At 39.8% G+C, this 106616-nt stretch overlaps 10 protein-coding genes across 11 annotated transcripts; 3 read left to right on the top strand and 7 right to left on the bottom strand.

Moving 5' to 3' along the window:
• Positions 1-8027: 8027 nt before the first annotated feature.
• Positions 8028-19586, bottom strand: LOC139284617 (coiled-coil domain-containing protein 158-like). Its single transcript, XM_070904953.1, has 23 exons — positions 19460-19586; positions 19293-19350; positions 18515-18663; positions 18015-18202; positions 17819-17928; positions 17418-17739; positions 17251-17306; positions 16441-16551; positions 16242-16323; positions 15841-15960; positions 14404-14619; positions 14033-14269; positions 13687-13855; positions 12541-12693; positions 12048-12160; positions 11314-11472; positions 10635-10727; positions 10290-10400; positions 9729-9892; positions 9332-9394; positions 9073-9140; positions 8540-8702; positions 8028-8098 (listed from the first exon to the last, which is right to left on the bottom strand). The coding sequence occupies exons 1-22, from the start codon at positions 19584-19586 to the stop codon at positions 8581-8583; spliced, it is 2991 nt and encodes a 996-aa protein (XP_070761054.1). The 3' UTR covers positions 8028-8098; positions 8540-8580.
• Positions 19587-20723: 1137 nt separating this feature from the next.
• Positions 20724-24835, top strand: LOC139284113 (cyclin-G2-like). Its single transcript, XM_070904289.1, has 7 exons — positions 20724-20861; positions 20976-21113; positions 21278-21528; positions 21668-21746; positions 21841-21939; positions 22667-22869; positions 23928-24835. Exons 1-7 carry the CDS (start codon positions 20724-20726, stop codon positions 24037-24039), a joined length of 1020 nt encoding a protein of 339 aa, XP_070760390.1. The 3' UTR covers positions 24040-24835.
• Positions 24836-26630: 1795 nt separating this feature from the next.
• Positions 26631-30574, top strand: LOC139284496 (alpha-N-acetylneuraminate alpha-2,8-sialyltransferase ST8SIA3-like). Its single transcript, XM_070904788.1, has 4 exons — positions 26631-26788; positions 28013-28135; positions 28973-29530; positions 30292-30574. Exons 1-4 carry the CDS (start codon positions 26631-26633, stop codon positions 30572-30574), a joined length of 1122 nt encoding a protein of 373 aa, XP_070760889.1.
• Positions 30575-35165: 4591 nt separating this feature from the next.
• Positions 35166-38077, bottom strand: LOC139284510 (ras-related protein Rab-27B-like). Its single transcript, XM_070904807.1, has 5 exons — positions 37925-38077; positions 37697-37782; positions 36926-37029; positions 36598-36721; positions 35166-35355 (listed from the first exon to the last, which is right to left on the bottom strand). Exons 1-5 carry the CDS (start codon positions 38075-38077, stop codon positions 35166-35168), a joined length of 657 nt encoding a protein of 218 aa, XP_070760908.1.
• A 1415-nt stretch (positions 38078-39492) lies between these two features.
• On the bottom strand, positions 39493-45411 carry poli (polymerase (DNA directed) iota). The gene is made up of 9 exons (XM_070904564.1): positions 45360-45411; positions 45083-45247; positions 44379-44540; positions 43935-44156; positions 43625-43803; positions 42883-42974; positions 42658-42795; positions 42014-42227; positions 39493-41134 (listed from the first exon to the last, which is right to left on the bottom strand). The coding sequence occupies exons 1-9, from the start codon at positions 45394-45396 to the stop codon at positions 40355-40357; spliced, it is 1989 nt and encodes a 662-aa protein (XP_070760665.1). The 5' UTR covers positions 45397-45411; the 3' UTR covers positions 39493-40354.
• A 902-nt stretch (positions 45412-46313) lies between these two features.
• Positions 46314-54264, top strand: LOC139283757 (RNA exonuclease 1 homolog). Its single transcript, XM_070903787.1, has 17 exons — positions 46314-46356; positions 46925-47649; positions 48355-48534; positions 48622-48717; positions 49230-49488; positions 49866-49978; positions 50306-50446; positions 50528-50642; positions 50723-50794; positions 50878-51018; positions 51174-51287; positions 51378-51451; positions 51566-51670; positions 52005-52120; positions 52459-52597; positions 53509-53629; positions 53891-54264. Exons 1-17 carry the CDS (start codon positions 46314-46316, stop codon positions 53977-53979), a joined length of 2643 nt encoding a protein of 880 aa, XP_070759888.1. The 3' UTR covers positions 53980-54264.
• Positions 54265-54670: 406 nt separating this feature from the next.
• LOC139284106 (UDP-glucuronosyltransferase 2A2-like) lies at positions 54671-64368 on the bottom strand. 2 transcript variants are annotated; one of them, XM_070904272.1, is made up of 8 exons: positions 63652-64368; positions 61776-61785; positions 57058-57684; positions 56689-56837; positions 56404-56535; positions 55846-55933; positions 55317-55536; positions 54671-54956 (listed from the first exon to the last, which is right to left on the bottom strand). In XM_070904272.1, the coding sequence occupies exons 1-8, from the start codon at positions 64366-64368 to the stop codon at positions 54671-54673; spliced, it is 2229 nt and encodes a 742-aa protein (XP_070760373.1). The 2 variants fall into 2 exon arrangements, with proteins under 2 accessions (XP_070760373.1, XP_070760374.1); XM_070904273.1 differs by lacking the exons at positions 54671-54956; positions 55317-55536; positions 55846-55933; ... (2 more) ...; positions 57058-57684; positions 61776-61785 and adding exons at positions 59758-60043; positions 60404-60623; positions 61819-61906; positions 63040-63171; positions 63325-63473 and having other exon boundaries at positions 63645-64368.
• A 5050-nt stretch (positions 64369-69418) lies between these two features.
• Positions 69419-69757, bottom strand: tal2 (T-cell acute lymphocytic leukemia 2). The gene has a single exon (XM_070905096.1). The coding sequence runs from the start codon at positions 69755-69757 to the stop codon at positions 69419-69421; it is 339 nt and encodes a 112-aa protein (XP_070761197.1).
• A 5525-nt stretch (positions 69758-75282) lies between these two features.
• On the bottom strand, positions 75283-91165 carry LOC139283756 (protein shortage in chiasmata 1 ortholog). Its single transcript, XM_070903786.1, has 28 exons — positions 91152-91165; positions 87647-87722; positions 87413-87542; positions 87119-87209; positions 86755-86961; positions 86526-86690; positions 86297-86402; positions 86081-86222; positions 85900-86010; positions 85153-85270; positions 84797-84900; positions 83222-83470; positions 82325-82771; positions 81339-81566; positions 80995-81198; positions 80769-80861; positions 80286-80467; positions 80034-80106; positions 79741-79810; positions 79173-79348; positions 78991-79096; positions 78218-78329; positions 77919-78040; positions 77711-77798; positions 77023-77154; positions 76642-76791; positions 75499-76267; positions 75283-75368 (listed from the first exon to the last, which is right to left on the bottom strand). The coding sequence occupies exons 1-28, from the start codon at positions 91163-91165 to the stop codon at positions 75283-75285; spliced, it is 4551 nt and encodes a 1516-aa protein (XP_070759887.1).
• Positions 91166-92824: 1659 nt separating this feature from the next.
• krt1-c5 (keratin, type 1, gene c5) lies at positions 92825-100230 on the bottom strand. Its single transcript, XM_070904035.1, has 8 exons — positions 99844-100230; positions 99225-99307; positions 97819-97975; positions 96539-96703; positions 96307-96432; positions 94428-94645; positions 93699-93727; positions 92825-92940 (listed from the first exon to the last, which is right to left on the bottom strand). Exons 1-8 carry the CDS (start codon positions 100228-100230, stop codon positions 92825-92827), a joined length of 1281 nt encoding a protein of 426 aa, XP_070760136.1.
• Between the last annotated feature and the right edge of the window lie 6386 nt (positions 100231-106616).

The following is a 106616-nucleotide window of genomic DNA, read 5'->3' as shown; positions in this document are numbered from 1 at the left end:
ATATGAGGAATCCACATTGCGCGTAAGAAGAGAAGCTGAGGGATTGGATCCAATGTCCTATACCTTAACCATACTGTAATGGCGGAAAGCTATTAAATACATTTACTCAATTACTGCACTTGAGTATAATTTTGAGGTACTTGTACTTTACTTGAGTATTTCAATTTTACTTCTACTCCATCAATTTGAGAGAGAAACATTATATTTTCCACTTCATTTATCTGGCAGCTACAAGTTACTTCAGATCAAGATTTTACATTAAAGGATATCATAATCTTATAAAATACAATATATTGTTGAAGATTAAACTTGTCGTTTCCAACCTTTTTGGCTAGGGACTGTATCAGATGTTTATGTGCATTTCTATCCACCTGTTTTTATGATGTTCGTGAAGCATATGACTTAAATGTCCACTGAAAAGCTAAAAATTGCAGCAGACAAAAACATCAGTGTGGACCGATGAGGAGACTTTCCTCAACTAATTTATTCATGCAAAAAAACATAAATGCCATATTTCCATCATGTTTTCCACAGTTTTTGTTTGTTTGAGGTTTGATTGGTGCTCTTTTAAGTACATCACCATGTTGCACCCTCTTCTTCTGTAATGGTTTGATGGCACCTGACTGGAGAATTAGGGCCACCAACTGTTTATCTCAATGTGCCCAACTCCTATATTATTCACATAATGGTAGTGGATGGAATTATGAATTAATTCACATTTTCTTTTGCCGAATTTCTGGAAAGCTGAGCAACATTTGGACGGAAACTGGGCTCATAAGTTGTTAACAGTCCCACCAAAGAGTGAATCCCCCTCTAAACCTTTCAGATGGTGGTGACTGTTTGAGGCTCAGAGGTAAAATTATTCACAAAAAAAGCAACAATTGGAGAAAAGTCCAAAAATTGATACAAATCTTTGAGGCAGAACTTAGGTTTTTCTTCTTTTCCACCCCATTAATCATCTCAAGACACCATAGATTTATCTTTTGGCCCTTTTAAGGGGCCCAACCACTGGTTGGGAACCTCTAGTTAATTACTTACCTGTACATAAAGTATTAATTTTGGGAAATAATAATAATAATAATAATATATCAGTCATTTTGTCTGCAGAACCAGTACTTTTTAGTGATGGCTATTGATTAGAGGACTTGTATTTTACATTGAGGTATTGGTACTTTTACTTAAGTAAAGTACTTAAGCACTTAAGTACTTCTTCCACCACTGCTATATTGTAACTTAAACATAACACACTCTACACTGAAGAACAATCATGGTGTTTCTTTGTCATTGTATGTATTGTATATACTTTCTCATGGTATGACTTTCTACTTTATTTACTCAACAGCGGTTAAGTGATGACTAACCATAGAATGCCTTTGTCCAACTAGGTGTGGTTCATTTCCCACCATTCAACTAATGTGTTTTGTAACAGGAGATAGCGCTCATTGTTCCCACATGTAGCAACAAAGTGTTAATTTAAGAATTCAAGGAGGAGCCGCTGTCACCCACATGGGCAGTGTTCATCATGATTTTCATTTTTTGCAGTGACCCCGCTCAGCCCTGCTGTCCCGAGGCTTGAGAGGAGAGTTATGCAACAGTGTATGCATTGTGCATTAGGCATAGTCTGACAAAGCCACCCCACAATTTTGCTTCATTCATTTAAATGTGACGTGAAAAAGGAGGTCGCAAGACGTCCTCTGGCTTTGTGATGCTAGATCACAGTAAACAATAGATAATGTATAAAGTAATAAGTATGTATAAAAATACGAGGGATGGTAAGAATTTGATTGACAGAAAAATAAATGGCAACAGTTTTGATAATTGATTAAGTGGTCAAGTTATTTATCAAGCAAAAATTGGAGCCTTTCTCTGTTTTATATAATTGTAACTTAAATATCTTTGTTTTTTAGGCTGCTTTAAGATATTAAAAGATGTCATCTTGGGCTCTGGGAAATTGTGATGGACAGTTTTTAATGATGAATGAAACATTTTTCAAACCCAAAAATAATCCTCTTACTTTTTACTTTAAATTAAATTACTTATTTTACCTTAATTTTAATTGTCACATTTGGCACACAACCTTGTTGAAAATGAGGAGTGAGAGGTAGGAGTCACAAAAGCAAGGCCAAGAGGGGTCAAAATCCTGACTGTTCAAATTACATTTCTGTCAAAGGAAGTTTTGTCTGTTTTTTATTCAGTCTATCAAAATATGGGGCGTGTGGAGTTTGTTGTGACTCTAACTGTGAATAAAGGTGAATTTCACTTGACCAATAGTTGCCAGGATCTTGACCATAGGACACTGAAGAAAAGGGGAAACTTATGGTGCCACACCTGTATTGCATCCTGCACACAGTTAACGTGTTGGGTGTTGTGTTGCACATCCTCTCTGGTGTATTGTTTTCTCCAGTTCCTCAACAACCTAAAGGCTGTAAAAAACTGTTAAAAATGGCAATAAACTCCTGTTCACTGGAAAGCCAGCATGCTGCCAAACCGTCTGATTTTACCATAAACAAAAACATTTCCTCTGTATTACACCAGTTTCCCCCAATTGTATGTGTTCTGTCGATGAGAAGTAGAAAGTCTCTGGAGGAAAATTAATGTTGTCCTGTTGCTTTGTTTTTTAAAATTTTATTGTGCATGCACATCATCAAACAAATAATCAATGGTGGCTTCCGTTCACTGTTACCCATTCTGGATGAGATAAATGCAAATTATGTGCTGAAATGATTAATGTATCAATGCATCAATTCACTAGTTCTGCATTGATCACTCTAGGCACATCAACACAATGCAGTGAAGTTTGCATGTGTAAAATATACAGGAGATACGTTCTCCACATCCTAATATTTACTCTCAGATTTTTTTTTCCAAAGGGGCTGAGCTTTCCCGAGTCAGGCCATCTTCGTGCAACCATTTAGAGAGCTGTTTGTAGACAATGACCAATTACACAAGTGTCGTATTTCAATATTTATACATCAGGATGCATGAGAAGGAAATCCTCCCTAAGAAAAGAAAGGTACGGAATGTAAAACTTGGAGTACACAAAGTTTCAGGCGTTTCCTCACTGCAATCAAGAAGATAGATAAGAAAATAAGACCATGGCAAAAAATAAAACTGTGAGAATGCACTGCTGTCAGATAAAAGAAATTGCATCTTAAAATGTAAACTTTTCAGGAGCTAAAAGGCAGCCATGTTTATAGCTTCACCACCATGTGTTTAGGTTTATCCAGGCAGGAATAAATCCATTTTTATTGGCCCAAGGACGGCAGATTTTTAATAAATATATTAGAGTTATACGTTTTCCCATGACAAGTGTAGTAAGGGAATTTTGTTTGCTGCTCTTCTCCTTATAAAAAGCTTATTTTAACTACTTAAATTGCAACAGCAGAACCACGCTGGCTAGTTTCACAGTGAAGATACACACAAATTGAAAGGTTCAAATGTCAACAAACACAGTATATGTCAATATGGGTGCTAGTTCTGACGCATGCTGAAGTTTTAAAAACAGAAACAGAAAATTCAGGTCATCAGGAGACCAGGACGGAGACAGAAAAAACGCCTGACCTGACACTTGGCCTTTGCAGGTCGCTGTATGACTGACTTAGAAATGTGGGAAAAAGCTGTTAAAACACTTTGTTGGGAGCCGCGGAATCACATGAGGATACTTCCATCCTCAATCTAAAGCTGAAAGTTCCTCAGAGAAATGGTGCCATACTGACGTAACATGGTCATGACTAAATTATCCATTCATAGAGCTGTGTTGCTGCTGCTGCACCATGTCAGCGCCTCAGAGCAGTCCTGTGACAGCACGAGGAATCTATAGGCAAGAGGAAGAGGCTCAGGACGACTGGAGGGACAAAAGAAATCCATTCACAGTCTACACTAGCTCCAACAGATCTCACTGGAAGCTGTAGTTGCTGGCATTGAAATACCAGTTTAAAAAATATGCTGTATATTTATTGGACTTAAATGTTTGCTTTGTGACCAGCTACAAAAGACGAACAATGAAAGTCATACATACATACATACATACATATATATACACACACACACACACACACACACACACACATATATATATACACATATATATATAAATATCATAAAAACATAGCTCTTATTAGAAGTTATTAGGAGATGTACCTGCTTTCAACACTGTCTTTACTCAACAGGTGCTACTGCTTCAACTACTCCATCAACTGTCTGCAATGGTTTCAAATCACAAACATATATTCAAAAGTCACTGTTTTATGGCTACATTCAGGCTGGCTGTGTCGCTGGCAAGCAAACTGAAACAGTGCATTAAACAGTTCACTGACTGCATAGAAACTGTTTACTAAGTTAGTTTGTTGCTATAAATAGGGATCATCAGTGTTGAAAGAGGGGAAACAGTAGTCTCTCTGTCCCAGCAGTGTTTTCCCTAGTGTTTGAACAGCAGGAGAGTCCGGGGACCTGAACTCAGGCTAATTAGCTAATAAATCAGCCCTGAAGGGAATGACATGTGATTAAATCCAGTCAACAACAATCCCTTTCTATGCAAGAGAAGTTGTCATGATTTTCTGTACAATATAATTAGCTACACACAATGACAGCAAACTAATATGTGAGAAGTACGCATCAGCTCTGATAAACTAAGTACAGTAAGAAAAACAAATGCAAAAGCAGATAGTTTATAATTAATAATGCATTAAGCAGTGGTGGAATATAATTACATTTACTCCAGCACTGTACCTAATTACAAATTTGAGGCAATTTAATTTTATTGTACTTGATACTAGGCAAATATTGTACTTTTTATCCCAAAACGTTTTTTGACAGCTATTAAGATTTTACATAGTCATCTTATAAAATATCATTTTGAAAAAGATTAAAGTACACAAAAGTAAATAAAGCAGCTCAAGTGCTCCATTTCAACCAGCTACAACATTAAAATTCAGCTTTCACAGTAAGTAATGTGTATATAACAATATAACACGTGAGTACTTTTGGCTGATAATACTTAGCCTAAGAAAAATAGTGGGCTATATTTCTACTTTTACTCAAAGTAGTATATTCCAGCGATGAGGCTAAAGATTTGTATTAACAGTGCTTATGGTTGCACGGGCTCTGGTTCAGGATGGCATTAACTAAACTGCAACTTGGGGAGCCCCCTAGTGCTCAAATACTCACATAGGAGGGTCCACACAGGAATTCTGTCTCATTTTTATGGCTATTACCTTTTTTTAAATGTGCTCCTTTGTGCACTGCTTCTACAAACTTACTGTAAGATGAGAGAAACAGGTAGGCTTGCCTTAAACTACAACGCCTGTTACTATAACCTTACCTCTTCTGGGTGAGTTGTTTTGAACTGTCCCTCAAACAGCACAACAGCTGTAACCACATAGTTACACTCTATAAATGCACCTATGGGTAACCAAATATCACCACTCATACACTTTGTCCGCTGTGCAACTCGGCTATCTATAACATAGAAAGTCCACACATACCTAGCATAGCGGAAGAATAACATTGATTACAACTGAAACGTCTATTTTAGGTGAATGTATATTCCTGTAACAAGATGTGTTACTGCTTCGACAATGCAAGCCGACCGTAAAGATAGAGTTTAATGCTTTTAATTTAACGTAAAACGATTGTTTAACCTGCTCTCATTTCCCATAAAAGTCAACGGCCCCACAGGATCCTCCGCTGTTGCCATAGTTACCGAGTAACAAACTACTTGGGGCAGGTCACGAGCCAGATTTTGACGGCCAACCGTTGAAAAAGAGACGTTAAGAGGTTTGTTTTCTGAAGATTTGATCTAAAACTGATTAAATAACTAATACTAATAAAGAAGGATGGAGACTAAAAGCACGCGGCCCACTTTCGCTTGGTAAGTGACATTTAACGCCTTTTTTCTTTTGGGGCTTAATATAGTTTATTGTTAGGTGGCTGTCTGCTCACCTGAACTGAACCGGTCCACGGACAGATAAAAAGGGGGAAACGAGGGGAGGTGATAAATCTTAGAATTCAGAAGAGGAGAAAAAGGGAGAAGCAGGAATAGATAAGACAAACATGTACAGAGTGCTATTTAAAATGGCCACTGAGCCTCTTCACCCCCCACATTATTCCTGTGGTGCTCAGTAGCAACAATACAGTCACTTATTATTTCTACAGGATACATTGTTGATACTGCAGTTTACTTGTAAAGTATCCTTGTTTATCATTATCCTTGACTTGTATTGTATCCATATTGTGTCGCAAAAGGTTCATCTCGTACTGCAAATATCTGAAACTGCTTCGTAAGATTAGAAAAGTTCTTATTTTTTTGTTAATCCTCAGGTACAAAGAGAGGTTGCAGACCAAGTATCTTAAGGCCCCAACTAGCAAGATTTCCTCAGTTGGCAGTTGTGGACATTTTGTAAACATGAGCCTCAATGACTTCAGTGACTGCTCGTCAGTCTCATTCGGGGCCCAGAGAGGTGTCTCACCGGTTATTTTCCACGGCACTCCAAACCACAACTCCACTCAAAAGCCTAGAAAGTGCATATCTAAAGAGCACGCTTGCTTCTCAAAGCAGATGATCCAAAAGCAGATTCGCAGAGAATATGTGGCTGCTGTGGAGGAAAGACTCAAACAGCATCCTCTAGATATGTACCCGCACTATAAGGATCACATGACCCCAGAGGTAAGTGGAGGTGACAGCAGTCTGGACTACCAAGCTGTTATTTACCAGAACAAGAAGGCCAGTATTAATAGTTGAGATGAATGAATGAAGCCTGAATGAAGCAGGATACGTCCATCCTGTGTTCCAACATATTTACATGGTCTTCATTTCTCTACAGTTGTTTGACAAGGTGGTATCCGTTTTGGACCCTGACATGTGCGTAAACAGCGCCTCTGCACCCCCTACTCCTACAGGAAACCATGCGGAGGAGGTAGATGAGGAAAACTGTGCAGAGCCAAGTAAGGAAGAAGTGAGAAGAGCACAGAACATCTGCCAATAAAATGCAAGTACACTGGCAGTTTGATTGGTAGTATTAATATAATCCAAGTATCCAATTTGACTCTTGCAGGACGTAGACACCAATGTTACTGAATCTGCCATGATGGGCAGTTTTGACAGTGGTTTCCCCATTCAAGTGGAGAACGCCAACAGTTTCACAGGTCAAGAATGAAATCCTGTCACAGCCACAAACAGGCAGGGTAGTTTCAGTACGTCTCAAAGGCCTCTGAGCCAAATAAAGTACAAAAAGAGTAAAGTTCACAAAATCTAAAGCCCACAAATAGCAAAATATCAGTTTTGATGGCTGCTGGTAACCAAATCCCAAAACTTGGAAGAAAACTGGCACAGATGAACCACTGCAGGACCCAGGCAACATGCCCAAAGGATTTATATATCCAAAACAAGTGATATGATCAGGACTACCATCTGCCACCAAATCTCAAGACAATTCATGTCCCTTTCCCATCTATTAAACATATGAAACAGTTGGTTTGTTGACAGAATGAGGAGCTCAAACAGATGTATGTAACCTTAGCTGTCAGGAGTTGTGTAATCCACAATGGACTAAGACTGCCGAGGCTAAAAAGGCAAGGCTATACATTTAGAGCAAGGGTTTCAGAAGACCACTTCACTGCATTTGTATACAGGAAACGCATCACAAAACCACACTGTACAAAGAAGAGAAAAGGAGAAGTGTGTCTAAAAATATGTCACCTTTTACTCACTGCAGTTTCTGAATAATCTTGTGTCTGAAGAGGAATAAGAAACTCAGCAGAGTGGTCTGTTTCTGCATAAAAGGAAACATGGACAATTAAATGTGAAAGCAGAGGGGGGCAGCGGTTTTATATTTAATGGGTGCCTGAAATTAACTTGAACAGCCAATACAGATGCTGCATTATTGTTAACTATTCCTCCCTATGTGTATCATGCTTCTGTGTCATAAACAAATATATGATAAAAGTACACTATGCAAAATGAAATAATAACTCAAACACATTATTAAAAAAAAAAACTTTATTTAAACAATAAATTACATAAAATACTCCTGATTGGGGATTTTATAACACCATCCTTTGACTTCATCTGGGGAGCCTTTCAAAATAGAAAAGAAGCTTTCTGAAAGACAAAAAACGCAAAGTAAGCACATTATGATCAATCAATAACATTTACACAATTTTATGAAGACTGTGAACTCTGAGCTGCTGAAGTGTAAAAGGGAACTTCTATTGCTCAAATGGATTTCAGTTGCCTCATTACATCCTCAGACTTGTGTGCAATGACATCTCTTGCAGTGCTACAGCTGATGAAATAATCAATTTGAGAAAACATCAGTCTGTCTTATCACTTGTTATCGATCCACTGTAAGTGTTTGACTTTTGTGCGAGTCTTTCCCTCTCTGTTTATATACAGTGTGATATAGTAATATATATAGTAATATACAGCTGATGCATCTTGAACAAGTGGCTATCGTTAGCTCTCTGTACATGTGTGCTAAAACACAATCTATTATACTGTGTTGAGACTGTGTATATATGATGTACAATATTAACAACTTACTGACAAGAGGAGCCAGCCTCAGGTCTGTTGCGTCGTGTTGGTCAGAGTTGGCTGTTTGGGTCGGAGGTCAGGAGCGAGTGGACGGGTGACCTGCGGCCCAGTGAGAGCAGCTGTGGGGAGGAAGTGAACCTTGCTGCAGTCGCTGGAGTCGATATAACACATCCTAGAAGAGTTAATGTTTATGTTACAGAATAAAATATTGATATCTGCAAAAAAAATCACAATTTGTTGTATTTAGTTGCAACCAATGATTATTTTAATTATTAATTTATCTGCTGATAATTTTCTCGATTAATTGTTTGCTCTATAAAATGCCAGAAAATAGCAAAAACAAAGAGAATGACTTATTAGTTATTAAAATAGTTATATTTTTCTGTTCATAGACCAATTAATTAATCGTTTGAGCTCCAATCTTATGTTGTATGGCGGATGAACACTGCTTTTATGACAGGAGTAACAAGGAACTGAAATATATTTGGGAAAAAGGCAACTTTCTGTTGGATGAAAATGACAAAGTTGTTCTGAAAACTCACTCTCGCTGAAGGATTTGTTGTTGATAATTTTCCCATTCAGTTCAGCTGTCTTCAGGAAATGTGGCTCGCTGTACACAATGCATGCACAAACAGACACGCATTACACAGCCTGTAGCACTTTGCGGGGCCTTGCATGTTGCATGAGGGGTAAAAGGTCACGTGGGTAGATGCTGTGACTATCTTGTAGCTTCAAGACAAGTCATGCTCAAAGCTTTCAGAAAACAACACTGCATTGCTTAGGTTTGGGCGAGCTCCTTACCTGCCACAGGTTTTTCTTCTTAATCTGGAGTCAGCTTTTACTTCTTCTGCCCTGTCAGCGCTGCTGCAGGTGGCAGGGGAATATTAAAACACACAGTGAGACAGAGTGCGATTACACGAGAACATATCACATTCAATGAGTCAATAACAGATAATCCTAGACACTAAGGAGTCTTTAAACTATACATGGTCTGCAGCTTGTCCGTCCTTTTTACAGTATATTACAGTACAAGCTGTGAAACACAGTGTGGTAAATGAAACCACTCATGTATGGATCCCCCCCTTCCTCCACTGACTTCCTGCTCACTTAGTAGCATCACATGATTTTCAGATGTGACCTAAGCTAGCCTAAGAACGGAGCTAATCCTTGCAGTGTGTGGGAATGGAGCCAGACATACAATGTGGTTCTGTGCGCTCTCTCCGGTGCAGACCTCCTCCTGTGGAAGCTGCTGCCAGCGGCGTTGTTATCTGTGTGTGGTCTGTGGTTCTCCGAAATCACTCCTCGCAGCTCTTTGACGAGAGACCTGAACACCCGGGCGGGGCTCTCCTGCTGCCTCTTTGACTTCAGCAGTCAGAGGAGGTGAGAGGAGAGAAAGACAGTGTCAATGCACTGCTGTGGTGATGCCAGTAGTATAAAGAGCTGGTCTGATTAGCTTGCATTTGAACAGACAAACCAAGAAATACAGGGCAAAGAGCTTTTATCACATAAAACCGTAATAGCACTTTGACAGTATAAGACAAAACAAAACAAACAGTATTTCACTGCTGCATTGAAATGATTTACAGTCAGGTTTCTCCCTCTGCCACAGGAATGTAATACCGCGTATGTTTTTGATTTAAAGGCCCAGCAGATGTGCTGAGCTGGTGCCTGCGCAGCCAAATAAACAACGATTCACAGATGCACTTGATGGGCTGGAACCGTAGGAGATAGGCGAGATATAGGGAGTTCCTGACTGTACCATGATCTGGGTGTTGGAGGCGTGCTGGGAGTAGGGTGGAGCGGTGAGTGCAGGTGGGGACAGGGAGTCCAGGTCAGGTGGCGGTACACTCAGAGCTTGACCTTGGAGCTCCTCCAGAGAAGATACAATTGGTTACAACTCAAGATTTATTGAAGGGTGCTCAGTTCCCTTTAAAAATGAAGGTCACAGACTAAGTCTGATTAGGTTAAGACATTACAATCAAACATGCATGATGAAGACAGCACACATAATCTATTGCTGCATTAAAATGTTTTTTTGGGAGCATACTATGTATAGGGTGGATAAACCCTTTTCCCTCTTACAAAGAGATGTTATCAGCTCTACCTTCAAGTCCAGAGCATGTTGGAGTTTCAGACGGAAAAAGTCCTGCTCCTGCAGCTGGATGAAATCTTGGCAGTCTGCAAAGCTCTCTGACATCTTTGGGAGGACAGAGAATATGAAACAATAACACAGCGATGGACACAAACAGAGACATACCAGAACTGATAAGGTTTTTTTTTAACCAAATATATAAACTCTAATTTCTTTGTATTGTTCCAGACGGAGAGAATAACTGTTTTGGGGAAAAGTGACGGCACAACTTGTGAAATGAAATCATGGTAACTCTCAGGATGAAAGAAAAGTTATTCAGATATTGTTAATATTTCTATTTTAAGACGGTTGCTGATCATGAGCCCATTCTTAAGACATTTTCAAAAAAAAATTATAATCATGTTTTGGGCCTTTTATGTCTTTATTAGACAGCGTACAATATGAGACAGTAACATGACAGTAAATGAGGGCAATGGGGAGATGGGGAATGAAATGCAACACAAACCGGGGACGTTGCGGTTCATGTTCAGCACTTAAACCTCGACGCCACCAAGTCGCAATGACCATGTACTTATGAATATTTGAGAATATATTTGAGTACAGTGTTCACGATCTTATCCAGGCTTCTCTAAACAACAGTTATTATTTGGTGGTAATATCATGACTCGAATAAAATGTAAATGAGCACCACCTTGTGAAGGATTGCCTCCAGCTGGCTGATCCGGTCCCTTAACTGTTTATCTTTGGAGCGAAGGGCCTCCAGCTCGTCACCAAGTTGTCTCTTCTCCTCCTTGACGAAGGTGAGCTCCTGGAGCTGACGCTGGCGCTCCAGGCTCTGGTAGCGCTTCTCCTGGACAGGATGGGAAGAGTCAACAAAAAAATGGAACAAATGGCGTTGACATGTGAAAATACATTTGAGTCATTTTGTGGGACTGGGAAAAGTTGTCCCAGTAGACCAATTTGAAATGTCTAAGAAAAAAAACTATAACTCTTAAAACTCTTGATTTATATTTATAATGACAATGTTAATGTTGTACTGACTGTACTGAATTTATAATAGCTACTCTGCTTAAAAACACTTGAACCGACTCAAATGAAGTCACTGTTGAGTGATTTTTACCTGAGTCAGAACCAGGTGTGTATTTGGATTTGGATTTTCGAAAGTCATTAATAATAGTCTTGCAAAGAGACATTGGGGTTTCCATGAGGTGAATGGCTGATTTATCAACAGCTGAGATGCCAAGTCTGGTGTTCAGGCATTAAGAAAAACGTTCTGGTGTAGAAGATTACAAGAACTGAACAACTAGAAATACTTAAATTACTAGTTACTATAAAAATAATTTGAGCAACATTAAGTGTTTGTGTCAAAATATCTAAATTCAGCTTGATGGATCTCCATAAACACTGGCACATAAAGTTTTCCACCTGGTGCAGCTTCTCCATAGTCTCCTCTAAATGTTGGAGTTTGCCCTGCAGAGAGTCGACCTGCTCTCTCCTGGCAGTGATCTTCCTCTGCATGTCCATGGCTACTTGGAGGCCTTAGGTGGAGACAAACCCACAAGATAAAGCCACACAAAGAGACAGAAAGAGAGAAAGCGGGCAGGGAGGTGATCAAGCAAAAAGAACATCATGTACATAATATATCAAGAACTTAGATCACAGAGCTTTAATCTTGGACAGGCTTTGTACATATCAAGGACAGATGGTAACACAGATTATATCTCTCAGACTGGGGAGGACATAATATTTGCAGTTTCTTTCCAAGAGTTGTCGGCATTGCTAGATTTCATTACGATCCAAAGTAAATCACTGTTGTCTGTCCACTTGATCACAGATTAGATGTAAATCAGAGGAATTTTCTCAGATGTTTCTTTGTACATGAAATCTTTTAATTAAGTCTCAGTTTAAATTATCTAACCGTGTCCATCGGCTCCTTCCAGGGTCCTCAGGGCGCTCCTGACCTGGTCCAGCTCGTCATGTGCGTTCCTTAACTGGCTCTGAAGCTTCAGCACCACACCCTCGTGCTCCTCCTTCTTACAGCTGTGGAGCTGTTGCAGCTCCTTGTGCTCCTCTGAAATCGTCCAGGCACATACACATGCATTACATCCACACATGAGAAAACATACACACAACAATGGAAGGGTTTGGTTGACAGTGAAAACATACCAAACATGGTTCTCTGTTTCTTTAACACAGCAGGACAAGAAGATCATTTGATTTGGCGAAAAAAAAAATGCAACAGCTGAACTCTTTCTAGAAACAGCACTGTGTAATTCCTGGTGAATGAAAGCGCCTGTTTACACTAGTTTGCTTTTTGGAGGTAACACAAGTCCTACAGGACAAGGTGGATGCTTGACTTCATGCAATATGGTAAAAGTCCACATGGGATACTATTTTATGTGGTAATCAATTAACTCATGAGTATTTTATTATGCAGGACTCCCAAAGAATATTGTGATCTTAACGGGGTGGAAAACTAATTCATTTTATTCTCTACTGTCCTTTATATTATGGTTTAAAACAAGATTTAATTAAAATTGAGGAGCTTTAATTGAATACTTGTTGGACAATGTTTTGGGTTTTCTGAGTATATTTCCAAAGCATGGAATAGGAGGAAAAAAAACTTTGGATATATAAAAGCCTCATACTTTATGTGGATTACAGACTATGTATCATTTATCATTTATTCATGAACTGAATCAGACATGTTTTAATTGATACGAACTGTTGCATAAATGTAGATTTTGTTATGTTTGTTTATATTTGTGTCTGTTTTTATATAAATTCATGTGAGGCTGTGTGCAGATTTGTCATTGTTGGACATCTCCTGGGACACTATATGTAGGCTCATCATATTTGTACAAGGAATGTCTGGTTTGTTGATGATTACTGTGTTTGAATAATCCCATGAGGTCATGCAAACGACCAGACATGAAAATGAAACTACGTATTCAATCATTCATTATTATAGTGAGTTTGTTTTCATAACCATTTCATAGTTTTGTTCATATAATGGACATTGGCATCCTGTGTAGTGATACACATTCAGCAAAGCGCAACTCACTAGTGAGGGTGAGTAACTGTATGCGCTGGAGCTCCAGCAGGGTGGTGAGCTGCTGTTTCTCCAGAGTTTCCTCCTGGACACGCTGACTTTGTTCAGCCACAGAGGCCTGCAGCTGCCGCCTCTTGTGCTCTGCAGCAGCCAGGTCTGACTTGTGCTGGTGTAACTCAGCCTAATCAGCATAATGTTATGAGAAAAGACGAGAGACAAGAGTGGGAGGTTAGTGACCGATGATATAGGTTGGGGTATGAAAGTCGATCAAATTTAAGGCTTGGTAAGGAAAAGTTTGACCTCAGTGATCGATCTAATCATATTTTAATAGTTAAAAGTTTTCTGTCATACTCTTGACCTTGAGCTGCTGAATCTCCAGCTTGTGCTGGTTTAGCTGGTTGCTGAGGAGGCTGTTCTCCTGGTGAAGGCTGTCGATGGTGCGGCGGTGCTGCACTGTCATCTGGATGCTGCTCTCCATCTGTAACCTGAGGACATCTATCATCTTCTCTCCGTCATCCAGCTTCAGCCTCAGTGTCTCTCCTTCTGCATGCAAAGTCTGGCACCAGCACTGGGCCTCTTCCAACTTGGCAAGGTGCTGAAAAAATCAGTTTAGTTTAATTTCAACGCGCCATCAAAATGGTTACCGGATCATGGCTTATATTTAATCTACATGGTATGTTTCAAAAACCTATGGCTTGTAATGCATGATCTGTTTCTGTGCTGTATTACCTGCTGGGCTTCTTGCTGCCTGAGCTGGAGTTCCTTGTCTTTCTCCTCCAGGAGTTCCTGGGATTTTCTCCCCTCCTGGGCCCTCTGCTCCAGCAGGGCCTGTAGGCAGGTTTTCTCCTCTCCACCTCTGCACAGCTGCTCCTTGGCCACCTCCAGCCGTCCTCTCAGGGCCTTTACCTCCTCCTGGAGCTCACACTGCTGCTGCTTACCGCACTTCTAGAGGATAAAGCAGGAGGGATACAGTGGGCTGACTATTTAAAAAGGACAAAAAATAATAATCTTTTTAAAGGGCATATGATCTCAATGATGGGAGAGAAACTGGCTTGACATCTCATTTTGTTATTCTTGGATGGTTGACTGACCAAGCATGCTCTGAACCCTTCTGAAAAGTTACACCTGGTTCTCACATGGAGATGGAGACAGTGTAGTGAGTCAAATGGTAAAAATGCCACCAAAATGAAAAAGTGCCTTTGATTTTAGAACTGACTACTTAAAATGTACAAGGACTGAGAGATCAACAGGTAGCTAGAGCTACCTGCGAATCCCAATAGGTTTTTGTGTCTTTACTGGAATTGTGTAAATCCCCATTTTCCTACAGTGTCAACAAGGTACTATATTTTCAGCCTTTTGGTCATTATGAGAAGAGAAAGAAGTTTGTACACTGACCAACCATAATGTCATGGTGCACATCAGGGTTGGGGGATATAGACTGCCCACTGACGAACTTTTTTGGACCACTGGATCATTTGTGCACCAATTTGTGCAGCAGTAATTGCAATGGAACAGACAATATGGGGCTTCATTTATTGATTATTGCCTGTAACTGCACAAACCAACTCACTAGCTAACTAACCACTGTGGCTTTTTAAAAGTATTAAACTAAGTTCATTGGTGTTTACATGTTCATATGCCCTTAGAATGAACCAAACTTTAACACAGACACAGGACCTGCCTCTAAACCCTAGCCTTCTACTGTTGGCAGTAAAGAAAAGCCGAAGGATCAAATGGGCAAAATGTAATTTGTCAAGAGACAGAGGGTCTCTCATTTACTTTTCTTGCTAACATTTTCTCAGCCAAAATAAATCACAAAAATGTTGCCCCATGATACAGAAGCCCCTACTGAGAATAAGTGTATAGTGGACATTATTCGGATAGGCAGTCAGTCTCAGGAAGTAAAGCTTTGGCAATCCTCTTTGACTCCCACCAGTGTCTTAAGCTGTGTGTTTCACCAGCAGATTACACACCTCCAGCTCTTTCTGTTGCTCCATCATAATTACGGTACACAGAACTTAAGTATCATTCAAATTCAAATCATGTAAAGTCAATCTGACACTTCAGTTTCCACTTTAAAAATAGTATTCTTTAATGTAAACATGTATCTATATCATGACTTTGGTTATGATAACAGTAGAAAGAGTTCATAGTTTTCTGTAGCACCTTAAGTTGGCTGAGCTGGGACTGAAGCTCCTCTGCCTGTTGTAACGATCGCTCTTTCTCTCTTTGGGCGTCCAGCAGCTGTGACTGAGCCTGAATGAGCTGTTTGTCCAGACAACAGACCTACAATGTTACAAATCACGTTCACAAACCACATAAAAAAAATTTGTTTTCATTCTGGCATAGGAAGTGTCTACATTGTCTCGACAAGACAGGGGTTTTATCAGTGTTGTTGTTTCTCCTCATTCATTACATTCGTAATCATGGTTGGAATTTAAGATCAGCACAATCCGGCTGAGTTCACGTGGTGTCACCAATCTGTACATCTAGTGAAGTGGATAAATATTAACATTTAGCAGCCTCAGTGTCTCATTGCTTATATTATGTCTAACATTCCTCTTTACCTTATCTTTATGGCTGGAGAGGGTTGACTCAAGTTCAGTGACCTGACACTGGTGCAGGGATGTCTGTCTCTCTGCAAGTTTCCTGGGAATTTTTTTTGATTTTTAACAAACATACATTCAGAAATTCAACACTGACTGATCATTTAATTAAACACTCTCGGATAAGACAGGCATGAGATGATTTGGGAACAACACTTACTTTAGCAGCTCCAATTTGACACTTAAACTGACGCTGTTGTTTTTTGATGAGCTCAGTTTGTCAGTCAACAGCGCCATCTCCTGGCCAAGACTTGCAATCAGGTCTTCCATTCTAGGACAAAGCAATGTGAAGAGCTATGGTAAACATACTATACTTTTTTATACATTAGGCCTTTCTTCTGCTTTTCTGATATACAATGGAGCACGGCAGATAGCATACAATAGTTGGAAGTAATAAAGAAAAATAACATAATTTAACTATGTTGACTGACGAGTTTAATTTGGCTGCAGACATTTGCTGTTGGTCTGTTTCTACCTGCAACACTGAGATGACTTACTGGTGAGAAAACACTCCATGACTGATGGTTAACAGGTGAAACCCCATGACAGCCTATTTACAGCTTCACATCTTTGTTTAAGCAATGAACTTCACCAATAATTGATCCAGATTTGACATAATTTGTGCTAAAAAAAATCTTGCATAAAACGGTATTAAAGAATAGAAATAAAATATTAAAATGTTGATAGTAACATCTTTTATGGTTTTAAGATACAAACATATAGGGCTGTAATTAACTATTATTTTCATTATTGATTATCTGATGATTATTTTACTTGTTTTATCGAACCAACAGTCCAAAACCCAAAGACATTTGTACTGCTGTCATATATGACAAAGAAAAGCAGCAAATCCTCCCACTTAAGAAGCAGAAACCTGAAAAGAGACTGAAATAATTAATCTGTTATCAAAATAGTTAATGATTGACTAACCAATTAATTGACTAATCGTTGTAGCTCTACATTAAATTACCTTTCTTTCTGCTTATTTACTCCACTGCATTCTTCATTCCCCAGAAGTTTCATTGACTGCCATAAAATGGATGAAAAAAAAATCAGGCATAATACTGTAGGAGGAAAAGTGTAAGTTTAAGTCTAGAGTACACTGAACATGATCCGTAACTGACTTCTGGTTCTTACCAAAAACGGTCTCTCCTGTGGCTTCTCTGTCTCATCGTTAAAATCCTCGATTAACTTAGCAGCTGGGGATGGCTGTCTTGAAATAGGAGCGACATTTGGACTGGTGATGGCGTTGTGTCCACATTGTTTCTCGTGAGATAACAGCAAAGAGTACATCTCCTTTACATTGTGTTCCAAGGTCTCTACTTTCCTGTTAAGCGCCAACGTCTCATCCTCCGTCTCCTGCAGCTTCTGGTCCCCGGCCCTTTTGATGCTTTGGAGCTCCTCCAACATGCACAGCATCTTTTCCATCTGACCGACGTGTATCCTTGAATCCTTCAATCTACAAATAAAAAGATCTCTGGGTCAAAGTGATTTTAAACACTTTCTTTAAAGAAGTAAAATTGTATCAGTGTGTTCACCTGAGGTCAGACAGCACGCCCTTCTCCATCTGGACTTTATGCAGCTTAGTCTGTAGGTTCATGATGGCTTTGTCAACACTGAATGTCTCTTGTTCAGGTTGATTGTGTGACTGTGTTTGAGAGGGTAAAATAATATATTACATAGAGAAATCTTTATCAGACTCATAAGCTTCATGTTTGAAATAAAATTATGGACCTTGTTGAGCTGCAAGTCAGACAGCTGTTGAAGACAGTCATCGATAGCATTTTCCAACACCTCCTTTCCAGGAGAGCTGACATCCCCCTGGGCCATCCCTTGATCTAAACTATCCAGATCACAGACCAGGGGCTGAGTCACTGCCTGCTGGTGGGTTGAAAGAATGGTGGAATCTCCCAGTGAGTCATCTGCCAAAAGAGCAAAGCAAGTTCAAAATACACATTGTGTATGTTGTCAAAGTTAAGGGTTGGTGAAACATGTCTTCGTGCATTCAATTACATAGTTGTAGTCCAGTGATTTAAATTAAACTTTTCTAGAAATCTCATTGATAATTGAAATGAACCTTCAGCTTTAGCACTTGGGGTGGTTCTTAGTCATTGTATCATAACGTGGGTGTTGTGAAAAGTGACAGAAATAAGCCCTTACTTTACACATTATTTTTTCATTTGTCTGGCTACTGCTACATACACAAAATGTTGGGAGATGCTGCTTGTACTCACAGACATTAAACCTATGGTTGTGGCAGCTTCGTCCAGGTGAGCTGTGGATGCCATATGTGCAGCCGAATCTCTCCAAGGTAATTTTGGTTGCATGTTCCACCTCTTCCTGAAGCCTCTGCGTTTCCTTGGTGCGCCTGTCAAGCTCCTCGCTGTAAATTAGAAGGGATGAAGAGTATAATTCATAGTGATGCCACAGCACTCTGGAACAGCCTTTAAATATCAAGTAAACAAAAACAAGAGGGACTTTTAGAGGTCAGGTCACGGTTTATAGTATTAATGGAGGACGGTGACATGTTATTTATGAAATTTTACTGAGCAATCACTTTGTTTTTATGTCATTTACAGCAGGTGTTTTAATGTGGGCATTTTTTGGTTAGTTTGGATCGATGTATTTTGGTTTTATTTTTGATTCTATTGTTACATGTTTCGTGTCTTTTTTCTGTGTATATACATTACAGGTCTATAAGTAACTGTATATATTGTTTGATTTTATTTTATTCAAATTTAAATATTTGTATATATCTTCTATGTGTTGGACCATGTTGGAAATAAGAGGTCTCACTTTAACACTTTGTCTCCTTGATAGTTTATGTAGATCAAGATCGAGGTATATTTATTTGTCATTTTCCATTAATAAAATCAAAATAAATATTGAGCTAAAGCAGTGGCTGCTCATGAGTTGGGAGTTGAGCTGAAATAACAAATGACCAAATGAGCTGGTTGTTACAGAACTGGTGGCATTTTGGCATTGATGAGAAGAGTCTTGAGTTTTAGCTACCTCAATTCAACCAGTGTCAGGCTGTTAAATCTCAGCCGAGGAGAGGCGTCATTGGTCTCTGTAAAGAAAGTTAAACACATGACTTTAAGAACAGTAAGTTAACAACTCTACCCACTTAGCAAGTTAGCTAACAGAGATTTCCCCTACCTTTGCTAACTATAACTTACCAGTTGTTCCTGCAGCTGCTTGTGTTCTTGCATCGTTCGATGGAGATTCAAATTGTAAAACGTGAGCGCCATTATTGCTGGAAAGCTCAATACTCTGAAGATCAGAAGGCTGCAACCCCGATGACATCTCATCACATTTGTCGACAGAGCTGGTGGTTTAGCTAACTATCAAATAGCTAGGTTATACCTTCTCGAAGCTAACATCAGCAGCTTGCTAGTAAATTGTCGTTAAACGTAGTTTCATCACCATGGAAACAGCATCCGTGGCAAATTCGTTGCTAGAGTTATGTTATCAATAATTTGGTGTATCTTGGCGCTATTAGTTAACCTAGTTAACATTGATTGACTGGCTAGGTTAGTCGGACATTTGGTTAAGTAAACCGACAATGAAATTATGGCAAAAGTAGTTAATGTTAGCGCCGCCACTTTGAAACGACCCGTCAACATCCGGTATATTTTCCAGTCTGTAGAACGTAGATTGACGTAACGCTGAAGGCGTTTCCTGTGGTGCATGATGGTCATTGTCGTTTTCCAGCAGGTCAGCAGTTGTTTGTTTATTCAGGGCGGACTCCTTTTCAGCGGGGATCAAGGATCTCGTTTTTAACATTTGCCGTCCATCATCAACAATCAACATGGAAACATGAAGAATTGAGAAGTGTTATTAAGTGGCAGCGCTGTTTTTATCCTGCACGTCGGCGGCTTCTGGGCAAGGTAAGGCGACGGTTTGTTGATTTACGATAGCAAGATAGCTAAATTAGCTAACATTGACAATTTGTGTTTGTGACGCCTTCGGCTTTTTGGCATTTATAGATGTTGTTGTTTTACCTGAAATTCATATTTCAAGAGCCGAATAAAGTTAGCAGTCTAAATCTATTAATTCAACCGCTTCTGAAATGTATAACTGTCCGTGTTATGACTGATTATGTGACCTAGTTTCTGTTGTTCAGTAGACATTGACGTTTATCTAATGTCAACATTAACTTTAACTTTCTGTGTAATATATATATATATATATATATATATATATATATATATTTACACATTATTCCCATGAATCAGTTTATAATATTGTGCAACGATGTTATGATCGAAGAAGATCAGGAATGTGTAGGTTTGTGGGCGGTGGGGGGATCTTCCAGTGATACCTGACACCCAGTAGGTGTGGTCTAGGAGACAACATTTATATGCCTTGTTTCCCTACGTTATACAGTTGTTGATTTTGTGGATTGGATTTTCCTGGATTGCAGTGCAGCACCATTGAAATATGTTGTTTTCCAGGATGAGGAATCTTCACGCCATTGACAGCTTGCTCTTGAAAGAGTTGAAGTCATGTTGTGCAAAAGAGTACAACTTTCTTCCCAGGGAGACTGGCCTGAAGCTGATGGAGTCAGCTTCCACAGAGGTAACCCACTGACATATTTCTTTATTTTTAGCTGTCTGCGCAGGCACATGGGTTGGCTAAAAATGTATGCTATTTCCAGTGGCGTCTAGCTAATGTATAATGGTGCATTTTCAGAATCACAGTGGAGTGTCTGCGAAATGCAGAGACACCAGAGTGGAAGAACTGTGGGGCCTGACCAGTTTCTTTGGCTACAGCACCCAAACCTTTGTTCAAGCTGTCAATTTGCTTGACAGATTCCTCACCATTATGAAGGTAGGGATATAAGTTCCAACATGAATATTGTTTTGTTGTTTAACACACTGTTTAATGTCACGTTCCTACCACCAGTATGAAGAAAGCACGACCACAATGACCCTGTAAGGCCTTGAATCACGCGAAGTTGACTCACACTTATCACTGTTTTGTTACTGTGATAGGTGCAGCCCAAACACTTGCCCTGCATTGGAGTCTGCTGTCTTCACATTGCAGCCAAAATGGTAGAGGAAGAGAGCAATGTCTCACCCACCCATGAACTCATTCGCATCAGCCAAAGCAAATTCACTGTGTCAGACCTCTGTCGTATGGAGAAGATCATCTCAGAGAAGCTCAGTGTGGAGCCCGAAGCAGTGACCGCCTTAACCTTTCTACACCTCTACTACTCAGCCTTCACATCCCTGTCTGCTGGAAGGTAAACATTTCATTTTCTTTTGCTACTTGTGTTGTTCTTGTTGATGCATTGCTCCAGTTTGCATGGAGTTGGTCAAATAGATTCTGCTTTGTGAGGTTTGTACTGGCGGATCACATTAGGATTCCCTTTATATTTTAAGGGAGGAGATCCCATGCATTGTGAGACTGGAAGCCCAGCTAAAAGCCTGCTTATGCCGGCTTGTTTTCTCTAAAGCAAAAGTAAGGATTGTTCTCAGGCGACAATTTCACAGCATGCCAGCTTTCATTATTATTATTATTATTATTATTAATAATCTGTTTTTCCCCTTCACAGCCATCAGTGCTGGCACTGTCCCTCATTGCTCAGGAGTTTGAAGCCCTCCGGTCCATCACCTTGTTGAAGATTGTGCAGCAATTCCAAAGACATCTTAAGGTATAAAAAGAGTAGTGCTGCAACAACAGATTATTATGATTACTGATATAGATGATTACTCAATTCATCAATATTGTTTGCGTCATAAAATGTCTGCATATAGTGAAAGATGGCCATCACAAGTTATTAGAGACAATGGAAATGTCTTCAAATATCTTATTTTGTCCGACCAATAGTCCAAAACCGAAAGGTACGCAGTTTACTGTCATAGAAGACTAGAAAATTATTTTAAAAATGTGTCACTTTTGAAGCTTGAATTAGTATCTAAATTGTTGCCAATACATTTTCTGTCTATCGATTAATCGACAAGTCATTGCAGCTCTAATCTAATGCTTCTGTTAGGTTCTTCATTGTGTCTGATGTTGAATTTACATTTTCGATGAATAGAAATAGAAATTGTTTTTCTGTGTTTTTCTGCTGTTAGACAGAGGTTAGAAAGATTCCGTGTTTCACCTTTTGTGTCACTGTTTTCGCAGAAGCACACTAGGTTTTAAGACCAGAATGACATATTGGGCAGCATTGTGGCTAATATGCTTTTTTTTAAAGCTAAACATTTCTTTGCTGTGTATAAGAAATACTTGTGTTGAAATTGTACAATGTGTCACTGCCTGACCATGTGCACATGTATGTGGAGAAAAAAACAACACTTGACTTGTTGATGGTGCCATATTTGAAGACTATTTCTGCCTGCAGCCTCTCAGGTGTTTCCTGTTTGTCTTCTTCGCAGATCAGCGACAGCGAGCTGCTCCACTGGAACGAACTTGTGGCCAAGTGCATGACTGAATACCGCTCAAGCGAATGTAGCAAACCAGACAACAAAAAGCTTGTTTGGATCGTGTCCAGGAGAACAGCACAGAATCTTCAGGCCAATCACTTCAGTGTACCAGGCCTGCCAACTATTCCTGAGGGGACCTGGGACGAGAGCGAGAGGTTAATACTCCAGTTTTACTTTTCCTTCATGCTGCATTTTGTCTGACTGAATATATACTGTGCTGTGATAGTGAGATTTTGACAAAATGGTCATTCCCAAACAGAGTCCTCAAGAAGAAAACTGGAGAAGACAGTCTTACCAACCTGAGCCTTAATTTGCAACCATTTAGCTCATGGCTAGTCTTAATATATCACTCTGGCCTTTATTATTGCCTTGCTTGATATCACTCTGAGCTAGAACTGTGATTAACACTTACTTTCTTCATTGATTAATCTTTAAATTATTCTTTTGATCAATCTTTTAGTCTATAAAATGTCAGAAAATAGTCCAGTCTGTCCATCACAGTTTCCTCAAGCTTCTTGTTTTGACCGACCAACAGTACAAAAGGCAAGCAAGGTATTCGCTTTACGTTGAAACAAAACAGCGAAAAAGCAGCAATTCTCATGTCTGAGAAGCTGGAACCAGTGGATGTTTGATATTTTTGCTTGATATATGACTTGTACTGCACTAAAATTTGGGAACTCACAAGAGAGATTGTAGGAAATGGTCAAACTGAAGCTGTAGAGACTCAGATACCCTGACTCTTAGTTCCTGTTTTTACATTGTTGTTTTTAATTGTGATGACTCTTTTCTAGACAGATGATCTAGCTGATGACCTCACCTCAATTTAGTTGTTAATTTTCATATTATATCAACATTTTGATATGATTAACTTACGTTTTGAGTCTTCAAGGATACAATTCATTGAATGTATCCGGTATATTTAATTAACATTTCTTATATTATGCTGCTGTGAACATTAATTAGGATGCCTCTGTAGTGTCTCTTCCTTCTCAGCCAACAAAAGGTGATTAGACAGCTATGAGTTGTAGTTATTTTAGCCGTTAGTTACTTAAAAATGTTGAAAGGTAAACCTAATAAGATTAAATGAGGGATTTCACTCAGATTGATCCTACAGCAGTAGTAGAATAGTGAAATAATAGGGCAGTAGTTCATGATTATGTGAGGGTGGATTAAGCACAGCATTGAGTATTAATGGCCTCGTCTTCCCTCATAGTGAGGATTCCTGTGAGGACATGAGCTGCGGAGAAGACAGCCCATGGGGTTCGCCAGGGAGCGACGGCGAAGGAGCCTTCTTCCCCTCCGCCTTTCTCAATGGCAGAAAGTGACGAGTTCTCAGTGTGCAGCAGCGACAGATGTGTATTTGTCCCCTGGATTGTTACTGATTTAAGGTGGTCGCCATGTTTCAGAGCAAACCTGTGTGTTTCACTTGTCATACCGTGTGCAACGTAGGTGTGTCGAGTGGCAGGTTTTCGATCATTAAGTGCCTGTGTTGGTTCAGTTTACTGTCTGTTCCTTTAATGTTTAAAAAAAGCAAAACATATCGTAATAATGCAAAATGGAAAATTGCAATATCTTGGCAGCTTGATGGCAATACATCTGAATGTCTTTTTCCAAGATGTTCTCTTTGTGTTTGTTTGTGTCCGAACTCGGCACATTCCAGGAAAAATAGTGAAGCACAAATGAGAATTTATGGATGTTAGTCATGAGGTACACTCACTGTTGATTACCAGCTAACATACTAGCACATCCTCAATCTTTTTTTAAGTTTTTATACTCAGTACCACACCATATATATATATATATATATACAGTATTCTGCAAAGGTATGTTAAACACAACGTGACATATATGACATTGTAGTGTGAAGAAAAACAGGCTGTATATGCATGGATACATTGAAATATGTGATTATGAATGGATGCCGTTCATGTTTACCAAGATAAGCTTACTGTAAAAACAAAATGTTTAAAAAAATGTACATAACATGTAAAAAAAGAAGAAGAAAAAAGTTTAGGTTTTGTGAATGCTACATAATGTGTGTTGTAGTTGGATATAATGTGGAATATGTTGGAAGGGTCAGAAATAATCTTTCCAAATAAAAAAAGGTACTTTTTATTAATCTACCACTTGTTTTGTCTTTGTTTCAGTTGACTTGCTTGTATTTTGAATTGTCCACCAGTGAAGAACTGGGACATATATTTTATTTTAGAAACTTGTATTCACACTTGTATTTAAACTGAAGAGACCTGTTATTAACCCAGATCAAGAAGAATATTACGCATGTTTACCCGTTGACATGAAACACTGATTTATTACTGAAGAATTGTAACATCACCTGACTCTCCCACATATAAAAATGTATATGTGTCTTCAAGGCAAACCCAAACCAGCTGGTTGGGTGACAGCTGACAAAGAATGGTACCTCTTGGTATATTAATGTCAGGAATGTGATTGTGAATCGTCAACATTACTAGAGGCGGTTTCTATTGACCGCGGGATCATACAGCAACGTGTAGATGTTATGATGATAAAAACAGCTTCATATCTTCATGAGAACAGGAAGTGTTCTGCCTTCATCAAATGAGTCAGACACACCCTTTTCTATATACCATACATGAAGTAACTGAATTAACAATCATTAATTGATGATCTATTAACTCATCACGTCGACCGTTTCTTAATGGTGACCAACAGGAATTCCTGATATATCCTGCATTCAGTCATGAAATGATCACGAGTCATGCATTAGTTAATCATGTGTTTTGTATCCTAATAAGAATTACCATGACGCCACATGCAGTGGTGGAAGAAGTACTCTTACATGAGTAGAAGTAGCAATACCACAGTGTAAAGTAAAAGTCCTGCATTCAAAATGTTAAGTTAAAGTACATCAGTACATTATCTTCACAATATACTCAAAGTACCAAAAGTAAAAGTACTCACCATTTCGGAATAATATTTATGAGATTATTGGATTATAATTATTGATGCATTAATGTGTAAATCACTTTAATGTTGCAGCTGGTAAAAATAGAGCTGGTTCTCGCTGCTTTATTGTTCATTGTCTGTCTGTTAGACTGATTTGCAAATATTGCACACCAAATACATATCATATTTACAATATTCTTATTATATATTATATTATATTATAGTCTACAACACTCATGCTATAATTTATTATATTTATATTCTATGCTAGTTTCTATCTACTCTATATATTATTACTACATATCACCCTATATTATATTCAATAATTTCTGGGAGGGTTTTAATAACAAAATATAAGGTGTCCCATTTTGACAACAATGGTGTCCAACAAAAAGGGGTCTCACCTTTAATTTACTTTAGTAATGCTCAGATTGAAGATCAGAGGGCACGAGTCAGAGGATCTGACTGTCTATTGCCCTGATCTTTCCTCCCCCTCTCTGTTTCTATCCCATTCAATTTATCATAGGACAAGCTTTCCTTTATGCTGCCCTGGCTCAGTGTGTGTGTGTGTGTGTGTGTGTGTGTGTGTGTGTGTATGAGGGGGTGGAGGTGGTGGTGGTGGACGGGGCTTGTCTTTTAGCTGGCTGCATGTGTTGACACGCATTTCTGCTCCATCTCCTTGATTAAACCGGCAGCCTGGAGGGGAGTCGCAGCGGCAGCAGCAGCAGCAGCAGCAGCAGCAGCAGTCAGGGAGGCCGGGCAGGCAGGCAGGCAGGCGGGCGGGCAGAGAGAGGAATGAGACCGGACCGAGCCAGGACATCTTCACCATGCAGGCGACCACCACCAGCCGTCCATTTTATACATATATATGAGCCGATGAGAGCCAGTGTGTCTGTATCTTGCGGACAGGCAGTGTGCAGTCCCGGCGATGACAACATAGGCCAACGCCTCGCTGCAGCTACATACAGGGAATGAAAACGCTCCCAAGATGGTCCGCATCGCCAAGGCCCTGGGTTTGGTTATTCTGTGCGTCGCTGTGCTCATACTGTCGCTCATCAGCTATGTGTCCCTGAGAAAAGACAGCCTCTTCAGCTCCTCTAAATATTACATGGGAGGCCCGAGGATTATGTTTCATGCAGGATTTCGGTGAGTGATGATGGGGTTTTTTTTTCTCATTGCAGGTAGCGGATGTGATGCAGACCAGGGTTGTTGTAAATATAAACAGAGGAGTCGGGCCTAGTGGGCACGATTCAACCTGGATGTGATGCACAAGCTTAACACATCACTTTCCCTTCAATTTGGGCCAAATACTTCCTGTCAATCAAGCAGAGAGCTGCAACATGCTGATGTTGTTGCCCTGGGCGATGCATGATGTGTGATGATGTGAGAGTGCGGGAATAAATATTGAATGATTATTGTAATAGATTACTTTATATACATTATGTAGGTGGTTATGTACAGTATATACACGTCTATATACAGTATATGCAGCATGCTTAGATTTATATTTGATAATGATAACGATGATGACATACGTTAAAAAATTGTCTGTATACTATAAAACTACAAAATATATAATTCATATATATTATTTAATATAATATATAATTAGTAGCTACAATGGCTGATTTAACGTCACATCCGGTTTTGTGGCTCAAAAAACAAGCACATTTACTCAAGTATTGTACTTAAGTGCAATTTTGAGGTACTTTTTTTTTTTTTTTGCTGCTTTATACTTCTTTTCCACCACAATTCAAAGGTAAATATTGTTTGCTTTAGATACTTTGCTTAACATTAATAATAGAAAATATAATCAACAAGTAAATTATGATGTTTTATCATAGTTTTACTCTAGTATAGTATCATTTTATTACTTTTCTCATGAACAAACAAACAGGGAGCAAACATTGGACCCATCGTTCACAGACGTGTACATTAAAGTGATTTATTCTGAAATGGGCTGTTCTGCTTAATGAGTACTTTTATTTTTGTTACTTTAAGTACATTTTGATGCTAATACTTATGTACTTTATTTAAGTAATATTTTGAAAGCAGGACTTTTACTTTACACTGTGGTATTGATACTTTTACTGACGAGTACTTCAGGGTTTAGGGTTCAGGGATTAGGGTAGTGTTTTTTCACTAAACACTTTTCTGTGTTTCACAATTAAATGAATGTTGCATTTAAAATGTTAAAAAGCATTTAATTTAACCATTTTTCTAAACATGCAGAATTAGAATGAGAATCTGATGATTTCCAAAGAATATGTGACCAACATTAATGCTTGATCTGTGGATCTGTGGTGGACCTCTTGTTTAAATACCTCAGAAAACCATTTGAATACATGAGCACATGATTGTTGTTCGCAGGTCTCAGTTTGCCATGAATTTCCTGGACCCCTCCTTCATCCCCTTAACTAATGCCCTGAATGAGGAGCTCCAAGGAAAACCGTCCAAATGGAAGTTCAACAAGACTGCTTTTTATCAGCAGAGGTAAGAGATTTTAACTCTCAACTATTTTCTATTCTACTTCATGGAGGTTTTACTCTGGAGAATAGTATTTTTAAGACAGTTAAAAAACAGTTCCCTGTTGAATAATGTTACACGGTTACTGTGAGAAAGTTGAGTTTCTAGTATGTAAAAAGAGCCTCAGCATCAGCACATCAGTTAAACTACGAAGATGGGAGAGCCATTTGTTCAACATCTTTATTTTCTTTCTCAAGAATTTTCACTTTTTCACTGTTACAGATGAATATGAAGCTACAAGGCAAATGAAAACAACTGATATAGAAAGATAGGTTCTTTTCACACTGCATATTCTTATCCCTGTTAATCTATCAGTTATTTTATTTATTAATCCTAATTGATAAAATAATAAATCCTATCTATAAAACATCAGAAAATAGTAAAAAGTGCCCAACATAATTTCCAAGCTCCCAAGGTGACATCTTCAAACAGCTTGTTTTGTCTGACCAACAGTCCCAAACTGCAAAATATTCAATTTGAGTTTGATTATCCAAGATAACTTGTCTGTGAATTGACTAATCAAATAATCTTCCAATCTAACTCTGTCAATAACAAGTGCAGAGTATGCACTTATGCACCATGTCTTGTGGCTGCATCACATTTGTATTTATTGAGGCTGTGGTCAGTCGTGAAATTGGTGTCTTTGCCTTTCTGTTAATGTGTGATGATGGTTGGATGTTGTTACAAAGGTATGCTGGTATTAGATAGCTAGTTTAGATGGTCAGTTACCTACAGAAATGAGATAACACGCCACCAAACATATAAAAGTACATCTCCTATAGCTGCATGTTTTTATTTTTTCAGGAAAGATATCTTCAACTACATCGACATTCCCACCAACTTCTCCCTCACAAAGAACAGCGTGCGTGTCGGCCAGCTGATGCACTTTGACTACTCCAGCCACAAGTACGTCTTCTCCATCAGCAACAACTTCAAATCCCTTCTCCCAGACACCTCCCCTATCCGCAACAAGCATTACAGCATATGCTCTGTGGTCGGCAACAGCGGCATCCTGACAGGCAGCCACTGCGGCCCAGAAATCGACCAAGCCGACTTTGTCTTCCGCTGCAACTTCGCTCCCACAGAGGTTTACTCCAAGGACGTGGGCAGGAAGACCAACCTGACCACCTTTAACCCCAGCATCCTGGAGAGGTACTACAATAACCTGCTGACCATTCAAGACAGGAATAATTTCTTCCTCAACCTTAAGAAGCTGGAGGGAGCCATCCTGTGGATCCCGGCCTTCTTCCTTCATACCTCAGCGACAGTAACCAGGACCCTGGTGGACTTCTTTGTGGAGCACAAGGGCCAACTGAAGGTGGAACTGGCCTGGCCAGGAAACATTATGCACGATGTCAACAAGTAAGAAACATTTTACATACAACAACTAAAAACGTACTACTTACATTTGACTACTTTTAGTTTAATGTAAAGGCTGGGTATTGATATTGTTGCCTATATGATCACTTATTTTGGGGAATATTAACATGTTTGGGCCGTTTTTTTCATTTAACAAAACACAGTATATCAAACTGCTGAATGTTCTGAAACAGCATTTAGACCTTCATCTTGCAGTTAAATCTGCATTAACTGATCTCTTTGGCCACTCAGAGGGCAGTGGAAACAAGCCGTAAACACAACATTGACACATTATACCTTACACATCTAGCAGACACAGAGTAACATTAGCATTCACTTGGAGTCGTGTTTCTGTCCACCTGAGGAAGTCCAATATTCACTCTTCTTTTAGCTCTGTTTTCGCTCCTTTTTTGGTGGGAAATATCAGGTTCTTTAGCTGCTAAATGCTGCAGCTCTAGAAACAACCCAGACGAGAGCCAAACTAGCCGGAAAACTAGCTGAGACTAACTTGAGGTGAGAGGAACTGCAGAGTTGGGCGATAATATCTATGGATTCGTCACTACAAGTGACCCCTTTCACATACACACATGTTAACATAAAATATTGTAGAAGCTTTAACTGAATACATAAAAAAGGAAGAATCCAAATAACCAAGCTGGAGGCTGCTAGGGGGATGAAGGATTAATCTCCTGCTCTCAGAAAAATCAGAGGTGTTTGGATTTAACGTCTGATTTTGTTTGACTGACTTGTCTTTTCCCTCACAGATACTGGAAGACTAAAAACCTTTCCCCCAAACGTCTCAGCACTGGAATCCTCATGTATACGCTGGCCTCCGCCATGTGCGACGAGATCCATCTCTACGGCTTCTGGCCGTTCGGCTGGGACCCCAATACGGGCAAGGATCTGCCTTACCACTACTACGACAAGAAAGGGACCAAATTCACCACCAAGTGGCAGGAGACCCACCAGCTGCCCAGCGAGTTCAAGCTGCTCTACAAGCTGCACAGGGAAGGCGTGATTAAACTCAGCCTGACGCACTGCTCTTAGACGTACAATGAGCGTTGGATGGTTTAAGAGGTGACTCCAGAGACCGTGACCCACGTACATCAGCTCTGCTAAAACTTATGTTGTGACCCACACTGCATGATAAGTGTAATGGCAATTTATGACACCCTCATTCTACACACTCACATCACGCTGTAGTTTCACATTTTTGAAGATGTCAGGCTCACTCGGGATATAAATTCATCATTCGATATATTGTTGTCTTCAGTACTACAATTAGGACCTTTATGCTGCTCAGTTGCTTTCATTACTCTCCTTTGCATGGCTGCTGGCCGTGGCTGAACAGCTCGAACAGAACAAACGTCTACTTTAACTGGAGTCCGCAGGGGACTCAGCTGTGGAAACACAGACAGTTAAACCTTCCAGTTCTGTTTAACACAGTATCGATTGATTAATCGCCTTTTACAACAGTATACTGATTCTGTACACTGAAATCACTGCCTAATCTCAGGGAAGGAGTTAGATCAGTGTTTTTTTGTAATCAGATTCAATACCTCAAGAGAGGTGCAGTCCCTGTTTTCAGGCCTTTTTTCCCCCATGAGGTGTCAGACAATCTGCACTGCTCTGGAAGATGGTATTTGTTTACAAGACTGTACTCTATATACTTGTGTGTCTTTTACTCTCTGTAGACAGTGTGACTGTCCACTTCAAATTTTGTTGAGATTCTTCAAATTTTTGGAATAATAATCAACATTCCAACAATAAGCCATAAATTCATGGACAGACGATAGTGTGTTTTCACTACAATACAGAATTTTAGAAAGTGGTATCGGCCTACATTAGGTTCTGAGACTATAGGACATTTAAAATATCTTCCAACAAGACTACAAGTCTATAGGCACGCTAGCGGCTACATTTGAGTCACGGAGCTTCAATTAAAAAAAATAATTAATTCCCAGTGATCTTTGAAAAACCCAAAATGTAACACTTAACACTTAACACTGTTCTGAAGGTATTTTAGATATTTTATTTAATATGCTGCACGATAAAAGAAAACAATGTTTACTTCGTTTTCCTACTCAGGAAGCCGTAAATTACATATCTCCTTGCTTTTTTACAACACGAGAAATATTAACACATTATTTTGTTTGAAAATTTCAAATAATAGAGAGTAACTAGAAAATATACAAATATAAGTGATTCTGAGTCTTTAAGTTTGGCTCACATACAAATTGAGTTAGGACATTTCTTAAGAATCTTTGACGATTCTGGAAATACCTTCAAATAAATTTTGTTAAATAACCTCCTGGGTTTGTCAAAGATTGCATTTTTTTTTTTACATTTATTTTTCAGAAAATCAGATGCTTAGTTCTGTGGCTGAAATGTAAATGAGAGTCACAAACTGGGGCTAAGGTTGCACCAGCTATTCGTAAATTAATTACTAAGTTGTGCGTAAAGTCCTTCCTAAGTTTGAATAAACTACTAGCTAGTTCCAAGTGAGTTATAAAATCGGTTACAAAAACCACATGGATGACGACAAGACCTCAGGAAGTCACTGCTTCTGGTCAAGAAATAGTAACCCCCCCCCGTAAAACCACAAGTTGATGCTTTTACACACATTTTTCTTGTACAGATTTTAAACAAGGTATAAGATGTTAATCAGTGAGCTTTAGAGGTTCTGGTAGTTGGTTTTTGTTATCTTTGGACAGAGTCAGGCCAGCTGTTTCTTCAACTTCCAGTCTTTATGCTAAGCTAAGCTAACCGGCTGCTGGCTTCAGCTTCATATGCCATAAACGTACAGACATGAGCGTGGTATCAATCATCTTGCAAGAAGCGTATTTCCTTGTCACTGTTGAAGTATTCCTTTAAAACCCAATATCTTATCTAGTAAAGACTTTCTTAATGAAATGTATAACATAACTTCCAAAGGTTTTAGTGGGCAAACAACTGCCAAGTCTTTGTAAATGAAGGTATGACTATGACTTATTTGCATACATGTAGAAATGTTTCTGAGTCAAGCTAGTAGTATTCATGCAGTTTGATTGGCAAATATCCAATTAAGCTAACCGAAGTGATGTTATTCGGTCATTTCGTCTCACTTTACTGGCATATCACAATATGTATTGTATTATTTTTGTAAAGTGCAATTTCAAATCTCCTATAGTTTACATTATAACACTGTTAAGATGTGTCAACCCAATTCCACATAATCTCTTTTACTCTTAAATCTTAACACGTCATATGTTAGCAAGCTACTGTTAGCTTTAGTTGGTTCAGTTAGCTTACCCCTGACAGATAAATATTTAGTAACAACGACTATTTGTGTAAGAACTAGTTTGTGTGGTGAAACCAGTTTTAAGTTAGTGGTGCGTAAATCTCCACTTAGTAAACACAATTTTAGTTTGACCTTACGAACGGCGGCAATCGGCTCCAGAAAAAAAACTGACGGATCAATGATGGAGACAATTTTGCAATTCTGTAAACTTTGAGGATACCAGACTTGTGACCTAAATAACAGCGCTAGCGTGGCTAAAAACATCAGGAAATACAACATTTTGGACATAGTTTCTTCAGTAATTTAATATACTAACAACTGATTTTGAGGTTTACCACTATTTCAATTAAATACTAAAGAAGAGAATACACTGTTTATTATAGAGCTTTTGTTGACTGGGGGAAAGTTATTTATTCATCATGTAACCATATCAATTCCAATATTTGTGACATAAAACTGAGAAATGACTGAATGTTATAGGACTTACTGCATCTTGTATAAAGAGCATGATCCATTTAAATGGCATTGCATGTGAGGCACTAACAAATGTTTTAGGCTAGTTTTATACAACCTTTTTGAAGATTGTTTTGAGGGTAAAATTTAGTTCTTTGCTATTGTTTGTATTCCTGATGGTGTATTCCTTAGGAATACCACCAGTGTCTTTGTATGAGAGATGTTTGAAGGATTAAAAAAGAACCCTACCGCTATATTCCACATGGGACCAAACCTCTACAGATTAACTTAAAAATGAACAAGCTTTTTTTGTAACTGTAGATAATCTTGGGTTCTCAAAAACAGTCCACCCTATCATGCCAGACTGAAGCAGACTGGTGGACATGGGGTTCAGGACGACTGGGCCCAAACACTGAAAGCTGGCCACATGACCATCTCATGACTCTGCAACATGTGCTCCTTCTTGCAAATAGGCTGAGGCTTTAATACACAGAGCAATGCAGTAATTCACATTTACCAGAAGTAGTGCTCATTCAGACTTAGCGTGGTAGGCATTAGCTCGCCATCCTGTCCCACACAAAGCGTTTTTTTGTCTGTCTCCTTGGGCAAGATGAACATTTCAGATAGTTAACTTTCTCGTCTCGTCTCCACATCCCAGTGCAGTCACCACGACGACCATGAAAACACATATCTGATGAAAAAAAGTGTGAATAGCTGGATTTTAGGTCATTTAACTGATGTCATAGATTTGTGTAATTAAGATAATAATAATTTCTGTAGTCCCTTCATTAGGAATGTTTTGTAGCTACACCAAAGACTTTGTGTTCAAAGGAGAAATGTTACTTTAGCTTGATACATATTTATTTGGGATTTTGGAAGCTGTGTGACGACTAACAACGTGTTATTGTAGAAGAAGTGGAATATCCCTTTTTTGATGTTGAATTTGATGTTGAATATCACTTTTTGTGGCACAAAAATCATTTAAAACTTCAGCTTTTAAGTAATGTGATGGAATTTTATTTGTGACTCCATGAATGTCCTCCTATAGATCGATTTGTTTGAAAAATCCACTGCCGCTGATATGAATGCTGGACATTTTCCTTCTCCAAAACGTTTTGTCTTAATTTTCAAAAATCAATTTTTAGAATGTGTGTAAACAATAATGACGCTAACAAAGTCTGTGAGGATTGTAATTCCAGTCAGAATAACGGTATAGCTTTCTGTGCATTACATTTAAATGACAAGACCGTGAAATACATAACCTGAACATAAAATGTCTTTATTCCAAATGCAGCACTTATACAGGATTCGTTCCAACAACCCTTTAACATCCTCGTACTTGTGTTCGATCTGCATGGCAACTTTGTTCCATAATGCATAAAAAAGCTTGGCTGCTTATATACATGTCGTATAAAAGTCATAAATCATGTGAGGGACTTTGCTATCTTGGTTGTTCGGCCATCCATATAAGAAATGTAACCATGTCTTAAATGTTTTTTGATTATACTTCATGATAAATATACGTTATGTGCCTGCATATTCCTTCCATCAATGCCTAAATGTGTCAAATAAAAACAGTATTTTTCTCTGATATGACCCATTTTGAAGATGATAATTTACTTTTTTATTTGCTCAATCACAACCGCTTGGTGTCTTTAAAACACAATACCTATATTCAGTTATTATATACAATCTTTAAAGTCTTGTACTCCTCCTCTTTCTCACTTGACAATGCACAGGCTGTGAATAAATAACATTACAGAAAGCAAGAGGAATTCACACTGCAATAACAATATTCCTCCTCTGAAGTATGGATCATATTTTAGTTGATTTTACGATAGTCTGCCTCACCTAGCAGACACCCTGGTCAAGCAAATGTGAAAAGAGTGGCTGCTGGTGGCAACATCAGCAGGCACACCTCCTCCTCACAGGGGCCTCCTCCACTTCATGGCTGGCGACGGGGCTGCCGTTGGGTTCAGAGCTGCGGCCGCCGTAAGTGCTCTGCTCCATCCTCTTCATCACCAGGTCCAGCAGGGTGGTCACTGCCTGGTTCACGTCATCACCCGTCACTGCACTCGTCTCAAAGTAGGGGATGCTGATGAGAACGGAGAGAGGAGTTTTTCTATGAAACAGTTAGGTAAGCGGGGCATGGATAAAATCATATTGTGTGCGTGTGTTTGTTTGCTAAATCAGTGGTTCACAACCTTTTTGACTTCTTAAACAGAAGAATTTATGCGTGATCCTTGTCACAGTTTGCATATGGCTATTAGTCCTGAGTAGTTCAAACAAAATATGATTTCCTAAAATGTTTCATTTAAATTTAGAGGCCTGAAGAGGTACAACTATTCAGTATTTCACCGGGAAAAAAGAAAAAACATAGCAAAAAGTCCAAAAAGGTAAACTTTGTTTGACCCCCCAACATATTTCTCGCGACCCCTGACCCACAGGTTGGAAACCATGTTGCTGAATCAAATTATAAAGCCCCAGGAGGAAGACCAGTGGAGCAGGGTTGAAAACAGCTCACTAGCACCATCCAGTGGTGTACTGGTGAAAGAAGCAAAGTAGCATCTGAACAAACCTACTATATTTAGTGCTATGGTCATCTACAGTGGGCGGACAAAATATTGGAAACACTTGATTAAATCAGAGTATAACGCTCATGTAATATTACTTGAATTACAAACATACCTGAAAATGTCTAAGCTAAATTATTTAACATGTTTCAAAATCAACATAAAAAAGTAACTAACCAAACAGACCAAACCAAAAAGTTAAAGGCACAATATGTGATCCAAGTGTAAACAAAACAAGCCCCATCACCCAAATTCAAAGCACAAAACTGGAAAAATTGATGAAAATTCTGATTCAATGACAGGAACAATGACGTGTTTCATCCATAATTCAAACTTTCCAATAATGTGTGAATACCTTTGGCTGCCTTCTCTCTGGCTTACTGCTGGTATACTCATTGACAATGTTTTGGTCTGTTGGACGTACAATAATAAACATATGACCTGTTACATTGAATTAAAATGTATTATATATATTTTTTTGGTGTGGAGTTTTGTGAAGTTTTGTGAAGTTTTGTGTTGTGTATAAAGTGGCTCAACTGAGGGTAATCAATAAAATGTACCTCTGCTTTAAATTACATTTATGTTTTCCAATTTATAAAGTCAGATGAAACGTTTTCGCGAAAGCAAATGTACATAGAAGCGAATGAGTGAAAGAGCAGTGACATGTTATTCACCTGCACTTCACTTACACTTCACACAGTCTCACACACTGCCTTTAACATGCGCTATAACTAACAAACAATAGTACGAATGTAATGCTTCACCCGTATCTGTCTGCCAGATCTCTGGCCTGTCTGGCGTGAACATCCCTCACATCTCGGAGGTCTGCCTTGGTGCCCACCAACACGATGTCTGGACTATCGCAGTACGCGTTGGCCTGTAGCTGACCTGAACCAAAACAGAGGAAGTCATTTAAACCCATGTGATGCAAATAGACATGCATGAGCGAACTTGAAACACTGTGAAGAAATTCCCTTAGTAGAGGTGAAAAAAGGCAGCTGTGCATCTCACTCTTAGTGGCGACAGGAGAGAAAACATTGATCTAAAAGAGTATTGATCTGAGGCAGAGCAGGCTGCTGAGATGACACATACTCATCCAGTTCCTGACGTTGAGGAAACTTTGCTGATTGGTCAAGTCGAACATCAGCAGGAAGCCCATGGCGTCTCTGAAGAAAGCTGTAGTGAGGCTGCGGAACCTGAAAACAGACAGACAACTTTTGTTAGATTTTTAGCCGTGCTAGCAGTCGGTCGGTCGACCATTCGGTCCAGGCTGAAGTATCTCTGCAACTATTGGACGGATTGCCATGACATTTTGTACAGAGAGTCATGCTCCCCAGAGGATGAATCCCACTGACGGTGGTGATCCCCCGTTTTCTCTAGCGCTACCAGTAGATTGACACTTTAGCTTTTACTGAAATATCTCTACAACTGTTGTATAGATTGGCACAAAATATTGTACAGACTTTCATGCTCCCCAGAGAATTAATCCTACTGGTTTTGGAGAGCTCCTAACTTTTCCTCTAACGGCCCCATGGGGTCGAGATTTGTGGATTTGAGTGAAATGTCTCATCAGCTGTACGATGGATTGCCATGAAGTTTCGTTTATATTCTCCTCAGGATGGACTGTAAATACTTTGGCGATCCCTTAACTTTTCATCGAGCGCCATCATCAGGTCGAAGAAGCTGTAGTTTGTGTTTGGTGCTAATTAGCAAATGTCAGCATGCTAACACGCTAAGATGTGTTAGCATTTAGGTCAAAGTCCAGCCTCACAGAGCGTCTTGAATTTGTTTGTGTGTCATATAGGGGCTTTAAATGAACATGTCTAAATGTAAAATATATTTTGAACACGAGGTTAGATCTACCTCTCTTGTCCCGCTGTGTCCCAAAGCTGAAGGTGGATTTTGAAGTTCCTCTCTGTCGTCCCATCAGCGCCGGTCCCTGTGTACATCTGGACCAAACCACAAAGCGTGATAATCCACCCAACCTCTGAGCTGAGTTACACATATTATGAGTTAAGAATCACACAGTGAAGACAGCATTTGAGACCTTGTGTGTCCACCAAAACCTACTAGGTACTAAGCATCACTCACCACTCTCTTTTCCCTGAAGTCAATTCCCACTGTGGTTGTGAACTTGCGGTTGAACTTGTTGTCGGTGTACCTGTAGAGGAAGGTGGTCTTTCCCACCCCGGAGTCCCCAAGTGCCAGCAGCTTGATCAGATAGTCATAGTCCCCGTCAACCATTGTGCAGCTGAGCGCTCAACCTGCCACAGAGTTGAACTCACAGTACAATGCGATGCCGGTTTGATGGATCATGCACCAAACAATATGAGTTTGGAGAAATGTAGCTACGTAAACACTTTTAGGGTAAACTAGCAGAGAAAAGAGAACGAGTTCCACCTCAGCTGCAGTTTCCAGTCTGAGGGTGCAGGACCATCACATAGGCTTAGCAGGACGTCATAACTCACCACTCATTAGGCACTGATCAGAGAGAGACTAGCACATGACTGGAGCTGGCGTCCACATGAGCAGTCAAATGCCTCGCCAGAGTTTTCTCAAACTCTGCTGAGTGAAAAACACAGCCTGTTTGGCAGACAGAACTCCTTTTATTGACTATGAAGGGCTTTGGGCAGACAGCTCAACACTGCATGACGCCACTCGGGTCACTGCAATGCTTCGGTTACACCAGGCAGGCCAATAAAGGCAGCATGGAAAATCTGATTTGGCTATGCAAGAGATGGTTGAGAGCCCCCTTGGGCACAAACAATCCTGAAGAATACCATTTATTTTCTGTGTGTATTCTAAAAACTCCTTCTTGCTGGCCAGATTTTAGGGTGTGTGAGTGCATTCAGGGAATATATTCATGCAACTCAGACTCCAGCACCACAGCAGTGACAGGACATGGGATACTACAATGAAATCTGGAGTCATTTCCCATGCGCATGATTAATGGTATTGGGTTCTTTGCAATCAACAGAGTGAGGAGAGGCAGAGTAATCAACCCTCGAATCTACAGCAATCTTTCACTATCAACACAGTATTTTGATTTCTTAAAATACCCCCAGACTGAAATACCCACTGACAGTTTCACAGCTCCCTTAAAGTGATGGCAAAGTGTCTTACCAGTCTATCTGCAGGAAGTGCCAACGTCCATTCAAAGGTCGCTCGACTCGTCCTGATTAAACAAAATAATCACTATCATGACGCGATGGCTCATCCTGAACCTTTCCCCCCCGTCTTACATGTGATCCAGGGAGGAGTTTCATGCCAGCAAGAACCAAGCGGGGCTGTGCTTACAGACCTTGTGTTTTCTGGTATTTCTCATGAGGAAAAAAAAAAAAAAAGGCTCTTTGAAAACTGGATTGTGTTCCCTGTCGAGGAATAATGTGAGCCTCTGTGGATTTCAGTGGAAATCCTCCAACCAAGGACCGGGCCCCACTGCTAGAGGCTCAGCAAAGTAATCCCGCTTTCTAAACAATGTGAAAACAATATGAAAACAATGAACCTAAAGACTTAATTAAGGTCAATATCTTGGAATTTATTTGTTCCAATTTGCTTTGATCCATGTTGACAAAAAGGTAACATAATAAGGTCACTTCGGGTAAAAGGACATTTCACACAATGTTCAAAGCCCAACAAAATCAAGCAGTTTGTAGATGTTTTAAAATAAATATTTTGTTTTTATTTTTATTTATTTCCAAAAAGGCAACTAATCTGCATATTAACACTAACATACAGGGGTGGACAAAAAAACAAAGACACCTCTCAAAAAGCTTGAAATAAATATCAACTTGGTCAAGCTGAAACCTTTTATGTTCTGCTTTTGTTGGGATTGTCGGAATAGTGGAGCGTTAACATTAATTCTTGACTTTAGAGACAGTAGTTTAACAAAAAACATTCCCCCTTTTTTTCCAGTGTAATATTCTTTTTAGCATTCATTTTTGGCAGGATTATTATTATTATTATTATTATTATTATTTTAACCAATGTTACTGTATGTTATTTTGCTGTGTTTGTCAGACATGCATCATAAATCAGGCAGTGACTATCTGGCCAATAATGCTATGTTGCCTCTATTACATTTCTGTTAAAGCTGACACATGCTGTGAACTGGTATTCAACTTAATATTACTCATTTGTGTATGGACGACCACAGGTGTCATGAAAATGGTTAAGCAATATATCCATCAAATATCAATAAATTACTAGCAAATTACTTAGTAATTCAGTGAATGTATTTATGTATTAATTCATTAATTTGTAAATGTTTATATTATAATAAAGTTTTTATTGTTCAATTAGGCATCAATGACGTCTGTGGTCCTCCATATTTTGATTTACAGTAGTGTCACCAAAAACAAAAAAGCTTGTTACTTACAAAAGGGTTACTGTAGAGTACTGTCAGTGTTTCTTTTATTTTGTTCATGCCCTGTATATATTCCATGAGAACAACTCAACTATGAAGTAAAAGATTTTCTTTAAGAGAAATAACATAACAAAACAACTTGTCACCGTCTTTCTCTAACTGGGTTTGAAATACTTGAACAAACTGTTTGCCTGACTGCCTTTTCCTGCAGCCTTTCTATCCTTGGTCATCAAGCTTCTCCCTGGTTTCCTGGTTGAGGGGGTCTTCAGGATCAGCTTCTGTTGCTTCCATTCGGACATCAACTCCCTTTGAACATCCGGCGGAAGCTCAGAAAACACCTCAGGGTCCACATTTCCTGGGAACTCACAGTCAGAAGACCGGGGGAATGATAGTCTCCCTCCTTCCATGACATTTTTTCCTGGAAATTCACTTGTGCCCGCAGGACTCTGGTGATTCACGGAGGTCGGCCTGTCAGATGGATCCAATTTGTTTACAGCCTCTTTTATGTCTTTAATATTTTGAGAGTCTGTAAATGACTGCGGAGACTTGTTTTTTGTTATGTGGGGGACATCAACGACTGCAACCGAGCTCACTGAAGTGCCAGGGAGAGAGTTTGTGTAGGCCAGAGATAACAGTTCCTCCTGGATTTCCGCAGGGAGAAGCCTGAACACTTCAGGGTCAACATTCGGGGGCAATCGATGTGTCACCCTGTCATCAGGGTCTGACCCTGCTGTGCTGCAGGATACTTTCTGAAGTGGGGGGTCTTCTGCAGCAACAATGAGGCTCTGTTTTCTTTTAAACCCATGCAATGCTGCCTCAGAGCTGCGAGGGCTTTTTGTGGTTACTGTCTTTTGCGAGGTATGTCGAGTAATCACGTTATGTGCGTTGAACTGATGATCCATACAGTGACTATCCCCACTCTGAGAGGAATCATCCTATTGGAGAATAAAACAGGAGGAGCACAAATGATTTCAGGAAATTCAGAGTACTAACAAACTATTTCTATGAAGGGACAACTCTGTCTCAGGCATCACGTAACAGCACAGAAGGAAAGAGTAAAACCTCTTCAGTATAATGAAACAAGCAAGGTGTCTGCAGGGTTCACCAAGTTCAATTTAAGACTTCTTAATACTACATAAAATGTACTGTAATACCTGTGTCAATCATACTGTCAAAAGTTAAAAGTATGATATGGCCTAGAATTATTTTTTCAGTACTTCCCAGGACCTGGGCCTGGATAAGGTACAAAAAATGGATAGATGGATTAACCAATTAAAAATAATGAATTTGCCCATTAAGAGACAGAGGTGTACCACAGCCAGCAGTAGTGACAGTGCTGAACTGAAACACCACAGGCACAATCGAGTGTCGCAGCAGTCTAGAGCTGCGATTAATTGATTAGTTTGGACGGACAAAACCAGACATCTGAAGACGTCACCTTGAGCCCTGCAAAGTTGTGATTGGCATTTTTTCACAATTTTTTTTACTTTACCAAACAATTCCTTGAAATAATAATCTACAGATTCATCGATGATGAAAATAACTGTTAGTTGCAGCCCTACAACAGTCCCACTTTTAGTTTAGAGGTGTATAACGTCTCCCAACAGCCTGAAATTGAATACAAAAACCTTTTATAACAAACATTATGAAAGGACAAATTATTCAGGACTTTAATAGATTAAGGCCTTTTTTGAGGAAACTGAATTCAATGCTTCTTAAAACTTAGAGCTGTGGATACCCTGATGATAATTAAGATAACATCATCTGAACGGTAATAACAAGCCAGATTATACTGCATTCCCTCACTGTACTACCTGGCTTTGTGATGAGCACATTTGTGTTTTTCTGGGAGACGTGCTGTGCGTGAAGAAAGATGTTATGGAGCCCTTTCCGCTGACGGCAGCTCCCCTGGTCTGCAGGTTACTGAAGCAGACGTTAATGAGGGTGAGGTGGAAGGCGGCGCTGCTGTCCACCATCTTGTGGAAGAGCTTCATGGCCAACGGGACCAGCTGGACCACAGCATCATCACTGCTGCCTACAGAAACATTAGAGAGGCTTATCTAGATATGGTACATCTGGACTATCACATGACCTGGATGACTGAGAATCTTCACAGACATTACTGAGGCTTCTGTTTTTGTTTCTGAGCGAGTCAAAACAAGAAATCATGCTGAACTTACTGATTTTAATTCTGTTGTTGTATAAACCCAAATATTCAATATAGGGTTTTCCTCAGATTTGGGAGCTATATTTTAATTGAAAATCCATTCATTTTTAAACATGCTTGAGCAGTAGCATTCAAAAGAAGTCATGTTTTGGTGCAATACAATCATGGCCATCAGTGCTAAATGCTTCACTTTCTTTTTCACAAACAAATACACTTTCAAGTACTTTTACTGTGAGTGGAAACCCTGATAAAGTGTCTACATCCTGGGGGATTATTAAAGTGTCCATGAGCTTACCAGAGGTGATCTTCTGTCTTATGTGGTTGGGGATAGGACACTGCCGGCTCTCCCGACTGAACCACTTGTTGGTCGCTGAGTATCTACGGATGGTAAGCCGGAAGGTTTGAGGCTGCCTGCCATCTTTGTGCATCCTAGTTTTCAAACACGCAATGAAAAGGTTAGATTCAGTGGCTCGAGAGCACAACAACAGGTTTTAAATAGCTGGGAAAGTATCCCACCTCTCCACCAGATTGCTCAGGAGTTCCTGAATCTTTTCCAAAACATCTTTAGTTGATGACATTTTCTTGAAGGAGTCTTCATCACTGAGAGACTGAAACATGAAGAGGAAAAATAACATGGCAACATATAACATTTTTACATCACAAACTACGTTCTGTTCACCTCCATTTCAAATTGAATTAATCTAAATGACCAGCTTCGTACAATAAATATTATAAATACAATAAATATAAATATAATAAATAGTTATCTTTATATAATAAGGCCTACTATATGTTGCTTATTTTTTATTAACTGAATTGATTAGATAAGTTCCATGCCTGCAGTAATGCCACTACTGCAAATATCATTAATATTATTGCACTAGCAAAACTTGACACCCAGAACAGAAAAATTGTGATTGTGATTTTTCAAAAGGAAACAATATTTGGACTTTTAGTGAAAATAAAAATGTACCGACAGCTTTGATGGTGCTGGACTAACCCTGAGCAGCTTTGCTCACAATGATTTCACTGTATAATGTTGGAATATGTGTGCAACAGTTCACCTGTTTGCTGTGCAGAAAAGCATTTAGGTTAATATGGCTACTGTAAGATCACAATTGCGCACAGCCCCTCTCTCTCGAATTGGAGACACATGCATCCATCTGGCTGCTGTGTGATGTCGTAATTGTTGACATACAGTGGCAGATGGCAAAACACTCCTTCAGTTTAAGCAGATATTGGTAATCTTCTTGCCTACCTGAGGGGCCCCAGTAGGGGTGACAGGTGAGTCATCAACACCGAGGGCCAGATTCTTCAAGCGCTGAGCACTGGGACCTCCAAACTCTCTCACCAAGTCATTCAATGGGAAGAGCTGCAGGTCTTTCACGCTGACCAGCCCCAGGGCTTGAAGTCTCTTAGCAGTTTGGTGACCTACCCCTAAGAATACATGATGGGACCACAAATCTATCACCAGGAATACTTGATACAAAAAGCATGAGACAAGCAAGATCTTTCATGAAAAGATCTACTAATGAATACTTAATTTACACATGACCTAACATCTGTACCCGGTACTTTGCGGAGTCCGCTCAGGCAGCCCATGATGTCGCTGACGTTCTCCGGCAGCAGGGTGGTTTGCTGGTTGGGTTTGAAGGTGCCAGACACCAGTTTGGCCAGTAGCTTGTTTGAGGCGATGCCAGCACAGCCAGTCAGACCCAATTTCCTGTGGATGGCTTCTCTCAGCTCTGCTGCAATGTGTGAGCCTAAAGCCTGTCTTGGATGATCACTGGCTTCAACATCTGCACCTGAACAGGAAAAGAAATGCATGTTATCTGTGGGTGTGAAAACCTGACATTCTTCAAGAGAATCCAAAAGTAGACTTTTCATGTGGTGGGAAACCGAAAGTGCAATGCAAATATTTTACAAGTTTTAGCTTCTTGGCTTGTTTCACAACTCATTTCCTGGTTTCCATGAGCCAGATGTACATATATGTACAGCTACACACCAGAGACACAAATGTGACTTACTTAGGTGGTTGTAGACATGTCCTTTAAATGAAAAGTTGTTAGCCTCTGGTGTTTGTGCTAGCCTTCTTTCTACCATCTTTGTGACGTCCATGAAGTTTTCATCAAATCCAAGCCTCTCTACCAGCGGACAGTAGGACATTAGCAGCTCTGGGTGGAGGACAAGAAAAAGGTAAAGAAAGAAGAGCACAGAAATAGGAAATATACATGTAGTTAGCGTAAGCCCGTTGTTGGGTTATAATGTATGTGGAAATAAGGATCGCAAAGCCAATAGTAATAGTGATAGCATAGCAAGAGATGAAAATACACTCCTGCTCCTGACTCAAATGCAAAATGTCTTGTTTTTGCATTCAATTCTGGCTATTTGAGGTTACTGTAAGTGGACAAATGTTGAAACTGCTGAGTCTAGACAGAATCTCTGGCTCTTTATTTCAGAGAAGCTGACACCAAAACAGTACATTATGTTGTTTTGTGTTGATGTTTTTATGATAGCTCAATTATTCTCTACTACCACCTAACAGCAAATGGACCCACAGATGAAAGATGAGCTTGAGAGATCAGGTTTATTGTTTAATGAGTGTTTTGTGGTGGATTTGACCTTATATTAACTACCTTACTAGATACTCCATTTTGTATGTAGAATACAGCTTTATTTACGGATCACCCTGGTGTGATGTACTACTCCGGCCTACCTGTCACTTTATAGGACATCTCTCTGTAGTGTGTCAGGTCTTCTCCTTTAACCAGCACCAGCTGAGGACATTTCTCCTTAGCATCAGTCACAGACATCAGCTTGGTGACACCCTGCTCCCTTGCCACATAGTTACAGGTGACAATGATGTATTTCTGCTGAATACCTGATGATTTGAGAAACGTTACTGAAGCACAAAAAGATTCTGGGATTTAACAGAAACAAAATCTGAGAGTCAACTTTTATTCTTCCAGATGTTTTGTAGTAAATCAGTTTACCTAAAGGGACTTCTCTCAGTGCTGGGTTTCTGATCATTTCCACCTGAGCATAGAAGCAGTCCAGGTCAAAATGCAGAATGACTCTGTGTGCAGGTGTTGGTGCTGATGTCTTATTGAGGTTTGGACCTGAAACAGAGACTACACATAACACAGTTCCCATCTGACACGTACAGATAGCTGATAGACAGAGCCGTGTTCCTGTCTGTATGTCAAAAAGCCAAATGAAAGCCACAAGAAACGGTCTGGTTTCAGACAGTTTCACAGTCTGAATACTGTACCAGAAGCAGCAGCGGGGCTCAGTGGGACTGAATCCACGAAACTGTTCCTCCACTCGGTTTCATCCTCTTCCTCGCTATTATCCATTTCAAACAACGTCACTGTTTTGTGTTGTGTAGATTTTAATATGCCAGAAACTGCTGCTGCTGTTGTGGTTGCGGAGGGGAAAGTGTACCAAACACTGGAAATACTTTTTCGTTGTAGGTCCCAGTTCAGGTTTGTGCAGCAGCGCCATCTGCCGACTTGGAGGGATTACTGCGACAAAACGACCTGCAATCCGACTGACCAAAAATGTAGCAGTAAATCAACTGTCATGGCTAGAAATGTGTCATATTTATTCGGGAATTACATTCGTTTTATTTCCCGAGAAAAATAAATACTCAGAGACGAAAAACAAATAGTAACGAATTAGCTCCAACGTTTTTAAGGGCCGTCTCGCGACCTGAGCAAAGGCTATATAAGTGAGGCTGACGTCATCTGAAGTTCAGTTGGAGCCTCCACCTGTTGGCCAACAGTTCATTATTTAAACCAAACGGTTTTTGCGCATCGTGAAAAGTGGCGTTTTTGCTGATGTTTCCCTCGTCTCGTCTTTTTGCTGATATAAATTGTCCTTTCTCAAAACGTGGCCTTTGTGAGCGACCTCACTGCTTGTACAAACATGCCACAGAACTGCGGGATATGTTCGGTGCTTCGCATAAATCATCGATAGTTGACTTTGCAGGTCAGTGTTTTGAGGTATGCTAGCTACAATTTCAAGTGTGCGTCAACCTAACTTGTAGGCTTGTCTGTTAAAGGTTTTTAATTGTATATACTGTTTTAGTCTAGCTTTAGAGAACTTGAGTAATAGTTGGGTTAAATAATTTTAAATCTTGATCTAGCAGCTTACTTTTCAACCAATATTCTTGACTGCTTCGCATGTTTTTTGCATTCAAATAAGGGTTAAATATTTACCTCAAATCAAATGGTATTACTCATTAAGCCATCCTTTTGTCCTGATCCCCGTACTTAATAAATCATTTAATATTAAAATTAAGCACATTTGTGTCAAGGCATGTAAAGAGAATCAATGGTTTTAAACATGAAAGCACACAAACATTCATTTAGATACTTAAAAACAATCTAAAAACACAAATGATGAAAGTGTAAAGATGTTTTGTTCTGCAAGCAGCCGCTGGTCACCACACCAGCACACCTCAAAGCCTATTTATTTTTAACCCAATCTCACCCTGTATTATTTTCCACCTCATCATCAATGCTAATAAGTCCTATTTCATATTCCTTTTGAACAGGAGTCCACAATGGCTGTCCGCATGCTGTCTGTGGAGCACCAGTGAATGATGAGACCAATGATGACTGCCTCCAGGAGCTGGAGCGGATCAACAAGGAGATTGAAACTGTAAGGCATGAAGTGGAGCAGGAGCAAAGGCGACTGTCACGCTACCAGACCGTACAGGCAGACAGCAGAAACTCTGTGCCTAATTCCTCTGTTTCCAAGTCTGAGACTGCAGGTAAAAATATAGACAGAGGATCTTATGGACTGTCTTCATGCACAAACTTTACAAAAACGTACTCCCGAGCCAGGAAGTACGTGGTTGACAACTCAAAACCAAGGACTGATTTGGAGTATGACCCTCTGTCCAACTTTTCTGCTGGCTTGCGGTCTTCCAGCTCATCAGGTAAGGAGCAAAAAGTGAAAAAAGGACATGGTTTGAAAAGAGCAAGAAACACTGTACCTTGTGACCAAAAGAAGTCAGTCACATATCAGGCTCAGCTTTCCCAATCGCCAATTCCAGAACCACTTGATGACTCTAATGAAGATGGGGTCCTGATCATTGATATTCCTCCCTCACCTGACAAAAAGAGAGTGCGATTTCAGAAACCTGCTGATTCTGTTGCTGGCAAATCCCTCCAGGATAAAGTAGAGGAATTGAAGGAGGTCAAAACAGGGCCTATCTTACTTGATTCTCCACTGCTGCACCCTGTAAACGCTGAGACATCTCCACCTGTATCAACGGTAGAAGAAAATGGAGTTTATAGTAATTGCATTGTTGAAAACGATCAAGGTCCATCTGATCTTTATGAGAACAAAGAATGGGAAAATATACCTGATGATGGGAGTGTAGTTGACTTAACTGGATGTTTAGAAGATCTGGCAAGTGAAAGTAAGAAAATTACTCCCTTTCAGACTGCTGAAACCGTAAGGGAGAAAAGTCCTGAACCTGCAAGTCCTCCTGCCATAACAGACCAGCAAGATCAAAACTGGAACGATCAGGTGGTAGAAAAGGAAGAAAACGTGTTTCAGGTTGAATTGCATCAGTGTGAGCTGCCCCAGAGTGTTGAGAAAATGAATCCACTGCAGCCACATCATTTTCCACCAAAGAATTCACTTTTTTATAAAGCTCCAGCTGCCAACTCAGACTCACCATGCAGGCAACACGCCAAGCAAGCCCAGACAACAGAGCAGCCAGCTCAGAACAGGGTTAGTAATTGGTGGTCTTCCACAAAATGTTTGCCATCAGTGCTGCCACACAGCCAGAAAACGTCAAGCAAAATGCCAGGACAGATGCAGGGTAAAGCTGCTGTTAACCATGCTCCACCTGAAAGCTACCTGGAGCCAGCACAACCAGCTTCAGGCTGCAGCTCAGGCCAGGCTCAGCACAATTTGTCAGAATCAAGTTTGACAAACACAGCTGAATCGTCATTCGCATCAACTGAGCAGCTTTTGGTGAAAGCGGATACTGAGGAGGTTATACTCATTGTTTCCAGCTCTGATGATGAAGATGAGCTCAACTATTCAGAAATGGAGCTGTCTGACAGTGACCCAATGGAGGAATGCTATAGGATCTTCATGGAGGCAAATGGCGAAGATAAGGGAAATGAGGAGCAGCCTGATTTGTCTGTAAGTATGCTGTAGACACTCCAGATCCAAGACTAAGACATTTCGTCAACAGTGTAATAATCATCGCCCTCACTTTGTCACTTTTAGGTTGCAGCTATGGATGTGGAGAAGCCGGAGTTGAACGTCAAACCCCAGGCATTGTCAGGAAAGAAGAGGGTGGCTCATGAAGCCAAACATTCAGAGGTACATGCTACATACACATGACATGGCTGATCTTAAGTCTTCATATACATCATTTAGGTAGAAAAAGAAAACAAAAGTTGACATTATGGATTAAAACTAATAATATAATATATAAGAGTTCTGAATTCTAACAATATTGCTTTAAAAATACAAACTTTGTACACTGCAGTGCTTTTCAGTGCAGGCTTTGTTCGAGGGGTTTATTTTTACATATTAAATTAAAAGGTAAATATAGTTTATAAAAACTTTGATGTCAATGACCTAATATTGTTAACATGTAAAGGTAAGAAAATGGATTGTAAATTGATAAGAAATCAGTTTTATACACATATGTAGTAAAACTAAATGCATTTGATAATATGGTACAATATATTTAACCATAGATAAATACGTAGATATAAATATAAGAATAATATTTCAGAATGGCCATTTTCCTCTTTAGTTTACAAATAAGAATTTCAAGCCTAAATTATAATTTTAATCACATTTTTTGATTTACTTGTTCCGTTCAGCAGTCAGTGGCTAAGAGCAGACCTCAGCCTCAGGTGCTGGTTCCCCTACGTGGGCCTGCGGTGTCAGGATTTGCCTCCCAGCCCTCCATCACCTCTAAGATTCAGCAGGTACAGCAGAGAGCCTCCATGCTGACTGCTTCAGTTAAAGGTGGTCAGGCTTTTGTTTCCTCCTCCTTTCAGAGGAAGCCAGAGACCCAGAGTGGGCCTTCTCCTTTTACTCAAACCCCTGAAAACCTGCAGCCTGCTCCTGTGCAAAGTGGTAAGCATCTCTTGGCTGTAGTGGATGAGATTTATTAGGTGTTTTTTTTGTTTGTTTTTGTTTTTTTTAAGAAAGACATCAAATAGTGCCCAAATATAAAAGTAAAATAAAATGTGGAAAAAAATACAATATACAACATATAAAAGTTGAAGCTTTTATTAAATGTAAATGTTACTACTTTTGTGCCATCCTTTCTCCTGTTGACATTTTACCAGTCAGACATTGAGACTTGCCCTATCTTCATGTAGACCAAGCAGCATTTCTTTGCTGTTCTTCAATGCCAAACCTAAAGAAGAATTTCTTCCTGTGGTGTATTTCAGTAGCTTTTCCTGAATGCATATCATATCTGAATGTGTGTTTTTTGTCTTATTCCGCAGCTTACATTAACTACATACCAGTGGGGCCTGCTGTGATTGAAGTGGGCAACAACTTGCACTTGATCCTCCCAGAGGGCACCTTCCCTCTGCCTGTAACTTCCAGTTCCAGCCAAGTTACTTCAGTGCTAACCCCAATCAGTCAAGTGCATATGAGCACTGTTGCTGTGAAACAAACATACCATCCACCTGCAGTTACTCATGTGCAAAGATACCGCACAACAGCACCTGTGCTCATTCCTGCTCCTGCACGTAAACCTTCACTGACCTCACATTCAAGTCTAGTCGTTTCCACTGCTCCTCAAGCTGCTGTTCATGCTACTGTTAAGGTGAGAAGTGAAAAGCAGCCTTTGTTGGGGCCATTTTCAGAGACTTGAGCTAAACTTGTGTTTGGTGTGACATGTTTCATCTGTTAAATATTAATAGTTAATTTATTCTTTTAGCCAGTACCTACTAAACGTAAATTGAAGCAGCAGTGTGAGGCCGCCAAAGACAAAGTTCCCCATGACATCCGACAGCGTTATATCAACATGTTTACAGAGGAGTTCCTCAAAACCGCCAATGTTAATGATGCCTTTGAAAAGGTGAGCTTGTGCCCCTTAATGTCATCCTCACTGACGATCTACCGTCTAGATATTAATTTCTGTCCCTGTTGTTGTTGATAGGCTCTTGCTGAAGAGAGGGCTGTGTATAATCGCAGTGTGAACAAACTCAAATATCTGAGTATTGCAGTGAATGCACTGAAGAGGCTGAAGAACCAAAGTGCTGTTGCTGCTAAAGGTTATAATCTCTGGAAAACCATATGCTGTTAAAAGACAATATTTAGTTGCATTTAATTCATTTATATTTTTCAATTGCAGATGAAAATGACGTCAACAGCCAAAGATTCAAAGGAAACATTCCTCTTAACCTGAAGAAGTTTAAAGGAAACGGTGAGAATTGGTTTCCTTTTGAATGCATTGGCCATTTAATTCAAATATTTGACAGCTTCTCAGTGAATTAATTTTTCCGGCAGATGATTTGGCATTATATGAGAGTTTGAAGGACTTCATTTTGACTGAAGAAAAGCTGATTGAGAGCAACTTTCCTGTCCAGCACCCAGAGAAACCTAGTTGTGCTGTTCTTTTTGCTGACATTAAGAAAGGCAACACAGACCGTAAGTACATCATACTCCAACTATACTTCTGATGCCATTCTCATATTATATCACTAGAGGGCACTCTTAATCTGTCCTTTACTTGTAATAATGGTTTCTTTTTTCAGCACATTTCACTCTGGTGATGTGGTTTTTCTGTTTTTTTTTGTTTAAAGCCCTCAAGAGGATCTGCTGTCGATGTGGGGCTACGTACTCTGTGAGCCAAACGGGCAAACACATCCGTAAGGAGGAGTGTAATTACCACTATGGGAAAGGAGTTAAGAATAAAGGTGAGTATATACCATTGTTTTTATGCTTTGAAACATCACGAATGTTTCATAGTGTTTACTATACAGCTTTTATACTTAAACTGTTAACAGTGCCAGGTGGCGTGGAGACCCGCTACAGTTGCTGTGAGGGAGTTATGGGAGCAACTGGATGTCAGTTGTTTAAGGTAGGAAAAGGCTTATAAGATTATTGCATAACTTGATTCTCTCATAATTTCATTCTCACATTTGCCAGCAGGTAAATGTCTGATTTTATATTTCTTTTGTCTTTTCTTCACCAGTTGCATGTCCATGATTCCCTCAGCCTGGATGGGTTTGTTTCCACCGTCCCCAGACATCCCTCAGATACGAGCTGTCCTGGGGTCTACTCCTTGGATTGTGAAATGGTGATCAGCTTTTTTTGAGGGGTTTTTATTCTTTATTTTTATTCTTATTCTCTGTTATTCCCAACTAAACCCCAAAGTTTCATTAGAAACCACGATTAAAACTGGTGATATATGACCTAACACAAAAATAAAACTGACATGGTTTTTAAACAAGACAATAAAACTTTGTTTGACAGAATGAAAAAATCTTCACACCATATCCTCTTGCGTTATTTGTTCCAAAAGGATTACTGTATAGCTTGCATACAACAAACAAATTCAAATGTTTGATATTTAACTGGCCTTGAATACACAGTGAAAACAACATATATTGTGTTATTTTTTGTCTTCATAGTGTTATACCATTCATGGTCTGGAGCTGTCCAGAGTGACTGTGGTCAACTCTAGTCTGCAAGTCGTCTACGACACCTTCGTCAAACCTGAGAATGAGGTCATTGACTATAACACCAGGTAATGTAATTAGATACCTAGCTGTTTTTTTTTTTTTTTTTTTTAAAGACCCAAACATGCTCTGTAAACGTAAAAACCCCAAATATGATATGAAAACTGGTAAGATTCTAAAAATGTAAATTTAAAGAACTTTTACTGAGTCTTAAATGAGAATACACAGTTCAAGCAAATGGGCTTGCCACTAGCTGAAAGGCACTGGAGTTTTTCATTATAATATAACAGATATGTCGGATGAAAATCACTAATGCAGGGAAATGATACAACTACTATATTTATCAATGTATTTTCAATCAGCCAACTGCTCTATCAATAGCCCGTGTGACACTTTGCTTGTCAAGGTTTTCAGGCATCAGTGAGGAAGATGTAAAAGGTAACCGCACCTCCCTCAGAGAGGTGCAGGAGACCTTATTGAGCTTCATCAGTGCTGACACCATTCTGATTGGACACGGCCTGGAAACAGATCTGTGTGCCTTGAAGGTGACTACTACAAGCTTTTTCCAACATTATTCTTTCACAACATATATCAGTTGCAATCCTGGCTAACCTGTGGTTATGAACCAGCACAGGATTTTCAAAACCAAGCTGTGAGTGACCTTTTTTTTCTGTGCATAGTTCATGTTTTAACTTATTCATTTGGATGTGTTGTTTTCTATTTGTATGTTGTTTTTTTACATTTGTTAATCCATGGGATCATCAGCAATAGTACCGTTTTCTAGATGGCTGATTTTAGAGATGGGCTTTTTATAACTTGGATAATTATTAATGTCGTGAATGTACAAAGTACCTCAAAGTATAAACTCTGAATTAACTTGACAATAACAATTACAAACGCTGCTACAAATCTGGGTCATATAGGGTTGAATGCCAAGTACCAGCACGTTGGAATATTTAGCACCATGAGAAAACTAAGTGGCTATACTAAAAATGGCAATACTGTGTAATATATGAAGGGAAACTGTCTCATAAATAATGACAACATATGTCAGACTCATAACTGCATTGACCAAGATGAAGTATGGTCACATGTTGAACAGGCATATAATGGACATAAGTGGTCAACAAATGCTAGTTGGCATTCAACATCAAATTTGGTTGCAGGGTTTGCAATGCCGGTTTAGATTCTTCAAAGTCTGAAGTACTTTTTCATCAGGTATTTATATTCGTCTAAACCATTACACAACTGGTTTGATTTTGACTTCCCACCTTCAAAAGTGGGACTAGAAAGCCACACTTAAGGTCATTTTGGGCCCCGTACGTGCTGGTATGCCATGCCATCAATGGATGAGGGTTTTTTTGGTTGTTTTTTTTTTTGCCTGTACTTCTTTATGATGAGTAATTTTCACTACCCCCAGTAATAAGAGCTTCAGGTATCTTCCTCTTTACCGTAGTTGCTCCATGGGACGGTGGTGGACACATCAGTGGTCTTCCCCCACCGTCTGGGCCCCCCTCACAAGCTGACCCTCAACAACCTCACTGCTGAATACCTCAGGAGGATCATCCAAGAGAGTGGTGGGTCATCATGGATAACTACAGCCAACATACAAGTGTCTGTTTTATTTCAATGTCCAATTAAATTTAAACTCCACCATACAAAAGATCTGAAACACAATCTAAATTCAATAAAGAAATGGATCATAATCAGACTACAAAATGTGAGTGCAAAGGCTACCAAAACTTGTGTATTTGGAACAGTGTAACTGATTTATAGCTAATGCATGTTTTGTCAATGTGTACATTTGTTTAAATATACCGTGTTAATGTTTCTCCCAGTTTGTGGCCACGACACTGCAGAGGATGCTGCCGCCTGCATGGAGCTTATGTTATGGAAAGTCAAAGAAGATGGAAAACTGAAAAAATAATGGAAATAAAACATAATACCCATACTGTTCATATATGTGAAAGAAAATGATGCTGTTATGCAAATTTGAAGGAAGCTCGGTTCTGATGACATGGGACGGCTGTTTATTTTTTTAGTTTGATTACATCACTTGATTTATGTTAATACAGTATTTTCTGTATGTTAAATTTTAATTTGCAGCCCATGTGTCCATGCCTGTATAAATGTTTGTGATCACACGTGTGTGTGTGTGTGTGTGTGTGTGTGTGTGCGTGTGCTAAGAAAACCTGAAGGGGTGGGGTGTCATCAGTATTGTCCAAGTAAAGGCACAAAATGAAATATCTTTGTGTGTTTTTTTTTTTCTTCAGTCAAACTTAAGCCAGCCAATGAACGTTCAGCTTTTTAATGTCAAATTGGCCTCAGGTGCAGTTATGCAAATTACAGCACCTGTCACCAATTTAAGTAATTACTAGTGATACATGAAGGAGTGAACAAGGAAGATGTCAATATATATGGAAAGCAAATCCATGGTGTTTGTGTATGTAGAGGTCAACAATGTATTCAGCTTTTCAGGCTAGGCTGACTCATGGTGACAAAACAAGTGAAACAAATCGTACAACAAAATCTCTTTTGCTCCACTTTATCATGAAGATGACTGCTCAAACAAAACAGAACCCATCAGTTCTTTACCAACAACATTTCACTTGAGTCAGTTACTCAGCCTTTTTCTTTGTCTTTCCCTTTGTGCTACAGCACCTCCGGAAGCAGAACCTGCAGGTCTTGATGAAGATGAGTATGAGGAACACAACAATGGCGAGGAGGAAGGCCCCGACATCCAGGTTGTGATACTCGTACCAGGTGAGCTCGTGAGCCTGGACCCTCAGGTGCTTGGCCCCTTTGTTTCTTATGGTGAACTCGATCCAGAATACCGCCTCATCCCGAGGACTCATTGGTCTGTCATGGTGGATACTGGACAGCCGCATGGCATTCTCCTTGTACCTATGAATGTGGATATCCAGGGGTATTAATTGTTATACTTTAGTTTCTTTGTCTTTGAAAGGGGGAAAAAGGGTGAATTTTTTGTTTCATATATTTTAAAACTTAAATCTCAAACAGGAAAGCCGATATATTCGGGGGAAAATGCCATCCAGTGGTTTTGTAATCTCTTTGTGACCTTAGAACTATGTGGTGCTAATTGAACTAGGTCATACGGCATCAGATAAGAACTCCTTTATGGCGTGTCATCAATGTTGGTTCTGTATTATTAATGTGAACTCTCCATAAAGGCAAAATGGAAAGAACATTTTAAGATACATTTTAATACCCTGAAACAGGCTGCAGATAGGTGAGAGAACTCACGATTTCTCATTGATGACAGCATTGACTGCATCTCTAAGGTCCTCAGTCTTCATGAAGTTCAAGTCCACGATAGTTGCAGCTCCCTTAGCCTTCACATGGACCATGTTGTCTGGCTGGTCAGCAAACATGGGGATGCCCACCATGGGAACACTGTGGTAGATGGCCTCATAAATCCCATTTGTGCCACCATGAGTGATGAAAGCTCTGGTCTTGGGGTGACCTGATAGGGTACCAAAGAAACATGAAACATATGCTGCTTTCTCCAATCAGACAGGCTGTTAAATATTTTCACTTCTGTATGATGTGACTACTATAAACATATGCTGAACATTGGGAAAGGCTTGTGAGTGTAAACTGGCTAGATCGCAGCCCATAGAGATTTTGGAAAAACTGCAGAAAGTGACAATCATACACACAAGCCCCTACCTCAGGGATTTGTGCTGAAGTGCCTTGTTAGTATGTCTTTTAGACCCCATTGTACTCTTGTCTTGAAGGCCTGTTCTGCAGCTTTTATAAAAGCTTTACTTACCCAGTAGGTCATTCTGAGGGATCCAGTTGTATATTCTGGTGTTAGCACCCAGAGTCTCTGGTTTTTCCCCACTGTATCTCCACAGCACCTATAAGCAATGGCAAAAACACTTTTAGACTAACTATTTTATGTCATAACATACTGCATAGCACTACATGTAATAATACATGCTAAAATAATGAGAGAAAAAAAAAAAGTAATCCTGGTTACTTCCTACCGCCCAACCACCTTCCCCCTTAACCCTATCCCTTCTCACACTCCTCAGTCTGTTTCTCCTGACCTCCTTCCTTTCCTCACCCACCTCAGCAATACGTCTTTGACAACTAGTTGCACACAAAAGAGTGAACCTTCTTTTAAAGAAACATGCACTCAAACTTTATGATGTAAAGAATTACAGACCTGTCTCTCTTCTTCCACTTCTTTCTAAAACACTTGTGCATGCTGTCTTCACTCACCTTTCTGCATATCTCCACCAGAACAACCTCCTCACCCCCCACCAGTCTGGTTTAGGGGTCATTCAAGTTAATTCCAGTTGGCATGTAGAAATTGTCCTCTGACCTTTTGTGGGATCTGAGCGAGGGCTGAGGCTATCATGTTTCCCTTCTCTGTGGTGATGTTCTTGATGAATGATCCCAAAGTGAACACCACGATGCCAGCGTCTCCAGAACTCTGCACAAACTCTTCCATATCCTGCAAGAAGAGTAACATTATCTCAATGCAAACCAACCAACATTTTCTTTTCTTTCCTCAGCATTTTAATGGCTTACTTTATTCATTAAGTCATGAATACTGTGGAGGTATAATAAAAGGTTAATATGCCTGTAATAGTGGAGACAGCCCTACCTCTGGTAAAGGTTTAGCAGGTCTGCAGTGGATCCCACCAACAAATTTGAAGTTGGGGAGGAAAGGACGAGGAAAATCAAAATCCCAGTAGGTTCGCATCAACCAGATGTCTGCTCTACCCATCATTTCACAGGCACTGGTGGGTGTTCCTGTCACAATGCAGAAGTAATAGATAACAGCCGCCCATTGAAAAGTATCACCTGATAGCTTATTTTCAAATATTATTTACTTAACATATCAAATTGTTGATAAAAGTGATTGGATATAGAAGCATTGCAATTAATCCAAAGCAATTAAGTCATCATTGGACCTTATGTGGTCCATAAAAATGTGTTGTTACACAGTGCTTCTTGTAGCTGAGTTGCTCACCTTTGACTTCGGAGTAGTATTTATCGAATTCTTTCCAAAAAACTTTATCAATCACGATATCCTGCAGTGCATAGAAGAGGAAGTTCCACACTCTCTCTGAGAAGTCCATCTTGTCAGTCAGTTTGCTCATAGCGCCGGGGACAAAGGAAGCTGGAGCCGGTAGCTGACCACACATTCTCTCCCAGTTATGGGCAACAGAAAAGCGCAGGGAGAAGACCAGGGGGATGCCCAAAATCTCTGCTACTAAGTCACTGCCGGGGTAGATAGGGTCAGCCAGGAGAAGGTCATATTTTCCCTCCTTCAGCCTCTTCATGATGATTTCTGATTTCAGCACGCCATCCAAATACTTCAAAGAATACTTAACGTCATCCTTCATCAGATCCATGTACCTGATGTAAATCTGCAAGTAGTTCATGTGATCCATCTCGTACATGGAGAAGTGAAGGAACTCTTCCATGAACTCCTCTATGACCTCCATCGAGACCGAGACGTTGAAGGGTTCGTAGCGAAAGCGGGAAGGCTCACTGGTGTTCATGAACATCGATGCGCTCGGCACCAGAACTGTCACCTGGTGTCCCCTGTCAATCAGCGTCTCCAGCACAGGCTTCATGTTAATCCAGTGGCTGCCTTCAGTGTACCACACCAAAATGTTCCCTCCATTTGCGCTCCATGTCACACAAAGTACCAGCAGAACGCAAACAGAGAGGCGCTGCTCCAGCTTCATGTTGCTTGTTTGTCAGGGGGAAACCTGCAGTGGCCTGATCCTTTTTTATAAGGTGCTCCTAGAAAAAGAATCATTAACTAAATACAGCTGAACTCTGGCTTCTATAGCTCCTCTTTGTGCTGCATGACACATTAGATAATGGATCCACCCCAAGCGGTTAGAGGTAAAAGGTTGTGGCTCTAAAGTTAAGTCAGTATTGAAAAACAAGAATAATCTCTTACCTGTACTAGGAATCCACAAACAGAAGGTAAAAACAGACTTTAAATCCCCAGAATCTACTTGTTAGCTGTGGAGACATGGAGCAGAGTGACACCAAACAACAATGATTTTACCTAATGGACTTGGACACACTTTTGTAATCTGAGGCAGTAGTGTGAGTTTATGGGTTCCTATGCAAGAATTCTAAGGACTATGTTTTGACTGAAGAAAAGATGATTGAGAGCAACTTTCCTGCCCAGAACCCAGAGAAACCTGGTCGTGCTGTTCTTTTTGCTGACAATAAGAAAGGCAACACAGACTGTAAGCGAAAACATCATACTCTTAACTATACTTCTGATGCTATTTGCATATTATATCACTAGAGGGCACACTTTATCTGTGCTGTAGTTGTAGTGATGGTTTCTTTTCTCAGTACATTTCACTCTGCCAAGGAGTTAAGAACAAAGGTGAGTACGCTGTAGTTTTTATGCTTTAAAACATCCCAAATGCTTCAGTGTTAACTATGCAGCTTACACCATGAGAGCATTGCATACTTTCTTAAACTGTGTGTCAGGTGGAGTGGGAGACCCACTACAGTTGCTATGAGTGTGTCGTGGGAGCACCTGAAAGTCAGATGTTTAAGGTAGGAAAAGACAGTAAATTAATATTTTTTGTCTTTTCTTCCTCAGTTGCATGTCCATGATTCCCTCAGCCTGGATGGGTTTGTGTCCACCGTCCCCAGACTTCCCTCAGATACGAGCTGTCCTGGGGTCTACTCCTTGGATTGTGAAATGGTGATCAGCTTTTTTTGAGGGGTTTTTAACATCTTCATGTTAAGCACCAAACCCAAACTAAACCCCAACTCATTTGTGTTTGTCAGAATCCATGACTAAAACTTGTGATATATGCCCACAGAAATTCTCACTGACACAAAAGTAAAACTAACATGTTTTTTAAAGAAGACAATATAGCTTGATTAATTGACAGAAAAAAAAATTCTTCAACATCAGATCATTTTATGTTATTGGTTCAAAAAGGATTACTGTATAGCTTTTCAGCTTTCCCCAGTATATATGCACCAAACTAATTAAGAAATTAAGACCATTAGTTGTAACTTGTTACTATGTAAGCACCCTGATGTGCACAAGTTTCTGATGTCAAAACAGTATTATCAGTAAAATCCAAGTAAAGGCACATAATTAAATTTCTTTGTGTGTTTTTCTTTTCCAAACTTACACCAGCCAATGAACATTCAGCATTTAATATCAAATTGGCCTTAGGTTCAGTTATGCAAATTCGCGCATGCCTGTCAGCAATTGAAGTAATTACTGGTGATACATGAAGGAGCAAACAAGAAAAATGTCCACATATATTGGAAAGCTAATACAGGTGTTTGTCTATGTAGAGGTTAACAGTGTCTTTACTTCAGCTTTTCAGGCTAGGCTGACTGAACCTGAGTTCATGGTGACAAAACAAGTGAAACAAATACAACAATCGTTGCTCCTCTTTATCATGAAGATGACTGTTCAAAGAAAACAGGAGTTTCACAACAATACTGGAAACTGAACCTGATTTTGTTTGGATGTCTTTTCCATTTTCTGCATTTTCTACATTAGTTGATTCAAAGTAGAGAAAATTACTCGTCCCAAGCCAGTAATTGTCACACAATCCAGAGAATTGTGGTTGGACATTAAGTGCTTCAGACCAACAGGACAACCAGTGAACTGTTTGTTTTTTCAGCCATCAGTTCTTTACCAGCAACATTTCAGTTGAGTCAGTTACTCAGCCTTTTTCTTTGTCTTTCCCTTTGTGCTACAGCACCTCCGGAAGCAGAACCTGCAGGTCTTGATGAAGATGAGTATGAGGAACACAACAATGGCGAGGAGGAAGGCCCCGACATCCAGGTTGTGATACTCGTACCAGGTGAGCTCGTGAGCCTGGACCCTCAGGTGCTTGGCCCCTTTGTTTCTCATGGTGAACTCGATCCAGAATACCGCCTCATCCCGAGGACTCATTGGTCTGTCATGGTGGATACTGGACAGCCGCATGGCATTCTCCTTGTACCTATGAATGTGGATATCCAGGGGTATTAATTGTTATACTTTAGTTTCTTTGTCTTTGAAAGGGGGAAAAAGGGTGAATTTTTTGTTTCATATATTTTAAAACTTAAATCTCAAACAGGAAAGCCAATATATTCGGGGGGAAATGCCATCCAGTGGTTTTGTAATCTCTTTGTGACCTTAGAACTATGTGGTGCTAATTGAACTAGGTCATACGGCATCAGATAAGAACTCCTTTATGGCGTGTCATCAATGTTGGTTCTGTATTATTAATGTGAACTCTCCATAAAGGCAAAATGGAAAGAACATTTTAAGATACATTTTAATACCCTGAAACAGGCTGCAGATAGGTGAGAGAACTCACGATTTCTCATTGATGACAGCATTGACTGCATCTCTAAGGTCCTCAGTCTTCATGAAGTTCAAGTCCACAGTAGTTGCAGCTCCCTTAGCCTTCACATGGACCATGTTGTCTGGCTGGTCAGCAAACATGGGGATGCCCACCATGGGAACACCGTGGTAGATGGCCTCATAAATCCCATTTGTGCCACCATGAGTGATGAAAGCTCTGGTCTTGGGGTGACCTGATAGGGTACCAAAAATCATGAAACATATAGTACATTCAGAAGTATTCAGACTCTTCACTCAGTACTTAGTGGGCAACAATTACAGCCTTGAGGCTTCTTGGGTATGACGCGACACGTTTTGCACACCTGGATTTGGGGATTTTCTGCCATTCTTCTTCTTCTCTGCAGATCCTCTGCAGTGTCATAGCAAAGGGTCTGAATACTTTTTTCTTTCAAATAAATTTGCTTTGACATCATTGGGTTTTGAAAATAGATTGATGAGGGAAAAATGAATTTAAATGATTTTAGCATAAGACTGAATACTTTGTGAATGCACTGTACATTACTTTCTCCAATCAAGACAGGCTGTTAAAGCCCATTTTCACTTTTGTCTGATGCGAGTACTATAAACATAAACTGCATAAAGTGAGAATCATACACACATGCCCCTACCTCAAGGATTTGTGCTGAAGTGCCCTTTTAGTGTGGAAAAGGCTATCCATTGGTTTTGTAATCTCTTTATGACAGAGTTTGATTACCACCACAGAGGTTTAAAGTCACACTGTATACTATAGACCATTTCTCCTTTATGGCATGTCATCAATGTTGGTTCTGTATTATTAATGTGAACTCTCCATAAAGGCAAACTGGAAAGAATATTTTTCCTCACACTAAAAGGGCACTTCAGCACAAATCCTTGAGGTAGGGGCATGTGTGTATGATTCTCACATTATGCAGTTTATGTTTATAGTACTTTGTCAAAGTTAGGCATAAGCTACGTCCCAATTACATACTAACTAAATCTGAGCAGGTTTTGAGAATGTATTGTATTCACATTGGAAAAGTGCCAAAAAAGTATACTGAAAACAATCAATATGTATATTTTTAATGTGCTGTTGGTGGACACTTTTGTGCGAATGAAGGAAATGCCCACAGCTTGAAAAAGTTCAAGCTCATTTTGGATGGTGATGAAACAGCTCAAACATTTTTGGAAAAGCATGTTTGAGTGACATCTGACAAGTATTGTTTAATTTCCTGTTGATATGAAACAGGTAAGTTGTAATGTAATTTTTTTCCTTTTTTATATGTACTAAAACTGTATATATGGGATATATATATATATATCAGTATATACCATATTTCATGTAAAAAACACAAATTGAGGATTACTGTCGAAGGCCTGTTAAGTAGCTTTTATAAAAGCTTTACTTACCCAGTAGGTCATTCTGAGGGATCCAGTTGTATATTCTGGTGTTGGCACCCAGAGTCTCTGGTTTTTCTCCACTGTATCTCCACAGCACCTATAAGCAGTGGTAAAAAACACTTTTAGACTGTATATAAAGATGGGTGAGATGACCCCAAAAGTGAAGCCAAAACGCCCCCTGGCTGCAGTATAGGTCCATGTTAGCAGAAGGGACGTGGGCCAAACTAAAAAATCAAAGTACACTTCAAATCAATTTTTCCCGAAGATGGTGTCGTGGGAATTTCAGGAAAAACAGAAGACTGGCAACAAGGGAGTAGTTCTTGTGGTTTTCATTTTAGGTGTCCGCGCGATTTGGTCGGGCGGTGTATGGATGGGGCCTCGATACCTCGACTCCACTTGCCAATCACTGCACAGACTCTGGGTCCAAATGATGTCGCAAGATGGCAGCGGCTGTATCTGGATATTTTGGCTTCACTTTTGTACAGTGGGAAGAAGTAGAGATGCGTCTTCCATCTTTATATACAGTCTATGATTTAGACTAACACTGTGCTAGTTGTATGTTATTATATACTGTATAGCAGGACATTTAATAATACATGCTAAAATAATAAGAAAAATAGTTGTATTTTGTATCAAACAAACGTCCACTTGGACACAAGAATGAACTGATTAGAACTTGGTTATCAAAGGTCAGGGTAACTGTGACCTCACAAAACACAAATAACTCAATAATTGATGACCACATTTCACAGCTGGTCGGACAATGAATTGGTGACACGTTTGAATCAAATGTCAAAGGTCAGTGTGACCTCAAAATAAGTTTTAAGTTAGCCATAATTTAAGAATGAATTCGGCGATTCTGGACTTCGCACTCAAGGAGTAAATAACTAGCACAGTACAGGCTTTCCTCCATCTCGTCCATTTTGCTTTTCACTTCCTGCCTCATTGCGAATTTCAAGTGTCGTTTGGAATCGCGTGACTGCAAACAACGTATTGGAGCAAGCTGAGCTAATCTTGATCCAGTGAGTGAGTGAGTTAACTACATCTCATAAAGACGCCTCACATCTGAAAATGCCAGGAAAAAACAAAAGCACCACATTTTGTGTAGTTATACTATGAGAATCCATCTTTACATAGTAATCAAGTACATGTGTTAATGTTTAGCCAATACATCTATAATAATCCTAAATTTTGTTAATTCCAGTTGGCATGTAGAGATTGTCTTCTGACCTTTTGTGGGATCTGAGCGAGGGCTGAGGCTATCATGTTTCCCTTCTCTGTGGTGATGTTCTTGATTAATGATCCCAAAGTGAACACCACGATGCCAGCATCTCCAGAACTCTGCACAAACTCTTCCATATCCTGCAAGAAGAGTAACGTTATCTCAATGCAAACCAACCAGCATTTTCTTTTCTTTCCTCAACGTTTTAATGGCTTACTTTATTCATTAAGTCATGAATACTGTGGAGGTATAATAAAAGGTTAATATGCCTGTAATAGTGGAGACAGCCCTACCTCTGGTAAAGGTTTAGCAGGTCTGCAGTGGATCCCACCAACAAATTTGAAGTTAGGGAGGAAAGGACGAGGAAAATCAAAATCCCAGTAGGTTCGCATCAACCAGACGTCTGCTCTACCCATCATTTCACAGGCACTGGTGGGTGTTCCTGTCGCAATACAAGTAATTTAAAAGTATCACCGATACTTCAGATGTGATAGCTTATTTTCACATTATATTTGCTTAATATATCAAAATACATTAATCCAAAGTACTTAAATCATCATTGGACATAGAAAATGTGTTGTTACACAGTGCTTCTTGTAGCTGAGTTGCTCACCTTTGACTTCGGAGTAGTAGTTATCTAATTCTTTCCAAAAAATGTTATCAATCACGATATCCTGCAGTGCATAGAAGAGGAAGTTCCACACTCTCTCTGAGAAGTCCATCTTGTCAGTCAGTTTGCTCATAGTGCCGGGGACAAAGGAAGCTGGAGCCGGTAGCTGACCACACTGTCTCTCCCAGTTATTGGCAAGAGAAAAGCGCAGGGAGAAGACCAGGGGGATGCCCAAAATCTCTGCTACTAAGTCACTGCCGGGGTAGACGGGGTCAGCCAGGAGAAGGTCATATTTTCCCTCCTTCAGCCTCTTCATGATGATTTCTGATTTCAGCACACCATCCAAATACTTCAAAGAATTCTGCAGGTTATTCTTCATCAGATTCACAAATCTGATGTAAATCTGCAAGTAGTTCATGTGATCCATCTCGTACATTGTGAACTGAAGAAACTCTTCCATGAACTCCTCCAAGACCTCCATCGAGACCGAGACGTTGAAGGGTTCGTAGCGAAAGCGGGAAGGCTCACTGGTGTTCATGAATATCGATGTGCTCGGCACCAGAACTGTCACCTGGTGTCCCCTGTCAATCAGCGTCTCCAGCACAGGCTTCATGTTAATCCAGTGGCTGCCTTCAGTGTACCACACCAAAATGTTCCCTCCATTTGCGCTCCATGTCACACAAAGTACCAGCAGAACGCAAACAGAGAGGCGCTGCTCCAGCTTCATGTTGCCTGTTTGTCGGGGGGGAAACCTGCAGTGGCCTGATCCTTTTTAAGAAAAATAATCATTAACTAAACAAAGCTGAACTCTGGCTCATATGGCTCCTCTTTGTGCTGCATGACACGTTGGATAAAGGACACACCCAAAGCAAGTGGTTAGAGGTAAAAGGTTGTGGCTCTAAACAGCCAGATTGGACTTGTTAGCTGTGGAGAGATAGAGCAGAATGACACAAAAGGATAATGATTTCAGCTAAATGGGCTTGCACACACTTGCATAATTTGAGGAAGTTGTGTAAGCTGTGTGAATTTCCCTGCATACCACTGAAATGTAGGAGTGACCTTTTGTGAGAGGGAGAAAGTATGTTTATTCTCATTTTTTGGATTGTAAGGGTAGTAAGACAGGATTCAAAGTGCAAACAGATTCTGTTTTAAAGGCACATCTCAAATCTAGCTGTAACCTTACCATTTTTCTCTCTGTTGAGATATTTTAGTCTGGACCAAAGTGGTATAAAAATATCACAATAACTATTGGTAAGATTGCCATGAACAAACAGATGGTCCCTAGTGAAGTCGACTGACTGAAGTGGTCCCCTAACTTTTCAGAATCTTGAATGGATTGACATGAATATTTAGCACAGATGACTACGGTGCACTTAGGGATGACTCCTAATGACTTTGGAGATTCCTTAACCCTTCATGTAGCGCCACCAGCAGGTCAAACTTCTCACTTATTTATTGAAATATCTCCACGTTATCTCCTTGAAGGGTTGGCACAGACAACGTATTGTCATGACTTTGGTGATTCCATCATCAGGTTAAATTTTCAGCTTGTCCAATATTTTAGTTTATGACCAAATACCTGAAAAACTAAAGACAATCCCATCATCCTTTCTGTTTAGTGCTAATTAGCACACGTTAGCATGCTAACACACCAAACTAAGACGTTGAACATAACATTATACATCCTAAACATCACATTAGTGTCATTGTGAGTGTATTAGCATGTTGACATTAGCATTTAGCTCCAAGTACAGCCTCACAGAGCTGCTAGCATGGCTGTAGACTCAGTCTTGTTTTAGAGATGTGTCCATGAGTAGAATAAGGCAGCTGATTTCAGAAACCGTCTGGGGCCAGAGAGGTCAGCTCGGTGTGAATATTTTGGAGGCGGGGGTTGTCGACCCTGCCTTTAGGAACTAGTAGCGTTGAGGCCGTGTTCTTGGGAAATGTCACCTCCAACTGTTTGGGCGTCTAAATCTTAACTCTGGGTACTTTGGCCCCCTCATTAACATTGTAGATTCCTTTTGACGCTGGATTCAGGAACGTCTAGAAAAACAATAAGCATTTGAATATTGAATTCAATGCCCTGTTGAGGGAGTCAGTGGCCATTCAGAGTGTGTAAGTGTATACTGTGTTGTTCTCAGACCTCCCCTGGTGGTACAGAGGACGTGTGAGAGAAACTAATGATGGGTGTATCGGTGTTGCATACGAAATTGCAGAATCACTGGGTCTTACATGCATTTTGCCCTTGTGTTTAATTTTCTCGGGAATTCAACCATCTACCCTTCCCTCTCTACATTCCTGCTGCTTCCTCTCCTTCCATCCTTCTTCCTCGCTCTGTCTTTCCACCACAGGGTAAGGGTTACAGCGTATTGCTTTTTGAAGTAGATATTTGCATAATCAGATTAGGATGCGTGATTGTCAGTGGGCTCCCCCATCAGAGGGTGCTCCAGAGGAGAGAGGGTGCTGTCCAGCCCAACAATGGATGACTCCCCTCCTCTCTCACCAGCCTGCACCTGCATCCCACCCACCCATCCGGGCTGCAGGTCGGCCGCTGCGGCAGTCCACGCTTGGACTTGCAGCTCGTGGAAGGGTGAGAGAGAGAGAGAGAGAGAGCGAGAGGAAAGGCGGAGGAGGAGGGGGTTCGAGTGCATGACGGGAGTGGGAGGGCAGGGGTTGAGCTGAGATATTTAAACATGCAGAGTGTGAATTGGCTTTAAGGGGATAAAGAGCTCAGGGCCTATCGGTTGGCACCCAACTCCAGAAATTCTTTTTCATGGGCGCCTCAGCCGGGAGAGCGAGGGGCTGCCTGCACTGATCTGGCCCATTGTGATAACAGATTCAGACAGTGTGCTAGACGCTGATAAGGAAATGTGCTCTCAATAGACGATTACCCACATACTTGGGAGAGAATAGTCAATCAGGCAAATATACTTGGTGGAGGGAATGAGAAGCCTACAGATTTGTTGTTATTTTCAATACGGGGTTTCATAATCCTGCTGGAAAGTTGAGGTCAGAGTAATGCTCATACTGTGATTGGGCGATTTCTGTAAATAAGGTGTATCAGCAAAATGCATTTCACAGCATGTGTGCAAAAGCTGTCACATTGAACCAATTGAACCTTAGGGAGTCTGAATCAACATCAAAACATTCAACATAAAAAGAAGTAAACAGTTTTTTAATATGGCATCTCATGTTACCAGGAAGACCAGCTATTAATAACCACAGTCATTTTATTTGGTATTATTTCAGTTCACCATGAAATTGCTCAATTTACCGTGAAATTGCACAAGAGGTAAATACCTCCCAAATTCATGCTGTTGGAGAGACAGACTGCTGCTGAACAGTTGTTTTCTCTCTCCCAGTACAATATGATTTATTTAGTATTTTTGCAGGATCACAAAGAGTCACCTGTCAGTTCCCACAGGCCTCCAGTCAGTGTGTCCAGCTGCCCTCTGCTCCGTTTACACACCATTAGCCAGAGTTTAACAGCCGGGGTGAAAGCGCCGGCAACCAACTCAGTGTTTACTCTTCAGCTCAGTTTGTTGCAGCCTTTCGCCTGAAAATAGGCCACATTTTCTATAGTCACAGCAGGCGATTAGACATGTAAATGTCTGACCTCAGTTTAAATGGGGACGGGTGCACTAAATTGTTGATATTGGAACTAGAGCTGAAACAAAATCTCCATTCATCAGTTTGTCGATTGACAGAAAAAAGCAACTATTTTGATATGATGATCGATTTAGCGCTTAAGTAATTTATTAAGCAAAAATGCCAAATATTTGCCGGCAGCAGCTGTTTCATATTATTATTTTAAACTGAATATCTTGTTTTGGACAAAACGAGTAATTTGAAGATGCCACTTTGGATTGTTCACTATTTTCAGACATTTTATAGATTAATTGGAACTACAGTTATTTTATAGTTATTTTGATGGCATTTCCCATAAAAAAAAACATTTATTTAATTGCATGGTAACATTTTGTACATTGATAAGTTGTTTTTTAGCATTTACATGAACAATTAAAATCTAACAGGAATGAATTGGCAAGTTCTGTCATTTCTGTTTTTTTCTTTTCAAGTAACTTTTGCCTATATCATTGATAGTTATGACTTCAGGGCTATCAAATACCATGTGCAGCAACAAAGTGGCGTTTTCCATCTGCACGTTGGTCGACTGGACAGTGTTTGACTCCAGACTGACCTCCGCCCCCGGGGGCACAAGTTAAGCTGTCACTTTCAGTGCTCCTCTGTCAGGCCTCTGGTCAGTGGACAGAGAGCAGAGGTCAACTTTGTGTCCACACGGTCATCACAGGACCTGTGGACAAATGTTTCTGGGCTTATTGAGCACGAACAAAGAGGCAGCAGCTCTACTCTTAACTTCAGCTCAGTTGTGTCTTACGCAGTGTGAAATAATTTCATTAGAGTATAGCAGTGTGCCTCAAGTCCACACTACATACTAATTGTATACAGCATCGTCTTAGTATACGGTTTCTGCAGTTAGAATATAAAACATATAAAAAAATGTAGTTTTGTTGGCTGTTCCTGGAACTGTTTTATTAAGATGTTTTCCAGCAGTGAGAAGCTCCCCCATTTCTTTTGTGCATTGCATTGTGGGACAATTGTGTCTAAAAAAATCAGGTGTTTCAGTTTGCATACTGGCTGTTTTGAGTAAACTTACTTGAACACGCTACAACTCAAAACATGCTTTGATTTAGTAAATTGTATGAAATCTGCTCAGAAATTCACTGTTTGCTGACTCTGAATTTTTTCCTGCCGTAAAATTACTTTCGTGTGTGTAATGATTTGAGTAAAAAGATTGGGAAATTATTTTATTAACAAATCATTTATTAAATAAATAGTTCAAATAAATAACATACTGTATATTCACAAGCAAACCAAAATAACTTACAAAAGAGGTATCAGAAGATAATTAGCACACTCTTCACAGTAGACAATCAATTCATAATCTTTGGCTATATGACATGCGTATTTTACAAATGAAAACACATTTAAATAAAAACATTTGTGTGGTAGCAAGTATGAGTAATTTCTGAAAGAGGATTGTCAGTTTTGCCAAAGTTCCTCAGTCAAATCTACCAAAAGTACCACGAAGTCGGTAATGCACAAATACTGAACATGGTTGTTCAAGAAGAAACAGGAAGTCTTTCTCAGAACTGATTCTTCTGGAGTCACATAACCGTGATAAATTAAAATAAAGGTCAGATTTAGTCTCAAGAAAAAAACAGCATGTCGATTTAAAAAAAAAAAAAGGAAGAAAAAAAGTGCCCTTGGCTATTTTGAGACGATTGCAGTCTGGAGAATTGGCTGAGCCATTATCTATTCAAATGCTTTGCTGAATCTATCGCTTGAAATGAGAAATTCCTTAATCCCCTCCATTTTCCTCATCGGCAAAACAGCCTCTCATTGCAAAACTAAATTAGTTCCAGGCGGCCGGCAACAAGGAATATTAACATGACGACATGAAGGGAATATTGTACATCCAGGTTTTACACATCCATGCAAAATACAAATTAATTTTTCACCCGCAAATCATATTTCAACACTGATCAGCGTGGAGGCTGAGCCCACATGTTCAGCCACGTGTGGAGTCCACAAATATCACACAATATTGCATCTTCTGCATTGAAACACGAGTCACACACGGGTGACAAACGCAGAGACAAGAATGAGTCTTGAGGAAGGACGAGATCAGTTTTTAAACCCCAGAAAAGGGTCAGAAAGTCCACTTTTTTTTTTTGTATTTTGTGGCTGTAGCTCTACCAGGCCTCGGAGCTGTCGCAGCTGGATCCAGGTGAGGGGACTTCTGTGTCACTGGTCAGGGCCCAGGGGTGTGGAGGGGAGTGCAGTTGCTCCATGTTTCCTCTGAGAAAGGTGAGCAGAGCGGTGGGGGAGTGGCTGGCCGGCTGACCGCTCTGGCTCTCCAGCAGCTGCACCAGGAAGTTGATGTAGCGCATGGCCAGACGCAGGATCTCGTTCTTGCTCAGCTTCTTCTCCGGAGGATGGGTGGGGATGAGCTTGCGGAGCTCGGCGAAGGCGGTGTTGACGTTGTGCTGACGCCAGCGCTCCCTCGTGTTGGTGAAAACCTTCCTGGTCATGGTGCTGATTAGAGCTGCAACGATTAGTCAATTAATCGATTAGTTGATTGACAGAAAATTAATCTGCAACTATTTTCATAATCTAATAATTGTCATTTTTTGAAGCAAAAAGTTACTATCATACATGATGGTAAACTGAATATCTTTGGGTTTTGGTCTCATTTGTAGACGTCAGTTTGGGAACTTTGTTCTATTTTTATGACATTTTATTCACTAATCAAGAAAATAATCTGCAGATTAATCAATAATGAATATAATCTTAGTGCTGAGGTGACTGACTGGAAGGAGAAGGGGAAACTGGTCACCTTACTGTAGTTTTTTGCACAGAAATGTCAGATATTGATAGAAGTTATTTATAAAATCTACCAGAATTGATTTTGTCGCTTGCTGCTTCTTTCTGCAAAATACAACCCTCAGGTGTCTTTTTGTTTTAAATTGGGTAAACCAGGTATTCACTGTAAATACAGATTTTGGTAACACTTAAATCCTCCCTACAGTATTTAGTATTTTATAAGCACTATATTAAGTTTTAATAATAATGGTTTTATAACACACTATAATGTAGTTGTAAGCATATATTTGTCAACGACTTAAAGTCCTCCTGTGGGCATCCATAATCGGAGGTTGGTGTAGAAACAGATAATGAATGACAACATTGTAAAACACAGGTGTAATAATATAAACTATGTTTCCATATGAGAGGTTATAACTGTTGACAAATACTGAACATTATAAACACTTTAAAATGTAGGTTACAACTACATTGTAGTGCATTATAAACCATTCATTAAATGTTTATATAGTGCTGTTAAATGCTAAATAAAGGTTGAGACTTTCTGCTCAAATAAAGGCTATTCTGCAACAAAAAACTCTAAAATTATCATTATAAACAGATATCTTCTACTTGATGCAAAATTAGATATAAATCCACATAATTTCTTTACCATTACACTATAGCTGCAAGTGTATTACATCTTGTTGATTAATTATTTATTTGACCAAAGTGGAAACACATGGCCTCAAGGGGGGAAAGAAATCCCTCAATACACCATAAATGTCTCACCTGTAAGTGCGTAGAAATGTGCAGAAAATCTCAGTTGCAGAGTCGTCCTCCGCAGGTCATCCGTGTCCAGGAGTCTGGCGTGAATGTCCACTCAGTTACGTCTTCTCATGCTCGCTGAGAGATCCTTATGAGTGAGAGGGAAGGAGAGAGTAAAAGAGAGAGAGAGAGAGTATAAGGGAGGGAGGGATGGGGAGCAGAGACAGAGAGAGAGAGAAGGGGTAAGACTGCTGCATGCTCGCATCCCACATTTTATAGCAGGGTGAACCCTATTGTGTGACGTGTGCTGTCGTGGAGCCTCTGGCATTGTGTGCGAGGTTGGTGTTAAGTGACCCCCCCCCCCAGTCTATCATTTAGAACCAATGCAGGTGGCTTTATGATTATATTGCCCATAATCATCACTTTTATTTATTTTCATAGGTGTTTCTGTGCAACATTTGAAGGGATTCTGGGTGTTTTTTTTTGCACGACTCAACAGCCTTTTAAGTGACTATTTGTGCTGCTTTTATGATTCATTGCTCATTTAATCCTTGAAGGTTCGCACTAAAGGTGACAAATACATTCCCATTGAAGTGAAACTGAGACATTCGTCTCTCTGATCCTTCTCTTACTGCTCTGGACACTTCCTTTCTGTTTCTCTGACATTAGGCATGGACAACCCACCGTCCCCTCCGCTGTGGAAAAGACCTTGATATCACTGGCTGCTCTGCTATTGAATTCAGCCTGATTGGGCCACAAAAGGTAAAAATACCATATCCAGATTGACAGTCGAACAATATGGGTTTTGTTATGACTATGGTAATCTTGTTGAGCCATTCCAAGGGGCCACACATAAATTACAGAGGGAACAGGGAGAGCACAGCGTCCTGACTCACCTCTCTCCAACCACTCCCCACTCCTCTCTCCCCCCCTGCTCTGCCTCCCACTTTCAACCTCCGTTCAGATAAAAAAAACAAGTCTAGTTTAACCAATTGTCACTGTTCTTTTTACACCCTTCAAGTGTTGTTTCAAAGACGCAGCCTTCCATAAAAGTCTCTGTGTGGAGTAGGAATTTACATAATCCGATTAGGGGCTGGGATTAGCCCCGGGCCTGGAGAACAGGCCCGATGGGGGCCGTTTTCTGAATCGGCCATTCATGGGCCCTGCTGCACGTCCAAGAGGCTGCACCTGCAGGCCAGGCGCCGCCGCTCTCTGGCTCCATCCAGCCTCCACCGCAGGCTGAAGGTCTGCAGACACACTCTCTGTACGATATTTTGGCCAGTCTGTTAACTTACATCACACCAACAAGGCCAGGTGAAGATTACACCTTGTTGTAATGTATCTGTCATGCTGGTTGGGGCTGAAGGCAGAATAAACATGACAAGATACGTAAGCGAGCACACTGTGAGAAGTCTGCACATGAGATGACTCATGAGGTCCAGTGTGGCAGCAAGGAGCCGGTTACTGCTGTTTGTTGTTGCATTTTCACACTCTGTGTTTATTAGACGAATACGTTAAGTTCTTGGACACAGAATTGTCGCTGCAGCTTTAGATTGGAGCGACGACAATTAGCTGAATAATTGATTAGTCGATTGACAGAAAGTTAATTGGCAACTATTTTTATAATCGATCGTTTTTGTAATTTTTCAAGCAAAAATGCAAATTATTCACGGGTTGATTTACTTTTCTCTGTTTTATACTATTGTAAACTAAATGTCTGAGTTTTGGACTGTTGGTCCGACAAAACAAGTAATTAGACTTTTTCACTATAACTATATAGTGTAGTAAAGAGTATAACATGACATTTTATAGACTAATAAATTAATAGAAAATGATAGATTAATCCATAATGAAAATAATCTTTAGTTGCAGCACTAATTGGATCTATAGTCTGTAATTTGATGGTGTTTCCCATAAAAAGCATTATTCTAATCACACAGTAAACTTTTGGATTTCTTTGGGTTTTGGAGGGTCGCTCAACTAAAACAATCAATCTGAATACATCTCAGCTGTGGGGAATTATAACCGGCATTTTTCACTATTTTCTGACCGTTTATAAACAAAACGGCGATTAATTAAGAAAATGATCAGCTGATTCATTGATAATGAAAATGATAGTTAGTTGCAGCTTTACCACATAACACTGACAATATGAATACTTCAAGTCATAAAATACAACACACAAAATTGATGAAAAACACCTTAATATACCAGTAAAGATCAGATTAGTTTACACTGATGACCCTCGCCAGCCTCCTCCTGAAATATTAGACTCTGACTGTCTGGCTTATTCCCTTCTTTGACACAGATCGCCCCAATCAATGCGCTGCTGACCAGCTAAAATGTAGAAGATCAATAAACAACAACCTTCATGTGATTCACTGCTGACCAAGCGTGACTGTGAAAGTGAAAACATGTCTGGTTTCTCCTTCAGGTATCAGTGTTTTTTTTTTTAAAAAGTAAAAGTTGGCACCCGGTTCAATAAATAAAATAAGTATTGTTTTAGTGTCCCAATAATGATCACTTGCTCTCTCACTTGCATGCCGCACTGTCAAAGCTTGAAAATGAATTAACGACAGTTAATTAACAGTTTTCAAGCAACTTTAATGGTAAAGAAATAGTCGGTCAACAAACCTTGGCTTGATGTTTTTAAGCCAAGGCATGCAGTCCAAATAATATTCTGAATGTTTCTTTGAGCTCAATGCAAATACAAATGTATGCAAATGTACAGGGAGGTTAAATAACAACACTTTAATACTACTTATTGGGCTAATACTGACTATTAATTGCTGTGTTTGTAGGATTCGGTGGTGGGGGACTCAATGTGACTTCAATACTGTCTCTGATGACTATGCACGGTGCCTTATTCTTAATCACCTCATCTTATTAACATGTTGCAATGTTGGTTATACTGTCAAAATACTGTTGCTTCTGCTGAGATTTCCTTCAGGGATACATAATTTGTCCGTCAGTTCAGGTTTCAGCAAACCGGCATGTGCACCTTGTTCACAGGAAACCCCCCCTCAGCTGGGGCTTATTTACAGAGAGGAAACACACAGGTGACACGGTTAACTGCTGCCTGTGATTACAGATAACAGCTGTGTGACCTGTACAGCTGCAGTCAAATCTAAAGGGTGGCTTTGGCGGCTGTTAGTTCCCACAATATCTCTCCTGTCCTATTCAATCCGGGGCTAAAGTATAGTCAGGGGCAATTACTGCACCATTACGCTGCTATTTGCCTAGCCTTCGTATGGGGACTCCTTTGACCATCCTGCAACCACAGCTTTTGTTCCTGTGCCATTAAAAAACAAACCATTTAGTCTGTCTCTTTGTTTGTCCACTGCTTGTTAGAAGGCAGAGGCCAGAGAGACCGACAGCAGAGGAGGAGAGAGATGTTTAAAAAGGAAAAAAAAACCTGGCGGGTTATTGATGGTGGCTAGCCAGTGCTGGATATGGCTGTCCAGAGGCAGGGAGGCTCGGAGTCGATGTCCCCGGGGGTCGTCTTTGTCTGGGGATCATTCCTGAGGGAGCTGGCTTCACTCTGCTGGCTCGTGAAGATAAGCACTCTCTCCACATGCTGAGAGACGATGATAAGGGGATTGCTTCACTAAATGAAAAAAGAGAGAGAAAAAAAATAGCCCCACCATTGGAGCTGCTAAAAGGCTTTATCAGTTTAGCTGGGAAAGACCCTCGATCCCACTCCTCCAACCATAAATCACAATTTGTTTTTCACTACTGAGCATGCTCAGTATGGGGGGAACCAAAACAAAAGCAAAATGTGCACACAGTTGTAATCTTTATGTTTAATCTCATTTTGTAAAAAGACATTGGTAACACCCCCTTATTTATTACTTAGAAGCAGCATTTAAACATACAATACATTGTTTACATTGTAAAGTAGTTGTAAGCAGATATTAGGCATTTTAAATGTTTAAATGTATTTTCAAAAATTACAACTTATCCTATAAAGAGACATTTTATGGCTTACATTTATCTTTTTATACACTAGTATCCGGTTGTGAATGTTTAACGGGGGGAGTTACAGCGTGCAGGACACTTCAATAATTAGTAATTAGTGTTTTTATCTAAACTGTGAAATGCAAATGTAAAAGTCTTAAAACAAGTTATAATAAATACAATAACACTAAATAAATATCAGTATTTTATATTTTAGATAGGACTGGAAAGAATGAATCCTAATTATTTTAACATTCCTGCTTATTTTTCTCACAACCTTTTTAAAAGAAAAAAACTAATGGATACTGTTGCTTGTTAAATATAAAATATAAATATAAAATGTAGACATTTTATCCAAAGACAGGGAAACTTAGCTTGCAATGGAAACTTTTTGATCATTGAATCTGAATGACTGATCTGAATAAAAACTCGGAAGCTAAACTTGCAATTAACTTAAATGTAACAAAACTTGAAGGACATATTGCTCTCTTGCTTTTACAAACAGGCCACAGGAACAAGGCATTCAAGCCTAAAACAATTTAAGCCTTGTTTGTCCATCACTTCTGCCAGGAACCCTCTCATAGCTTAACCTCCCTCTCTTCAGTGGCGTCAACACTGCAAAACAAACACAAGGAAATATCTCTATTTGTTTATGAAGCTTTAAAAAGAGTCAAAAGCAGACATAAGCCAGGTTTCAAACCATTGCATTTTGCTTTTATTGAAAAACATAGCCACTATCATTCACCTGTTCCTACCAAACCTGCAGCCTCGCCCCTCCTCTTCCTTTCTTGTCCTATCCAGCATTTGGAGCCATAGTTAGCTGAACTCGGCAGCATCTCTCTGCTATCGGTGAGGCAGTCGTTGCTGCTTTGACCTCGACCCCACAGCAGGGCCTCTGCAGGAGGGCTCAGACTGTAGGAAACGTGGTGGCTATCTGGATGCTGGAGGTCACTGCAGACTGTGGAGTACATCTGACTGTTGGCTGGCTGCTGCTGCAGGATCGGGCTGTAACTAAATGTGCAGTCCAGCTTGAAAGGACTGTGGAGCTTTGTTGGAGCACTCTGTGCCCATTCATCGTTTACTCTTTCAACAACTCTCCCCACTGCTCCAGCTCTGCCTCTCCAGCCAGAAAACATCACCTCCTCTCTGCCTCTGTCCTCCTCTCTCCATGGATCTCTGCTGGTCCAGCTCTTCTGGACGTGAACATCCGGGCTGCCAAAGGAAGAACTCAGGTCAAGTCTGAAATCTGTGTTGCCATCCTGCACCATTGAGTCTGGATCTGGTTCACAGAAGCTGCGATTGGCTCCGAACAGGAAGCTGGTGTTGTGGTCACTACAGAATAAATCTGGATGGGGGTTGATGGGGGGTTTGGGTTGTGAGTCAGAGTTCATGTGCTTGTGGGCAGCAGTGGTGGTCCAGGGGCTTGGTTGGTTTGTCTCAGCGATGGCTGTCTGAGACTCTGGCTGGTTTGGGTCCGTGGTCAGTGTGTACAGGGAGGTGGTGTCACTGAACAGCTAAAACCAGGAAGAGAAGAGGGGCTGTTCAGTTGACTACACAGCTGTGTCGATTTCATCCACACTGTCGCTATTTATTTATTTATTTTGGATGCAGCTAGGTAGCTAGCTAGCTATGTAGGAAGATGACCTCCCTCATCCCTTTCTTCCCACAAATCTCTCACTGAACAAATCTGAGATCTGGGCAGTGACTCATGTCTGGAAGCAGGCTAATAGTGACAGACAATGATCCTCATTCTTTCTATTTGTGACAATAACCACGTGACCCAAAGTCAAGAGCCACCGACATAAAATACATTATATTACAGAGGCAAAAGAAGCAACATGCAGTATGTGCGTGGTATATTTAAGTGTAGTGGCATATCTCAGATCACCTTGAGGACTTTATGTGGCACCTCAGGGAACAGCTCCTTCAGCTGAGACAGAGAAGCCCCCAGGAGCCACTGGGAGGATGGTGCTCTCCTCAGCATTAGCTGACTAACCAGAGGGTTAATACATGGGAACTGCAATAGACGCTTTTCCTCCTGGAGGGAAAGAAAACATACAGCAGCACACAAACTCATTCTAAACACTTTGGGTGTGTTGTTTCATGGAAAGCTTGTTTGTTATGCGATATAATTCCTACAAATGATGAATAAAAAGCGCTAGTTAAAGCCACAGCACGAGCTTCTCTTCAGGCATTTACCCTGAACCAAAGAAAAACCCTCTCAACCAAACACTAGACCAATCGATGTAACTTCCTACGGATAAATCACCTCTGAGGGAATCACAGTCAGCCAGTCTCTGTCCAGGCAGGTGAGGGGGTCCCTGTCACTGGCCATCAGACTGTGAAAGCAGATCTGGCTGATCCATTTGGCTATTTCCATCACCTCAGACACAATCAGCACCTGACAAACACGGCAGAAGACAAAGTGGTTTATATTGTTATTTTTCTCACCACCATAATTACTTTAAAACTAATTATATTTGTGAGAGATGTAGTGGTTAAAGCGAGTCAATTAAAAACCAGTAACCAGCTTTGTGATGATGCATTTTCCAGCTGATCTAAGGGGGTTTTAAACATTTATTTAGCTTAAGAAGTAGGAGAATGTTCTCAATCCACAGTAATCCTTCAGTTTATCAGAAACATTCAAATTCAATATCACCAAATTAGATAGATACAAGGTTTTCATTGGACAGGAAAGGTATGAATAATTTTAATCTGAAAAGTAACTAAAGCTGTCAGAAAAATGTAGTACAGTAAAAAGTGCAATATTTGCCTCTGAGATGTAGTGGAATGGAAGTATAAAGTTGCATAAAGTAGAAATATAAGTACTTCGAATCTGCTCTTAAGTACAGTACTTGAGTAAATGTATTTGGTTACATTCCACAGCTGCAGCAAGGACAGATAGTAAAAAAAACTTGTTGACAGTTGAGGGCAGAAAAACAAATCGTGTGTTCAACCTTGACGTCTAGATCCTCAGACTTCATGCCGAACAGCACCAGAGACGAATAAACCAACACCAAGTTGCTGAAGGCTTCGCTGGAAAATCTGCCATCACACAGACGGACAAGCAGTGATGGTGAGCCTTTGTGTACAAGATGTGTGTGTGTGTGTGTGTGTGTGTGTGTGTGTGTGTGTGTGTGTGTGTGTGTGTGTGTGGACACTAACCCTCCTCCCTGGCTGTCTGGGCAGTGCAGGATGAACCAACAGGAGTTGTATTGCAGAGAGAGAGCAGTCAGCCTCATCACTACTCCCTCACTGGCTCGCTCCTGACACAGTTCATCCTCCTCCTGCACACACACACACACACAGTTGCAGAAACTGAATTAAGTATTAGTTGTTGCTGTCAAGACGGAGATTTTATTTTGCATGCAATAACCAAGAGAGGGAGATAAAAGCATCGTAGCCAATTTGTGTCTGTGTGTGTGTCCTTTGAAGGATGCAGCAGGTGTCTCTGTCCCTGGTACCTGAATGATGATAGCTGTGCTTTCATCCACAGTGATCACGGCGTACTGATGGGTCCCTCCGAGCATCTGCAAGGACGGACAGTGGCTCCTCTCCAGCACCGTTATATTAAACCTGTAACAGACACTTTTCAAACTCCATATGGCGTTTAAGTGATAACTTATCATCACTGTGTGGTAGACATCATCAATTATTTTAAAGCCTGACTGTAAAAAATACTTCTGGAGAGATGTATTCTCAGCATGTGACGAAATACTCTATCTGGAGGGTATGTTAAGTCTTACCTTAAGAGAGATACACAAGTACAACGACTAAACCCGAAACAATGACTGAATTATTCCATTGCCAGAAAATTTACTTTTTAAATATCTAAAGGAATGGCTAAATGAAAACAAAACAAATGTTTTCAGTGACCATCGAAACACGTAGAGCTCTAACTTTAGGAGCAACCAACCCAACTTTGTCAGTATGTTCTGTAAACTTTTGACTTATTTCCTCTAAAAAGGTCAATAACACCTCATCTCGCCTTCATCCGTACTGTTATTTAATAGGTCATCATATTTGGAGCATAATCTTCCAGTAGATCATGATGCAAGTTTGTGGTTGCCATGGAGTCCTAATGTTAGTAAAAAAAATACTAATGAACCATTTAATTTATTGTAAAATTATCATAATATTGATGTTTGGTGATATCAATCAGTGTATGTTTGACATGACAAATCCAGGTATTTTCCATTCTTACTGTCTGGATATGATTTCATTAGACTTGATTTACCCTGACTCGAGAATCTGTAGCAGCAGTGGACAGTTGAGAAGCCCCTCTGTCACAAACAACACATACGGCACATTGTCCTCCAGGAACCACGAGGCTTTTTCTTCCTCTTTTGGGAAAAACACACATTTAAAAGAACATCACTGTACAATAGTGTGAATATTATGTACTTGGCGGCAGCTGACCAGTGTCGCAGATGATTGTGTTGAAGGTGAGGTGACTGACGCTCCTCTCTCTGCAGACTGTGGCCCACGGCGACTGGCCTGGATGGTCGTACTCCACCACCAGAGAGAAGCAGCTCCAGGGGAAGTCGGGGCCTACATGCTGCTCGTACACCACCACACACACACTGTTGCACATGCTGTTGTAACAGGATGGGAGTGTGAAAACAACACTTTGTTCAACACAGCATAACAGCTTGACATATTTCCTTTAACACAGCAAAACAATTACCATTTACTCCAGTAACGCCAAAGCACTCTTGTTCTTTACTCATACAGTATGGAGTGATACTGTCACCTAATGAAATGTGTCTTGTAGTTGCTTTTCATATTTTTGCTTCAAGAATTACTTGGTTGTTAGTCATAGTCATGAAAACTCTTACTAAAGAGTACCATAATCAGTCATTTGCTGTATATATTTTATTAGTGCCAAAAAATGAAACAACCACCACAAATTCTGGATGTGATTTATGAGGAATCAGCTGAAATATTAGTGTAAAATGATGCGTGATGAATACAAAAACATTTTTACCTGCTGACCACACTGGCACCATTCAATGTTTTCTTGTCCTCCTCAGGACAAACTGCAGCTACAGCAGCGCCTGAGACATCAACATACATGATCATGTGTTTATAATATTGTGGCTTGTGATTGGTGAGTTTGTGTCCCAGAATCACAAGTAAAAATGAAATCATGCAATCAATGCATTAATTAACCTTTGTCTGTATTTAGCCACAACACTTGTTTCCACAGTGGTAAGTTTATTAGTAGTGCTGTTGATTATTGATCAGTGAAATGTCTGAAAGCAATCAAGGGTCGCCCACCAGTCACTTGGCTCAAGCTGTTGATGATTACAGATCTGCTGTGGTCAGAGTCGACCGATGTGATGACAAGAATCTACATGAACACAAATCAGCCACACAAACATTATGGATGCTGGGATAAGCATTAATGATTTGTGGAACAATACAATTTTACTGCATTTTATGTTATCTATGACAGGTGTTTACACTGAACTAGAACAAAACAATAGTTCAACATTTCCAAATTTGTTTTCTCTGGTAGTGAACACTGACTTTCTCCACGGCATTCTGTCCTCTCCTGCTGTGCAGCTGTGCAGCCAGCAGCTGCTGCAGCTGCAGCAGTTTGAGGTTGGACTCCTGGTTCTTGTGACTGAGGTAGAGGATGATCTGCAGCCTCTTCACCAGCTGCTCCATACTTGGCTCTGCACACGCCTCAGCTGCCTTGGTCAGGTAGTCTTTAGTGGGTAAACATCATCAATATGTTATATATACTATGCTACAGTCAATGCTGGGAAATAGTTTAAATGCACACTGATGGATCATGAAAATCCTCAAAACTAATGTTAAAGGCCGCAAATCTATATTCAGCATTCAACACAACAGTTTTGTCACGAGATATTTGGTTTGGTTTTAAGTGTTAAATAATAAATGATAGCTAGTTGATGTATTTAGTAGGGAATATTAAGATCTTAACTTTAGAAATAGTTGAGATTTGAAACCAAGATTTAAGGGGCTCTAAAGTGGGTTTATACTGACCCAATGCAGTACTGAGGTCGCACTTAAGCAGCAGCTCCTTGAACGTCACCAGCACATGAATCAGAGCCGCCTGGTTGAAAAGCAGTTCCTGATCTGTATGCAACACAAGGCCGACAGTGGGATTATACACCTTTTCCACCGTAGATTCACTGAATCAATATTTTAGTACTACAATTTACAGTTGTAAGCCAAAAATAGGGTTTTACAAATGTGTGTATCAAATTACATTTTGTATTTTTGACCAGCTCTGCGCTCTGTGCATGTGTCCTGCAGAGCGCCTTCTCCTGCTGTTTGAGGAGGAAGTGTGTTTGGTCTGGGGCCAGGCAGCTGAAGTCTCCCCATACCGGAAAGTTGAGCCCCAGCTGTCTGGCAGAGCTCAAACAAGGCTGAGCGAAGGCCAGCAGCTCACAGTAGGCACGCTGCTGGCTGTCTGTAAAGGAGTGAGAGCACTGCGGTTTAAAAAATACACTTCAAACACCATCTGAATCATCTTATTCATGTTTTTCTCCAACATGGACAATTTCAGATACATGTTTTGGTATATTTTAACTGAAGGTGAAAGTGTCGTACCGGTCGCTTGGACCTGAACTATTCTGCTGTCCTGTCTGTCCTGAGGGACGGACGGACTGACAGGGTGACTGATGAGTTGACCGGTCGACTGAAAAGCTGCTTTCTGCTCTCTGGTAGCTTTTCCTGTCACAGTACCACTCATATACGTTGGTTTCCTATCAGATCTCTGCATCTGCTCTGGAGGAGGCTGCAGCTCAGGTGGTGGTGTTTGTTGGTCCACCTGTGGTGCTGATAAAAAGAGGATGAGATGAGATTACAGTGTGTAATATGAACGAGTCTCTGGACCATGAACCTATGAAGTATCTTGAACTCGAACCCAAAAATGTTTAAATTTGGGGGCTACCTTGCTGCCCATTTAATTGTATTTTTTAGAAGTCTATAATAATACATTCATGTAAGTAGTGACAGTAAATGAAAGCGCCGCAACTACTGATTATTTACATTATCGATTAATCTACAGATTATTTTCTCCATTCATCTATTAATCTTTTGGTCGCAAATAGCAAGTTCCCAGAGCCTACAGTGAAGTGTTTGTCTGACCAACAGTCTAAAAGATATCAGTTTTACTAAAGACTAAAACAACTGAAAATATCAGATTTGATTGGTCAAATTTGATTTATTATCAAACTAGTTGCAGATTCATTTAACATTATTGATCGACTAATTGACTAATCATTTAAGCTCTGTGCGTTACTAATAATTTTCAAGAGAATCATGCACAGCAAAAACAAGAAAACCATTCATAATATGACCACCAGATGGCGCCAAAGTTTAAAAACAAAATCAAATCCTATGTATAGTAGCCTCAATAACAGTACTAAGATTTCATCTGAGCAAAAAAAAAAGTTCTCTCAGACCTATTAGGCTCAAGCTGACTAATATGTGATTTTGATATCATTATGTCCAGGTAATGTTGATTTTTTTAAATATTAAAACTAGGCAACCCACCTACCACTAGGCTATAATTAAGCAGCATCACAGTCTACCTGGAGTGCTGACGAAGCTCTGAGGCGTTGCAGCAACTGCAGCTGTCTGCTGAGATCTCAGTATCATGAAGGTGGACAGAGGGTCGAGGTCTTTCTCGGGTGGACGTCTTGTAACCGGCAGACGTCTGTGATTGTCTCTGATATTCAGTCTGGAGGATGCAGCCTGCTCAGGAGTGTGGGCGCTCTGCTCCGTCTTACAGTCGTCTTTGGTCTTGTGAGCAGAAGACAAGGCTGCAACTTCTGGAAACCTCTTGTCTGAAACTTCATCTTTAGTGGTAGCTGCAGGTTTGACTTTGTTTGTGTTGACTGTGTGCATCGGGAAGGTCTTCTGTAACCCATCAGCATCTGTCTCTTTTTGAAGACAGGCGTCAGTGTCTTCAGCATGAAAAGCAGCAAGAGAAAACTTTGTTTTGTTTGTGGGATTCAGCAGGATGGATCTGACTGTGACTGAGACCAGAGGAGATGAGATGATATGTCAGACATCTGCTGCAAAAATCTCAAAATTTGAATGCTCTCAAACAGTAAGACTGGTTTGAAGCAATAGATAATAGCATCCAACTGACCAAAGCCATATTGTTTACATATTAAAGTTGCTTTGTTTTGTCTGACCATCAGTAGAAACCCAAATATATTCAGTTTACCATCCTAGATAACTAAAAAACAGCAAATATTCACATTTGTGAGACTGTAACCTGTATATTTTTGTCATATTTGCTTAAAAAATTGCCTCAACAATTATCAAATTTATCACTTAAGATTTTTGTCCATCGACTAAGTAATTAATCCACTAATTGCTTCAGCTCTAATTACTATAAAAAAAGTAATATACGTATGTAATGTATTGCTAATTCACGCTAATAAACCACAGTTTTGTCTACTACTACAATGACTACTCACACTCCACATGTTCAGGTGACAGTTTTCTGAAGTCTTCCATCTGTTCCTGCTCGGTGGAGGGAAACTCAGACCTCATGTTCTCTGTGAACTCGCGGTTGCTGCACAAATACACCTGTGGGGTTATCATACACCCCATCTGTGACTGCTGTTTGTCACCAACACTGACAAAGCTTTGATTCTCTAACTTCATGACTCTCAAGGCTTCAGACAGAGGCTGGAAGTCGATGGCTGGTTCCTGTATTTGAGGCTCTATAAGAAAGCAGATTAGATTTTTAATAACATCATTGGAAGATTAATTTGTTGTATAGGTCTCTAAAACTAACACTTCATAGCATTTCATATATGTCAAAAGTTTGTGATCGAACTAACAAAACTTGCAATAAAGTGCTTAGAAATCATTTTTGCTGATATTGTAAATAAATATTTTATTCTGATAAAAAGCTGAACTACCGAGGATCATAATCCTGAACAATGAGCTCATAAACAAGCGTATACATCTTTATAGTAATTAATGACTTCTTAAAGAGGCACTCAATTAACGTTGGGGGACTCACAAGAGTCAAATGGTGAAAATCAGAGAGATCTTGACTGTCAAGATCCAGAAATGCTGTATCCTACAATTCGCATTATGAAACTTGACAGCATCATTTGTTAGACCCTCCCTGCCTGTCGGTCAAACTCCTGCCCCGCGTTTGTAAAGATGGCTTTCTGTTAAAAATCTTAAGCCTCAAAGTATAATTTGAGACATTGGAAAGCTCCTCTGAGAGCCACAGAAGACTTTATACAAACTGTTTGCAATGGCGGATGAAGCTCTGGGGCTTTAAACTCAGGAATCACAATGACATCTGGTGGTTTGCAAAACTTACAGCAGCCATTCAAGACTGAGGCCAAAGCACTGCAACACCTTGCTGATTTCAGTATGTGTGTGAGATAAAAGTCCAAGAAGCCTACGTGTTGTTTATTATTATTATTATTATGTATCCTCTGAGTCTTTCCTGCAGATTGTAAACGAAGCAACACAGATAAGAAATCGACTGTCTTTTGTTTATTACAAGCAAAACATACTAGAGCCAAGTTTTGGAAATCAGTTAACAGACCAAGCCTACAAATCTGGATTACACTCTGTTACATTGATGATTAAAGATAGATACTAAGACAGATATATTTTATGGTGTTTCTAGAGGGGGAGAAATCTTCAGAAGCCTGTTTGCTTTTATGTAAACTGATACCAAACTGTATGTAGATTATTTGATTCTTTTTATTGATTTGCTTGTATATGCTTTATCTTTTTCTTTTTTTTTTTAATCAGTTTACACTTGAAATGTTTTGCCATGTCAACGCGGAGTATAATTAGATTGTGTCTTGATGTGAATGTTCTTAATTGAACCTTTGTTTGTCTGAATGTTTGTTATTTCAAGTATTTGTGGAGTTTTGATGAAAACTCAATAAATACATTTGTTTAAAAACGGTGTGCGTCACAAGAGTGAAAAAAGCTTTGAAGCTTTTGATCTTAATGTGTAAAATTGGTGTCCGTTTACTTACATAAGTGTAAAACTAAAGCTCGAAATTAATTACCTGCCAACAGGAAGCCCACCACAAAGGTTGGATGCTTCTCTGCCTTCCAAAGTGCCGTCTCCATCTCTTGCTGAGCTCTCGCTGACACCAAAGATCTACAATCACTAATGTAACAAGAGCTTTTCTACAACACTTCCATTATATCAAACAAGGACATTACTCCGTCAGTCATATCCTCTCCTAAAGCTGTGACAGATATGAATTTATCTTCTGCATGTGTTAAAGGAGAATCTGACATTTAAATCAAAGCAATTTAAGTGAGTTTTCTTAATTAATTTAATGGTCATCACTTCATTTGGATGTTCAGTAACTGTGAAATATGTGAAAATAAAGTGAACCTCATCAGGAAAACTGACGGCGACATCTCTTCCTCCTGGAGTTCACATGCGGACAGACTGATATGGGCTTGACTGGTGCCGGGACTCTGAGTCAAAGTCACGTCTAGCTCCATTTCAGCCAGAGGCGTCAAACATCCTGAGAGGAAGATTAAGTTTAAGCACACGGCAGCTTCCAGCCAAATACTTGTAAAGGTGAGTTTGTCTTTCAAACCCTTTGAAAGATAACCACGCATTATTAGGACGACATATTTGATTCTTAATGTCTGGCGGGCAGTGGTGGAAAGTAACTTATGACATTTACTTGAGTACAATTTTCAGATCCTTGTACTATTTTAGGGTATTTTATACTTACAGTTACTAATTACTTTTCAGATTAAGATTTTACTCACAAAACTTAATATGGAGTTGTTGGACGATTTTATAAAATATGATGCATCATTATAAATTAAACTACCCAGTATATGATAAAATGAGCCTCCGAGTACCGCTTACATAATCATACATCTTTGATAATGACCCAAAAATACAATTCTGCTTAGTGAGAGCTTTTTGTAAAGTTTGGAAACTTTAAGTACATTTTGTTGCTAATACTTCAATACTTTTAAGTACATTTTTGAACGCAGGACTTTTACTTGTAATGGAGTATTTTAATATTGTGGTATTGCTACTTTTACTTGATTAAATTAAAAGTATTTGAATACGTCTTCCACCACTGCTGATGGGTATAAAGTGGTACACTGTACAAGTTACTCTTTGTGTTTTTACCTGCCAACTCTGACTCTATCAGGCCTCCATTCATCTTGCATTTTCTGCTGGGCTCCGCTGGTATTTCATACTGGGAAATGTCCGCCGAAATGGACACATCTGAAAGGGAAGCTGAAAGAAATGTGACTCCAGTGTATCCGTATTTTTATTTGATCTAAAAACTTTCTCATCTCATCTTCACCTTCATGAAGCACATCCAGGACTGGAGGTTGCTCATCCATCTGTTCAGGGGCAACATTCATTTGACCACAAATGCTTGAAAAGTCGGTGCAGTTTTGTTGGCTCAGATTCAGAGTGTCCACCACAACCGGCAACAGAAGACACTACAGAGATAAATATCAATGTTAAAGTCATTTCAGACATAAGCAAATCAAAGGCATTTATAATTTTTAGTTACCTCTTCCTTCATCGGTGACTCTTTACCAAACTCTTCATGAATGTTTGCAGACGTCTGCATGTCACTGGTGTTCACATCAGGAGGTTCCTCATAAGAGCCACAGTGCCTGGCAGAGTTGTAATCCAACAGGTTTTTTTTTTTTAAATAAAGTTTCTTGTCGTTCATTTCAAAATGCAACAACCACTTGTTGACATAACTATGAAATACACTTCAGGATGGACATATATACCTGAATATGGTGTCCTCAGAGATGGTACCTCCTGTTGAGCTCAACAGAGGGTCGGCCACAGGAAGGGTCCTCAGCCTGGACAGTTTTGCTTTCAGGGTTGGTAACTGTTTCTTAAACTGTGGCAGGTAATCAACAACCACAAGCTCTTCTGGCAGGAGGAGATCTTGAGACAAATGTAAACATATTTTTAGTGAGAGACAATCAGTGTCACAGTCAAAACAGTCAATATACTGTATGAGAGTACTGATGACCTTTGTTTTTTCCAGATTTCATCTGGTCAGTTGTCCACTTGAAAAATGATTCCTGACATGGATTGTTGATCTGTGACTCCTTTAAAAGGCAAATATACTCATCCTGGTCTAGATTCTTCAATGAGTCAGGATTAGAGCTGGGTATCACCTCCACATCATTCACCTCACTCAGAGTCACGTTAAATCTGGAATATAACAAAACTTTTAATCAAATTACTACTTAAATTACAATTATTAACACTTGAGTAAATAATGAAATTATGACTCTTAACAATAAAACATAATGACAGTAAAATGATACACAGTGAGACAGTTTAAGAGTCTGTTTGTAAAAGTCAGAACCTTTCTGGTGAATTGACTGGTTGCTTTTTCTCTCCCAAGTAATCGAGCACAGAACCACTGACAAAGAGTTTGCAGGTGGAGATCACCTTTCCTATAACAAGAACAAAAGAAGTCAATGTAGAAACAAAACCTTTGTGTTGATCTCATTCAGGGTAGTTTGTTCAATTAGATTGGAAGATATTTGGTTAAAAATACCCTTAATTGAGAATCACTAACATCACGTGAATAAGATCCACACTAGACAGTCCTACTTCAGGTTTACTGCTCAATAAAACATATAGGCCACTTGTATACCTCTGATCCACGGTGTCCTGTAGGTGACTTCAGGCAGCTTGCCACAGTGGGGGTACAGGTCTCTGCTACCAGTGAAGTAAGGTGCTGGCAGTGCCAGCAAGTTCATCATTACTTTCAGACTGGTGGTGGTCTGAAATAAAGACAGAAAGGCAAAAGAAAGATGGAGACTGGTTAACACAGCATTAAGGTTTAATGATACTATTCTGAGGTAAAATTAACACGCCGCAAACTCACCTCAAAAACATAATCGAGAGCTTTGAATCTGTTGGCAGAGAAAATTTGAGCAGGAAAACAGCTGTAGTTTTCAGACCTGTACACATCATAAAAAAGGCAAAACAAACACAAATAAGCGTATTTTCAGGAAAACATAAATTTGATTCTTATCATTATCTTAATGACAACCTAAAACTGAGTAATTTAATGTCTAATGTCACTCTAAACAGTTCACTTTAACTAAAGTTAAACTAAACTAAAATAAGTGTGTCCATCTCCAGTGGTGGAAGGAGTACTCAGATCTTTAACTGAAGTCAAAATGGCAACAACACAGTGTAGAAATACATTCATACATTCAAAAACTTACTTAAATAAAAGTACAAAAGCATTAGCATCAAAATATACCAAAAGTGAAAACACTCATTATGCAGAAAGGCCCATTTCAGAATCATATATTTACATGATACATGTTAATACATACATGTAAATATACATTTTGTATTACTGCATTATCATTATTGATTAATTCATGTTTAAATCACTTCAATGTTGCAGTTGGAGCTAATTGGATTACTTTATAAACTTCTAGGTAGCTGGTAGATTGCCCAGCAGGTTCAATAAAGTCTTATCTTAATCCATAATTATTTATTTGTTCATTATATCTTGTATTATTAATCTGAATCTGACTTTATATCAATGTAACACTGACGGAGTAAAAAGTACAAATGTTTCCCTCTGAATTGTAGTGGAGTAGAAGTATAAAGTAGCTGACATTAGACATACTCATACTCAAAACAATACTTAAGTAGCAACATGGCTATTTCACTGCAACGTTAGCTTGCTTAGCTAACTTAGCTAACTATCTGTTGCGAGTAAGCTAGCAAAGTTCTAACGTTATTTAGCTAACTTGTTTTTTACGGCCTTTAACTGATGAAACTACACCTTCAACAGCCCCAGTTGAACAAATACAACTTGAATAATCAGAATGAGTTGGTTAACTTCAAACTTACATAATGACTAAGATATATTTTGGTGTATCGATCGGGGGCTGATGTGTTCATTAGGAGAGGTACCAAAGATCGTTTATTGAGGCCGAATCAGTTGTTTGTCTTCTGAACTACAAAGGTGTTTTTAACCGTTACGCATGCGCCGTAGGGCGTTTGATCTCAGGCGAAAGCAATGTATGTGCTATGTATGATTTTTGGACTTAAAAAACATTAAAAACATACATAGTATAACTTCGAAGTCGAATGCCATAATTAATTCAAAGTTTAGAGAGAACATCTGAATCCTCACCTTTTAGAAAACCCATTTACTGCTTTTCAATAGGGCACTGTACGCTTTCGACCACAGGGAGGCGCTGTTCACAACACTTTTGAAAGATAGTGAAGAACTGATACAGATGCATGTATATATATAAGTATTAAAAGTACTCATTCTGTAGAAAAATGGTCCCTGTCAGTGTTTTATTGTTATGTATAATGTTTCTAGATTATTAATAATCATATACATTAAGTGCAGTACCTTAGTAAATGTATTTAGAGAGTTAGTGGATCTGTGCAGACATCATCTACAGGTCAATCTGTCCCTCTCCAGGTGACCAAATCCTAAATATTGGATAATATGATGAAATCAGACAGTAACACAAACACTGAGTCACTTAATCACTGCATGAGAGGTCATTCTACATCAGATTTGACAGAAAGTTTTGTTATATTGCAGTTCAAAGATGATCTCAAGTGAAGGAAAGATGAGGTTTTTCTGTCCTATTTCTGAAAAAAAAATGGGTGGTGGCAGTCACAGTGTGTTAGTTCTTCTTTCTGGGATACACAAAACAACGGCTGTCTCCTCCGCGTGCTTGTAAATCTTGTGTATGACCTCATGGGACAGTCTTCAGTTAATGGACTCTTAAAGGTCTGTGAGAAACATCTATATTTGGATTTTGTTAGTTTCTCATCAAGGTGACAAAAAGATCATAATTCACTGTTGAGGTTGGTGTGTTGACGAGGCTGCAGTTCAGACGTCATCAGTGACATCTGACTCTGGAAATGTGTGTTTTTTTACTGCATCACAGTAAAACTTTTCACACTGGAGTGACAATGTGTAGAATATTCACACTGACATGAAACTGCACTAAATGAGCACTAATGTATAAGCTGAATGTTCTTTCTCTCACCATGTAAGTAATACGTACGTTATTTCACCTTTCAAAACAAGGTGACAGGTGCACATAAAATACAACACCATGAAATACAACAAGAATTTCAGGGAAGAGAAATACAAAAAAGGTTTTTAAAAGCTTTTTACAATGTACAAACTCAGCCTATCTGATCCTTAAAGGGAGTTTGTTCCACAGTGTTTGAGCTAAAACAGTCAAAGCATGATCCCACTCTGTCTTCAGCCTGGGCCGAGGAACATTTCACATTTGGTTGCCAGATCTGGAGGGTTTCAGCGCAAAATAAAGAGTTATAAGATCAGAAGTTTAGCCCAGAGCCAAACCATGCAGGATTAAAAGTTCAATTAATGCATCCATAAAAACATGGAAAACAGATACCCACCAACACTAACTAAAACTGTTAAAAGAACCACTCAAACAAATACAAAAAAACAAACTGAATGATGAATATAAAATTAGATTAGAATCACAGTTTATATCCTCCTTACAAAGAGCTGAATCTTAAACTTAATTGTATCAAGAATAGAGAGACAAAATAATGCGGCCTGGACTGGAAAGATATATTCTCTGTTTCTATTATCTGCCACTGTTTTTAATGTAAACTTCATAAGTGCATAGCAACAGTTGCTAAGGGGACGTGGTTTAAGAAGGGTTAGATTAACAGAAATCATCTTTTGTCTTTTAGCAGAACCAACAGTAAACACAGAAAGTCGTCTCCTTGAAATCTCTGTAGCTGTTGCAGTGAACTGGAACTGAACTGGTGGAACTATTTATACATTACTACTTTTATTTTACTTTCAAAACAAGGTTTGTAAAATATGATGCATATTTGCGTGCACAAAATCTCCTTATTGAGTCATTTCAGTCCTAAACTGATTTTGTTTTTAAGAAAAGTGACTAAATCCGCCGATGCTGTAAGAATATCGCAATCTGCTTTTAATGCCAATGAACGTTCAAGTTTTTTCTAACATTTATTTATTTATTTATTTTTACAATTCTAGTGGAGCAAACGTTCTTATTCAGGTAAAGATATGAACGAGAGTAATTACCAGAACTTCAGTTTCATCAGTATTCAGAAATCCAGCAGTGCAGTGAGTCCACTTACAAAACAAGTAGTAGTATAGTGAATATATGACATATAAAAAAACCTCACACATGATATACACATGCACACACTCATATACACTATACAGTATGTATACACACAGTACTGTATGATGCAACACCCATCTGTGGAACTTCTCACACTGACTAAACGCTTCAGTGATCAGATATAAAACTCAAACTGGTTGAAATCCCCAAATGACAGCACTGCACTCTGCAGCACTTTGTGACTCAAGAGACGCTCACATTTCATGGGACATGGTTTCAGAAACACAGTTTCATGATAAAAATCACCAGAATCCTCTAAGTTGACGCCTAAAATACTCTTTTGGCAAAGTTTCATGTAGAGAACATAAACCTTTGACACAATTTTTAACTTTTGTTGTTTTAACTATGGGCTCATTGTCTCTGTGTTGTCATGACATCTCACCTGGTCTCGTATCACAGTGACACAGAAAGACATCACAATAGCTTTTATTTGTTCTGCATCGTCTTATTTTACCTCTTCCACACTTTGTCGACATCTGAAATGCATTTTTAGTGATTTTATGTTCCAACATCACTGTAATTCCTCTAAACTGTAAGTACATGTGCACACAAACTGACAGAGAAAGACACTGAAACACAACACTCACACACACAAAAGCCTGTTACCGGACACTACTGTATGTAGGTTTTGTAGTTTCTGCCCTCTTGGTGCAGAATCATATGTTTCTTTGTTTCTCCCTCCTATTATGTCCCTCGAGTATCAGTCAAAATTTCTGTTTGAGCTAAAATCGCTATAAAACAACATGGACACTTATTTTTAAACACAGAGTTTTATTGATACTGTACAGCTGCTTTGGTTGATTTGTTTATTTCTATAATAAAACTGCAGTGTAATACTCCCATTACTATTTTACAATGAAATTATCATACATAGCACATACATTAGGTTTAATTATAGAATAGATATGTTGCAAGATCAAGACATTTTCTAGAAAGCATTTGCATACAACAAAGACAAATTTCAAATAATTCAAATGAATGACATTTACTGTAACCTTCCACTAATCTCTTCAGTTAGTATTTCAAGAAAAAGTTCAACGTTTATTCGCTTTCATGCCAAGAGTTAGATGATACCACTCTAATGTTTGTGCGCTAAATATGAAGCTACAGCAAGCAGCTGGTTAGCTTAGCTTAGCATATAGACTGTTTTACAATTCGGTTTTTGTATGAATTATTTGTTATGAACAAACCAGATATAATGTGTTGCTTTTGTTGCTGTTGAACAGAGTCAGACCAGCTGTTTACCTTTGTTTCCAGTCTTTATGCTAAGCTAAGCTAACTGACTACTAGCTGTAGCTTCATATTTTCCCATACAAACATGAGAGTGGTATCAATCTTACGCTTATTCGCTTTCTTGCGAAAGAAGATTTGCCCAAAAAATGACAAACCATTCCTTTAAACTCAAATTTGAGTGTGAAACCTCATTCTTGACCTTAAAAACAGTAGTTTGCCCAAAAGATCCACGTACTACCTTTCCCCAGATGTTTCTCATTTTTATGACAACTGAGCAAACTCCATCTGCTAAGGAAGACTGAGATGTGATTTAAAACCCAGGAAAAAGGTAGCAAGTGGACCTCGAGTTAAGATTTTTTTGTCAGATAAAGTGGGGTCCTTATTCAATCCACAGTGTTTCATTAAGTCTCAGCGACTAGTAAGTGATCATATGTAGAGAATTGACAAATTTATTTCAGGTAGAACTTATTTTCAGTCAATTTTTAGTATATTTTTTGGCAAGCTTAAGGCATTAAAACATGCTACAAAATAAGGAAGACATAAAACAAGAAGGTCGTGGTGAGATTTGATCCACAGCCAACAGGCACTTTGGGTTTAGGAGACATCTTCTCCTCTCTTCTCCTCTCCCTCACTTTGGCTCATTTTTTGCGCTCCTCAATCTGCTCCACCTCACTGGACTCATCTACCACTTTGCCGTTGATCATGGTCTGGGTAACAACTTTTACAATCTTCCTGGTCCTTACGTCAGGGTCTTCTGTAACACAGAATTAAACCGGGGTTAGTCACAAAAATTACTGAATTCCTGAATGATCTTCTGTTGCACTGACAAGTACCATTAACGGCTCATAAAAATACAGTCTGCATGAGTGTTAGTTTGTCATATTGAGGTTATGAAGCTGCACCGAAATGTAATATTTTGACAACATTACAACATCGATACCCTCAAATGTAACCTAACTGCACACAGCACACAGTGTACCAACTTTATGACAAAAAATACAAAAGGGATGAAAAAGAGAAGAGATGTGTAGGTATCAAGGGATCACACCCGAGGCCAGAATCTTATGTGGCCAAAAGGGAGAGTCTGAAAAAACGTAGATGTGGATACGCTCCTGCGGATACGTCTACTGTACTTTGACTGTAGCAGACACAAAAAACAATAGTAGGCCAGTAGATCTATTAAAAAGAAAACACACGTGCTGCAGGAGCATATTCAGGAGCATCTGAATGCAGACTCTCCCTTTGGCCCACATGAATTCTGGCCTTGGGTGCGATCATTTGATACCACACAGGATCTGATAAGTTAACAAAAACAGCACCAAACAAACGATGATTCACTCAGTAAAAGTTGGACTCACTGATGTTCACTCTCTTCTCTTTTTCATCCCTTTTGTATTTTTTTGAACGAGTCACTGTGGAAGTGATTTTCTACAAGTTACATCCATGTGAAAGAAAAGTGTAGAGAGGACTTTATATAAAGAATCCATCCATAGCAGCATTCAGCAAACTTACTTTTAGGAGGTGCAGGTGTTTCTTTCACCCTGTAGGACCAAAGAAGAAGAAGACAACTTAATCCGAGAGAGCAAAGTACCGAGCAACCACATTCACTCAATATCTGATGCAAGCAAACTTTAAAGAAACACTTTAGGGAAATGTGTTATTCTCTTTCTTGCTGAGAGTTAGATGAAATGATTGATACCACTCTGGTTATCTTATCTTTTATCTGTCCAAAGTGTCAAAACCAATTAAACAAACAAGATATAACATGTTAATACACAAGCTTTAGAGGTGCTGGCAGGCAGCTTTTGCTTTTGAACAGAGCCAAGCTAGCTGTTTGCCCCTGTTTCCAGTCGTTATGCTAAGCTAACTAGCTGCTAGCTGTAGCCTTTTTATTTAGTGGACAGTTATGACAGTGGTATCGATCTTCTGAACTAACTCTTGGCAAGAAAGTGAATTGTGTATGTCCCAAAATGTCAAACTATTACTTTCAATTTCCACATTATTTATTCAGTAGTGGTTAAATGTCACAATTAGTTAAAGTTAAGTCTTAAAAGCCATTTTAGACTAATAATGCATGAATAACTACCAACAGGTATTAAGTTCTCTTCTGGATTATACTCAGTGGCATTTTGGCATTACTCAAAGTAAAAACAAACACACTTAAGCAGAAAGTCTTGCTTGAAAAGATGTAGCTATAGAATACCTATAGTTGGAGATCATGGTATAGCAGCCCTCACTTACATTTCCTCTCCTTCCAGCAGCCTCCTGTAGGTGGCGATCTCCATCTCCAGGTTCTGCTTGATGCGCAGCAGCTGTTCGTATTCGGTCTTGTTGCGTTGCATGTCCAAACGCAGCTGAGACAGCTCATCCTCCAGCTGGGTCAGTGTGGCCTGAAGACGGTCCATCTCCACGGAGTACTTGTGCCCTGTTTCTCCCAGGTTACCTTCCAACACGGCAACCTGTGAACAGAAGATGCAGCTAATGACCAGCGACAGTTTCATACATTACGAAACAACGTACAGTGAAGTATTCTGTTCATCCTGAATGTCAAACAGCGTTTGAGCCCTTCATGTGTATTACAGGTGCATCCTGTAGCATGTTAACATCAATAAATCACATCCATGCTCGTTTACTTTTGTTGACCAATATTTTTTTCTCTTTGTAGGTGATGCTTTATTCACAGCTTTATTCCCTATTATAAAAGACATAATTTTTGGTTTCCACCAACTCCTGACAAAAATACAGCTCTTTAGCTGTTAAATGCAATGCAAAAATCCTATATGTTCACCAGCTAGTTGCTAACTCTGGCTGTGTGCTGTTTCGTTGGTGGACAGGTAGCAAACAGTCGGTCCATGCTGAAAAACGACAGTGCTGAAGCAAAACAGTCAGGCTGAAAGATGAAAGATGCTAAAATGCTCCGGGGAGTTAAAGGGAACTGCAGAACTTGGAGATAATTCTCTGAGTGTTTGAAGACTTGAATGACTCCTAAACATGATGTGGATGACAGCTTAAAGCTTTTGTCTTAAAGATTTCCTGTGAAGTTTTTACCACCCAATATTGCTTTGTATGTTTAGCTGTTGAGCTCATCCATTCACGACCTCTCACCACTCAGACAGTCAGAGCGATAACATCTCTTCATTCAATACTGTGTGCTCACCATTAGGCAAACACCCATGAGCTGTCCTAGCCTCCACTGAACGCCTCTATATGCTGTTTGTTCACATATATTGGAAACACAGACAAAAACATTTGCTTGTTTGACTCTATGTCTTGTCCTACTGATTGATTATTGGAGCAGAATGAAATTGCTGTGTACATTGTACTGCTAGTAGCTCTTTTGTTGACGAGGAGAAAGCAGCTGTTATCTATAGATAGGCCTGACATGTGTGCAGTGTAAAGAAGAGAAGAGGTGAGGTGAGGATTGAGCTCCGAAGATGTAGAGGAATGGTAGTTAACATGAAAATTGATTCATCTCTGCAGGGAAAAACACTTTACAGCAACAGAGCAGTGTCTCTGGAGTCAGTAGGGGTTCAGCGACCACCCTGCCACCTCACTGCTGAGGCTATTCGACATTTGACTAGGATGTTAAGTGCTGGCTAAAAAGTCAACTTTTCATGAGCTCAACAGCCCTATTTTCAGCTTTGTGAAGATGCATTTTCCAGCTAATCCAAGTGGGTTTTAAATAGTTTCTTAGTATAAGAAGTAGGAGAATTTGCTCAACCCATAAAGGAACACTTCATCCTTCAGTTTATCAGAAAAATTCTAAATCACCAGATTTGGAAATACATGGTTTTCACTGAACAGGAAGGGCAGGAAGCTGTCAGACAAATGTAGTGGAGTAAAAAGTACAATATTTGCCTCTGAGAAGTAGTGGAGTAGAAGCATAAAGTTGCATAACATGGAATTATTTAAATAAATAAAAAAATATAAAAAAAAAATATTAATATTATAAATGTGCATATTTTTTCATTTCTTATTTCTTATTTTGTACACACTCTCATTTCTAAATTTATGCTACTTTCTACTCTTGAATGGGCGCACCGGTACTGTATAATTTCCCCCCGGGGGTCAATAAAGTATTTCTGATTCTGATTCTGATTCTGTTTATGCAGTACTGTACCTGTTTCCGAAGACTGTCGAGTTCGACCTCCAGAGCCTGCAGGAAGCGCCGTCTCTCGCTGAGCTCACTTTGGGCACAACGCAAAGCCTCATTGCTTTCTCTGACCTCCGACTGCACTGCTTCTAACTGCATCAAAATAATGTATAATGTAATGTACAGTATGTAGTCTATAATACCACAATAAAAACACAAGTATTAATACCAGAAAGAACTGATCCATGCAGTGACTGACCTTCTTGAGGTACCAGGCCTCGGCCTCCTCCTTGTTCTTGCGAGCGATGCTCTCATACTGGACCCTCAGGTCAGCCATGATGGCCCCCAGATCAGGACCCTGAGCCGCATCCACCTCCACACTCACCTGCTCGTTGGCCAGACGAGACTTCAGAGAACTCATCTCCTGCGATGATTTAAAGAGGGGAAAGGCAAGTATTTAAAACCTAGTTATCCCAGAGCTGTTTGGATGGGAAGCCACAACTGTAACTTAACTACTATCCTGTGGTAGGATTCAAGTATTCAAAGCCTTTACTTAGTAAGTAGAAGTAAAAGTACCACACTATGAAAATGCTTAATTACGAGTAAAAGTCCTTTCTTTCAAAATCCAATATATATATACTCCTGCAAACCTAATGTTCTTAAAAGAAGTGAACAAATCTGTTGTTGCAGTGTGGATATTTTTGTTTTTAATTTGAATTAAGTGCTCTAAATGCTCTAAAAAGGAGTTTCTGTGGCTTCAAACAAGAAATAATATTGCTACAGATATATAAAATTAAAGAAAATACCTAAAACAAGTTCATTAGCATTAAAGATAAGTTGGAATATTCTTACAGCACCGGCAGATTGTGGAACGTTAAGGACTCAGTTAAGGACTGAAATGACTCAAGCAGATTTTGTGCACTGAAAAATGCATCATATTTTTCAAAAAGTAGAAAAGTAAAATCTTAGTATGTAGTAGAGTAAAAGTATAAGCAAAAAACACCTCGTGATGTGCAAGGAAAGTCTTGAAATAAGAAAACTCCATTGTTTGCAGTGAAGTCTACAGGGAGCAGAGCAGTGTCGGCGAGGCTCAGTCTACATCCTGGACACCACGCCTCACTGTCTAAACACACACAATCCCTGTGGCTGGATGGGCTCAAATACTCCTGTGTTGTGTGCATGGGTGTTGTCTTGCCATCTTGAAGCACCATGGCTACAAAGAAAAAGGGTGTGTTTGTACACTTAACATTATCATGTTTCAGATACTGTTAAACCTTCTGCAAACTGCTGCAGCGCTGCTTTATGTCAACCCGTTTCAGTTGAGACTGGAATGTATTACAACTCTGAGGTTTTCCCATGATATCAATCATATTGAAGCGCAGGAGACTGGCTTTCCTGCAGCTCAGAGAACCCACCATGCTTCAAAGACATCCTGCATTTAAACAAGACTACACTTGACAACTTGTAAAGTGATTATCTTGATGAGCAAACGCTCATCCATCATGTCTGACGTGACCTTCACCATGGCAGGGATCTCACCTCGTCGTGATTCTTCTTGAGGAAGTAGAGCTCCTCCTTCAGGCTGTCCAGGTCTCCTCGCAGAGTGGAGATGATCTGGTCGTGGTCAGACTTTGCCCTCCTCAGAGCCTGACAGTCCCTCTCCACCGACTGGCACAAAGTGGCCTCCGCCTCCCATCTGCAGAGTAATTTAATCCAGAATTTAAGCATCCTCTAAAAGTCTTCTGTAGATGTGGATCAAAACATTTTTTACCCGTTTTTGTTGCGGCTCATCTTAATCTTAGATGGCTAGAAAGTTCAGTCTATATGAATGTTGTGTGTGAACGTTCATTCTTGACCTTAGGAACTGCAAAGTACTCTTAACTCGAGGTTCTTACTTACTTATTATTTTGTCAAACTATTATTATTATTCTATATCAATATTATATCTTATTTTTAATATAATTTTTTCTTTCTTGTGTCACATAGAACAAACATATGTCACCTCCTGCTGCCATCTTTTTAAGGATTTGAAATAGACTCACAAGTTATTTGTGAATATTCTTCGATCCAAATGTGCAGAAGAGTTTGTGAGGATGTTAGAAAAGAAAAGATATTGAGGCAAAGTTGTGATTTTTGATTTATAAATCCAAACTGACTTGATTACTTGATTATAAATATTGATGCATCAACATGAAAGCAGCAATTTAATGTTGTTGTTGGTCAAGCTGAGGCTACTTAATCTATAACAAAGCAATATATTTTTTATATATGAAATCTTCATCTGAAAAGTAACTACAGCTGTCAGATTAATGTAGTGGAGTAAAAAGTACCATATTATCCCTGAAATGCTGTGGAGTACACATAGAACATAGCATAAATTGGTACAAGTACCTCAAAATTGTGCTTAAGTACAGTACTGGAGTAAAGGTACTTTTCACCATTGATGACAAGCCATGAGAGGCACAAACTGTAGTGCAACACATGCAAACAAGCACAGGATGCATGACACCACGATCCCAGAACGGATGCGCACGTGTGAAAAATATCATGCAGACTCATGCAAAGGATCTGCATGTAAAGTACACTTTGCTGCTAATACCATAAATCACTGCCAATTGATGTAGTAGTCCTTCACATCAGGCCACTGAACATACCATCAACACATTGTGAAAAACTCCTCCATCTTTCCTTCAGCTTCATTTTGCCAACTGCGGATTCTTCAGAAACGGACAACGTCTCTCTGACCTGCACAATCTATCACATCCTGCGCTCTCTGATGGCTCGACGGCCGTTTGTCTCCTGCGGGTGCCTGAGCACCGTGGGAATGAGGCTCTTATTTCGCAGCCTGACATAAAGGTCATTTATTCACATTGCTTTGCAGTCTGGCGCTCCTGTGCGAACAGTCACAGGCAAGTAAAAGAAAGGAACCTCTGTGTGACACTCACTTGACCCTGAAGTCATCGGCCGCCAGCTTGGCATTATCAATCTCTAGCATGATCCGGGCGTTCTCCAGCGTCTTCTTTCTCACCTGAGCAGGGAACATGGTGGAAAGTTAAGTTAAGATCTGGTGTGGAGGATGATATGTGCTCTTTATAATGTTAGTGTGCTGGTTTATTTACTGCAAAACAACCCTGAACAATCCTTCTGGTTGCTGTAGGAGCTTCTCTCATCACTGCCTTCGAATAAGTACCTTAATAACAAGATGGACTACTTAAACTGCCACAAGCTTTTCTTCTTCTCTTGTGTCAATATGCCCAAATGTCATTTCGCTGCCTTCAGAGGTTATTTTTGATTTGGAGGACCATTAAGTTTCTATCAAACTACAATGACATCAAACAATCCATCCAACTAATTTCTTGCATTTGAACTCTGTGTTTGACGGTAGTGTATGTGCATCCTAACATGATATCAGGTGCGTAGGTGAGAGAAAAGAGTAGATGCTCCCAAAAAAGAAGATACATTTACCACTAAACTCAAGAAATATCAGTTCCATATTAATCACTGAGGTTTAATCAGATACTCCCTTGGAAAGTGAATTCTTAAATCTGATCTATGGCCACTGACCTCCTGTCCAATGGCATGTGCCTGGGCCATCATCCCCTCGATGTCGTGCCCTTTTGGAGCCTTCTCCAGCATGAGCTGCTTGATCTTCACCTCCAGTTCAGCGTTGGACCTCTCCAGTGAGCGCACCTTATCCAGGTAGGTGGCCAGCCGGTCGTTCAGGCCCATCATGGTCTCCTTCTCGCTGGCGCCTACACCGAAGCCGTTGAAGGAGAAGCTGGAGCCCAGCATGTTGAGGCCGTTGCCCATTGAGACGGAGCGGGACAGAGACAACGAGCTGACGGAGGCGGGAGGCTTGGAGCGGATGCTGCGTCCGCTGTCCCTAACAGACATGCTGGAGAAGGACGGCTGACGTGCAGAGTAGCTGCGCACAGAGAGGGTGGAGGCCATGGTGTCCACTGCAGAAGATTCAGAGGAAAGTTTTATTTTATGAAGCTGCACGTCTGCTTATCTACAAGTCCAGAAAAGGACCAGAGGCACAACTTGTGTGTCAATGAGCAAGACAAAATCACAGACCTTTAAGGATGCATTTGACATTCAATCAGCCTTTAATCCAACATGGACAACAGTGCTCAAAAAATTACAGCATTTTGTGTCTCTCTGTAGTTGTTTTGTGTCTCTGTGTTCATTTTGCATCTCTTTGTTGTTGTTTTGCGTCTGTAGTTTTTTGTGTTTCTGGTCATTTTGTGGTTGTCTCACTTCTCTCTGTAGTTAATTTATGTGTCTCTATTGGCGTTAAACGTCTCTTTGTAGTCATGTTGTGCCTCAGTTAGCATTTAGCGTCTATTTGTAGTAGTTTTGTGTCTCTCTGTAGTCATTTTGTGTCACTGTTTATGTCACTTCAAGCAGAGGCCCGATAGGCTTGTCCAGTAATCCATCCACCTCTCAGTACAGCTACTAAATGGACCTTGTGGTGAGATTTGTTGTCCACTTGATTGATGATGGTTAAACTACAAGTGCTAAATATCAAACATTATGTTTCTGTTCTTGTTAGTAAGTTATTTAAAAAGTACGCAGAAGAATATGAGGGATCTACTCTCTCCATCTGTGACAAATAACTGAACTTTAAATCTGCTTCCTTGAATTGAAAACTTTATCTCATTCTGTGACATTAAGTAGTTATTTGATGAGTAAGAACAGAGGAGAAAAGAACAAAATAGTACTTACATGGAGCTCAGTTCTTCAGTAGGTCTTCTCTTGTGCTGCTCGGTCAGGTTTTGACCCCGATGGTGCGAGGAGACCGTTGTTGCTGGACCAGGTTTCACAGGTGAGTTTGGCTGCAGAGGCACGACTCTCTGTGTTGTGGGTGGAGCCACTGTTGGTGTGTCCAATCCCAACAGTGCAACAGACAGGAGGACGCAACTTGACACCTTTTAGAGGAGTGAAGAAAAATAACTGCGGTGCACATAAACTAAACTAGTGGGTGTCAAAACTTTAAATGCAGTTCATTGTTTGCAGCACCGTAGGTTTGCAAACAGCAGCTTAAATCAACATCGGCTCTCCTTTAGATCTTAATTCAAATGTAACTTTATTATCTGAAGAAGGAATGTAAAAGATGGCAGAAATGTATCCCTCTTATAGATTATTTTCAAATCTGCAATCTATTCGGTTTATTAGTGGACCAAGGTGTTTTTCAGTGCATTAAAAAAACTAAACAAATATGCACGATGGAGATGCTTGATGAAGCACACAAACTGACTTTTAAAGCTATATGTGGCCTCATATCTCCACACAGTGACATCAACCTCCTCAGCTCTTCGTCTGACCCGCGTGCTGAAACTTGGAGGACAAACCGGTGTGACTGGCAGGCTGCAAACAGGGACCCTGCTGTCTCCACAGTGATCCCATTGAGCGTGGACACACAATGCACTCACACAATGCGATGTGAGAAGCCTGCTTCACCTGAGGACGGCCCCGGCGGGGGAGATGGGGGAGAAAAGGGGAGGAAGCAAGGAACAATGGAGGGACAGAATGAAAAGAAAGTGAAGACCCCTGAGAAATGCAGGGCGTAGGTCCGGCTGAACTGGAAACCTGGCTTGTATTCACGCACACACACACACACACACACACACACACTAACAGAAACAGACACACACACACACACACACACCTTTTTGTGCAAGTGTCAACTATCTCTCAGTAATCCCCTGTTACTGTATTGTAAAATTCCTCTGATGAGCATTATTCTCTCTGTAGGATCTGATCACACAGTGACACTGACCTGGTTTAGTGCCTTACATGCCTCTCACTCCGCCCAGCCCCACCCACCTTTACCTTGCACACGCACAATCAGCCCTCCAAGCTGTTGAGATCATCCACACGATCAAATCGGGACTTTAAGAGCAAACAAAGGAGATGCAATTTCAGGGTTGCAAGCTGCTTGATTACATTCTCGGAGTGTAATGTGAATATAGAAGTTAGCACCTATCTGGTTTCTACAGGGGGGCAGACACATTAACATGAATACCTTAACTCTATCCAGCTGTCCACAATGAGGTTGAATCAAGTCCAACAAAGTCCCAACAAAAGAAAAATAACATTTCCTGTCTCCTTAAAGCTCGTATTAATTGCTGGACTATTGTGCTGGATTGTATATCATTGTACGGGTGTTTGTGCAAACTGCTCTTACAACAATACAATCAAATACATATGGCAGAAAACATGACAATGGTACAATGGTGGAATGTAACTAAGTACATTTACTAAAGTACTGTCCTTAAGTACAAGTTTGTACTTCCCTTTTTGTATTGTTTTTGTTTGTATTTTATGTCCTTTATGTCCTGTGAACACTTACAAAAATTATTGAGACAATTCCCTCTAAAATTCTCAGATGGTTTTATTGAGACAACTCTTAGAGGCCTAAAGAGGTAAATTATCCATTATTTCACAAAAAAAGCAATGATTCAAGAAAAAAAAAAGTATTTTCTTTTACCCCATTACTCATCTCACAACCCCTCAGATTTATCTTGAGACCCTTTGGAGGGGCCTGACCCCTAGATTGAGAACCACTGGGCTACAATACAGTATTTTTTGATACTTTAATGTTACTTTGATGTTAGTGGTTCTGTACTTTAAAGACCTGTGTACTTCTTCCACCACTGCATATGTGAACGTGTGTATCGGTGAGAGATTATTGTTACATTCAGATGAATGCAGATGAAGCAGTTGTTTGTATTGTATTTAGGATTAGGACGCCGCATGGATGTACCGCCACCTTGTGGGTAAAAAAACATATTACATCATGCAGCTTGAAACACTACAAGATCATCAGGAACACACATGATGCTGCTTCTTTTATAATGATAATCAAGAAGTTTGCACCGTGACATTATACCATAGACGGTTTATAAAGTGTATAAATATATATAAAGATCTTTATGTGCTGTCTATGTATTATACGCAACATGTGCCAAAATAAACAAAGCCGAGAGAAATATCCATCTGTGCAGTGTGTGTTTGGGTGATGATGATCTAGGTTCATGTTAATTACCTAAAATAATGTCATTTTCTGTCACTTTTTTTTACTTTGCAATACAGGACATGTTGATAATAACACCTTTTACGTCAACATTACATAGTGTTGACATATCATGAGTAGCAGCAGAAATGAATGTTGTCTTGAAGATGATACACAGATATTAAATATAAAATTGACAACATTTTTAATGCAGGACTTTTACTTGTAACAGAGTATTTCTTCGCTGTGGTATTGATACTCTTTCTTACCACTGTTTATATTTGTTCTTCTTGCTAAAATAGAAGCTAAATCATATTGAAAAGCAACTCATTTCAGAGGGTTTCCTCCTCCACTTTGACCATCTGAGAATATACATGTAAACTTGTAGTGTGTTGTAGCGCCACCATCTGTTCCTAACATTCAGCAGAGTTTTTGCCTCCAGCATGCCTCAGGAGGGTAATTTAGATCCTGCTCCAGCTTCTTATAAATCAAACTGAAGTGCCGTGATATTTCAAAAGCCGTTGTCGCTCCCCCAAAATAAACACATTCTGGGAACCTGCTGTGGAGTCCTGTGTTTATTTTTGCATAGTGCACGGCTGGCTGTCCGCCTGGGTGAAGTGAATCATATGTTTCAGCCATTTCCTTGCTTTTCATCAGCCCTCCTCCTGCTCTCGTTGTGCTACTGTAAGAGTCATAGTTTACACATGAAAAAAGTTTTTTTGTTTATTTCTCAAACTTTCTATAGCACACTATGTACTGGCCCAAAGTCCAGAGTCAGTTAAATTCATTTTGCTTTGTTTTGGCTTTGTTTGGAAACTTGATACTGAATCCAGTTTTGTAGAGCTTTTATAGCCGGGGTTAAATAGTAGGCCTGTGCAATATCCACATTTAAACAAAACACCCTAAGCCACAAAGTAAATTCATTGTGGTCCAGTTTGCCTGAAAGAAAAGACGTTTCGCCTAAAAATGTTCACTCATGTCGTGTTAACACTTGCACTGTTGTTTGTTGACGTGGTCCTGCTCTGAAGCCTCAAATAGTCCAGTTTTTGAACAACAAATGTAGGCTAGTCACCTTCAGTCTGAGAGGAGCTCAAATTGCTGGTTTTCTCTTGTGTCACCAAGCAGCTGATGGATGACATTACATTTAGATATGATGCTTTAAGTGTTTCCAGAAATGAGCAGCTGTTGTTGGAGGAAAACTCACACTGCATTTTGAAGCTGGATGCCGCATTTATATGGTTGAGAATAAGCCTGAAAACCTGAAAAAAGAAAAGAAAACGTATCATTCTCTGATGCAAAAGTCAAGTCTAGTTTACAACTAATTAAAAGCTAAGCTAAACATCATCCCAAGTGTCTTGAGTTTATTCTTAAAAGATGATTCATAAGTGCTCTGGAGCTAGATTTTGAATTAGTGAGTTTAACGCTCCGCTAAGCCCCACCCCTGAGAATAAATGCATTTTTGGAATTGCCTTTGTTTTTTACAAAGTGAAACATAAGGCTCAGACCCACTCCAATCATTTTTGTACCATCCCACCACAGTGAATCTAAAGTGCTTATTTTATCAGGAAATAGTAAAATGTAAAGTTGTGTATCGTCTGCATAGCTATGATAACTGATAACTTGTATTTCCTGATCATACAGTACATGAACAAAGCTATTATGTGCTTGTATTTAAATCTACATTACATAGTTTTCTTAAATTAATTATCAAAGTTCTTTTATTCAAGACTTGAAACTGAGACATTATAATGCTCATCAGCCATTCAGATACTTTGCATGGCTTCATCAGTTCATTCAAATACTATCCTCAAGTGAAGCAGGAAAAAAACAACAAAAAAAAGACCCTGCCAGCATATGCATCTGAAATAAACTTGAGGAGGAGGAGGAGGAGGAGGAGGGTGCTGATGAAGATGGCTCACGTTACAATCTTCCACAGAGGTTTTGTTGACTGTTGTGCAGGGGAGAGCTCATCAGCGTGAAGGAGAGAAATGTGAATACGCTGAGACGAGGGGCACTGCAGTGTATCTGCTCATTAGGCGGGCGACGCTGTAATTCAGAGAGCGAGCAGCTCTGCAATCAGGGGCCTATTCATTAGCATGGGGGGCCCGCTTTCATCTGCAACCACTTGAAGCTGCCAATCACCGAGGCGGACGCATGCCATGATGACAAAACGGGGCGGCTTAAATGCTCTGGGATGCTTGTGCGCAGAGAGAGACATGCCTAAACGCTGCCTTAAGCGCTCGTATCTGAGAGGGACTTTAATGGGGAAGAAATGTGCGTTTTTACAGTGTAGTGCTGGCAGGTGGCCCAAACTGTGTCAGCCTGATAATCATCTCTCTGCTCAGCATGAAGAAAGCTTTTGTTCTCAGATTTCACAAGGAGGAGCATTTTCCTCTTTTTTTTCCTGAACAGGTTTCTTCCTGGATTGAATTGATTGAAACTGATTGATTGGGGGGGGGGGGGGGGGGGGGTTGATTTAAAGATAAAGTTTTGGAGAGAATGAGAGTTTACTTCAGTCTTGTTTTGCGTCCTCTGATTCCTCCCTCACACCCACACACAGATATACAGTACACTCCCACACAAAGACACACATACATACCTAAAAATCCAACAATGATGCAAAGCCTCTCACACACACCTGGTCCAGTCAATGTTTGGGCATCTTTAATTAAATCTCTAAGTGGTAAAAGGGAACCATTGTGTGTATGTTTTTATCTGCTATGGTGCTGCCGTCTGTGTGAAGGCAGCGCCGGGTCAAACTGTCTTGTTTCCGACATCCCTGCTTCTCTACAGGCAACAGGAGAAACACTGCTGTCACTTGAAACTGTAATGCAGATGTGATTGCACTCTTTCTGCATTTTTACTCAAATTAGATGTTTGTGTTCACCTTTTAATTCCACAGAGATCTGTTTAAAACTAATCAAACATTTGACAAAATAAGTAACCTAAACAATCGGAAATTGCCCCCAAAATCCTTTAAAGGAAGTTCCTTATAGGGGAATACGCTAAAGTCTGTCTGCTAAATATAAAGCTACAGCCAGCAGAAGTTAGCAGCAGCAGTTAGCTTAGCATGAAGATCCAGAAACAGGGGGAAACAGCTAGTCTGGCACTGTCTGAATGTAAAAATCTGCCTATCAGCACCTAAACAGCTCATTTATTAACATGTCAACATCTGTACACAAACCGAGGTGTAAACATGGTGGACAGAGCAGGGCTAGCTGTTTCCCCCGTTTCATGTCTTAATGCTAAGCTAAGGTGCTGGTATTAGCTTCATGTTTACATGAGACTGGTATCAATCTTCTTATCTAACTCTAAGTGT

The sequence above is a fragment of the Enoplosus armatus genome, chromosome 4 (genome assembly GCF_043641665.1).
Source record: "Enoplosus armatus isolate fEnoArm2 chromosome 4, fEnoArm2.hap1, whole genome shotgun sequence".
Lineage (NCBI taxonomy): Eukaryota > Metazoa > Chordata > Actinopteri > Centrarchiformes > Enoplosidae > Enoplosus > Enoplosus armatus.
Note: the sequence above shows the minus strand (reverse complement) of the source record. Positions and strands in the feature narration are given on the sequence as shown.

Coding starts and splice junctions, on each gene's coding strand:
- LOC139284617 (XM_070904953.1), bottom strand. CDS start 19,586: ATGTCATCGGGGTTGCAGCCTTCTGATCTTCAGAGTATTGAGCTTTCC. Junction 17,307..17,417: donor CACAGGAGAGACCGTTTTTG/GTAAGAACCAGA, acceptor ATTTTATGGCAG/TCAATGAAACTTCTGGGGAA. Junction 14,270..14,403: donor GGCAGCAAGAAGCCCAGCAG/GTAATACAGCAC, acceptor TGATTTTTTCAG/CACCTTGCCAAGTTGGAAGA.
- LOC139284113 (XM_070904289.1), top strand. CDS start 20,724: ATGTTGTTTTCCAGGATGAGGAATCTTCACGCCATTGACAGCTTGCTC. Junction 21,114..21,277: donor GATTCCTCACCATTATGAAG/GTAGGGATATAA, acceptor TTACTGTGATAG/GTGCAGCCCAAACACTTGCC. Junction 21,747..21,840: donor TTGTTTTCTCTAAAGCAAAA/GTAAGGATTGTT, acceptor TCCCCTTCACAG/CCATCAGTGCTGGCACTGTC.
- LOC139284496 (XM_070904788.1), top strand. CDS start 26,631: ATGGTCCGCATCGCCAAGGCCCTGGGTTTGGTTATTCTGTGCGTCGCT. Junction 26,789..28,012: donor ATGTTTCATGCAGGATTTCG/GTGAGTGATGAT, acceptor TGTTGTTCGCAG/GTCTCAGTTTGCCATGAATT. Junction 28,136..28,972: donor ACTGCTTTTTATCAGCAGAG/GTAAGAGATTTT, acceptor TTATTTTTTCAG/GAAAGATATCTTCAACTACA.
- LOC139284510 (XM_070904807.1), bottom strand. CDS start 38,077: ATGGTTGACGGGGACTATGACTATCTGATCAAGCTGCTGGCACTTGGG. Junction 36,722..36,925: donor CAACGTCAGGAACTGGATGA/GTATGTGTCATC, acceptor GTTTTGGTTCAG/GTCAGCTACAGGCCAACGCG. Junction 35,356..36,597: donor GATCTGGCAGACAGATACGG/GTGAAGCATTAC, acceptor CGTTCTCATCAG/CATCCCCTACTTTGAGACGA.
- poli (XM_070904564.1), bottom strand. CDS start 45,396: ATGATCAGAAACCCAGCACTGAGAGAAGTCCCTTTAG. Junction 44,157..44,378: donor CCTAAGTAAGTCACATTTGT/GTCTCTGGTGTG, acceptor CAGATGTTGAAG/CCAGTGATCATCCAAGACAG. Junction 41,135..42,013: donor TGTGCTCATCACAAAGCCAG/GTAGTACAGTGA, acceptor ATTCTCCAATAG/GATGATTCCTCTCAGAGTGG.
- LOC139283757 (XM_070903787.1), top strand. CDS start 46,314: ATGTTCGGTGCTTCGCATAAATCATCGATAGTTGACTTTGCAG. Junction 51,019..51,173: donor TAAGAAAGGCAACACAGACC/GTAAGTACATCA, acceptor TTTTGTTTAAAG/CCCTCAAGAGGATCTGCTGT. Junction 52,598..53,508: donor CAGATCTGTGTGCCTTGAAG/GTGACTACTACA, acceptor TCTTTACCGTAG/TTGCTCCATGGGACGGTGGT.
- LOC139284106 (XM_070904272.1), bottom strand. CDS start 64,368: ATGAAGCTGGAGCAGCGCCTCTCTGTTTGCGTTCTGCTGGTACTTTGT. Junction 56,838..57,057: donor ATACTACTCCGAAGTCAAAG/GTGAGCAACTCA, acceptor GCATTGTGACAG/GAACACCCACCAGTGCCTGT. Junction 55,934..56,403: donor TCGCTCAGATCCCACAAAAG/GTCAGAGGACAA, acceptor CATTGCTTATAG/GTGCTGTGGAGATACAGTGG.
- tal2 (XM_070905096.1), bottom strand. CDS start 69,757: ATGACCAGGAAGGTTTTCACCAACACGAGGGAGCGCTGGCGTCAGCAC.
- LOC139283756 (XM_070903786.1), bottom strand. Junction 86,403..86,525: donor TCTGAGGACACCATATTCAG/GTATATATGTCC, acceptor CAACTCTGCCAG/GCACTGTGGCTCTTATGAGG. Junction 80,107..80,285: donor GACAGAATGCCGTGGAGAAA/GTCAGTGTTCAC, acceptor GTGTTCATGTAG/ATTCTTGTCATCACATCGGT.
- krt1-c5 (XM_070904035.1), bottom strand. CDS start 100,230: ATGGCCTCCACCCTCTCTGTGCGCAGCTACTCTGCACGTCAGCCGTCC. Junction 99,308..99,843: donor CACATGCCATTGGACAGGAG/GTCAGTGGCCAT, acceptor TTCCCTGCTCAG/GTGAGAAAGAAGACGCTGGA. Junction 97,976..99,224: donor GCCGATGACTTCAGGGTCAA/GTGAGTGTCACA, acceptor ATTACTCTGCAG/ATGGGAGGCGGAGGCCACTT.